This window comes from Aythya fuligula, chromosome 3 (assembly GCF_009819795.1).
Source record: "Aythya fuligula isolate bAytFul2 chromosome 3, bAytFul2.pri, whole genome shotgun sequence".
Lineage (NCBI taxonomy): Eukaryota > Metazoa > Chordata > Aves > Anseriformes > Anatidae > Aythya > Aythya fuligula.
The window spans coordinates 11,841,716-11,963,304 of NC_045561.1; the positions used below are offsets into that span (position 1 = coordinate 11,841,716).

The window sequence follows — 121,589 nt, forward strand, 5'->3', positions numbered from 1 at the left end:
TATGGGAGAGCTGTAGGCCCTGAGTCTGCCTTGGGGTGAGCCACTGTGGCAAGGACACCTTTTCTCTACCCTCCCTGTAACATTGCCACTGCCTGGAGAGCCATACAGCGTGGTGGGTGCTTTTCTCAGTACCAGATTCAGTCACCCTGCAGTAGTGTTAGTCCCAAGCCTCTAATCCCACAGCCTTTCACCCCTTCTCCCCAGTGGCTGCTGTTGGCCCCATGCAGACAGTTCACAATCTTTTCAGGTGAAACTGTCCTTCATGATAGACCAGTGTCACAACCCTGCTGAAAGAGCAGGTAAAACCATGTTTAGTCTTCAAACTGCCCTCCTCATGTCCCAAATTCAGTTTATGTCACAGCCCTGTACCAACAGGCTGCTGGGGTGTGGCATGGGTAATGCACCAGAGGGCTTTGTTTCTCTCCATATCGTCTAAAAAGACAAAATCTGTAGTTTTCTACGAAGAATGGTGCTGCCAAGGGTTTGTCGTGTCGAGGTGTGGTGAGGGCACAAGTATGGCTTTGTGGGGAGAAGCGTGTCCTTGTGCGTGAAGGAATGCTCTAACTCTGAACATGGGGCTCCATTGGCTTTACTGCCCTGGTGCCTCAATTATTTATAGAAGAACTACTCCACAGCAGGGTGCTTCGTGTGCTCGGGCTCGTAAGGTGGTGCCAGGTCAAAAGAGAGTTAGCAGAGAGTATTTAAGATGTATTGCGTACGGGGAGCTGGTTGGCTGCTGCAGTGTCTGTATCGATCCACCGTGGGTGTAGAATGGAGGAGAGTCTTTGTCTCTTGTGGCAGGCCCTGGTCATCTGTCTCCAGCAAGAGCGGAGATCCGTACAGGAAGAGGCAAGTCAAGAAACAACAGTGCATCGACTAAAAGATGGAGGAGGATTTCAGGGAGTGATGCAAGTCCAAAAAAAAGGGGTGATGCTGATGAAGCAGTACAAAGCCCAGGTGCTTCAGCTGATGCTTGTTAGTCTTTCTCAAAACCAAGTGTGAGCCGGCCTCCTGGAAGACATCTTTGATGGTGGTTTTTCTTTGGAAAGAGGGTAATTTCAGACTTCTGGCCAGGATGCCAAGGCTGCAAATGCAACCCCTTTGTTGTGGGTGAGCCCAAATTAGGCCAGGCTTGTATTTGGAAGAGCGAAGATGTGTGGCAAATCAAGCAGTGTTGAGGGATGAGGGGGAGGAGAAGAAGATAACGGGGTTTGGCTCAAGCTTTCCAAAACTCTGAGGAAAGTTAAGTCAGGCAGGGGTAAAAGCTAGCAAGTTCCTGTGCTTTCTGGACCTGCTGCCTGAGCTCTGCTCCAACCCATAGCCTGGCCCTCCCCTGTGCTAGGAAGAGCAGGACGCGTTTGTGAGGCAGTCGTGACAGTCTCCTCTCCCCCACCCCTCCGCCTACTGTGTTAGTCGGGGGACATCTCGGGGCCTCGCTGTCTGTCTCCACCCTCAGGGACCTGGGGAAGCACTGCCGCGCTTAGGCTGTGGCCTGCCTTTTATTTTTTTGGGGGGCTGCTTATTTCTTTTTGAAGAGCTTGCGGAAGGAGCTCCGGAAACCCCCCTTGGGCTCGTGCCGCGGGTTGTGGTCGCTGAAGGATGTTTGCTCATTGTCATCCTTCTGGCAGAACCTGGTGTTGTCTTCTGCATGGAGCTCCTAAAAGGGAAAAGACAATTTAACCAGTGTTTGCAACCTCACATCCTTGTCCCCTTTTCCTTCTCTTTCTCTCTGTGCTAGGAGGGGCCTGGTGGGTGAGGAGGTGCTGGCAGGGCTGGGAGACAACACCGCTCAGGCCTCTGCAGAGAGCTTGTTGCTGGCTCTGTGAAGCTGAGGCGTTGGCAGAGTTGTGGAAAAAGAAGCACTGTTAAAAGGAACTGGAGCCTTCTTTGTTAAGATTTTCAGTTAGGGGGTCTTACTAGCCCCTTTTTACTACCAACAAGGGAGTGAGCCAGCATGGAGAGTTGAAGGAGCAGCTCCTTCCCACCCCCTCCTTGCTTGTGAGCTCTCTTTACCCTAGGAGAGGGAGGCTTCCTGAGCTGCTATGGTGTGAGAGATGCTTCTGTTGGCTCTGTTGCTCCCTGATTTTATATTGGTGGGGCAGGGAGCTTTGGTAGCACGTATATTTTGTGGTAAATGTGCCACTAAAAGACCTCTTCCACTTGCAGGAGAGTGCTGAGTTCCCCTCAGAATGGCGCTGGGCACAAGCCCCTTTTCTCCAGTTCTGCCCACAGTTGCCACAGCGGTCTCTATTGCTCTGTGGGGGAGAGCATGTCCTGCAGTTTTGGACTAGCTACATCCTACACCCTATGTACCATCAGGTACCATCTACGCCCTGCTGGGGGCCATAGCTCTGTGCAGGTGAGTGCAGACAGCTCACAGGCTCTTGTTTCTGGATGGGCTCTGTCCCTACACCTCTTCTCTCTCTGCCTCATCACCCTTGTTCTACCACCTTCTTCACTCACTTGGGTTTTTTCTTCTCTTTTGAGGTTTCCCTGCTGCATTTTCAGTCAGGCCATTGGAGCTTTCCTCCCATCCTCATCTGCATTTACAGCCTCCCCTGCAGCTTGCCTCCTTTCACCAGGAGGGTGTTTCTCCAGGCGGCACTGAAGAAGCTAGCTAAGCACTTCACAGCACCCTTGGCCTCTTCCCAGGGAACTGTGGAGGGTGTGGGGCCTGGATATTCATTAAGGGCTTTCTCCCCTGTCTGTGGCAGCCCAAAACTGACTGAGCAGGCACTACAAACTACAGAGACACTGTCACAGCAAGATCTAGTCCCTGAAAGACCAGAATGCTGCCTGCCATGCCAGTGGTTGTCTGAGGGAGAGGGACACCATTACTGGGCTCTATCATTTTTTCCACAGACTTTAGCATGGCTCCATGATCCACGCGACAAACACAGGCAAAACAAAACCATGGACCAGATGCTTGTTAGTGGCAATGGGCTGAGTTCAGCAGAGCCAGCTGAGAACCTGATGCTAAATCCCTTGGATCTCTTAACCCAGCACCTCCTCATAGCAGGTAAAAAGGCACCTTTTTAACTGGGTGCCACCCTGTAGCGCTCATTTCGAATGGGTTTGCTCACACTTAATGACCCTAATCAGGTAGAACGTTTGCTCATGGGGGAAGCTCAGTGACAGCTAGAGGTACATGAGAGGCTAGCTCATCTCAGGGGTTCTCTGTCTGTCACTCAGCCAGCTGTGTGCCTCATGCCCGTGTTTGGCCCCGGGGTAGTTGTGTGTGAAAAGGAGCTGTCCTGTGTCTTGTTCCCTCCCTTGGGCACGTACATGCAGATGAGGGCTTTGAATGTGTGGATTTGGAAGCTAGCTTGGCAAGATCTGCCCTAACTGTATCTCAGATCTTTCTCCTGCTGCTGTTGCTGCTTCTGCACCACCACGTGCCTTTTTTTTTTTTTTTTTTCTCCTCCTATTTAAGCCTCCTTACTTCCAAAAAGCTCTGTTTTTCACCCGCTCCTCTCTGTGGGGGGAAGTAGCTCCTTTGGGAGCTTCGGGATGAGGCTGAGATCATGTGAGGCTGGACATTCCTCTCCTGCTTCTGCTGTAGCCGGCTCCCACTGCTGCTCCGTGTGCTGTAGAGTCTGGAGCTCACACCCTCGGCGCTCCTCGGCAGCTCCTTCAGAGACCTGCTCAGCTGCTTGCCTTTGCTGTGGAACATCTCGCGCTTGTAAGTACTGCTGCTGACGGGGGTACAGCTCTTAGGCAGCGGCTGTAAGGCATGATCTGTCCTCTCTGGTTCTGACGTGAAGTTAACAGGCCTGAGGAAACAAATGTCTAAGCTGGACTCGGAGGAGGCTGGGGAGCAATTCTCAAAGAGAGCGAGGTTTTGGAAGGCATCGTCTTCGTAGGGGCCTGGCAGGGTGAACACCTCTCCAGGGTAGTCGAACTCTTCGTAGCTTGGTGCAAAGTTCCTTGCATCCTGCAGCAGCTCCACAGAGGTCCTGATGGCTCTCTCCGTGTTTCCCACAGCGTCGGCAGGTGGTGCTTCGTACTCCATTTCGGGGATGGATTGTAAGGGAGCTGTCAGAGCCTTGAGTTCTTGCTCCGTGAGCTGAGAGGATGCAAGGATATTCTCTGGCCTCTCATGTTTTCTGCTCTCCATTTCCCAGTCAGGGGGCTTCACAGCCTGGATGTTCTCCATGACAGTTGGCTGGGGTTTCTTCATCTGGGGCATCAAATGCCTTAAAAATAAGAAACAAACACACATACACACACACACACACAAAACAAAAGGAAGTGGAATACTGAAGGATGACAGAGACATCCCCCTTCTGCCCCACCCCATTTTCTTGGTTTTATAACCCCAAAGTGTTCTCATATCTTGGAGGAGAGTATAACAGAGTTCCCACTGATTTAAAAAATAAATAAATAATAAAATGCTTGGCTGGGTAGGCAGGATCAAATTTGCAGAGGCAGGACTGCTTATCCTGTAGTTTTGGCTGACTCTTGTACTCTACACCACAACATGGACAGAAACAGAGAGGAGAAGCCAACTGCTGCTTGTCTCTCCTGTTCAACTCCATTCTGGATTTTTACTTTCCTTCCCCTTTTTTTCTGTAATGTAGGGACCATGTCTTATTTTTCTGTGGTCTGATTTTCATTTCAAGTGGTTGAGATCCCTCTCTTGGGGTGGGTGACCCTGTCCCCAGGGGTGTTTCAGGACTACTTGGAGAGTTCCTGCCCTCCAAGTGTTCAGGTAAGCCAGCAGAGTCAGGGGAGCTGTTTTTTCCCCACCTCTGCTGATGAGGTCCCACCCAGAGCTGTATTGGGTCCCCAGTTTGAGATGAATGTGGGGAATCTGGGGAGGAGCCAGCTGAGGCTCCCAAGGCAGCAGCCTGGAGTGATTGAGAGGGGAGGAAGGTTGGTTTGGGCAGTCTGATGAAAAGGAAGCTAAGGTTTGATCTAATAACGCTACCACTTGAGGGATGCTCCAAGATGGAGCCAAACTCTTCTTGTCAGTGTCAAATAATATAAGAAAGCAGAAAGGCCCCAAAATGCTGTTAAAAGGCTACTTTAAAAGCCTTCTGCTAGGATAATAGGCTTACGGGGTTGGCGTGCCAGAGGAAGGTGCTGGTGGGAATGACTGGATTGCCTCTTCCGAGTGGATCCCGCTGTCCCGGATGGAGGCCGCGCTGGGTGTTGGAGAAACCTCTTGGCTTGTGCACTGGGAGGTGAGTCCTTTGTACAGCTTCACCAGGGACGACCTGAGGGAGGAGAAATCCATCGTCGTGCTAAGAAATAAGGCAGGGAATGAGCACGAACGTGTAGAATCACAGAAAACAGGGCTGGGAGAGTCCTTAATACTCCCGTGTTCCTCTTCCCACCCCAAGGAAAGACCTATTCTACCTAATCTGTCCCAGTCAGCAAGGAATCCTGCTTTCTATCCTATTCTCAATGCCTCTCTTGATAGCAGTCCCTCCCCAGCAATCTGCTCCAGCCCTTTACCACCCTCCGCGCTGAGAAGCTTCCCTTGAAGCCTGATCCTGTGCTATGCCCTCAATGACTTCGATTTTAGTAAAGTCTCCTGGTTTCAGCAAAGACTCCTGAACCACAACTGGAATCACAACTGAAGAATCTACATTCAAGGGTTGTACTGCCACATTTCACCTCAATGGTTATGGGAGGCATTTGTTTCCCCCACCCCCATCCCTCAGTAAAATAAGGTAGTGCTGTTCTCTCCCAGTCTCTTGGTTAGCCTGTGCAGGGTTTCAGGCCACACGCATGGTGTTCAGCAGGGCCCCAAGCTGCTGAAGCAGCTATGTCCAAATATATTCTCCCACTGGGGAATGACTTTTCCATCAGTTTAAGGAATCAAATGCGGTGAAGAAACATGTGGCTGCCATGTTTAGAAGGATTAAACTGAATTCCCTTTCGCTCTTAGAGTTAGGTGGAAGGATCCAGCCCAAATCTAACCTCAGTTTGAAGAACAAACGCCAGTAGTGGGCTTTATTAAACATTCATATGAACAGGGCTTTGTTTTATTTCAGTAGAGCAAGGTGCCCGTTGCTGTTGCCTGGGACCTAAACCCCATGTTAGCGGGCTGGCCCCACACCTCCCTTTCCCTGGTGATTGAGAAAAGGAGCTGATGTTGTGCTTACTTCTTCAGCTTTTTCCTCTTCTGTATCAGCAGGTCTTCGTTGCATTGGAAGAGGAGGCTGTAGTGTGAGATGAAAACCCGGAGGCGCTGCACACACACCAGCAGCAGGTAATAATCAGGATGCTCTTGCTCCGTGAACTTCAGGACGTTCTGGGGCACAGAGGAGAGCAGATAATTTGGAGGGTGCCCTAACCCTTTCTGGGGAGAACGTGCTATTTGGAACCATAGTTTAGCACTCTGGAGTGTACATGGCGCTGCCCTGTGCATTATGGGAGCTTTTCTAGGCAGCACCAGTTTCTGAAGGACTTGGACAGGGCCTGCAACCTACTATTCCAGTGCAAATGCATGAGTAACTACCATAAATGTAATCGTGGGAGGTGTGGGTGACTAACTGGTTGAGTTTAGCATTGGATAAATAATTATTTTTCTTTGCCTTGTCTTAAATATTTTAGTACAATTCAGATTGCCTTCCTGTGTACTGTTTTTAAGCAGTCTTTACATGGGAATAGTTGTTTACCCCTAGCAGCCTCTAGTCCTCTCAGTCTTTAAGCTAAAAGGCAAGTGGATCACTCAGCAAAGAGGCCAGCTCTGATACAGGAGTTACAGAGCTCTTGGTTTCCTAGGGGGAGAGGTTGGTTCTGTGAGGGCAAGGCGGTGAACTGGCAAACAGATGCAAACTTAGGTAAAAAAAAAAAAAAAAAAAAAAAAAAAAAAGTGAAAATGAAGTCGTTCTCAACTTGCTTTTCCTCTGAGCTAGCCAGAAGCCCTGGAGCCGTACATGCCTGTGTACGGGCTCTGAGTTAAGTCATGCCTTGTCATAAGGATTCAACAAGACAGTTTCCATCCTGGGGCCCTACCTGTAGGTGAATGAGGTATTCAGGGATTCGCTGGACTATATGGAAGAACAGAATGTAGAGATCAGATTTGATTTCTTCTTCTACCTGAAATAGAGAAAGCAACTTTGAGAGTCTCTCCCACCGATAAAACATGTCTGCTTCCAAATAATTCTGGTCTCTAACGAGTGCTTTACCATGAGCAGTCATAACAGTTCACAGAAGTACACCAGCTGTGTGTGCAAGAGTGGTCTTCATCCTTCTACCAGCATTAGCAGGGGGCTATCTATGGGGGGCACTCAGCCTGATAAAGCAGGGGTGTGTGTTTGAAGTGTGCTAGTCAGGTTTCATTGAAACCCCAACTAGACAGTGTTGTTCAGAATGGAGTCCCAAATGGAACTGAACTGAGATTGACTTCTTCAGGTGTTTTTAGTTTAAAACAAGAATCAAGGATGAGACCAGATACCTAAAGCTGAACAGTACAGACTGTTTTCTAAAGTACTGACTGTCTTCTCTTCTAAAGAAGCACTTTAGCACCTACAGCCTCAGATCTGGTGTCCCTGTTTGGACAGGTCCTCTGTTTTTCTGGAGTCTTTGTATTTGGCCAGGACAGGTCTGGGTAGCATGTGTGTAGCTGGGCTTTCTAGGAGGTTTTTATCTGAAATACCATTTCATGGCACAGCAGAAATGCAGTTTTGGTTACACACAGTGGTGAACATGTTAAAGTTACTTTTTGTAGGTGCAAATGCCTGTCAGCCATGGCAACATTCAGGAAACTGGTATTCAGTAACAGAACAACCAGATGGGCAGAAAAGTCTGGTCATGGGAAGGCCTAACAGGAAGAAAGCCAGGCATGAGTGGTGCCATTACGTGTCGGTGAAGCGGGAAGGGAGTTTATTTACCTCCTTCAGGATCACCACGTGGATCAGGGAGATGCATTCTGGCAGGTCCCTCAGGTAAGCAACATAGTAGTCCAGAAAATTGTTCTTATAAATGAGGAAAGAGCAGAGGGGGGAGAGAGAACAAACGAACTTAAGAGAAATATTTGGTCATAAAGCCAGCTAGAATGAAAAACTGTTGATACCCCTCTGATCACTCCTGGGAGCTCATCAGTGCAGAAGAACTGCTAACTGTATAAAGCTTTCAGGGCTCAGGACTTTTTTTTAACTCACAAGTAAGAGAATGGCTCAGCTGTTGAGTATAGTGTATTAAACTTTGTAGCAGGTGGGAGGGGTAGGGAGTCTGAAGAGGTAGAAATTTTTCTCTTATATATGAGTCTTAAAACTCATAAAGCGTAAGATCAGGATTCTACACATCCTTCTAGGAAAGGTCCCACTGTGGGTTGGACAGGCTGGAAGGGCGTTACCCTAGCCACAGCTCCACAGTCCAGCCCTTCTACTGAAATGTATCCTGGCTTGCCCATGGGCCATCATTCTGCTAAAACATCATATATTAGTAGCAGAAGAGTCTAGAAAGGTTTGTAACGTACCTCATCGTTTGTTAACTTCAGGAAGATGTCTCCTAGGATCCCTTGGCGTGGCCAGCTCAGGACTCGCTCCTGGAGAGCATGAAGTAAATCGACGTGCTGCTGGACCAGGTACCGCAGGGAGTTGGGGAAGAAACTGGAGGGAGACAATATCAGACCAGTTACAGGGAGCAGAAGCTCAGCCTTAAAGCCTGTACTGCTGAAGTTGGCATTCAGATGGTCAGCATGGGCTTGCTTTACACACAGGTACTATTAACTTTTTTTTTGTTGGAGTCCTGATTGCACCAGGAGGCTGTTTTGGCTGCCGTGTGCATGCAGGTACCCTCTCCCAATTGAGTATTGTTCAGTGTTTTGAAGGTTTCTTAGGCTGACTCTCCAGTTTGGTGTGTAGTTGACTGGAGCTGTTTAAAACTGCTAAGCTGGGTCAGTCCCACAGGTCTTTATCAGCATGTAAATACATCCGTATGTCTGTATATATTGATACCTGATTGTAGCTACTGGCCAGGGGCTTATTACTTAGAGTCTTTAATCACTGCAAAAACCTCCCACTGCCTCTGATGTTCAACTAGAAAAAAGCTTTGCGTGTTTAAAGGTCTGTGTGGATGAAAGAGAAGTGGTAGAGAGGGTGAAGCAGAATAGACCGAAGAACATTCCCCAGAAGAGAGAGCACATGAAACAAAGTACCTTCTCTCTTTGGTGCTCCTCTTCACATCTGGCCCTTGCAATGTGGCCTTGATCTTCAGGATCAGGGAAAGGTTGATGACATATTTCCTTTCTGACTCCAGCAGCTCCAAAGCGATGTTCTGCCTTTTGGCTTCCAGAAGATAATGGTTAAGTTTGAAAAATGGGGAAATGCTGGCCTCAAGGACAGCCTCATGTTAGAGTACGTTTTCCCTGGTGAACTGACATTAAGTCATGAAAGCAGAAACTGCTGAAAATTAGATCAATGTCTTGTCTCCATGTCAGTTTTACCCCAAATACAGGATTCTAGCCTCATGCTACAGTGTGCAACAGATATGACTGAAGTTGCATTGCTTGCTGAGAAAGCTCCAAAGCAAATGTGTTCCGCCCCGTGAATTACACTTTCTTCTCCTATATCTTAGGAAAAAATTAAAGCTATCAAAGGCAAAACAACCCACACCAGGGATTCACATCCAGTTTCCCACAGAAGTTGTATTTTTCACCTGTGTAACTAGCTACAGTGTCCGCAACCCCACTAATACCCTGAACCTGTCTGGTCTTGGAAAGGGGAACTCTTGGAGACTCTGAGGCATTCCCTCCCAGCAGGGAAGATTGGCTTGTATGTCTCCATCTGTAAAAAGCAATCACCAGCTCACACCAGGTGTGAGTGCAGCTTCGAGCCTCTCTGGCCTCATTTTTTCCCCTCTGCCCTTACCAGCCAAAGAGGGTTCACATATAATGTTGTCAGCTGAGCTGTATCTGCTTTGGCCCATGTCTTTCCCTCTTTCTGGTTGCTCTTTGGAGATGTACTCGTCTCCCCAGTCCTTGGTGTCCTTGGGCTGCTTCCATACCGTTGATGGCAGGTGCACCTTTGACTGGCCATCTGTTGTCAAGGGAGGCTTGAGGCTGTCGTCTGTCTCCAGGGTTGGTCCTGCAATGGGAAAGAGCTGCATGGGTCATGACATCTTAGTTGATAGATTATACTACAGCTGGTAGATGACCTGGTTATCTAATGTGCTGGATGGGGAGCTTGAAGCATTCTCCCTGCTTTGCAGGTGCTATAGCTTTGTAGAGTTAATCTACAGCTATAAATGGAAGTGCAGTTGGCGAGCACTTCTGCAGAACCAGGCTTGCACTCCTCCATCACTTATTTTCAGACCAAACAAGGTCCAAAATCAGGTACAAGTTAGAAAAGAAAAAAGATACATTCCAAGTATGGTTGCACTTCAGGGTTTTGGGATGCTTAAGGACTTGTTAATATTACAAGCTTATTGACAGGTATTTTGGAATACAAAATATAAGTAAGATTTAAATGCCACTCTTAATAGATGTAAACTGCCATTGCTCTTAAAGCTTTCAGCAGCGATTATATAAGCAGCAGCAGGACTGATGGACTGAGGCTATTACATCACAGAGAATGTAGGAGAGGGTGAAGTGGTGCCACTGGTCTGGAATTGCTTTAATGCAATTTAAGTGCAATTTAATGCAAAGTTTGAATTTGGGTTGCAATGAACCATCTTCTATAGCTTTGTTCTTTTTTTATAAGTGGATTCTAGCCAAAGAGCTGTCCAGAACAGTGAGTGCTTCAAGTGAACAGTGCAAACATCTGACAGTTGTTCTCATGTGTCCTATTGCTGGCCAGGATCCTTAGCGTTCCTTTACTAGGGCCTTCACTAAGTTCTTAACCTTTTTTTTTTTTTTTTTTTTTTTTTTTCCAGAGAAACTCCTTTGCTACTATTCAGGCATGTCTATGAGGAATCTGGAAGCTGGTGGGTGAATAATCAGCTCACCAGCTCTACTGGTGTGTAGCAACTGCAAAGACCATCTTTTCCCAAGTGGCAGGATGGCTTTCAATTATTTTTTGTCCTATCAGTGAGCTTTGACTTTTCCTTTCTGCAAGGGCACTTAGAACCTGCAGAAGCAGCAGAGAAAGTTTTTGCCTGCTGAATATCAGTGTGTTGCATTGTCCATCAGTTATTTGGCACTTCAGGCTTCTGGATTTATCTTTATCATACTTGCAGCTGAGATGTAATGGGGGTCCATGGCAAAGTGAAAGCCGTGCTTATGAAATGCATGCTCTGAAAGCATTACTTAATGCAGTAAATTAAGTGCTCTAAATCACTCAGTCCTACTGTATTTTGTTTGTTTTTTAGCAATTCAAGATTTTCCTACCTGGACCTGCTACGACTTTAACACTTCCGTCTCCTATTGGCATGATCCTGGTGTCAGACACTGTTGAAGAGCAAAGGGAAATGTTACGAGGGAAGATGGCTGTAAAGCAGGTTTCTTCCTGCCCAACCTGGTCTGTAAGGTTATATCTTCTACTCTTTCATGGTTTTGGTATGTGAACACCCTGTTAAATCCTCCATGGAAGAAGAAGCTACTCCTTACTGTTGTGGCTTTTCCTGCAGTCTTTGTTTCAGTAATACTTGCAGGCAGGCTAATGTGGGGTCCCTGTTATGCTCAGTGTTGTGTGACCTTGGAGCCTGAGCAGTCCTGGCTTGTCCTTGCTGGCAGTGATAGCACCAGCCTGGTGTGCTGATGTACCAGCTCCCATGTCCCCTTGTCAAATGAGCCACTGGTGTGTCCCCTTAATGACACCAGATGTTCTGTCAGCCCAGTCCCTGTGATCCTCCCTTCTGTGCTCTGCTCCCTTACAAGAAAACATCTCCACAGGTTGTAGCGTTTCTGTCAGGGGCTTCTACTTGATTGGGTGTTTGTGCCACTAGCATTTCAGGGAAGAAGCTCCAGCCTACTTCCCTTTCCTTGGAGGAGGCAAGAAATGACTTTTGGAACAGTTTTCACAGGGCAGTATCTCCTGAATCCAGGCCAGCGCTGAGGCCATGAGTTACTGAGACACAACACTGAGGTACATGCACAGACCCAGGAGCTGTGCTGCACTCCCATTCTCTTCCTGCTGATGACACCTTAGTAAAACATGGTGTCCTCTTAAACCAGTGACCTTTTCTGGACTCTTTTTCCTGAGGAAGGCACTGTACTTGCCTACTGTCTTTCCTACCTTTTTCATAAGTCACGTTGTGCAAAAGGCTTGTAAAATCTTCGTTGATCATCACAGGTTCTGGGAGGTTAATGGATCGAAATGGGCTGCCCTGGAGAGGTGTAGGCACTGTCTGTGAGCTGTGGTCATCCTTTTGTGCTCTTCTGTACAAACACAAAGAATGGGACAGCTGGAAAACAGGAATCCTCTACTGCACTTGTGGCAGACACCAGTACAAGCACAGAGTCAGAAGTAGGACAATTCCAGCAGATACTAGGAAAGGAGTTTGATGCATGAAGTTCATGAGCAATGTTATAAAGGTAACTTCAGTGCTTATAGGAGAAGGTTATTTCAGATCTGCTCTTTTGCAGAGCATATTTTATCCAATTAAAGGGCTTAATTAGCTCAGGGCCTAGCCTAGATTTGGCTAGCCAAGTGCTTGCACCAAGTCAGCTGTACATCTATCATCAAGAGGGAGGCTAATCAGGGCCAAGGTGGACGAGCAGTCTGCCTCCTCACAAGCAACAGTGCGGCCCAGCAGTGTGCAAATGTGCTCCAGTGTGTGCCTGCTCAGAGCAGAAAAAGCTGGTGACAGGAAAACAGATCGTGGCTGCACGCTCAGGAGCCTGCTGAGTCCTGCACGCTCGGCAGAGGGAGAAGGGAGGGGAAGCTGCAACACTGTTGTCTGGATGGGGTTGGCTTTGGGATAGCTTTTAATGGTGAGGGCTCCTGACTTACAATTGTATTTCTTCCCTAGCAGGTCTGTTTGTTTCACCAGGACCTGCTTTCCCTGCAGGCTGCTGGGGCTGTTGCTGCTGGAATCCCACCGAGGTGTTGGTGTTTATCTGCTGTACGTGCTCTATGGGGTATGTGTCTAAAAGCCAGGGGGAAATTAAAGGCTGGAGCTTCCAGTAACAATCAGGATTTATGTACATGTCCAGCTAGGAAAAGACTGAGATGAAGTTGTAAGGAAATGAGCAGAACGGACACCGCTGCTAATTAGCACTTCTGGAGCCCTGGAGTTCAGGCCCTTACTTAGCTTTCACTTTCCGTGATTCCCGCCTCTTCTCCTGCTGAAGCTGCTCAATTTTCTGTTGCATTTCCTCCTGCTTGGCACTGATTTCTTCAATCATTGACTTTGCATCGCTGAGCTCCTCCTGAGGAACAAGCAAAAGCACAAGCATTCCCACTGTGCCTGTCAGCCTTATAGAGCACGTGGCTGGTGTGGACTGGAGGTGCTTTGGGGTGCTGCAGGAAAGTGTCCCTGTGAATTTTTGTCTCATGTCTTTTGTTTCAAGTCTAATGTGTGTAATACGTGCCATGCATAGTGTGGCAATGCTTGATTTGATCACAGGAACATGAGATCCTGTGGTTAAGGCACTGCTAGGAAATGGAGATGTAGGGCTTCATCTGCTAACAGTTAAATTAGGGCCTGGAAGCTGCCTTTTTAGCCTGATTTTCTAAAGAAACGATGCCTGCTGTAACCTTGCTGTGTGTGTGGCTCACTGACAGCATATCCTCCCCATTGGCATCCCTCAGGCAGTTTCAACCAAGCCTTGTGTGTACATAGCTCTCTGATGCATGAAGTCCCTGTAAACCAGAGGAGAGGGACTTTACCTGAGCGAGGAGGTGGCTTCACCAGGAGTTTGTTTAGACAGTATAGACATGAGGCAGAAGGAGATCAGCTTTTGCCACTCCTGTTGCTTGTGTCTTGGTTTTAAAACCCTTCTTCCCCCCATATCCATGCCCTAGATAACCCTGCCTCTGGCTGCTTTGAGACCTCTGCCATGTGCCCTTACGTTTCCTGCTGTCTGCCTTGCTCAGCTGGGCCCACGGGGCTCCTCCTGCTCAGCACCATCCACCTCTCCCCATCCCAGGGACAGCAACGGGTTTTCCTGGTAAGCAGCCCGCTTTAACTTCACAAGGTGTTATTGACTCAGCAAAACCCCATGGGGAAAACTTACCATAAAAACAATAAAACGGTTCCTCTGCCTGCCTCCTCACAGGCAGCCATCCAGTTTCTGCGTGGAGATGCTGACTGGTTTAAAGTGCACATCAGGCCCCCTTGCTAGGCTCTCTCCCCAGTCCTTTGTCTTTATCCCCTTGGGCCAGATCAAACCAGGCTGCGCTTCCTCCCAGCCGTGTGGGAACTCAACTTCAAAAGCTTTAGGGTTTTGTATTAATTCCCTGCTCCCCAGCAGCTTTGATTCCTGCAGGAAATGCAGGAGACCTGACCTGGGGAGAGGTATGGCACAGCGACTGCCTGTGAACATGCTGTGTGCCTGCTGTGTGTGCAGCCCGGAGCAGGGGTCTCTCGTTCCCAAAGCAGCAGGCAGCACTTGTGTAGTGGCCCCTCACGAAGGCTAAACACACCGGGGCACATTTTACACTTGGGTTAGGGTTCTGGAGGGAAGATGCAAAGCCAGAGGAACTGCAGCAGATACATCTGAAACAACTGCCCATTCGTTTTCTTTGAGAGCAGGAAGGGTTGATGGAGGCAGAGGAAAGCTCCACGCCACCCGAGCTGATGTGGCAGGTGTGCAGCCCCCTGCCAGCTGTGCTCCTACCTTGAAGGTGTTGAGGGAGTTCTTCATCTCAGCCACTTTCTCTTCCATGGCACAGCGGCAGCTCTTGACCTTCTCCTCCAGGGCGTACTCGCCATGCTGGATTCGCGACAGCTCCTGCATTGCTTCTGTGAAACCCGCCTTCAACTCAGAGGCTAATGCCTGCAACTAGAGGAACCACAAACACGGTGGGCTCAGTCCCTCCTCCCAGACACAGGTGGCTGTGTCCCCAAGGGTCACCCGTGGCTCAGAGTGGCATGAAGGCTGGGTGTAACCCCTCCTGTAAGCTGCTGTCCTCTTTCTCCTCCTCCTGTTACGGCTGGGAGACATGGGGGGAGGTTCAGCTCCTGCTGCAGTAAGTGGCAGGAGGCGTTTGACTTGGGCAATCCTTGTGCCCCTTTTTGTACCCAGAGTTTTTCCAGCCCCCGCTGGCAGGTTGCAGCCTGTCAGTCTCCAGAAGGAGGAGACAGCCTGAAACACGCCAAGAAGGGTTTTCAGTAACAGCAGGCAGATTATCAATGCCAAAAGCAGCTGAGCAGTCAAAAATGTGAGAGTTTTTGAGCAAGACCTCCTCCCCTATACACTTGTGGGGCTGGTGCTCTCCCCGGATAGGTCTAGCACCTCCTCGCTCTCAGAGGGCTGTGGAGCAGCTCTGTCCTTTATCACTGCGCCCTTTACAGGGAAAGAGACAGCTCTTAACTTGTGATGGGGAGGGAGTGAGGGGGTTTCCCCTGGCATGGACAGTGTGCCCACTCTCCCTGTTTTCTGTCCCTAGAGGCTCTGGTGCTGCTGGAAGAGCTCCCAACCTAAGCTGGAGGCAGCCGGTTGACAGCTGGGCGAAGCAGGAGACAGAGCGGGGCGAGCCGGGCTGGCACAGCAAGCAGACGAGGCAGGTTTGGAGGTGGGCAGTGAGGGGACACAGGCAGCTTGCCAAGCGGGGACACCCTCTTCAGGGATACCTTGGGCCAGCAGCCCTGAGCTCTGCCCCCACTGCTGTGAGCAAGGCGCTTGTTCTGCCTGCACAAAGCCCACGGCGAGGTCGCGGCCCAAGGTGCTTCGGTACCAGTGGTTTTTTTGTGTGTTTTTTTTTTTTTTTTTTTTTTACCTTTACAACAGAAATTCGGCCTAACATCTGGTTATAAACTGAGTCCAAAACTGGAGCACTGATGGTAAGAGGACAGCCACCCCGGGGAACTCAGGCGCTTGAGTCCTGTAAATGGAGCAGAGATGGCTTCCGATACCTCGGGGCAATGGCATGCACCATCCTCCTCTGATCAACACCAACAGCATCTTTACAGAGGGCGTCTGCCTGCCATCCCCACTCCTACCCCAGTGCCTACCCCACAGTCCCCTACACGTTCCCAGAGCTGCCTGGGCAGGAGGAGCGGGACTGACAGGAGCTGGGATGGGGTGGGGGGAGAAGAAGAGGCTGGAGGTGGGGGCAGAGGACATCTTCCCTCCTCAGGCAGTCATCTTTAACTCCCCAGGCCAGCTGGAGCTCCAGATCCCGTGATTCAGCCCCTACACAGTGAACGCCTTCCTGTGCTGCAGGAATGTCACAGTGGTTGTCACCCTGTGAGCAGTGAGTGTAGCCTGGAGGGTTAGAGGAGCTGCGTGGAGCCATGGCTGCTAGGGGAGGCAAACCACACTGCTTCTGGTATCCGTGCGTTTACCAGCGCCTAGCAAGGTGAGTCAGATGGCCCTGGCATCATCAAACATCCTAATGTATGTGCCTGGAGAAGCAGAGGGGGCATAAATTACTGCAGCTGTGCAAAATGTTAATATTCCCATCCCTGCTCACAGGTGCATGCCAGTCCGTTAAACATCAAGCTTATGTTGCCGAGGCAAAGTCTCTCTGCTAGCCTGCATTGGGATTAGGCATCATATATTTTCCTCAAAGTGAAAAGGTGTGATTCGTCAGGTCTGGTTTAGAGATCTGCTTCAGGGTGGAGACTTTGCAGCCTCCAAGTGGAGGCAGTCTGGAAGCTGGCCCTAGAGATATCTACATTCGGGTAGAATAGGCTCAAAATGAAATGCTTCTGCCTGCAAGCCTGGCTGTTTCCTCCTCAGATGCTTCAAGAAAGGTGCTAATCTAGACAGATCCTCTCCGAAGCGTACGGGGTGATAGTCAATGTACATCTAGAGGCGTCAGTAAAAAATAAAACAACTGCTAGGCATCAGCAAAGTCAACAACAAAAAAAGGACTACTGCAGGGAGTTCAGTGGCCTTGTGTGGCAAAGCCAGAGTTCAGGCAGCCGAAAGAGATTTGGAGTACAGACTGGACAAAAATATCCCCTGTGTTTCAGCAAATGGTCACTTTATTTGGGGGCTCACTGCTGGCCAACCTCTGCTTTTCCAGTCACCTTGCTAGCTTGGTTCCTTTCTGTGTCCTGCAGGACACTGCTCTGGGTCTATCCTGCCAGGGACATTCTTCCTTGGCCCCAGGCGGCTGGCAAACAGCTATTTCAGATACAGAAATGCATCTTACATTTGCATTTCGCTTTGCCATGGATGGATGAAAGCAGCAATATCAATCAGCCACACCTGCCAGAGCTTGCGTGAAGTCCTGAAACCCTGAGAATTCCCTTCTCTGCTGCCTTCACGGCTTGAAGCATAGCTAGGAAGCATAAACAGTCTCGCAGCATTGCATGCAAGTTTCATCCAAGCTTGAGTGGAGCAATACAGGAGCAACACACCCTTGAACTCCTGCAGTGTAGTGCTTCTGCACTGGATTTTAGGTTGAGCTCGTTCAATCCCATGGGCTGCTACAACAAATGGAAGCTGTGCAGCATTGGCTCATGCTGATGTTCATGCTGATGTCTTGCCCAGATGATTATGCTTGCAGAATGAGAGAGTTCACTGGTCTGTTGTGAACTCTTGGAAAGTCAAGCCAGGTCAGTTTTCTAAAGCATCCTAGCATGGAAAAGTGGCAAGAGTTTAACTGTGGTATGTTACCTGGTTCCAGCTATTCATGGGAATAAATAAAGTTGAAGAGGAACACACTTTAGCAGGTTAATTTGAACTACCTGATCCCTAGAGGATAAATGAATCTGCAAGGTCACAGTGCATCCTTAGAACCTGCCCAAAAACTGACACATGCCTGTTCCCAAAACAAAACAAACAAAAATATCGGGAGTCCTATTTACCTGCCTTCCTTTCCCTCAGCTGTGTGAAGAAAAACCCTGGAAGTGCTGTGCTCTGAAAGGTAGCTGTGCATGAGGAAATGAGGGAATCTCCTCCTGGTGTTGCATAACTCAAAGGACAATGAGCAGCAGTCGCTTGTGATCTTTAACTTCATCTCCAACCCCATGGGAATGTGAACTCTTTGTAGAGTCCCAAAGGGAAGCAGTCACTTCTCACATGGAGGGGGAAACCATAACCACGTGGAGGAAGTGGTGGTGGTTAGGGGGAGACGAGAAGGGTGAGATGAGAGGACAAACAAGAACCATTTCTCAGCATGGTCTTGGTTTTTACCTTGGCAGAGTGAACTTAAAAATGCCTGTGAGATCTTTGCTGAGCCTCTCCTCCTGTCTCAGCTGCCATGCTGTCCCCAAAGAGGGGAAGGAATGGATGCTGCTTCCAGGACCAGAGGCAGCAGAGCTGCAGAGCCTTGCTATCTTCCCTTGGCAGGTGCCAGCAATTTGAGCTGTTTAAAAAAGATGGTGACTACTGCTGCTGCATAAAGCTCTGTTCAGACTTAAAGGCAGCCCAGGGAAGAAGGTTGTGACTAGGAGCTGAGAATGGCTTATGGGTAGCATGGCTTGAGATGGAAAACAGATGGAAAATGTTGGGAAGCAGCCTGAAAGCCTTGGTGAGCTGGGCTTACTGTGCTAGCTGCCACTGGGAGTGCCCACATGGAAGCAAGGAAGCCTTTGTTTTCATTAGTAGTGGTGCCCACACATCTCCCCCAGCACTAGTAGAGCTGTTCTCGGCTCTGTGTCTTTGAGGCAGCCCTTGGCAGCTGCCTAGGGTCCTTACACTAACACTGCCTGCTCGCAGGGACCTTGAGCTGACTGTCAAAACCAGTAGAAAATGGTTTCATGATAAAGAAGTATTGCCCAGGACTAAGTCTACTGTTAGAAATATGTCCCAGAAGAGAGCAAAACCTTCTGTGGCAACAAAGGAGTACTGTCTGAGTTACTTCCCAGCTTACCCACTGCCCGTCACTTTGCACAGCACCTGAATGTGGTTAATTGGAAGCAGTTACCATTGTTGAGGGCTGAGCCTTATCTGTCACAAAGTCCAACACTTTCCACAGTGATGTGTCCACATCTGATGTTTCAGAGTTGCATGAGGTATTCTCTTACCAGAGAGCAGCAAATATCCAGTACAGCTGCCCCCTGTGATGTTTGTCACAGGCAGCACTGCTACAGCCAAGTATTAGGGAGCCTCACCACGCCTCACAGTGGGAAGGCAGCAGATTTATGGCTGCAGGCAGCCTGGCCCTAAGAGTGTATCCACTAGAGAGAGAGGTTTCCCAGCACGCTTGTCCTGCAGCTTGCAAGCTTTCCATGCACGTTGGGCTCACTGCACTGGGCTTTGCAGCAGCCCAGCCCAGTCACATCTCCTTGGAGCTATCCGGATGGGGAAAGGGGATAAGGCAGGAGAAGCAGTGCCTTATTCATGGCAAGCAGCAGCTTCTCTGTTACAGCGCGGGGCATCCCCGAACTGCAGCCACTTGCCAAGGTGCACTTAGGAGCGACTGGGGGCAGCAGCGTCACAGTGGTGATGAGGCTGGTCTCAAACAGCCAAGGTTTCCAGTTCAGAGACGTGTTCTTCTATCAGAGTACACTTCCAGGTTGAACTGGAGCAGGGTTTAAAGTGCTCAAAACACCACCACATTTCCTACAGCCTGGAAATGCTTAGGAAGTATCGCTGTGGAGACACTGACCCTGCATCCTCCAGGCAGGGTGCTCCCTGAGCCACGATGCAGGCAACCTCATCGCATCCACAGTGGCTGATTGCAGCCAGAACAACAATGCCAAGAGCAGCTACGGAGCCTTGGAAATCCTGATCACCAAACGCAGGGTTTCCAAGCTCTGGGCTGAGGACCCAAGCAGAGGCATGCAGCAAGACTCAGTGCCTGCTGAGCTGCCCTGGGCCTTTGGGCAGTAGCACCCCGTGGTCCGAGGAGCCGTGAGGCTGCCAGGATAACCCAGAGCCCCCAGGGGACTTGGTACCACACCGTGGCAATCACACATCTTTGCTCCTGGGACAGTTCAGTGGGTTTGGAGAAAGCTCATCAGAGCTCAGCCATGAAATCTGCCTCCGGCTCAGTAAATCGGCATTCTCTAATCAGTGCTAATGATGCCAGCTAGTTAATTAGCTGAGCGCACAAATCACCTGTCTAGACACAAGTGGTTGTGAGCAGGGAAATTTTACTGGAGTGTCTTTTAAGATGAGGCTTGAGACGTGATACGTGTGACATTTGTTCATGCAGTGTGTGCGTTTTAGATGCCCTGTTCCATGTAAGTGCCTACATTTTTCCTTCCACTTAATTTAGCTTTAACTACTGGCTATCTATTAGTAACTCTTTAAAATCTTGGAGTTATTTAGGGCATTTTGCTCATCTTTACCTGGGAAATCTGTGTTGCGGGGGTACTCACAGGCACACTTTCAGTCTCTCCTGTGGGAATAAAGAACTTCAGTCAATTAAAATGACTTATTATGGTTGCTATAAATAACTGGAACAGAGGGTTTGAAAGTCCCAGTTGGGGTACAAATCAGTTTTAAAGGACTCACGTCTCACTTTAGGAGGTGTGGACACTATATAGTTTGTCAAATAAACTGCAGCTGTAAAACGGGAACGGCTCAACTAAATCAGATGTTAGATTCACCTCATTTGCTGCCCTGTATCTGTCCAGAACTGATCATGCAAAGGAGTGAGAAACCCCTTTATGCCCTGCCAGAACTAAATTGCCCCCTGGAAAGTTCAGTTCTGTGTACCAGCCTTCAGTAACAGAGTTTTCCCATGAAGTAGCTTTAGTTCTCTTCTGCAGTTCTGCAATTGTGAGATTTTCTTTTCATCCCGTGCTATTTGGACTTATTTTTATTATCCTTCTAAAAAGGCTGGTCTGGACTGTGTATTTTAAGCTCTAAGTTATATTTTTGTCACAATGCATTCCAAGCAGTAACGGTGTCTTTCGTAACATCCGAAAATGTATTTTCATTAGTTCTAAATTCCTGTTTTCTTGTGGCATTGTGATTCCCACCTGATCTTGTGTAATGGGGCTAGGTTTAATGTTTCTGAAACAGATTTAATTCATGGAGGAGCTTTTTTGCAAAAGCATTGCTGTTTTGCAAAAGCAATTTGGGCACTGCAGAGACATTATTTCTAGGTATTACAGGGATTTTGATTGAAAACAAGTATATATTTATTATTTTCCTCTTCTAACACTGTCTCTTCTATGCAGAAACCCTCAGTTATCCACCAGAAGTTACTGCTGGCTGTGCTGCACGGGCACTTTGAGGAGATTGCAATTTGATTACCATCGGTTCCCATTTTATTCCCTGTGTCAGGCTCTGTCGGCCTTCACCTCCCAGACAATACCATGCCACCTGGTTCCTCATCTGCATTGCCTCCCCCCAGTAATATCAGTTCACAAGGTGAGTTTTCTCTTGCCTCCAGTAATTTCCTTCACCCCTCTCTGCTGCCAGACACCAGTGTGGCTGGTGACCCCGTGCCTGATTCTGGGGGCAGCCAAGCTCCCTCTTCCCGTGCTGGCTGCAAGTGCTCAGTACCTTGCCCATCTGGGCCATCAAAACCACAGAAATTTGGTCCTGCAGAGGCTTGAAATAGGTGCAGGGAGGGTTTTAAGTGGTTAGTAAGTCCATGAAGTGGAAAGTTGAAGCCTGGAAGTCAAGAGCTTTACAAGGCACACCTACGTTCTGATTACTTTGCCCCTGAGGGGGAATATGGGTTACTGCCAAGGGCACCTATGCATTGGCCCTATTCTGGTCTCTAGAATTTGTCCTGATTCAGAGGAATGTAAGCAAATTCCCTAGTGACTGGAAGAAGGGAGAGGCAGAGGAGGAGAGGCCGTGTGCCCCTCTCTGCTCATGTGCCATTTGCTCCTTGTGCCAGTCAGTCTTGTAGCCATGGGGGTTGGTTATAGGGTCAGGCACTGACCCTCCAGGGAGTGTTCCCCAAGGTTCTTCCTGAGGAAAATGGGACAGCAGGCTGACTGGGAGGAATAACCATCACCAGCATTGCCTGTTGGTTGGGCTGTTTGGGGTCAAACCTGATCAGCCAGCTCTCACCAAGTGCCAAGGTTCATCTTTTAAATGACAAGTTGTTTTTATTTTACAGGTTGGCCCTTCAGGGTCTGTTTTCAGATCTTTTTTTTGTTTGTTTGTTTGTTTTAGGCAGCCTCATGACCTGGAAACCAACTTTTGGCCTGAAGGGAATGATGAAACTTTCTTTGGATTCCTGGAGTTGGGGCTTGAGAAAGCAGCCAGTGTACTTACTGTAAGAAGACTCCAAGGTACAGGTCTGTTCTGATGTAAAAGTTAATGCTGGAGTCTTACTGTGGGGGTGGTAATGACTGACCCAAAAAGAGCACGAGGGCATATTTCTTAATTAATAGCACAACACAAATCAGATGCATGGAGGACAGGGGGCTGCTCTTTCTGCAAAATGGTGGGCATATTGGTTGCTTTGTGAAGAGTTGGAGGTGTCAGGTGCAAAGGTGTAACAAGGAAGGGCCACGGGCTCTCTCTCATCTCATTTTCTTTGTGGTTTTCAAACTAATAAATAATGCAGGGGGCTTAAGCCAGCCCTGTAGAAGTCTGCAGGGATCTTTCATTTGGTTTTGGAGATGGATCAGTCTGTAACATCCTCAGACACACTCAAAGCAGGAAAGTGCAACTGAGAAAGGCCAGAAGAGTGGAGAGGAACTCTGCTGCTGTGCTTTTACTTCTCACCTTTACCGTGTGTGAGCAGAAGCCCTCTCTGCGTGTACCCAGCCCTACCCAGCTCATCTCTGCAAAGTCACTGCCAGGAGCTGGAGCAGAGCGTGGCTCCCTCACAGCTGGGAAGCAGGGGGCTTTGTGGTTATCTCCCAATTTCTGCAGCGAACATCTGCAGCCCATGGGGGCACACCAATTAATTGGAAAAAAATCCTTGAGTTAATTTCCTTTTCAGCTTGCTACAGTGCAGGGGCTTAGGTACACAGACCTAATTTAGTCCAATTAGAAGAAGAGTAATAGAGGAATTAACTCTTCCATTACCCATGCCATGAATGAATGTTGGCACCACCAAGCATCTTTTAAGAGGGCTGGAGATGATCCAGGCTCTCTCTCCTGAGCTGGCAGCCGTGGGCACTCCTGAAGGCTGCTCCCTTTGCTCTTTGTTAGCTTTGGGAGTTCCTCAGAAGCCTGGGATGTGGCACTGACACGAGCAAGAACCCCTTGCAAGGTTGCCACAGCTAAGAGGTGTTTTTGTGGGGCTGGTTGGTGGCTGCCAACATGGTGTATGAGGGCAGCTTTCTTCCTAACTTTCTCTTTCATACTATCAAGAAGTGAAATTAGAGGTTGCTTTACCTTCTTGTTTGTTTGAATCCATGGCTGCTATGGGGTGTGCGTCCTTGCGGGGACTTCTGTCCTCACTCTGGAGGGTTCTGGCTGGTCACTGGGAACATCCCATGGCTGAGAGTTGCCCACATGTGAGCCCTGCGCTGGGTCAGCTGGTCTGAACCCTGAGTGCAGAAAGATGCAGAAAGGATTTACTGAGCAGGGATGCTCAAAGTTCAGAAAATGAGAAGAAGAAGGAAGTGAGAGGGAATGAAGCATCCTAAAGGTTTGTTTGGGTTCGGTGCCTCCACAAGCAGGTTGGGCTGCCAGTACAAACATTTCCCTCCCAGCCCAAGGCCAGTTGTGCTTATGTGGATGGTGACTGGAGCCCTGTGTAATTCCAGAGACTACTCGCTCAGCACGATGCTTCGTGTTTGACCACAGAAGCAAAATGAGATGTATTTGAAAAAGTAAGATGCAAATAAACATCATTCTGGATGTTTGTTCTCTAGATCAGAGAACCAGCTTTTTGCGGTGTGAATGATCACCCAAAATGACCCCCAGGCTTGGGTTTGGGCTGCAGAGCTATCGCCTTCGTAGTGCTGCTGCACTTTTGAGGGCATTGTACTGCCATGCCTGGTTTCTCTGGCGGTTTTCTCCCTGACTGGTAGTGGGGTTAGGACCTTGGGAACAGTCTTAAGGTAATAACTTATGAGTGATGCAGCAGAGCCCCAGAAAAATGGATTGTACCAGCTCAGACTGAGCGTGGGCACTGCCCCACGTCCACACCTCATCTCCCCAGGGTTTAATGCGAGTCGCCTTGTGCCCAGCCATACTAGGAAACCAGATGTGGCACAGGAGTGTGGAATAATCTCCCATCTGGGTTCCCGTTTGACGTGGATATGCCCAAGGCTCTGCTGGCAGCTGTTGTGGTCTGGAGAAGCCTAGGGTGGTGCTTTCAGGGAAGCAAGCACAGAGGAGGGCACGAAGCACTGAAGCATTAAATGGGTGGGAGAGGTGCAGGAGATGCAAGAGAAGCTCTGGGAGGCTGTAGGAAATGCTGCCGAAGCAGGCATTTCTGGTGGCAGCCAAGGCCTCTCTTTCTGAGGGTATGATGAGGACTGAAAGCGTAGCGCTGAAGGGACTTGAGGTTTAGCATCTTCTTGAGATGGAGGATTAACGCAAGGATAAGCTGCTTAATTGTAGGAGGGCTGCTTCTCAGGACAGGGGAGCCTTTCCTGACTTGTGAGCAAAGGTGAAGGGTCAGAACTTCAGGCTTTGGGTGCTGCTGTGGGCTTTGTGAGGCAGGCAGGGAAGGCTGCTAGGTGGACACCTGGTTTGCAGTAAGGTAAATGTTCCAATTTATTAAACCTGGTTTCTATCAGCTGATAGCATAAGGATTATCTTTTGGTTCTGAAGACTTCTAGGCTCATGGCAGAGTTCAGATGGAGTCCCCTGACTCCCTGCTCAGAGCAAGGCTGGCCCCAAAGCTAGATCGGGTTGATCAGAGCCACGTCAAGTCATAGCTGGAGCATCTCCGAGGATGGAGACCTCACAACCTTTCTGGGCCTGTCCCAGGGCAGCACTGCTCCCCTGGGCAAGATATTTTTTTTCCTTCTGGCCAAGTTTTCCCTTTCTGCAGCTTGTGCCCACGGCAATTTGTCCTTTCATTGTGTCTGTGAGAAAAGCCTAACTGTCTCCTCTGTTACAAGTAGTTGCTGATGGCAGTAGGACCCTCCAGCCTTCCCTTTTTCCCAAGCTGAATAAACCCAGCTCCATCAGCTTCTCCTGTGCTATGTGCTCCAGCCCTCTTTAGTGGGGAAAAAAAGTCTATTTTTTTTTAGGTACTCTAAGGATGGTAAGAATGTTATTTGGTTCCGAAACAAATAAATATGCTGCTGTTTTTGAAGTAGCTAACCCATCCTTTAGTAGTCTTGAGGACAAGGTTACAAAAAATTGGGTCTCTTAAATGTTAAAACAGCCTTTTAACTTCACCTTAGTAGCAGTTTGTTTAGTAGCAAAGTTGTTAAACTTTGTTCCCAGTGTAGACTAGTCAATGCCATGGCAAATTCCTGTGGCTTGTGTTAGCGGGCCAGTGAGCTGGCACCAGCTTGAGTAACACTGAGAACTGCTTTCAGAATTCAGAATTGTTTTTCACAATGATGGGGGGGGAAAAGGAACAAATTGGAAAGTCGAAACAGGTCTGAAAGAAATACAACCTTCTCTGTGATAAACATTTTTGGTGAAAACAGCTGTTGGCCAGAAGTTTATTGCATTTTTTTCTCTTTACCAAAACCACATATCTTTAACAGTTCTTTTGCCTTTAAATTATTAATTACTCTACCAGTTGTAGCAATATACCACCATGTAGTAGTTAACTGTTAATAACCATCAACTAGTATGGAATTAATTACATGAATATCCAAGTACATCAGCTGCATAGCCTGTCGTAGATATTTTATAGTTTTACTGTCCACTTGCTGAAGCATTGTGGGGTGTACCCTGCCAGCAGCAAGAGCATCTGGTGTGGGAGCGTAGCATTTTGGAAGCGGGAGAGCAGCAGCTCGTAATGCTGCTGGGTTGGAGAGGCAGACGTTTGTTGAGCTGTGCTGGAAGAGCAGAGCTGTCTGAGCTGGGAAACAGCAGCTTCAGCCCTCAGCTGCTGAACAGCATTATCCAGCCGCTTGCTTAGCAAGCATCGTAGGTGTGTTTGGGTTTGAATGTTGATTTCCTCACGGAAGGGAAAGAAAACATTTCTTTCATGCTGGGAAAGGATGGAGAAGAGTGAAACTGGGGGAAAATATCAGCACATGGGATATATACATGTATGCATACACACATACATCCAAACACACAAAAAGGAGACCTGTAATCCATACTGCAATCCCCTAAATACGGCAGCCAGGGGACTCTGATGCATGAAGAAAGTGCATATAAACAAGTTGCAATGTCAGGCACCTGAGGTGAGGAAAAGCCAGAATTAATGCATGAATCTGTACTACCATGCTCTGGGAGCTTTCTCTCTTAGACCACCTCCTCACAGGCATCTGAGACCTCAAAACACTCGTGTCTCTGTCTAGGTCCTGCTTCTGCAGCCCCCCTGCCCAGCACATCGCTCGGAGCTATGCCATCAGCCCCACAGCGTGAAGGATGCTGTCCGAGGAGCATCCGTGGTTGCCCTGCAGTAACACAAGGAAACTTGCAGTTGTCATGAGGGACGGTGCACATAAGGAAGGGAAACTCACAGGAGGCGCCCCCACTGCTGTGCTACAGGTAATAAATACCCTGCAACCTCTTGGATCCAGTACAAAAAAAAGAGGTATGTCTGATATGAAGAATAACCTAGCTGGGATTTTAATTAGAGAAGCGTAATGCTTGTAGAAGGGCTCTTTTGAGGACATGTCACTGTCCTGTTCCCTATCTTCTGTTCTCAGTCACATAGGACTGGAAGGGGGACCCTTGCTCATCTTATCTCCTGGGTTGTAGAAACACTGGGGTTTCCTGGTATCTGCAGAAATTTTTCCTTAGAGAGGGAACTGGAAACAATTCCCATACAGCGAGACCCACAGAGAGCTAAGTGAGGAGCTTCCACATCACGCTCCTTCAGACAAGGACAATGCCTGAACCCAGTCTCTGTCCTCTGCAGAGCTCAGGAGTGAGGCTTTGAAACTGGGGCACCAGGGATGCCGCCATCCCCTCCTGCTCCAGGCACCACCAGGAGCTCTGCTGTGTGTCTGCACCGCAAAGTAGGTTGACCTTGGTGAATTGGGTCCAGAAGATGTTCCCTGTTTTACCAGAAAGGCTGTCTTTCGCGTGTCCTTTAGCTGCAGCCCGCAATTTCCTGAGTCACCATACTGCTCTTAGTTACGTTAAATAAATGCATTATGTTGGATGTTTTCCAGCATTTAGGACTCACTGCTGGACTCCACAAATATATAACACTGCCTGTCTGCCCCTGGTTCTGTTGAATTGCTGAATATATGGAGGAAAAGTAAGCAGTCCTTCCTCAGAGCTAAAACAAAACCTCTCTGTGGTTTGGAGCGAGTGCTTGGCCTCTTGTTCTGCTGACTGCTGGGTGGGGAAGCTGTTAGTGCTGTCCTCACCGAGGGCAAGAGTTTTGCTGAACAGTTTTGCTTCTTCCTCGAGGGTGACAGAAGAGGATGGAAAATAGGACTGATGTTCAGCCCTGAGGCCCTGGGTACAGGCTGCTTGCTCGAATCCTGCCTCTGCCAGCAGGGAACTGAAGGAATAAGCTCACAGCAGGGTCTAGGTGAGCAGGGACCCGTGTAACTCTGAGCTAGCCCAGGTGGCTCAGGGCTGCATCCAGGTTTGAATAACTCCTACACAAGAGTCCTTGCAGCCTCTCTGGGTCATCCAGCACCCTGGGGAAGAACATTCATTCCTTGTGCCCAACTGGGACGTTTCCCTTTGCTGCAGCTTGTGCCCGTTGCCTTGTGTCTTTTCACTGTGTGGCTCTGGGATGAATCTGGACTCCGTCTCCTTTATAACCCCCTCAGGGCAGTTAAAAGCAGCAGGAGGCACCCCTCAGTCTTCACCTTCTTTTTTTCGATACTGAGCAAGCCCCACTCCTTTAACCCCCTTCCACATGCACCTACATGAATATATCTGCACATTAGCAGAGAGAGCAAGCCCTGCGTGCCCTCTGTGAGCCTGTTTCCTCCTCCCACAGCAAGTCCAGGCTTTGCCTGGTGTGCCAGCCCACCACGGGACACTTTCCTTGCTGACAAGCAGCCACATTGGCAGTCTGCCTTGGACCCCCACGTGGAATGGCAGAAATAATCAACTGTAGGTAGGATCACTTGTAAAAGTGACTGAAATACCTCAAGCATCAGCATGCAAACAGTCTAAGTTAGGTAAAGCATTTACAGCCTAGCCCGAGGGATAACAGTTCTTCCTTTGGCTTTCTGTCCTGTTCTCAAAGTCAGGAATTGGGGAACAATGCAGGAGAATCCCTATGTACTTTTGCTGCTTCTGTAGAAGTTGTTAAACATCCACAGTCTTCCTAAATAAATGCTTAGGATCTTCCTGGTGACTGTTTCACAATTCTCCTGGCTGAGATTGCTGTCTGTTCTAAATAGCCCACTTGAAGAACACCTCCAGTCCTCTAAGAGAGCAAAAAAAAATAATCATTGATACTCTCTTCAGTCTCATGCTTTGCCTCCAGCTAATTCTAACTCAGTTATTATCATCCAAATACTTCAATCTAGCAAGAGACCTCGATTTAGCTCTTTAAACAGTAAAAGCAAAACAGGTCCTTTCAGCCTCTCTAGAGCCCTTACTCTAAATGCATCCTCACAAGATTCTCCAGCACACTATGAAGTGAGATCTCCGTTCACCGTCTTAGAAGAAATCAGCTGGAAATAACTGGGCACTGAAGATGGAAAATATTTTAAATAGCATTTTACATGCTGCACATGCGATATGAAATACCTCCAGCTCAAGCTTTTTCCAATAATAGGAAACTGGCATTATTAATCCCACACTTCATCTCATGCTGAGTACATTTTAAACTTACCCCAGGCTAGTCGAAGAGCCTTCAGCGCTGGCGGTTGCCAGAGTTGGGAATTAGCAGTGTGCAAGGAAGGAGAGAGAGGAGAGCAATGGTGGCTTGGCGTTTCCCAGGACGGGACTGTCACATGCTAATCACTGATTTGAAACGCAGGCATAACAAATGCCTTCTAATTATGTAATCTTCAGGTCACATCCTTGCATCCCCATGCAAAAATCAGGCGCTTGGAAGGAGAAGATACCGATTCTTTTCTCTTTTAATTAGATTGGCACGCTGCTGTGAAGGGAGCACGAGAAGCCTTGGGAAGTGATGGGTGGAGGGGGCCATACGGTGCAAGCCGGGTGCTGGCGTGGTCTGTGCTACCTCGCCGAGCTCTGAGGCTGTTAAATACCTCCCGTGGCACCCAAACGAGGCAGCCAGCAGTTGGGGCAGGGACACGGGACCGGCTCCTCCCCGTCTTCTTTGACAACCTCAGTCTCCTGTCCTGCGTGGCCTCATTAAGGACACCAGGGCCAAGAGCACTTTCTCGTTCAGGGCTCAGAGCAAGGCAGCCAAAGTAGCCAAAGCAGGGGAGCAGGAACCACCAGCACTTGGGTATTTTCTGTTTCTTGGTAGACCCTGAAAAATTCCTTTCAGAAAAAAAAAAAATAAGGGGTTTGAGGGAGGTGGGAGAGTGTGAGGCAGCAGCCCTTAATGTCTGCTTCACTTCGTCACCAAGTTTCTGCAGGGCTTTTTGCACCAAATGGCATCAAGAAAACACAGGCAGAAAACAGGTAGCCCATGGCCAGGGTGCCAGGTAAAGATTTGAGCTAGTCCAGTGAGGTACTCCGGAGCAGAAGAGCAGGGAGGCATAAAGGAGGAAGAACAGAAGCAAAAGGAAGGATAAGTTCTCACTGAAAGACAAATATCAGCATCAAAGATACCCTACAGGCAGAAAACCTCAAATGTAAAACCGCAACGCCTAAATCAGTATAATTACAGTGCAGCACAGATAAAAGGAGGTGATGCGGAGTCCTTGCTAAGGAGCTGAAAGGACAGACTTGCAGGTTAATGGAAGCTCTGTGAAGATGCTGCTAACCCTGAAATTGAGCACTAGGGATAAGGATGCTGTATTTCTATCTTGGACCTGGCTATTTAGGGAGCAAAACACAACAAACTTGAGCAAAACAAAATGGTAATTCTGAAGAGGAATACCTGTGAATATAACCCAAGGAGTTACGTTGCCAAATGATCAGTGAGCAGTTTGTGTTTCAGTGTGCTGATAAAGTGCTGTTTTTTTCATTTTGATAAGAAACCAAAGAGCCCAGGACTTTTCCAAATCAGAGCAAAATGCACTGAGTATTTGAAGACACATCTGAAAGAGTACCAATTTGTACACTGTGGTCACAAGGGAAGGTGAGGGCAGGTATTTACTAAAACTCCGTTAAACATCTGGCAAACAAAGACTCAACATATTTTTTTTCCTCATGAAGCTGGCATGTTGCTTTTTTTTTTTTTTTTTTTTGTAAACTAGAAGGCAATTTTCCTGCTATTCATTAGATTCAGAGTGAAAAGAGACGTTTGAGGTACAAACCCAGACAAAAAGGGAGATAAATTTATTACTGCATTAAACCTTCTGATAGGAATGGTGACAGTGAACAGCTTCCCCTGTGTGCTCACCTGTCCACTTCCCTCCCAGAGGAAAGTGGCTTTGGTGCATGTCTTTGAGCGGTCTGCTGCTGGAGCCTGGGATTTATGGGCTTTACCTGGGAGGAGTGATTGCCATGCTGTAGGTGCTCTTGCTCTCTGTCCTAACCCCACTGTGGAATGCCAGGCCCAGTCCAAACATCAGCACTGTGTTTGCAAAAGCTTTGTGGGTGGGGATGTTTGTTTTCTGGAGAAAGTTACAGAAGCTGAGCATAAATTAGGCTTCATTTGTTGATGATGATGTGTCTGGTTTTGGTTTTTTTTTTTTTTTTGAAACTCGGGGAGAAGGAAATTCCTAGTTTAGGTTAAAATGAAAAGGAATTCTATGCATTTAACTTTTCCACCTATAAATTCACCCTTTCCAATCCCTTTTCTTTAAGGTTTTTACTTAGGAGACTTCAACCGATTAATCTGAAAATAAAAGAAACTTTATTTTATTTACCAGTGACATCCATCCTCAGGGGTTATTTTTAATAAATACATGAAGAAATCAATGCCTGTTGAAAACTCATCACAGCTGTTGAACCCAGAATGTGATCCCAGGGCTGCCCTTGACTCATGCTGCTGTCAGGACCGAACAGCTACATTCTCAGCTTCTGCTTCAGTCCCACTGCTGCTGAGCCACTGAAAGTGCCAGTCCACACCACTCCGTTTTCATCTATAAAGTCTCCTTCGCCTTCCATCCTGTAACAACACAAATCCAGCCTGTTAATAAAGAATGGGATCAGTTTGTGCAAGCACAGCGATGTGTGTGCAAGCTGGATAAGGAAAGTGCCAGGAATCAAAACCTTCCTGATCCAGACCAAGTACCTGCTTTAACTTTCTCCCACATGGTAGCTTATAAAAGCTAAGAAGAATTACGAAGCACGTGGCGTAGACAGCCAAATAACATACGCCTTCCTGTGCAGAAGTGTGTTTACTCTAACATCCTGCTAGCACATAGCCTGCACAGGAAAAACTTTGTAGATCTGGTCGTGATTTGAAGTAATCAGAGATTATGTCCTATCAAGTTGATCCTGACTTCCTTGAGGGATATCCTAAAGATGTGTAGGTGTCTGCAGCCATTTACTGTGTTGATCTTGCTGTAAAAATTCATCCTGCCTCACCCTTTCCCCATCCTTTTCTACTGTTAGGACAAAGTGCAAGGATTTACAGCCTCCAGTGGGGAAAAAAGTAACTGCCACATAAACTGAGTCCTCATAAACCATGTGTTTCTGCTGATCTTTGAAAGCTGTGATCGAGCTCATCGTTAAACCTGAAAACTGCTATACAGAAGAAATGTATGTATCAGCATCCCTTGCAAATGAGGGGAAAATAACTTCCAAAACCAATTACTGGAGATGTTTCCCTTAAAAAATGAAGGCACCTAGCAGTCACAGTGAGTTGCCGTGGTGTTGCTGCCTATTTGTGTTCTCTCATAAAAGCTGCAGTGGTCTGGTGAGCAGACACCCAGCTTGTGTGAGTAGGTGAAAACCAGCAGCCCCCAAACTGGGCAAAATAGCCTGCGTTGGGCTGTCAGGGAGCAGCGTGTATTAACAAGCACAAAACAGTCAAAAAGGAAAAGTCTGAATTTCCTGGTGAAAATGGCAGTGGCAAACAAAGATTGGGTCTCTCCTACTAATTAGGAGAGTTTGATTTTAGTTTGAATCGAGGCTATCAGCTGCCAGTGACGAGCACCGTGCTGGCCCCTTTGCAATGGGCTACATATTCCCATGGGAGCAGAGGCATCACCCTAAGATTTTTGAAAGGAAACACCCATAAAGTAAAAGCTGTGTATGTGATCTATTGCTGAATGCCCTCACTCCAGTGATGAGTATTCACAGTTTTACACTTCACGCCAAATTCACATCTGACATTCAGTATGACAGCAAAGGACAGCAGCCCTGTGGCACATTTTAACGTGCCACTGTAATAGTGTAAAATGTCTTTAATTCCCCCTCTTTGAGTTTAATATACAGGTTAATATTTTGCATTCAGGTACATTTTCCTAATGCTTCCTTTGGTGCATAATTATTTAAAAACAGAATTGGTCATATTTCTACTACTACAGCTGTTCTTTTTGGTCAGCAGCAAGGCAGGGATGTTTTGTGATGAAAGACCACATATTGACTGCACATATGTATTTTTGATTTATTTCAGATACTGGACTGTGGTGGTGCTTAAAGAAATAAACCTAGGAAATTTGACAGAGAAGTTATAAGGAAAATGAATGTGAACATTCTTACGTGAGTTTTTACAGTTATTTTTCTCATTAGATCTGTTTTGTGAATTATGAAGTAGGTATCGACTTCTTGCTTTAGGAAAAGATGGTGTCTTAGCAGTTCAAAACACCCTTATTTATACGAAATCAGCCTAGTTGTTGTTTTGTATGAGTGGCACTAAAATATTTTATTCTGAGTGATAAAAATAAACCTCTGCATTTTCTCTACAGAATTTGTACCTCAAAAGTAAGTAAAAAACATTGCAAACTATCAGTGCAAATCAGTGCTGTATTTCTGCATGTGTCTGTAGGCTTGAAAAAATTCTGAAATTTATCTGAACCGTTCTCTTCTTCTTAACTCTGCCTGAGCCCAGAGACCTGGTAGCACAAAAACAAGTGGGTGAGTGGAACACCCAACTTGAAAACTTCTGACTGGGATTGAATGACTGGCTTTTAACTGATTTGATGAGATGGATACAACTGGAATCAGCAATTTCAGATACCCAATGCAAGTTTCCCTGGTAGCAAAAGAAACCCACTCCCATGTCGGGTGAATTTTATTTGGAGTTCATGCCTTATCAAATCAAATCTACATTTTTTGTAAAATGTTGTGTAAAAAAAGAAAACAGCAACAACAACAAAAAAATACAGAACTCTTCAGCTTCAAACATACTTGTTTTCATTGAATGGTCCAATGTACTTCGCTCCACTTGGAAAAGTGTAGGTTCCTGCCCCATGAAACATGTTGTCTTTGAACTCGCCTTCATAAACTGCCCCAGAAGGATGTTCTAGCCTTCCAATACCATTCACCTGCGTTTAATGAGAGATGATGGATAAAGAAAAGGGTTAATGTTTATGCATATGGTATATTTCCTTCCATTACAGTATCTTTTCAGATTGCTGCCTCTGACTCTTCTATCTTATTCAGATAAGAGGAGAGGACAGTGACTCTTTTTCAGATTTAGACAGGTTCCTACCTCTGCAAGGATTTTAGATAACAGCTTGGAGTTTCTGACCAGTCACAGTATCTAATAAATCTTTCCTCTACTGATAGTCTCACAGGATCTTTACAATCTGTGCAACAGGGAACTGCTGTCCTCAGCCCTACAAATAACTCATCTACCCTGACAGCCTGAGGGGTTAATTAAATTTTCTGGAATTTCTTTCTGTGGATCAAGGCATTGCAAATCTTTCATTTGTTTCAGACTAAACCATGTCTGGGGGTTTAAATCTGTGCTGTAAATCTGTGCATTTTTGTACTATAATCTTAATTCTTGTCGCTGCACAAATATTTTTGTATGAGAATGAGAAAAGACAGACTAGATCTCAAAAAGCCACAAGATGCTATTTCCTAATTGCAGGCCTTTATTTGTCTCATTTCAGGGATGCCTCCAGAATCAACAAAACAAGCAGTTTTTATGTACTTAACAATTAATTCCTGGTGAACTCAGTAACCAAGGGCAGCCACTGTTTATTGGCATATCTACTGATGGCCAGAGCTCCCCTGTTTGGTTGAAGGAGGTGTGTGGGGTTCATATGCACAAGCAGAAAGGCTGTGCTCAACCAGCTATGTGCACCCAGCCCAACCACATAGGGCACCGCTACTGCCACACTGCCCAAGTGTTTCACCAGGGCCAGCAGTGCCCAGTGTATTTGTAGAAGCCTCAAGATGCAGCAGATGTCCCCACACCCTGAACATCTGAAGTCTTCAGGCTGGCTTGGGACAAGACGCCCTAGTGGAAGAAGAGCCTGGTGTTGATCTGATTCTTTTCAGGTAATGGCTTTTTTTTCCATGCATCTAAGGGTGGGTATGGTAAGACACACATCATGCTAAACCCAGACAAAGTTTGAAATTAAGGAATCCTTAAAATTACCTTGTCGTTCTTCCAGGTACCTATGTATGTCATTCCATTGGCGCTGGTGTGAACTCCATGCCCGTTCCTCTGGAGCTTGCCCTCGGGTGTCTTTGTGCACTCCCCTTCTAGGAAGCAAGGCAGGTATTTTGAATTCAAAATATAATTTGAGACCAAAAAAAAAAATAGTTCTCAGAGGGCATTTCTTCCATCTCTTGCAGACAGATTGTTCCCAGAGGTGGTCTGTTGGGGTGAGTAAGGTACCTGGGGTGGGCACCAGCTGGCAGCAGCCTGTGGCAATTCCCCCGCCACCACCAGCAGGGAGCTGCCATGGGGCAGAGCAGACCCCATTGGACCATTCCAGGGGTTTGCTGGGAATTTTTATTTCTTTAAACAACCTGGAGCCAGGTCAGCTCCTGCCTCGGTGTGTGGTGGACAGGGAGAGGCAGCTTTGGGCGTCCTGCCGTCTGTGCAGCCCTCACGCCGACAGCACACAGATTTCTCCCCACACATCCCCTGTGGGTTGAAAATCCCCACGCAGGGTGACAAAAGGAATTCGCTGCGGGGCGAGGGTTGCTTACCATACTTGTCTTTGTTTAGGAACGTGAAAGACACTTTAAAAACCTCAGCACCTGTTGAGAAAGAGAAAAAATAAAAACAAAAACGTGTCACCGCAGTTAGCCGACACCCCAACTTTCCCCATCAGTGTGATTCAGCAAGCTGCTCTCAGTGTGCTTGTTTAGGGGCTGTTATTGTTATCTTTATTTATTTATTTATTTATTTATTTATTTATTTATTTATTTATTTATTGGGGGGGGGCAGAGGGGGCGCGTACCCTCCATGGTTGCTATGCGGAAGTGTCCGCCGTTGCTAGGGGGCCGGCAACCCGGAAGGGGAAGGCGGCGCTTCCAGGGCAGGGCAGCGGCGGCGGGGCGGTGAGGAGAGGAAATTTTTTTGGGGGGGGGGGAACAGGGGCAGGGGAACGGGGGCTGAGGGGTTGGGGAGCTGGGGGCAAGCCCCTGCCACAGGGCCCGGAGCTGCCCTGACACCGCTCAGGGGGAGGCGCGGGGTGGTTGGGGCTGGAGGGGACCCTAAGGACCAGCCCCATCCCACCCTTCCCTTCAGATTCCCTTCAGGCTCCCTCTCCCAGCGGCCAGGTTGAAGGGTACCCGGGCACAGGCTGCTCTCTGCTGTGGAGGATCCCCTCAAGGTTTGCCCTTTGCACTGCCGCGTCCGAGGAAATGCCATCGGAGTGACATAACCCGAGCGCCAGGGGTAGGCAGCGCTGCTGGTAGGCTCCTCTGTATTTTTTGAGAGGCCCTGCAGTTAGAGCAGCTGTGAGAAAGATTAGGATCCCTTTCGTTTTCTAAAACCATTTGTTCTGGTGGATTGTGCGTTGCTTCAGGTGCATACAGATACCTGAGCATGAAGGTGGTTAAGTGTGGTTTGAGAACGGCTGTGCTCAAACATGGAAGATCAGATGATGTGTACTCGGTTATGACATGCTAAATCATATTTTTTTCTCTTCCTCAGCAGGAGAACATGAGTTCAGCAGCAAAGAGAAGAGGAAAGCCCAACAGAGGAGGAGGAAGAGGGAGAGGAGGAGGAGGAGGAAAAGGAAGAGGGGGAGGAGGAAGAGGGAGAGGAGGAAGCAGTGGTGGCCATTCAAACAAGAGTCAACTTGGCGGAAATAGGAAGTGTTCAACCAAAATCTGGGATGATGGAGATGATTTCTGTCTGTTCGAGGAACCAAGGCTGGAAAACAGGTCTTTCATTAATTTGTAGGTTTTGAAATACAGAGGTGTTCAGGATATTTTGGGACTGTTTTGGCTGTGTTTGAATATGCAGAACAGTGAAGGGGTGCTGAAGCTGTTTCATCATGAAGCAATTTTTGCATGCATCTTTTGATTAAGTTTTTAACATTTTATAGCTGGGAAAGCTCTTTAAAAAAAAAAAAAAAGAAAGGATTTGAAGCTCTGATTTTCTTCTTTTCACATGAAATGATTTCAAAACATGTTTTATCAGAAAACATTGATAGACATGGGATACTCATTTCTTTGTATTCCAAAGAAGAAACAGAAAGATTAAAATTAATTTGGTATCCAGAATGTATTGGGACCAATGTAGCTTAAAAATACTTGGCTGTACTTAGTCTGAGAACAGCACAACCTCGCAACGTGTTTACTAAATCACTTTGCATGTGACGTAGGATAAAATCCATATACGCATCTGTTTGTGCACAGACATGGCTGTACACATCCTGGTTGTGTAAGAATGAACCCAACTGAGCACTCCTTAGGTGATAAAAGTGTCCTATTTTCTTTTTCCTGCTTCGAAACACAGAGTTGGATCCTAACGTTCAGCTTCACATACCTATTCAGCAAGCATCCTTTGAGCCAGGCAAATAACTCATTGCTGTGTTCTGTTTTAATTTTAATTTTCAGATCAAGTGCCTCTGCCAGGAGAGGAGGGCAAACGAAACAGCGACCTGAAGCCAAGATGCCTCTGCAGACCATACACATGACAACAGAGAATCAGAGAAGAGTGAAGGAACTTCTTCGGGAGCTTCAAGGACAGGATCTGGCTCCCGAATCAGAGTTAGTTTAAACAGAGGCACTTCTTCTAGATGCCTTAATAGGCACGCTATTAGAAATAAAAAGTGATCTTTTTTTTACCCCTTAACTTTTAATTTTTTCTCAAATCCTGTGATTTCAAGTCCACTCTGTTCCTCTACAATATTAGCTGTGGGAAAGAGATGGTAGAACTCCCCATTTGAGTGGAGGATTTAAAATTACAGGGGAAACGTTTTTTGTCTACTCAGCAATATAATTTTATTTTATTTCATTTTAATTTGATGCCTCTTTTTTATCAGAGTAGCTGGTTCTGGAGAAGACGATGACGAACCTGATTACCTTGATGATGAACAGTGCTGGTCAACAGATCAGGAAGTTTCTGACGTAACGCCAAGGTCTTCTGCTGAGGCAGCTGAGCACAAAATTGTGGAAAGTGAAGTGTCTGCATTTGCTGTGCACAAACTCTCCAGGTGAGTCCTTTCAGTGAATATCTTGTATCCCGAAGAGGTAAATTGTTAGTCTCAGCACTGTAAGCCCTCAGTGTTTGGAACTCCACTTGACTCCAGAGAAATTCTGTGTGCTGAACTGCTAGGCTTGTATTTCCTGCAAATTTGATCCTCAACTGGGTGAACTTGAAATAATGATTTTATGAAAATAAATCATTCTTATTTTTACACTGTTTTTTTAAGTTCTTTCTTTAAGATCACGAAACAGGTATTAGGGAAAGCTTAGGAAGCATTGCTGTTATATATTTCTTCAGATAGGTATAATTGGGAAAATTTGTAATCTTTCTTCATCAATTTTGCTGAGATAGAAACATTTATTAACTATTTTTTCTTTGTTTGTGAGCATTTTCTATGTGAGAGGACTCAGTTTTTTTTCTGAAGAGCTTTATTCATACAGTTCAAGTGGGAAATACAGTCCTGGAACTGTTACGTGCTACATTCTGAGCTATGAGACAGTAGCCCCATAAACTAATTTATTACCTTATAAACGACAGACAGCGGGAGTTTTGTTTTTTCAGTAGTAGCAATGGGATCTCATGCCTTAACATGCTTCCTCACTGCCAGCCTAGTCAAGCAGATCTGTGGTTATTTTGTTTTGTAGCCTGTCACTCACTTGTTGCCACATTGTCTCTGTTTTGTTGCAGGTACGGTTTTGACAGTGAGCGTTGTAGGACCATACTGAGATCCTGCAATGGTAATATTGGGGCGTCCTTGGAGCATTTGCTGCTGCAGTGCTTTGCTGAGAGATATGGAGAGAAGATGCAGGTTTCTGAAGCAGCTGCTCAGGCCAGTCGAGAAGAATGTTTAGAACAGAGACAAGAAGAGGCGTTTGTCCTCCGGTCAATCTATGGAGAAAAATTTGTAGAAAGAATTCAAAACAGAGTTTGGACTTTTGGATTGGAACTGGAATACCTAACGAACAGGCTCAGCAAATCGAAACAAAAGGGTGGTTGTACGAGGGACGCTGCAAAGCAGACTTCAAAAGAAATATGTAAATTTTATCTCCAAGGAGGCTGCAAGTTTGGTTCAAAATGCAGATTCAGACATGAACTCCCTCCAAACCACCCGCTGAGATCAGCCAAGAACTCTGTAGATGATTCTCATCTCAGAACTAACAGCGATGGTCCCGTATATGAACTTGAAGTAAGATTTCCTGAAGAAAACAAGTACCCGCTGCAGGCACCTCTTGTGGCATTTTATTCCACTGATGAGAATCTACCTCTCGCCTGTCGGTTGCACATTGCTGAATTCCTTTTTGGGAAGGCCTTGATAGCTGCAGAGGCTCACGAACCAGTGGTGTACGCGCTGGTGACTTGCTTAGAAGATGAATCTGAAATAAGCGAGTTGCTTGAAAAGACTCACCACAAATACAGCCTTCCTCCAGTGTCCCTGCTGGCAACGCCTCCAGGAAAGCTACACACAGAGAGTACGTCTGCCTCAAACCAAATATCAGAAGGTACACCAAATTTCCCTCTAGGGGTTCTGGGTTTAAAAAAAAAAAAAGAGAGAAGGCAAGGAGCAGAATCAGGCGCCTCTTCCACATCTATTTCTGGAATTAAGGTCATGTGGTGAGCCAGATCTATAATCTGCCTGTGCTGCAGGAAGTCCCTTTCTTAATAAAGCCGCAGCAGAAGGGTTTTCTGTTGGCAAGAAGTGAGCTAAAGCAGTGTAGAAGTAAATGACTTCAGGTTGGCAGAGTGAACGAGGCCTGTTCCCTTGCACTTGATAAAAAGCCATTGAGAGATGGGATGTGAGCTCACCAAAACTGGCCCGGTGTGTGTTTGGAAGGGAATGGAGCAGGTTGTTTACAAGCTTTTGTGCATCGGTTCTCACTGATTCAGAAACATCTTTTTAGAAGAAAAAAATTACCAACCCTTCCTCACAATTAATTTTGTGAAGTTGGATGTAAGGCTGAGTAAATGTTGAAAACAGGTCTTTGTTGGTTTTCTTGGTACCTTTTTTATTATTATTATTTGCAGGGGCAGAGTTGCAGCCCCCTGTCATTTGTGGCAGGCTGAAAAAAAAATTCATAGCATAGATGACCTAGCTGTCAATTCCAAAGCTGTTTTATCTAAGGCAATCTTTCTTAAAGGGAGCTTGCAAGAATAATAGCATCACATCTTTAGAGCACCTGAATCATGACAACAGATTATTCCTTTTTTTTTTTTTTTTTTTTAACAGCTCCACAGAAAAATAGAAATTCGATAGGCAGTAGGAGCTAAAGTGTCTGGTCCAGTTTCAGCCTTGGTTTGAAAGTACTTGGCAGTGGCTCACCACTTAAAGTGTAGTTTTAATTAGTTTAGGCTGGTGTTGCCATCACAGCCTTGTGCTGCATACAAGTGGTCATGCAGTGAATTGGAGCGGGGAGCTGCAATGGGTGAAAAATACTCGGGAAGGCAAAACACTGCCAGTCAGGTTCACCACGCAGCCACCCAGACCCTGGTGCTGCAGAGTGGGGCTGGTGCAGCTATAGTGACAAGTGGGATGGGGCTGGAGAAGCTGGGCTTTGTTTGACAGGGTGAAGGGAGCTTTGCTGGTAGTGTTGAGCTAAATGTGTGTCAAAAACTGTCCTGTAGATCCTCATCTCCTGCCTGGCAAGGTTCTTTATTGAAAATGCTCCTGGAACGTGTGTCTTTTCTCTACAGTGCTGATGGGGTCACAGAGGTTCATAATAAGAACACCTAACTGTATGTTCTGTGTCTCCAGCCTCAACAGTGACAGAGCCTCAGGAGGAAGAAGAGGTGGCAGAAGAAGAGGAGGAAGATGAGCCCGAACAAGTTGTCGTGGAGAATGAGAGCTACGTGAACCTCAAGAAAAAGCTTTCCAGAAAGTATGATGTGCAAGCAAAGTCTCTGTATAATGAAAATGTTAAACTCTGCACGCAGTTTCGGCTGAAAAAGGTATGGTATACAGAACAGAATACCTGCTTTCATGCTTGCTTTAGAGAAATAAATATTAAAACAAGGGGCTGCTGTTTCATTCCAGTTGTTTTCTTACTGCTGTGCTGCTCATCTTCCAGAAGTTCAGCTAACAATTCATTCTGCGTCTTGGTCTTGATGCAGAAGCCACAAGTTCATCAGATACAGTCCTGCTGCCTTTGAACAACCAGTAAGGGATCTTGCAAAGCTGAGTTTTGCTGCTGTCAGAGTTAGAAAAGAAAAATCAATGGCAGTTTTTATCTTGGAGCTTTCATCTGAGTATCAGATTAGATACCTTGGTAGAAGGTTGCTCAGAGTTCTGCTGCTTGCTAAGCTACATTAAATACTTCTGAGAATAACAGTAGCATCAGTTTGGCTTTTTAGAAAGTATCCTTTTGCTCCACCTTATGGAAAAACATGATGCAAGGAAAAGAAACGCTGAATTACTGCATTCAGGAAGTCAGATTAAAGTCAGAAGGACTGTTAACATCTAAAATTGTAGAATCTAGGACAGGACTATCCTCAATTACCATTTTTTCTATGTTGCTTTCTGTGTGTCAGTCTTCTAGACGCTTCCAGTCCATGTTGCATGAAAGACAGAAACTCCCTGCATGGCAGGAAAGAGAAACCATTCTTGATTTCCTGAAGAGCCACCAAGTTCTTGTCGTGAGCGGCATGACAGGGTAAGGGTGTGGTTGTACATACAGACTTTGTGTATCAAACTCTACACAGAAGAATGCAAAACGTGGCCATGTCTTGAGAATGTTAGGGTTGTAGTGCATCCATGACCAGTGACAGCTATCGTAGATAAGGTTTATATGAAATACGACATTAACGAAACAAATTTCAAGTGGAATACAGTCATCTTAATTGATGTGGGTGGAAGATGTTTATTTTTGGTTTGTTTGTCGTTGTTTGTTTGTTTGCTTTTAATTGATGCCTGATCTTGTCATGCAGATGTGGGAAAACCACTCAGATTCCTCAGTTTATTTTGGATGCTTCGCTGCAAGGTTCTCCAAACAAAGTTGCAAACATCATCTGTACCCAGCCTCGCAGGATCTCTGCCATTTCTGTGGCTGAACGTGTAGCCAAAGAAAGAACAGAAAGGATTGGGCTGACTGTCGGATATCAGATCCGCCTAGAAAGTGTGAAGGCATGTATGCTTTGCTTGTTGCCTTTCATTTCGTTCTATTAAAACATGTGTAGTGTTTGCCTAGCATACAGAATCTACAAGACAGAATCTCTGTCTTGTATCCACTATACAGTGAGATCAGCAAGTTTTTATCACCTGTTTTATATTGTTTTGTGAAATACATCTTGTTTTATTTCATCCGCATTTGCATGGTCCGCTTTACAAAATGAGAGTTGAAGTGCTATGACTTATCTTGTTGTTTCTGTTGAGACTGTGGGTGAAGGGTCTGAGGTGAGGGTACGAGTAATACTTCTGTGTGTTCAGGAAGGTTGTCTGAGGTTGCTGTCTTTGTTTCCACATCTCTGTTCCCATTTGTCTCCGAGTGGAGATTTAAACTTACAGCTTCAGTCAACCAGAAGGAGGAACTGAATTTAAACCGGTGTCCTGGAAGTGAAGTTTTATCTTCGTTCCAGCTGATTGCTTTTTTCCAAGAAGTATGTGTAAAACTGCACGGTCAGATTCATTGAATCTTTCTAGGGACAGAGATCTGAGTTTTTTTTATCACAAAGCAACTTCCAAAGGAAAACCAGTTCAGAATTTTTTGTTTACATGTTATAGTTAGCAATGCTCCTAGGTAAGAAGCTGATACTCCTAAGTTTTAGTCATCAAAGAAAAATTGTCCAGTCCTGTCTCCAGCAAGAATTGTATGTTTCCCTTCTGTCAAACCTGGCAGTCAGCTGAAACTGAACACTCCACAGCTGCACTCTTTTTGCGCTATGTTAAGTTGTGCAAAGTTCAACCAAGTGCTTTGTTTCACCTTCCCAGTCCTCAGCTACCAGACTGTTGTACTGCACTACCGGTGTGCTGTTGAGAAGGCTGGAAGGAGATCTGACACTGCAGGGAATCACACATGTTATCGTCGATGAAGTTCATGAAAGAACAGAAGAAAGGTAAATAATCTTTCATCGTGTAAGCAAAATGAAGCAACACAATCAGAAGGATAAAGGTGACTAAGGTGAAAGTATCTGAAGTCATTCCTGGCAGTAACATGGGGTAGTGGAAGGAGTCTGGTATTAGGTTTTTGGTTTTGGGCAACAGGATGTTGTGTTGTAACAGTTTGCAAAGAAAGCACATCCCTTCTAGTTTCCATGCTTCCAATCTACTGGCACCTGGCAGTGCTGTTGAAAAGAAGTTTTGAATAGGGCTGGAGAGTTTTGTAACTTTTTAACCACAGTTGTCTGCTTCTTACTTCTCCTTTGTTTCAGTTTTTACACTAATTCTTCACATTCCTCCTTTTGGGAGCTTTTTTTCTCTCTGAAAACTAAGTGGCAAGGGCCCTTTTCTTTGATGCTTTCCTTGTGAAACACTGAAGTGCAGTGGGTTCTGTGGAGACTTTGACTGTGACCTGTTACTCTACAGCTCAGGTTGTATTTTAGCCTCATAAAAGGATGTGCAACTCAAGATTTCTTCTTTCTTCTCATCTAAAATCATTTGGAAGCCAGTTCGAGAGGCTTTTCCGGTAGGGAAGGAACAAAAGTGGCTCATTGATTACTTCCAGTTAATTTGTTATCTAATGCTCTTGACTTGTCATTAATGCAATTAATTTATAATGTAACCAGAACTTTTCATAGTTTAAATAAATTTGCCAAGTAATCCTTACCCTCTCGTAAGGAAAAGCCAGAAAATAAGCAGATTGGCTTCCGTTAATATACTACATTATTAGCTTCCATCTATTCTGAGAAGCTCATGCTGTTGATGTGATGGTATTGCTGTGCTGTTGGAAACACCGTGGAAGTGGAGAGAATAGGGAAGGTAAAAAGAGATCTAACAGCTAACACTGAAGAAATTCAAATGTCTTTTTGCTTGTTTTCTTCAGTGACTTCTTGCTGCTGGTTTTGAAGGATATAATGGTTCAGAGGCCAGACCTGCGCATTATACTAATGAGTGCCACCTTGAATGCAGAGCTTTTTTCTCAGTACTTTCACTCCTGCCCAATTATTAACATACCAGGTGAAAACAGTTGTTTTTATTATCTTGTCAACATTTGTTGTTTTAGTGGTTTGGTTTCAGTTTTTCTGCTTGTGAAGTGTTTTTATATTTGTGTGCAAATCAGTGGTGAATAGTAAAAAGATCTTCTTAACTTCAGACAAGGGCTAATTTTGTAAAGTGGCAAGATGAGGATTTCTACAAGAACTATGATTACAAGTGCTTAGAAGGAAAGACTCATGAGATTTACAAGAAAAGTCTTCGAAATTTAGCCTTTTTGGTGCTTGCTTTACACCAGCAGAATATCCTTCCCAAAAAGCCAAAAATGATAAGATAGCTCAGGGAACCTGGTCATGTCTAGTTTCACCACAGCTGAAATTTCCCATAAGTGTATCAGCCCTCCTCTGGCAGTATATGTGCCTGTCACCAAACCATGCTTGGAAAACATCCACTGCTTGCTTTAGACAGAAATTACAGTGAAGAGCACAGTATAGATGGAGAGCCCCCCGTTCTTTTTCTTTAGTCACAGAGGTGGATTAGGGATTAAAGCTGTGAAGTCAGTGTGTAAAATAATAACCTCTATGAAATAACAATAATCTTTTGTCTTCTCCCTCTTCTGCGGGTGTTGTGTGCAATACAGATTTATTATCACATTTCCTTTTAGGTCGAACGTTTCCTGTGGATCAGTTTTTTCTGGAAGATGTGATTGCAATGACGAGGTATGAAATTGCCAAATGTTCTTAGATCTATTTGGTATTTGAGGTTGCACTGTTGGCCTTGAGACTGCACTAGATCTGTACATAAATTTAAAAATGAGCTCCTCTCAAATCTCCCCATCACCTGCAGTCCTGGAGTTCGGCTAAAGCACTGATTGTAAAAGGTACTTCTTATACTTCTTATTAAAAGAAGTATAAGAAGTATATATAAAATACCACTTGTACCTTGTAAAAGGTACTTCTTATACTTCTTATTCTATGCTTATGCCAAAAAAAACTTTCTAAACTAGATACCACAGTACTCAAGAAGAGGTGAACTTTGCAATGAGGAGTGTGTCAGTGCCTGTGTATTGACAGATTTCTCCTCATCCACGTTTTACTTGTTTTAGTGGTGGTTAGACATAGGCAGGCAAAAGAAATGTGAAGTTAGATTCCAGCACCGAAGGCATGGTACCACACAGTTCCTTTTTGTAAGTCCTATTTTGCAGCAGAAAGTGAGGCAAAAATTCCTGTTATCAGTTGTAACTACTGTAGAGTCCCAGCAGCTCAGCTATTTGAGATAGTAAATGGATCAGCTGTTGTAAATTATTTGCAGATTGTTGCTCTGAGCTGCCTGTTTAGCTGTCAAGATCACATGTGCAGTCCTAGTATTTCTCATGACAGCTTTTAAAAGACATAACACCCCAATATAGCAGAACACCTCTCCCTTTACCCCCAGAGCTGGCTAAATATTTCAGCACTGGTGACCTGCTAGTAGAAGAGAGAGTTGCACTGCAAGTGATCAGACTTTTTTGACCATCAGTCTATTCTGGAACTCCCTTGTCCTAAAGTCAAAGCTACCAAATATTTGACTACAACAGGGGGTTAACAGCTTGCTTACCCACACCTTTCCATCAGTAAAACTGAATCCAGTTCAGAAGTACTGCCTTCCCTGTGCTTAGAATGGAGGTGGAGCAGTAGAATGAATTGAAATAAGTGTGAAGTAAAATTCCCAGTCTTTTTACTATCTCTGGTTTTGCGGCTGCCTTTTATATAAACCGAGAGGAACTTGGTATAGTTTCAATACTGTATCTCTGTAGCTAAATATTACATCGAGACTGTTAGGCTTCTTTCTTTGCCACTGAACATTCTTCTGCTGTTCAGGTATGTTTTAGAGGACAGCAGTCCCTACAGGCGCAAAGTAAAGCAAGAAAACAAACTGAATGGAAGACACCGAAGAACAGCATTTGAAGAAGTAGAGGAGGATCTGAGACGTGCTGGCCTTCTGGAAGCCACTGACACAGCTGTCAAGGACTCAGACCCAGACCAAAAATTAACTCTGAAGCAGCTTCTGACACGATATAAAGGTAAGCTCCTTAAATCTAATAAACTGGCATATAACATTTGTACGACAGCGTGGTATGCCACCATATAATATTGTATGTTAACTGCATGTATATTATTCAGAGTTCTGTGGTGGTGAAATTAAGCAGGTTGCTGCTTGCTACTTTCTAGGTGAGATTAGAAACCTCTTGTCAACTTAAAAAAAAGGAAACCCTTCATTCTCTTAAACTAGAACAAACGCCTTGGCAGTTTTTAAGCATCTGAAAAGGGACAGTTTTCAGCTACCTCTTTTTTTTAGATGCCTTGTTGACTTTCACTTTCCCCTCTTTACCCATTCTTGCTGAAGCAGCTTTACATAAAGCACAGCACGCATCTTCCTCAAGCACCAAGGAGATCACTTCATTATCACAAGCCTTCCTTGAGAAAAGAAACCATTCAGTGAAAGGCTTAACAGGGGGAGACCTTTCCATTAACTTCACAGACTCTCTACAGCACAATAATCCCTGTGCTTAGTCTTGAAGAGCTTCTCTCTGCACACCCTTGTGGAGAGCTCCCCAGTGGTAATGAGCAAGAGTCATTGCTCTTGATTGCTCTTCAGATTCCTGCTGAATAATCAGCATCTCAGAAGGGTGATGGAATCGGTCTGGTTTAGAGTTGGTGTAAGAAACACTGAAAGGGAGAAGAGAAAGCTTGAGACTGTAGTCTTGAAGGTATCAGTTGGTGACCGTCTGAAGGCTTTCAGCTCCTTTTACCACTAGTACATGCGTGTGTCGTTCTGCTGCTAGATGAATCCTGGTGTAGGCTCAGTGCAGGGCAGGTGTGAGCCCTGATAAGGTATGAGAAAAGAAGGGAAGAGCTGGAACAGGGGAAAGCATGGAAGGGGGAGTGTGACCCCTGAGTGACTTATGAGGCGACCTCTGCCTTGTCTCAGCGAGATGCTGGTTGTGCAGCCACAGTGGTTTGGTGTATGCAGCACGTGTGTTTTATAAGAAATGGACTTAACCATGTGTTTTATTTCTTTTTCCCCAGGGGTTAACAAGACAGTGTTGAAAACAATGTCTGTCATGGATTTGGACAAGGTTAATCTGGAACTAATTGAAGCCTTGCTGGAGTGGATAGTTGCTGGCAAACATTCGTACCCCCCAGGTAATTTCACTGTTCTTGAGAGAGAAACCAAAGTAGATTTATGCAGGCTGTGTGCTTGTATACAGCCCCAAGCTAGTGTTTTGCATGCAGTTTCTGTACTCACTGATCACTTTCAGGGGAAAAAAAAAATTCTGTCTGAGTAACAAAGCCCTCACTATGCATAGGATGGGGAAGATGAGAGAATTGTCTACTTTGGAAAGTCTTTGATGAGGAATTGTCGCAGCCTGTACGCTTCTTGTGCAATAACTGCAAAACTGGAGTTTTGCCTTGGGCTTTCTGCGTGTTAATAACAACATATGCTGTCATTTCTGGTGACTGATTTTTATTTTTATCTTTTAAATTGACATATTTAGGTGCTGTCTTGGTATTTTTGCCTGGTCTAGCAGAAATCAAGATGCTTTATGAGCAGCTCCAGTCTAATGCCCTTTTTAATAACAGGCACAGCAAGAGGTAAGGCAGAAGAGCTCCCAAATTATCAGTCTTTACCCATAAATAAAAAGTGGCTTCCTGCACAAAGCCTACCTTTGTCCAGGGACAAATAAAGGTTATTAAATGTATGAGTTTGTGATATGAAGGTACCCAGAACATCAAGGTAATTCCTATTCTACTATCACAGTGACTTGTTCTGTTTGTTTGTTTTTTCTTCTCAGCTCAGGAAGTTGACAGGTGTTAGTTTTTACTTATCTGGTTAAGTTGTGGTTCTCAGAGATCCTAGTGCTGAGTGTTCTCCATTTTCTGCTCCAGCAAACTGCTGAAAACTTCACCTCAGCTCGTTCTCTTTCAGAAGGTTTGCTGAAATGCCTTCAGCTGTTACTGTGGTTGTATTTGGCGTTAGATTGTTACATGGAGGTGTAACTGAATCTCTGTTTAAACTGTCACACAGATGTCTGTGGCAATGTTGACTGGAGTGATTTTTTCCAGCCTGGCCTTACAAATGGCACGTTCTGGGCTCTTCAAAAGAGACAGAATTTTTGTTCATTTGAATTCTGACGCCTTTCCCTTAGAACATGTCTTAAAGGTGATATGGCAGAGAAGTTTTCTGTTCTTACATTCCTTTGAATGGCTGTGTGCAATATCTCGTGCAAAACTACATACAGGCAGACTGTTCCCAGGAGGGAAAAAGCTGAAGATGAACTGAGTGTTCTCTCATACTTCTCCAGGTGCGTTGTTTACCCGCTTCATTCTTCGTTGTCCAGTGAAGAACAGCAGTCTGTGTTCCTCAGGCCTCCTGCAGGAGTTATCAAAATCATCATCTCTACAAACATTGCAGAAACATCTGTCACCATTGACGATGTGGTCTACGTGATTGATTCTGGAAAAATGAAAGAGAAAAGGTACTGGGATTCATTCCTGCTCTGTGCCTTGAGCTGCAGAAAGCTGCTGCAAAGTGGGGGAGCCAGTCTGGACCCAGATCCAAAGTGATGGGTGGGAATTGTATCCATATAGTTGGCAGCATCCATCTGCTTGAGCCCCAGCTTGTTCACTCTGCACTCCTGAATGTAAACCTGGTTCCTGCTCTCCTCTAGGTATGACCCAAGCAAAGGAATGGAAAGTCTGGAAGACACGTTTGTGTCCAGGGCCAACGCTCTGCAAAGGAAAGGACGAGCAGGCCGCGTAGCCTCAGGTGTCTGCTTTCATCTTTTCAGTAGCCATCACTTTAACCATCAGCTCATAAAAGAGCAGTTACCAGAAATCCAGAGAGTGCCCTTGGAGCAGCTTTGTCTAAGGTGAGTGTTAACAGTTCCTCTATAGCCTGAAAGAGCCAGGGTGCAGAATGTCCTTTCTCCACTGCAGAGAACAAGGTACCAAGTAGTTCTAGAATCAGGAAACCAAGAGACTTGCTCTGGAGATTTCAGGTTCTCCTGATCTTACTATCACATGGCTTCTGCATCCAGGGATTTAATCATATGCTCCCCCAGGTCTTCCAATCCTTTTTCAGTCCTTAGCTCATTTTAGACACTAGGAAAAAGGTCTCTCATCACCTGAGAACACAGTTGGGTTCCTGTACTCCTGACCCACAGCAGATGTTTGTCTCTGTACATTACATTCTTCCTTAGATGTACATTTTTTTATAAACCCTTGCTCGTGTGTCCTGTGTACAGAACTAAGCTGCCTTTTTTTTTTCTTTTTAATTTCCCTCCTCAAGAATTAAGATTCTGGAGATGTTTTCTGCACAGAGTCTTCACTCTGTCTTATCACGACTAATTGAGCCCCCTAGAACTGAGTCTTTACGAGCATCGAAGCTGCGACTCCAAGACTTGGGAGCACTAACTCCAGACGAAAAGCTCACCCCTTTGGGATATCACTTGGCTTCCCTGCCCGTTGATGTCAGGATTGGCAAACTCATGCTGTTTGGCACCATCTTCCGCTGCCTGGATCCTGCGCTAACTATAGCAGCCAGTCTGGCGTTCAAGTCACCTTTTGTAAGTAATCTTAACCACGCTCCTGGCTTCGAAAGCAGTGCTCTCATACAGCAGTGAACGCTGTTGAAACTGACTGCACACGACACTTGAGCATTTTAATTCTTCTTATTAGCCTACCTTGTTTATATGTTAATGCATTGCTCATTAAAAATCTTTATAAGCAGATGAACAAAACCATGCAACAGTGACACGAATGTTATCTGTGAGTGAGCAGTAGGAACAATGTGGGGATTAGTTTTAATCTGAACGAGTGAGTACAGCCAATCCCCTGTGCCCAGATTTAATGCAAAAATTTGAAGTGAATATTAGAAGCAGTTAGAAATAATGACAAAATTGTGATAATAATGAAGCTGACATGTCTGAGCTATGAATACAGAGTTCAGATATGATGTTTTTTATGTTTGCTCTCACTTTGGCTTTTTGGGTCAGCTGCTGTTGTTAATCTTCTGTTGCAATGTGGACTTGTGTGAAAAATCAGACTTTGTTGAGGTTTTGATTGCTATCGTTAGGAGCGCAAGTAGTTTATGTTAAGGGTAGTTGTGAAAGAAATGGAAATAGATTGTTCTAGTTATTAAATTGCATTTTGTTTTCTTTATGCTTGTTAGGGATTTTCTATAGCATAAATCCAGGTGCTGTATAGGTCTCTGTATTCTGAAACAGAGTAACTTAAGCCCAGCTCCTTGAATTTCCCAAGTTACTGTCACCTTCTCTCTGACTCAGGTGGATTTTAGACTTGCTGTGCTCTTCTCTATTACAAACATTCTTCTATGAGCTTCGGCTGCACTACCTTGCTAACATTTTTCAAATGGTATTTTTCACCTTGGCACTTGTACCGTGTGCCCTAAATTAATATTTTCTGTGAACTGCTCAATCACAAATTTGCCTTTGGATTTCCTGGGGTTAGGCAGGGCAACAGGCTTAGGTACTCTGCTGTTGACTGGGCATTTTTGAACGCCTCTGATTCTGTGTTGTCTACGGAGGCAATTTTCGGGCTGACCTGCGAGCTGCTGTCAAATTACCAGAGGTGTTTCACCATGCAGCTCCTGGGATGCCAGGTCTGCACTGTGAGGAGAGTGAGAGGATTAACCTGTTACTGCCTGTCTAGGTGTCCCCGTGGGATAAAAGGGAAGAAGCGAACAAAAAGAAGTTAGAGTTTGCAGTAGGGAACAGCGACTATCTGGCTCTTCTCCAGGCTTATAAGGTGAGCTAAAAGTCAGCAGCTTCTGCCAGAGGTGTGTGATGTGCTGAAATTCAAGCTATTATATTTTAGTTAAGGTTTTCCCCATCCTCTCAATTAGGGATGGCGTTTAAGTACCAAAGAGGGATCTCAAGCAAGCTACAACTACTGCAGGGAGAACTTTTTATCAGGAAGAGTTCTTCAGGTAAGTCAGTTTTTGTCGCCTCATGCAGGGACTGGTTGAGACACCGAGGGGGAGTTCTGGTGCCTCAGCTGAGAATGTGTTAAGACTCTCTTGCCTCCATGGGTCATGCATCTCTGACCTTTCTTTGTCTGTTTGTAGGAAATTGCCAGTCTGAAAAGGCAGTTCACAGAACTGCTTTCTGACATTGGGTTTGTGAAGGAGGGATTAAGAGCCCGGGACATTGAGAGGAAGTGGTCCCAAGGAGGCGATGGTGTGTTGGATGCCACCGGAGAAGAGGTAATGGTGGTGTTAGTGCAGACCGTATTTTGGGAACAGAATTGTGTTGCGTAGCCAGAGATCGTCCAGGGCTACGTGATGGGGGTGGTAAGGGCTTGGTAGCTGTGGTGTCTCACTGTGCTTTGGGACAATTTGTACTTTCTTTCCAATTTTGCTCCAAATTGATGGAGGGGGGCAAGATGACCTCAGTCTAGCCTGAGACCTTAGGACCAAAAACTGGACCTTCTCTGTAAAACACAGCAGTGCTGCTATAGAAGGGAACTGGTTTCGGTGATTGACACATTCCAGAAATGGGGTTTTGTCTTTTGACTGACTTGTAGGATACCTAATTTGTGCATTCATTTAATAGGCAAATTCCAATGCAGAGAACATCAAGCTGATCTCAGCTATGTTGTGTGCTGCGCTGTATCCCAATGTTGTCCAGGTAAAAGAATGCTTTTTTTTTTTTTCTTTCTTTCAAGTTATTTCATTTCATTCAGAAGAACGCTCCTGCTGTGCAGCACATCCACACTGCCAGCTTTCAGCAAGGGCCAACTACCAGATTTGAGCCCCTTTAGATTGCCAAACTTTAGGGCTTGTAGTGTCAGAGCCAGATAGCCAAATTCCCTTTTGTATAGCTTGATACTGTTGCTGTTCCTGCAGCCTGCTCGCAGTGTTACATATATGCCAGCAGCAAGTGTTTTTAAGAACTTAATTTAAATTACATTTTTTTGTAAGATCCTGGTTACAAACGAACTGTAAGAGTTTAGACAGCACCTGGAGTGTATCATCTGTCTCTAGTGACTTGACTTGTTACTACTTGAGAATTTCTGTTGTTGAAATTAAAACATAAGTTAAAAAAGGTGAATTCAGCTTGCTGGTACAGTAGGCTTCTCCAAATTTTTGTCCTACCTTACAGGTGAAAAAGCCAGAAGGCAAATACCAGAAGACCAGTGCAGGAGCAGTCAAAATGCAACCAAAAGCAGAGGAACTGAAGTTTGTTACCAAAAATGATGGTTATGTTCACATTCACCCTTCGTCTGTGAATTATCAGGTCAGGATTCTTTTTTTTTTCTGCAAACACTGTTTTTATAAAAGAAATCACCTTTACTTGAACAGCTGAGATTAGTGAGGGTCCCTTTTGATGTTTAAAAATTATTCATGATTGAATATCCCCCCTGCTGGGATTATAAATAATGGTGTATTCCAGAGTTAAGAGCGTCCTCTTGGGCACACAGTTAAACTGCAACTTCTGGAGCAGAATTTAGCAGATGCAGAGCATGTTTTGCTGTAACTGTGTCTACAAAGCTGCACTTAGAAATTCCGTTGCAGTGGTTTTCCTTGGCTTTTCCTCTGTACTGAGGTGGCGTGTGCGTGTAACAACTCTGTATATGTAGATAACCCAACCCCTCTCCCCTCAGGTTTTGTTTCGCCAATTATTTATTGGTTGTAATCTATAATTCATAATCCATGGGTATACTCTGTTTCTTCATGGGTCCTCAAATTTAGTTAATTTTCTTTCTACCTTACTAGCTATTTTTAGGTAAGAGCTCTTCTCTCTCTGCCATGATGTATGGTAACACTTGTCTGTCTCTCTCCATGTTTGATGATTCAGTGCTTTTCCAGGTTATAAATTACTTGCTTAAAGCATGGGATTTTTATCATGAACTGTAAGCTGGAATTATAAAGGCTTTGAAATGTTCATCATTCTTGTTTCAAGAAGAGCATAACAAATGCACACAGAAAAATCTCCATAGCATGAAAAGAATTTGGGGCCTTGAGGCAACTGATAACTTAGCTGATTGCTGACATGCTCGCTGCAAAGTGGGGAGGAGCAAGGGATAATTGGCAAAGTTGATGGCAGCTCTCATGGATTGGAGAGAGTCTGTTAATCACGCAGACACATTTAGGTGCATTTGCTGTTCTTTCAGCCTTAGAAAACGCAGGCAATCCCTTATTTGCCCAAGCAGGTCAAAATAGAGGTGATGCAGTAACAAGGGTGTTGTGTACACGTGCTGAAGGGTTAACCACAGCCTTTGGGGCTCTGCCGTTCCAGACCCGGCACTTCGAGAGCCCCTACCTGGTGTACCACGAGAAGATCAAGACCAGCCGCGTGTTCATCCGAGACTGCAGCATGGTGTCCGTGTACCCGCTGGTCCTGCTCGGAGGCGGGCAGGTTCACATGCAGCTGCAGAAGGGAGAATTTGTCATTTCCCTGGATGACGGCTGGATCCGTTTCGTGGCTGCCTCTCACCAGGTAACGAACAGGAGGGAGAATGCTGGCGGCAGGGCAGTGCTGAGCGGCATCTCAGGAGCCTCACGCTCACCTCTGTGTTTCACCACCTCTGCTAGGTCGCCGAGCTGGTGAAGGAGCTGCGCTGTGAGCTGGACCAGCTGCTGCAGGATAAAATCAAGAACCCCAGCATGGATTTATGCATGTGCCCCCGTGGCTCTCGGATCATTGGTATGATTGTAAAGCTTGTGACCACGCAGTAATGTGTGAGCAGCACCCTGTAAAAACTCCGTTTGCTACTGCCTGAGGCCAGACCAAGTAACAGCGGTGTCTTTATGTATTTATTGTCTCAAAACATGGCGTTGATCTCTGGAAGAGCAAGTTGGCAGCCGTGCTATTACAGGTGGTTGTTTTTTCTTCTGTTTTTTTGACTGTTTGTGGAAAGCTTTCTTGTTGAAAATGATGTGGTTTACAGTCCACACTGGGACATGGGAAAAGGGCAAATCTTACAGGAGGAACAGAAATCTCCAACTAAGAAAGCCAAGTGTTTTTCTGCAAAACCATACTGGGAATGTTTTCTGGTCACAAAAATACCGCTACCTGGCTGCTGCTTGTAATAATGATGTCTGAAAGCAGCTGCTCTTTAAATGGGTTGAAATGCACCTCAACATTTTTGACCAAGACTTCACTGAAGTAGTGAGTCTTGGCTGAGCAGGAATTGATTTGCTTCCAGTTTAACCCAAAGCCCTTAAAATGAGAGACTGTAAATGTTCAGTTGGAGTAACTTGCTGGATCAGCGCAGACTGCTGTGGTTGGAATGTATTAACTGCAGGAAAAAGGTGGCTGTTTCCCCTAAAAGAGGAGCTTTTCAGGCCCCTGAGCTCTGGAAAACAGCTGAGATGGACTGCTGCAACCCGTTAAAAATGGATCATTGAAGGGATGATACTGCTTGCTGTTAAACTTCAGGGGGTGGTATTCCTCTTGCCACCCTTATACACCTGGAAGATTTTGCTGTTTGGAAGCTTTTAGCCAGTCTTGATCTGGGGAAGAACAGAGTGGTAGCAGAAGAGTGTGAAGAATGCTACAGTGAGAACGAAATCACTTCTTTGACTTTGCTCGTTTGCAGTGCTTAGCATCAGTACAGCTGAGCTGTTTGATGCAATAGCAATTGCAAATAACAGAAAGTGCCTTACGTGAAAGAACACTGCTGGCAGCTGCGGTAGCAGAAATAGAGCAACCCTCTCTACCCCACCACCTGCCTGGAAGCAGCCTTCAAGCTGAGGGGGGCATCTTTCAAGACATTCAAGCTTATGCAGAAGTGGTTTCACAGCAACAGCCTTGTATGAGGAAGGAAAAGGTCACATAGCACCATGTTCATCTAATGCTGGATGCTCACGCTTGGTTTCTCTGAGTCTAGCAAAGAGGTGTTTTAAGGCCTAATCATTCTGGGGGGATCTTAAAGCACTTCAGGAGAATACTCCACATTTAGCCAGCGTGCAGCCATTAGCTCCACATGGAGTGGCACTACTGGACGTGGTATTGCTTCTGTGCAGGGCTGGCAGTCACTCTTGTAAGGGCCAGCAAATAGCATTTACATTGTGGTTGGCTGTGGAGTGCAATAGGAATGGCTCCCGTTTCTCTTCAGATTTTTGTACACTTTCAGAGCGGCATCCCTCTTGAATAAAACAACTTCTCAGTCACCAAGGAGTGCAGTGCTTTGGATGGACACCAGTGCTCAAGCAGGTTCTGCGTGACTTCTCCCCACTACTGCATACTCCAGTTTGCCTGAAGCTAAGGTGAGGTAGGAGCAAGGACAGCAGGTGATGTGACAGGTTCTAATTAAAGCCATTCACCCCACTGGAGGGAGCACTTGAGAAACGGCCTTGTGGTAGCACAGAAGAGGGTAAGTCAGGTTTTTAGCTTTCCTGAACTCTGAGGAGGTTTAAGTAAAAATGCAACCTAAAAATTGTAACATTCAAGAATGGACAGCAAGACTGAGAAGGGGCAATGGTGACACTCCCATAAATCAGAGATCTGTGGAAGTCCTACAACGATTTGCCTGCAGGCAGCCACTGAGTAGCTGCTCTGCCATATTTGGCTCCCAAACGTCCATAGTAACAAACAGCAGGGTTACCACAAAGGATTTCTTAGTTAGAAATGCACGGTTTATTTCAATGCGCCAATAAAAAAGCCCAACGTTTCCAGATCACAGAACATTAACACAACAAAAGAGTTTTGCATTAGTCTACCAATAAGACTTTTAAAAGATCCAAAGTCATGCCAATTGTTGTTAGTCAATAGAAACAGCCTTCTAGGACTAAGCCCTTACATTTATAAAGACACCACAAAATCCCTTATAATAATGTAAACAAAATAAATTTTCTTCTTAAACTTTTTAACTTGAATCCATTCTTTCAGGACATGCACTCCTTCAAGGGCTTCCTGATGGTGAATGACTGAAAGGGAAAGAAAAAGGAGTAAGAACAACTCCTACAGTAAATATCCACAATGCCCCAGGTCTCCTGAACACAGGAAACCTCTTTCTAGTATTGTTCCTCTTCATGCTGTTTTTGTATGTAGTTTGTGATGAGTACTGGAACCCATCCAATTACATTTTTCACACTTGAAGTTGTTAATTAAATGCTGTAAGGGCCTGTTGAAATGAGAGCACTAAACAAGACATCAAGCCTGCTCAAGAAAAGCCCCTCTGAGTCTACTCTCAGGATTCTTACTGTGCCGAGATGAAGGGGAGCTACAACCTGTGTGGTTCCAGGCTGGAGCTAGCCCTGTGTCTGGGTATCACCCTCCCAAAATTCCAGCATTTAATTTTCCAGTTACAGAGAGGAAATTGCCTCTTACTTCACAGCATGCAGTAAGAGCAGGCAGCTGCACAACTGTGGCAGAGCCAACTGTGAGTGTTCACCAACAGGGATTTAATCCTGTCATATGCTGGTGGTCTGCTTCACGCCTTTTTACCCCTTTTCCAGCTGTGCTTGTTTTGTTTGCTCCATTACTCACTTCTTCCCTGGATTCTAAATTCCTCGGGAACTTTTCAACAGTCCATTCTCATTTGGCAACCTTTTCTATTGCACTTTAACAAGGTTTCATGGAAATAGGTTATTATGCTCTAGTTTTAAGATATTCCTACCTTCTCTTTGGAGATGGTGATCTGGACTTTGAGCGACTGGAAAAGAAAAGACAGCAATGTAACTTCTCATTTATTAGCTTACATACAGTCAAGTCACCACTTTCGTCCATTTCAAAGTGGTAAGAACTGACGTTTTTGCATCCAATGACACCACCCTTAGTGCTGCTGATAGCAACTACACCCAATTTGAAGACTTTAAGCAAGAAGCTGCAGTTGAGAAAGAAAACTGCTGAAAGCTGAAGCCCTCGGGAGAGAGCAACACAGCTTCCAACCAGCTACAAAATGGTCGCAGAAATCCTGCAGAGCAGGAGCAGCGAATCAAGTGAAGGCAAGACAGGAGGACTGAGAACAGAGGCAGTGGATGTAAAGTATGCCTCAAATCCTGCCAAAAATACTTTGTCATCACATGGGTTCAATAAGAACGTGCCAGATATCCACAGTCCTGGAAGAACTGCTGACCAACCCATGAAAGTCAGCTATAACAAAAATACATATATTTAAAAAAGTGTAAAAATGTTTAAAAACCAGCCATTAAAAAGACTCTTCCACATGCATCTAAAATACTGGTCCAAACACATACTTTGAATCATGACAAAAAAGTTACTGAGTGCCAGTTGTATTTATACGCTCACCTTTTAGCAGGTAAGCCAGATTTAGATCTACCATGGGACCCAGACCTACAACAGGAGAAAAATAAAGCTCAGCAAAGCAGCCGGTGGCATGCACATACAATGATAGTTAGCTTAACCAGCAACAGCAATTTCACACTGCACAGCATCACAAACCAGAGAGGAATGCTCCGCTCTGGCGCAGCAAGCTTTCCTCAGGACATTTCAGAAGAATCCTTTCTATCCTATTGCACACTCTATTTGTCAGGAGACAACACTACAAGCACAAGAAGCTCCCCAGCAAAGCTCGGCTGCCACTTCTACAGAACAGAAGGCTTTGTTCTAGGCTCTCCCACAGCTCCTCCCCACCCAGCATCCTTTTCACAAAGGAAGGATAGCTTACAGCATCTTTTTAGAAAATTTGGCTGTTTCTTTTAAAAAACACTAACTTGAACATGGAGCTTTCCAAGATTTTATAATACCACCTGGATGAATTCTGACACTAGAACAATTCCTTCCCCCTCCCCTCCATTTTCTGTCTGTAGCCGTTTATAGGAGGTAATCAATAGTCACCTCACCTTGCCTATTGCTTTATACACATTGAATAACTAAGTGCAGCTGCTTTTAAACCTTCCTGGCCACTATACTGAGCCATCTGTAACGGTTCCTCAATACTGTAACCAGCAGTTTTCTGACTGCATCAAAGTTACACAGAATGGAGTTGCTGAAGTCTACCCAGAACTCTTATTTTGTAGCATGAGCACAACTTCCTTCAGTCAAGAAGATGCAGAAAACCAGCATCTTACTGCCAGTACTGGCAATACCTCGCTCCCAGAGTGCGCCATCACAAGGACTGCCAGTCAGCAGCTCCAGAAGCAGAACCGTCTGCACTTAGCACAATGCTTCTGTAACTCCAGGCCTAACTACCACTGCTCACACCTGCAACTGCAGACCCCTGAAATCAGCATTCCTCACATTTCAGTAACAGCATCAGGCATCTTTCCTGCAGGCACCCGACTGTCCCAGAACCAGGAGCCACCAAACATCACAGCAGTACCCAGATGTGCGCGGCAGCAGCCTGCAATCTGAGCCTGCCTAGTCATTTACCTCCTGCTGTGCCTCCTATGCAGTCAGGACAGCTCCAGTAATTGGCAGTCATCATCCTCTTAAGGGCTCAGTGAGCAAGTCCTAAAGCAGCCAGCAGACCCTAACGAAGTGCATCTCTTCACTCACTCTACCACAAGGACAATTTCTTCCTGTCTATCACATTTTTATTAACACAGGAGTATTTGTACATCTTCCTCAACTTCTATTTTGGCATGCAGGAAGCCTCCAGATCCACGGGGATGTGTCAGAGCAGTCCTCAGAAACACCACCTTTAACACTGGGACTCAGGGTCCCCTTCGTTCAGCCCTCCAGAACCCTAAAGCCAAGTGTCCTACCCCATATAACACAGTTCTTATTGCTACAGCAACTTAGTTTCATTCTCAGAACTGTGACAATGCTGAAAAGCCGTGAGCAACAGCTGAGCCAGTGGTAAGAATCTCATTATTGCTTGCATTCTCTACATATGAAACCAGTAATTTTCTAAACTTCTTTCCATCCAGCACAAATCATATATATGCTTCATTTATGGCTTCGTGTACCTAAATATATAGATGCAGCCACAAAAACAGGAGGCATAAATTATTAACATTAAGGGGAAATATTGCTATGCTGCACAACCTTCTAACCCCTTCCTGCCACAAATTTCCTAGGAGAAGGAAGGAAGACGAACGTTATTACTTGTTTTAATTAAAAACATGCAACTTACCTGCTTCGAGGCCACACAACAGACCGAGACCTAGAGCGTGATCTGGACCTAGACCTAGAAAAGAGCAGTGGAAGATCAGCCACTACTGTGCGACTCATACAGCAGGCATCTTTCAACGTGGTTCTCTGAAATCACTAACATTATGCAAATAATGAAAGTTACTCAAGTTACTTCCGCAAAATTAGCAGTATTATTAGAAAGCTGTAATAGATTTGACCAGTAATATCATCCACGTAAGAAGTTCCGCTGCCCTGCTTTAAGTCATTACTCTGTATCCTTGAAGACAAAGAAAGCCTTGACCATAGATCAAAATCACAAACCTAGTTTTAGAACACTATGAAAAAGATCAGAAATGGTTGTTCAGAGTAAATATGCACAGGTTTCTAACTTCAGATAAAAGGTTCAGGTTAGCCCAGGGATGTAACCCCATGAAGTTTCTGATGAATGCTAAGGACTGCAGAAAAATGAAGTTAATGCTAACTCCAACAATTACATTCCCTTCAACACCATTGTGAGCTTAAAACTTAACAGGTAACATGTACCTTGATCTCCTTAAAGATCCAGACCGTGACCTCCGAGGTGAAAATGATCTATACCTACGAGGAGAGATTGACCTGGACCTGCGGTAGGAAGCTGACCTTGATCTACAAAACAAAGACAAAAAGGCAAGTTACCGTGAAGTACTTTTCACAAAGAGTACAAAGGGGTACAGAGTTGAGGGAGAAGAAAGAACAGTAACAAACAAGCGCACAACAGCCAGAATCTTACCTCCTACCGCGACTTCGACTGCGTGACCGAGAATACCTCCTTCCTCGGGACCTGGAACGGGATCTAGACCGGGACCTGGGTTTAGGTTGGAGAAAACACGTATCAGAAAGCAGCTTCACCTACCACTGCATGAGGCCCTGCTGAAGTCAAAACTTTCAGACAACTAAAAACAAAATAAAAACAAAAACAAAAGCCACATCACTAGCATCTTGTGAGTTGGAAAAAATCTCTGGGCCTACTTGTCTTGATCAATTTTACTACCTAGAAAAATGTTAAGAGCTGAATTACATTGCAGAATTACATTAGAATAAAAAAACACTGTAATGCGTATTTAAAATAAACCTTGCAAGTTTGCAGGTCGACCCTCTTTGGCCCAAGGTCTAGCAGATCTAGACGATCTAGAAGTATCTATAGCCGATCGCTGCATCTAGGTGTTCTCTTCAATCTAACGACGATCAAACTGACAGCCCAATGAGCCAGGGTGAGGCTTGATTGACGCAAGAAGATTTTTCTAGCTGGGAATGTGGTCAATCTGGTGTTCCTCTTTCTAAACCGGAGGGGGGGCCCCAACTGAAAGCCAAATTTACTGTTACGGCGGTCACCGTCTCAAATTTTCTGCCCTTAAAGAATAAGGTGAAGCTACGTGTAGATGGCTCGAGGGGATCTGGCCTCTTATGCTGATCACCTCAAGGTCTAGGAGGATCTTAAGTGTCGGATTTGCAAGGCGCCTCAGCATGAAATCTTAAGGCTCGTGACATTCTGAATCAAGGCGACTGACTCAAACGAAGAAACCTGAAAGGTTTTGACCAGGTTGATTATTAAGATAGTAACATTCGATATGTATTAGCAAAAAAAAAAAAAAAAAAAAAAAAAAAACTGAAATACACCTGTTGACTTACAGCATTAAGAGTTTAAACTGGCTTTTTCTTTGCTAACAAGAGCTACACAAAAGTGAACTGGCGAAGCAACCCAGCCGCGCCACTCCCGCACGTACCTGCTCCTCCTTCGGCGACTATAGCGATGGCAATCATAAGCATAGTGGCCTTTCTCACCACACTCATAGCATCTGTCATTGGGGTCAAAGGGGCGCCGGGCAGGAGGCCTGTCATAACGGGAGCGACGGGGCATCCCCGTCGACACTTCCACTCTCACTCTGGAGCCACATATTATCCTGCAACACACGGAGATTGTTAGCCACAAGAATGGTTTTCTCCCCAATGACTGCAGCTTGGAGGAGAGGCAGCGTGGCAGCCCTCAGGGGCCGTTTCCCCACACACGTACTTCCCGTCCAGTCCCAGCACGGCGTCCTCAGCATCCCTCGGGTCTTCGAACTCCACGAAGGCGAAGCCCGGCGGGTTCCTGGCGATCCACACGGTTCTCAGCGGCCCGTAGTAGCTGAAGGCTCTCTCCAGCTCGCCTTTGCCGGCGCCGGTGCCCAGGTTCCCCACGTACACCTTGGTCTCTGAGGGGGGCAGCGGGGCGGCCATGTCAGCTCGGGGCCGCCCGCACTGCGCAGGCGCGGCGCGCGAGGCCTTCAACGCGGCCACCCCCTCCCCCCACTCCCTCCCTCCTTCCCCGCGGCCCTCAGGCGCCGCCATCTTGGGCGCCGCCTCCATTTTGCTGCGCGCCCGCCGCCATCGCTCCCCCCCCCCCCGCCGCCCAACGCCTCCCGGCACCGGCGGCGGCCCCGAGCCGTGCGCGGCGGGCGCCATCTTCCCCCGCAGCCGTTCCCGGGACAGCGGCCGCGCTCCCTCCTCCCCTCTCCTCAGCGCAACCCCCCCAGTACCCGCTCCAGCCCCGCCGGTCCCCGCTGAGGCGCCCGGTGCCTCCCCCTCCCCTCAGCCCGTACCGTAACGGCCGTATCGCGACATCGTCCCCGCTGCAGGCCGGGCCCCGCGCGCCTCCCCTTATATAGAGCCCGCCGCCGCCGCGACTGCGCGCCCCAACGGCACCGCCGCGCGCACGGGGCGGGGCTCGGGTCGCCAGGCAACGCGGGGCGGGGCGGGGCGGGGGGAGCCCGCGCCTCGGCCGCGCGGAGGTCTCGCGAGAGCGGCTGCGCGGGGGGAGGAGCCCGCCTCGCGCGTCAGGCGCCTGAGGGGAGCAGTGGAATAAATAAATAATGGGGTAAAACGGCGGCAAAGCGGTAAAAGGAAACCAAATCGCTCCAATTACAGGGAATTCTGCGCAACAAACGGCCTCCAGTCACTATTGTGCTGAAGTAGCAAACGTGGATGGAGAACGACACACGGCCTTAATGCCCCTTTGCCTGCTATCTTCCAATTATCCTACAAACCTCATCCTATACTATAATTAATGTGCTAAAACAGAAGGAACGCTGAAGGAAAGGAAAAGCTTTCCCAACAAATCTTGCATCCGGTGTGGGAATTCAAGTATCACGATTCCTTCTGGAAAAAATAAAGATGTGTGGCAAGCAGTTCAAATAAACACGCCTACGCTGCTATAAAAGTAACAAAATTAGTCTCAAAGGCAGAGGAAGTTTAGATTTCTAATATTTCACTTTCATAATACTGTAACAAAAAGTATAGCTATACATCAATTCAATACAGCATTATTATCTGACTGATTTTTTTAACAAAAAAATAGTGCATGCAAAATGTTTTGTGCTTGTACTTCACACTTTTAACTCCTTTTTACACGTTTTACTCCTTTCTTAACGTACAGGAATTCAGACAGAAGCCCCGACACGCAGCACTTATGGACGTAGGCATGCTGACCCCCAGGACAGTCCCTAATGGGGCCGGCAGACCCGTTCCCGAAGGCCGGTGCTGGAGGCAGCAGAGCTCACTGCCTCTTTTCCAGGTAGCGCTGTATCAGGCCCTGAACGCGGGACAGGATGATCTCATTGGAGCTGCTGCACTCCTCTGGGCCGTACGGCGGGTCGATGGTCAGCACCCCCGCCACGCACAGCGTCCTTCCTGATTCTCCTTGCTCTGTCACGGGGATGTGGTTTGCTTCCAGCCACCTCTTCAGGTCATTTTTCCTCTTGTCGAGCTCCTCCGGGCTGTACGCTTTGCTTTCCTCGGGGGCGAATATGCAGGAAAGCCGTGCCTTCATTTCATCGTCCGCTTCCTGCAGGACGTCGACCTCCTGGACAGCGTGGCCCAGCACAACTACAATGGACACTCTTCCGTTCTCTGGGAAGTTTGCCAGGACAACACTGCCAGGGAAAGAAGGACGTGTGACTGACTGTACCTAACTGAGGACAGAAACACAACCCAAGGGGCTCAGAGGTGAGTGCTCAGAAACCTCACTGCAACCCAGCTATTTAGAAAATACCAGATAGTCAGGGTTTTTCTTGAAAAACATGCTATGTCCTTAAAATGCTGAAACTGTGGGGCTCTGGGGTAACTTCTGACCTGGAATTTGAAACTACTTTAGGTACTACCAAGCAAAACATTGTATTAGGGGGGGAAAAAAAAAAAAAAAAAGCAGCAGGATGCATCAGAATCAGGTCTGGGGATGTAATTTGGGCAGTATTCCCAACCTTGCTAAAGCACCCAAAGTCTTCCAACATTAAAAAACAATGCCATCACACGTTAAACACGTAGAATGCTGAACGCAGTGGTGGCAACTAAGAATGAACATCAGAAGCTTTTAATAGGTAATTATTAACATTTAATTATTGATCGTAACTAAAATAGTAATATATGTATTTTTAATGAGTATCGCTAGCTTCTTAACTGAAAACTATACATGAGTATTGCACCAACAGCACACGGCAGCAGGTTCAGGCTCATGTTGTAGCCATTTAAGACTGCTGCCTGATCTTTTCTCAAGGACACTTCATTCCACAAGTCCTAAAATACAATCAGGAAAACAACTTGTTACACTTCTAGCATCTCCTCCCCATATACCATAGAAGAGAACTAGAAACCATTTTCTCCCTTTTGTGGGAAGAAAAAATCCAGAACCCTACGCCAGCAGTTTATTAATTTGCTGTTGTCACCGTCAGTGGAATAAAAGACTGTGTGTGGGATGTGCAATGAAATATGCCATTAATTTTAGCCTTGGCCATCCCCCAAATCACTCACAGCTGCGGAAAACTTTCCTATCAAAAAGGCAAGCATCTCTATGAGAACATCAGAGTATCAGAGCTGCCACATAACTGAAAGAACAACCATCTCGTCTGAAACACAGCACAGGCTGGATGTTTTAGTTTCTAGCCTCCATCCCGTGCTCCTGTTGGACAAGCTTGCAAACAAAAAGATATTGAAAACCTCTTGCAGCACAGAGCCAAATTTCTGCCTGTTCCCTCATAAAGCCAGCATGAATTCAGCTATTAGCCATCCCCCAAACTTACCAGTTCCTTGAATGAAATTAATGTGGATTTAGGCCTCATCAGCTATTGTTATCTTTTTTTCTTACACCTTGCCAATTAAACACAGAACCTCAACACGTTTGTTTTTTTTTCCAGATAAGTTTGCTTCGCTCTTCGGGTCCTCTTTTCCTGAAAAACTTGTTCTCCCTGAGCTTTAGAGAAGCAAAAGCTTTGGTACTTACTTGGCAGAAACTGGATCAACTGTTAAGACCCATCCTTCATATTCATTTTTCTCAGCTGCTGCAACTTTCACCCTTTTGTTCACGTACGTTTCCCAGTCTAGAGGGCTTTTCATTTGCCAGTCATTCATATTGCCTACACCCAGAACCTAGAAAACAGCCAGAGCAATTAGCAGAAGTAACCAATCTCCTTGCTTCGCCCTTTACATCAAAATTTGCCTCTAGGTAAGTCTTCCACACATTTTAATCCACTTTTTTTTTTTTTTTTTTTTCTTAATGCAAACATTACAAACACTCAGGGCACTGCGAGCTGCGGGTGCTCTCCCACTCCATCCCCCGCACCAGCCACCCCCATCCAACGTGGGGGGCACCCGTCCCACCTCACCCCGTGATGGGGAGCAATGTGGGGAGGCCAGGGGGCTGCGGGCACCTGGTTCCCGTCCCCTGCCGTGCCTTCGGTGCCCCCCTGCTGCCTCACCGCCTGCGGGGCCCCGGCCAACGAGGGCGGGCGTGGGCTCGGCCCGGCCCCGCCGCTTCCTGCCGCCAGCCCGCCCCGGGTTTTGTGAGAACAGCCGAATGGAGGCTGCCGAGGAGCGTCCTATAACGTGGTAGGGCTCAGCAGCCATAGGGGAGGTGTTGCTGTTCAATGCGTGACCCCAAATAACGCGTGGGGCGGCTGCAGCCAGCGTGCGAATCCTGGCTTGGGTCCTCTCCCACGTTAATGCTTCCAGGTTCATCCTCGAGGCATCTGCGACATGCAAACTGCTATTCTTGCTCCCTGAAGGTTTTATTTGCGAGCTATTCCTGTGCAGCTGCATAAGCAATAAACTTTTTTTTTTTTTTTTTTTTTTTTTTTTTTTTTTTTTTCCAGAGAGCTTCTGTATTTTAAGACTGCTACTGAACAGCTCCCCGTGGATGAAGCAAACAAGCTTCCACCGTTCCGGAATAAATGAAAATGTGGTGATTTTGTGATCGTAGCAGGAAATAAAATATTGTAGGTATAAAAGGAAAAAATTTGGTATTTTGCAGGCTTAAAGAGGGATTTTTCTTTCTTCTGGTAGTGTTTCAATTCCCAGTGCGGTGGATTTATGGATGAGTTACTTTATCAGCTTCTGCTTTCTCTCAGATGTAGTTTACTAAGGAAGCAGAAACTAGCAAATTTGGTTGTTTCACTGTAAGAGCAAGCACCAGTGAGAAATCTCAGCTCCCATTTGAAGGAAAATCAGTGGAAAGAATGACTGCAGTGTTCTCAGATACATGCACGTGTTTCTGTGTATTACACATCTCAGTCCTTTGGGATGTAAATAACTTCCTAACTGGTGCCTTTCTGCATCGGGCTGGAGAGGATTTTGTTCGAAGGCACTTGGTGCAAAATGCCCTAAGCATTTCCAGTTTTCTTTCTGGTCTCACTCCCTGAAGTTTTGTTGTTGTTGTTTGTTTTTCTATGCTGAAAGTTTAACTATTTGCTCTAAACAAAGCCTCGACAGTTTATTCTTCCCTGCCATCTGAGCCTCGTCTGACAGACGCGGGTCGCTACCGCGGGCAGTTACAGCTTTCTCACCGCAAATTCAGCCATAAATAAGCGCTTCATGAGGCAAAAAACCGCTTTTAGGATGAGAACAGCTCCTCTCCCTCAGCCGCATCGCAGCTCCGTCGGGGAAAGCGCGCTTCTCCTCAGAGCCGCCGCTCCGGAGGCGCTTTCTCCCCTCAACCCCACAAAGCCCCTGCCGCTGCCGGAGGCTCCGGGCGGTGTCGCAGCGGCTCCCCGTGTCCCCAAACCCCGGTCCCGGCTGTCCCCGTCCCCTTTTTTCCCCTCAGGCGACAACCGGCGCCCTCCCCGCGCGCATGCGCGGTGCCGCCGCCTGAGGGAGGGTGGGTGGGCGGGCGGCGAAGGGCAGGCGCGTGCGCGCGCGGAGCGGCGGCTGGCGGAGCCGTTAGGATGTCGCGTTACGGCCGCTATGGAGGCGGTGAGTGACCGGGCAGCGGGCGGCGAGGAGGGGAGAGAGCGAGGGAGGGAGGCGGGAGGAAGCGGGGGGAGACGGCTGAGGGGAGCGGAGCCGGGGCGGGAAGGCGAAGGAAGGGAGGAAGGGGAAGGTGAGGCGAAGCGGCCGTTAGGCGCCGTTGCCGCCGCCGCCGCCATTTTGCGTCAGCGGCGGCGGGGGGCAGGGGTGCGGCCGCGCTGCCCGCGCGGGAGGCGGGAGGGGGCCGCGCTCACAAGATGGCGGCGGCCGCCCCGAGCCCTCAGGGCTGCGGCGCTTACCCCCGGCTCCCTCCCCCTCAGAGACCAAGGTGTACGTGGGGAACCTGGGCACCGGTGCCGGCAAAGGCGAGCTGGAGAGAGCCTTCAGCTACTACGGGCCGCTGAGAACCGTGTGGATCGCCAGGAACCCGCCGGGCTTCGCCTTCGTGGAGTTCGAAGACCCGAGGGATGCTGAGGACGCCGTCCGTGGGCTCGATGGGAAGTACGTGAGCGCTGCTGCTGTTGGCGGGAGCTGGCGCCATTTTTAAGTCTGGAGAGAGAATCGGTGTTCCCTTTCCGTTTCTTCTTTATGTAGTTCTGGGGCTTTTTGCTCCATTATTGTTATTATTTTTTTTTAAGTGGTTCTGCCGTAAACGTTAGCAGTTAACTTAGAGCCATTATTGTCTTATTTTAGAGTGATCTGTGGCTCCAGGGTGAGAGTGGAAGTGTCGACGGGGATGCCCCGTCGCTCCCGTTATGACAGGCCTCCTGCCCGGCGCCCCTTTGACCCCAATGACAGATGCTATGAGTGTGGTGAGAAAGGCCACTATGCTTATGATTGCCATCGCTATAGTCGCCGAAGGAGGAGCAGGTACGTGCGGGAGCGGTGCGGCTGGGTTGCTTCGCCAGTTCACTTTTGTGTAGCTCTTGTTAGCAAAGAACAGAATGTTACACCAGTTTTCTTTAAAACTTAACTCTAGCGTAAATGTATAGGTGTATATTACAATTTGTTGCTATTTCTATCGAATGTTACTATCTTAATAATCAACCTGGTCAAAACCTTTCAGGTTTCTTCGTTTGAGTCAGTCGCCTTGATTCAGAATGTCACGAGCCTTAAGATTTCATGCTGAGGCGCCTTGCAAATCCGACACTTAAGATCCTCCTAGACCTTGAGGTGATCAGCATAAGAGGCCAGATCCCCTCGAGCCATCTACACGTAGCTTCACCTTATTCTTTAAGGGCAGAAAATTTGAGACGGTGACCGCCGTAACAGTAAATTTGGCTTTCAGTTGGGGCCCCCCCTCCGGTTTAGAAAGAGGAACACCAGATTGACCACATTCCCAGCTAGAAAAATCTTCTTGCGTCAATCAAGCCTCACCCTGGCTCATTGGGCTGTCAGTTTGATCGTCGTTAGATTGAAGAGAACACCTAGATGCAGCGATCGGCTATAGATACTTCTAGATCGTCTAGATCTGCTAGACCTTGGGCCAAAGAGGGTCGACCTGCAAACTTGCAAGGTTTATTTTAAATACGCATTACAGTGTTTTTTTATTCTAATGTAATTCTGCAATGTAATTCAGCTCTTAACATTTTTCTAGGTAGTAAAATTGCTCAAGACAAGTAGGCCCAGAGATTTTTTCCAACTCACAGATGCTAGTTCTTTAGTTGTCTGAAAGTTTTGACTTCAGCAGGGCCTCACATGTAGTGGTGGCTGAAGCTGCTTTCTGATACGTGTTTTCTCCAACCTAAACCCAGGTCCCGGTCTAGATCCCGTTCCAGGTCCCGAGGAAGGAGGTATTCTCGGTCACGCAGTCGAAGTCGCGGTAGGAGGTATGCTTATGTTTGCATCTCACTCTTGTTTGTTTCTTTTACTTACAAAAAGCCATGTTTGCACTGTAACCTTACTCAACTGTAACCTTGTTTGGTTTCTTTGCAGGTCTAGGTCTGCTTCCTATCGCAGGTCCCGGTCCGTTTCTCCTCGTAGGTCTAGATCTGTGTCTCCCCGACGGTCCCGATCGGGTTCCTTGAAGAGATCGAGGTAATTAGTAGTAATTTCATATAAACTCTTGTTTTTGATTTCATTGCTGCCTTTCTTTTTAATTAAGGCATTTGGAAAGGTATAGGATAGCAGACTAAAGGTGTTGATTGCTAGAAATCAGGCTGCTAGAATTCAGACAGAGAATACTTTAAGAGTTTTTGATAACCCTACTTAAAGTTCTGGTAATCCAGTTACTCTTTTAGGCCTTAAAGAACTGCATATCCCAAGATGAATTTTGATGCCTGAAATGTTTAAAGATACTTTAGGTTTTATATTCAACATGTGGACATTATTCTACATAGTGCTGTAACAGTCATTGCTTCTAGTTGAGTTGACTACTTTGATTTTTATTTTTGATTTTTTTTTTTTTTTCATTTCAGGTCAAGATCAAGATCCAGGTCTAGATCCAGGTCTGTTACATGGCCCCGAAGCAGGTAAGATCTCTGCAGTAACTCGGGACATGTAGTAAAGTTGCTTAAGTCTCTTGAGGCTTTCTGGCAGCTGTTAAAATGTTCAGAGAAAGAAAGAAGTATTCTGAGTGTTCAGCTCAGGGGTCTGAGGTTTAAAAGACCAGTGCAGAAGACTGCACTTTCTTCTTTTGGTTTTGTTTGGTTGTTTTGTTTTGCATACTGCTAATATCTAGGTCTTCATGGTCATCACAAGTACTGTTTTGATTAGTTTTATTATTAGTTAGCTAATATAGCAAACATCTACGATTAATCTGAAAAGTATTTTGCTTTATTTAGCTCATATGAGATTATGGATTCTTCAAATTACTTGTCAGAAATTAGGATGTCTTTTTGTTAGCATTAAAGTAAAATATCAATGCTCGTAACCAGGCAAGTCCTGAAGGACTTTGCAGTGCTGTGAGTGTTAGAGCTGTTTTTAGCTGCCTTGAGTACTCGACTGTTTATTCACGAAGTGTCGTGTTGCAGTAGCTGAATTAAATTTGGGATAAACACCATGCCAAATTATTTTGCACCGCCAGACGTACCATTAGAATGATGATCAGATTGGAGAGAAATACAGGATGCCACTCATTCTCTTATATATTGTGGTCTAATGATTCCACAGTAAGTGACTGCAGCGTGTGTTTCCTGAGAGCTGGTCAAGAACCACGTTGGTGGTGCATGACATGGGTTGATTGATTGGCTTTAGGGAGCTGTTGTAGGAGGATTAAGAGGGGATTGAAGTTCTACTCTGAAGGAGACAGTGCTGCTCTTTCCCCAGCCCATTCCTGGGCCTGCCGTTCTGCTTTAATGGTTGCCCTTTGAAATAAGATAGCAGTCAGTGGTGAAGAAACACGTGCACACTCAAAAGGGAAGCTTCAGCTGAAAAGAGTAAGTGGAAAAGCCTACAGCTGCAGATGAAAACTTCACTGCTGAAAGGTGGTGGTGGTGGTGGAAGGCTTTTCTGAGGGGTGGAGCAGCAAGCCATGACAGGAGTTCTTATGGAATGGAGAGCTGCAGACCAAAAGATGTCATAGCTAAGTGCAGAAACTCGCAAAAACGTTTTGGAAGCTAGTGAAGAGAGAAGCACAATTCCCCAAGGCAACAGAGCCATCCTTTTTATTGATCAATTGCACTTTCTCTACCTGTTGATAAAATGTGTTGAATCTTAACAACAGTTGTTCCGAAGTGACTTAACACAGCTTAGCGTTGTTCAGTGCCAATGATGAGCAGAAAACAGCCAAGGTCAACAGGCTCTCAAAAAGAAAAAAATCTTGATTTTGTTATCATTATTTTCTTTTTTTTAGTACCAGGATGGATTTCTGCAGTGTATAGGGTGCTATTAGTGTAATTTCCAAACTCTGTATTGTGACATGTTTAATTGTAAGTACAGATAAAGTGATTGAGGCAGAAGAAATTACAGAAATAAAAGCACAAAGAAGTGGCAAAATATTGGTGTTTAATTTATAATGAAGTCACTGTTTAAATTTCTACATCAGGCAGTTGAGAGACTATCACTGTAGAAGAATCAAAGGAATGCAGAGCATCCAGAGGCAGGCTCTCAATTCATAAGGAAGACAGGCTGAATAAGTATTACATGAAACTTGCTGGGCTGACAGCATCAAAGCATGCATCTGAAAGCAGTTAAGGAAAGTAGAACGCTTCCTTTGGGAACCTACAAATTTCAGTTCTTCTTTGTAAGTGGTATTAGTGTTCTCCTGGTGCACCAATGTTACCTCAAAAAGACTTGACGTTTTTGGCAGTCTTTTCACAATGCCTGAATTCATCAGGTTTTACATGCATTTGTTAAAATATTATTTTAAAAGATGAAGTGTTCTGAAGAGAAGATGTTTGTAGGATGATGCTGCCTGCAGCCAGTTTCAACTACAGTGGTAGATGTCACTGCAGCCTAATAAAACTTGTTAGTTAGAAGCACGGCTTTGTGAAGAAGCTGGTTGCAACTTGGGTAGTTCACGCATTCCTGTCCCCTACATCAGCCTGCACAGGTCATCAGCTTCTGATTTAAAAACTTTCTGCTGAATCTTAGCAGGAAAGGTCCTGCAAACTTGCAGCATTTTGTCTGTGTTCAGTGTTAGAGTTCTTACACGTTTGGTGTGACTTACTGTCTTCATGTGGGAACGTGCGTGCCTGTGGCTTTCTTGCTGAGCTGTGTTTTCTCTTCTAGGTCTAGGTCTCATGGCAGATCTAAATCCGGCTCTCCAGCTAAGAGGTGAGCATACAGAGATGAAGCCTGCAGCAGTATCTAGAATTTAGTATTGTGTTTTTTTCACAGATAACAAAGCCCAGTCCTGAGAAAAAAGTCCCCCAAACACAGGTGCCTATTTCAGATAGGACTGATTATAAAATTTTCTCTGTGGGTATTTGGAATGTATTCCTTACCCATCTCTTTGTTTTTATATAGGGGACTGTTTAGTTTGTTTAGTGCTCAATTCTGTTAAATCAGAAAAAGGGCTTCATTTTTTAATAATGCTGCTGATAAACACTTTGAGAAAACATTGCCATAGATTCCTCCGAACCTCACCTCAGTTAAACGCTTTGTTTTTATACACTGGCTTTCTTTACTGCAAACGTTTGCATACAGTCAGTCTCCACACAAAATGAATTAAGAACCCCTGCCAGAGTAAAAGCTGATTTGAAAACTTTGCCATCTTCAAGATGGCAATAATTCTGTTGCTATGCTGTTGTGTTGTTTGTTTTTACTATAAAATGCCCGTTTTAACTTTGTGCTGTATTTACTATGTTCTGTTTTGACAGTCGGTCAAAGTCCCGATCACCATCTCCAAAGAGAAGGTACGTTGGTCTCCCTGCTGGTAACACAGACTCTGTAGAGCTGACGGTTTAATACCTGTACTGATCTCTGCTGAGGAGTTTGACAGCTGCTTTTAGGAAAATACAGGGAGGGTATTTTGCTGAAAAGATGTCACTGACAGAAATAATGTGACTGGTTTTATGCGTGGTTTTATGTATGTGGTAATAAATAATTCCTCAGTGTTCAGGTCTTGCCTTTGGCTGCTCCCCTGCCAATTTCAGTTCACTGGTTTTAGTGCACAGAGACTCTACTGGTGTGAGCTTAAAGCACAGAATAAGTGCAGGAATCAGCTTTGAGTCTCATTAAATCTGCAGTGAGATTGGGGAAGGTAGTGCAGTAACCTGGCATGACAGTCGGTCTGGAAGATCGAGCCTGTTGATTTTACTGCTTCTACTCAGATTATGCAAAAAATGTGAAAGTAATGAATGTATTATCTCTAATGTTAAATAATCAGTCCATTCAATTTGTCTATAGTGGTTGTTTTATTCGTTTAAAAAAAAACAGTGCTTGAAGGGTGCTGGAGTAGTCTAGGTAGCCTCCTGTTGTTTCCTTCTCCCGTGTTTGTGGATCCCAAATCACTACTCAAATGTTAACTCTGGATTCTTTCCCTTTCAGTCGTTCACCATCAGGAAGCCCTCAAAGAAGTGCAAGTCCTGAAAGAATGGATTAAAGTTATGAATTTAACCTTGTAGGAAGAAAGTTATTTTGCTTACATTATTATAAGGGATTTTGTGGTGTCTTTGTAAATGTAAGAATGTAGATAGAAGAGTATATCAACTAAAATTTGGCATGATCTGGGTCTTCTGAGTTAGTCGCACCAATAGACTAGCGCAGGTCTCTTTTTATTGTATGAATTAACTTCCTGTGATATGAAAATGTGGGACTTTTTTATTGGCACATTGAAATAAAATGTGTATTTTTAACTAAAACTTCTCTGTAGTAACCCTGCTGCTTCTGTTAACGTTTGGGCAATTTTAGCTGTGTGCCATGTAACACGGATGGAACATGTCCAAGTGGGAATGACTAACAGTAGTGTCTTCTCAGCCACTTGTCACCTTTATTGTTGAGTGGTCTTTGGTGAAAGGATCAGTTTCTGATTTTAAAATGGAACTTAAAATCTGTCCCCCCTGTCTGCAGATGGTTAAAAATTTATCTTTAACGGGCATTCGTTTTTCTCCCTGATCTAATTGTTCTGCTATGCTGACTCTGGTGCTTGACTAGTTGTAATACCAGATGCCCTCAAATATAACAATGAGCTTTTGTTCAAAACACATACTCGAAGTGAATAACGTCTGCAGAAACATCTAAATGTTAATAACTTGATAATTGCTTCTTTGACTTGTTGCATTTTTAGTTCTTTAGCCTTTTAGTATACTGAAAACTTTATAGAGTGTCTCAAGGCACGTTTCCCTTTTTTGAGGGGTGACGTTAGGTCGTCTGACCTACTTTGTGAAGGAACTTAAGAGCATGTGTTTGAGAGACAAAAGAAAGTGCTGTGAGGCTTTCTACTGCTGGCCCAGACTTTCCTCCTTCAAGTGAAAGATCTCACAGCTGACCTCAGGAATGCTAGCCTGCTGCACAGAAATTGGTACGGTTTTAAAACAGCCCAGATCCCGGAGACAATTTGGTCGAATTAAGCTAATTTTTTAGAGCAAATACACACCTGCAGGATTAAGGGTTTGTATATAGCTATGTCACTCTGTGTTTGTCCTCATTCTGTAGTCAAGAATTGCATGGGAAGGCACTTTGTTGACGCAGATCACAGCAAAAGACTGGAAACAACGTTAGACTATGAGCAAACAAACTGTTGGTTTGTGAGGGGGGAAAAAGCTAAAATATTTTTTTACTGTGGTGGGAGAGCTACCAGAAACAAATGCTGGCTTTGGCAGAAAAAGAAAAAGAACTAAAAAAAAAATTTGTCTAAAGCACTGAAGTGTAAAGTGAGGCCTCTCTGGGCTTTTAATGAAACCTGTAATGCTGCTTTCAATGTGTAAACCATAACGGAGCATCTTAAATGCAAGAAAATGCCAAAATGAACCTTGGTCACACCTTTGGTAACCCATGTTTTTCAAAAGAAAAACCCTGTTTCCTGTGAATAAGGGCTTCATGGAGCTTCTTCAGTGTGTGAGTAAACAGTGCAGGTGCCGACTGTTGTCACGTCGCAGCACTCCCTGGCCTTCACGCTTTGTCCTGGTGTCGTGGTGCTTGGTGTCCGCGTGGACACCGCTGCGGTGCTTAGTGGGGGGACCCAGAGTTTGGTTTGCTGGGTGCAAGGACTGAAATTCTGGCAATATCCCTAAAATTCCACCAGGGGAGCGTCAGGGTGCCATAAACGTTGCCCTGGAACGATGTAGCGGAAATGCCCGAAGCCTGTGACTTGTGTTTGGAATGCTTTTTGGCTGTGTGTTGCCCGCCTGGTTTATGGCCTACCTGCTGAGAAGCACACGTACGCTGCTGCTCTGGAATATGATCAGCTTTTTTTTCTCTCCTGTACTCGTAGGGCGAACCTACCCCGCAATAAACCTGCAGCCTGACACGACAGCTGTGCTGGTACCTGTTCTTTACCTCCTGCAGCTGTGTGTTCACACCTGTGGATGGAGGTAACCTGCTTCGCTGCCACAGCAGCTGCTGCTGGCTTCAAAAGGAGCCAGGGGAGCTGGGATTATCCCAGCACCCTGTCCTGCACAAAGCTCTGTGTGTAGCAGTGGTACGTGTGCCGTCGGGGTGCTGCCAGCAGGGCGTGCAGATTCGCTGTCCCTGCAGGGCCAAGAAAGCAGCACCTGCAGCTTCTGGCCCTTCGCTGAGAATAGCTGGTACCTGTATGGACTTCCTCAAGTCTCCATGTGAGTTTTCGCCCTCTGTAGGTTGAGATCTGATGGGCTGTGTCCCTAAACGCTGGGTTTTAGGTGCGTTTTTACTGCAGAACAGAGCTTGTTCCACAGGGTGAGGCTTTGCGGAGGCTGCACAGCAGCAGAGTTAAAGCGAGCAGAATCCAGAGAGGAGGAAACCAGCTCCCAAGCGGGTCCCATCACCTAGGGCAGCTCCAAATATTGAACCTAAACTTATTTTCGGGTAACCTGCTGGAGATGCTTACCCCTTCCTGCGGCAGGAACCGTCCTCCCTTGTCCTCAGGCAGTGCCGAAACAGAACCAGGTGGTGTGGTCGTACTCCTCCCCGGGTGCTAGCAGGGTGCTGGGGAAGTGGGGCTGCAGAGAGGCAGTACGCGCTGGTCACAGTGGCACCAGAGAGGGCTGGGGGGACACATCCCCGTCCCTACAGCCTTCCCGGGGCAGAGGGAACAGACCCCAAAAGCCCCCCAGCCCTGAGCAGCTTACCTGGTTGACGGCATCAGGCCAGTGCTGGGTTTCCAAGCAGAAAGCTGAGTGTTTGGGGTAGGTGGCAGCACCTTTGCCCTTCAGGGAGCCGTCCAGGTTGTTCCCAGTGTAAAACTGGAGGCCGGGCTGCGTGCTGTGAACCTCCACGGTCCTGCCCGACGGCGGGTGGTGAGCCCTGTGGGAGATGATGCCAGGGGCTGGCGTGGGCACCCGTGGCCCTGGGGAGACCCCTGGGGGGTCCTGGCCCTACCTGGCCACCAGGCGTCGAGCCCGTCCCGGCGGCAGGCAGAAGTTGTGGTCGAAGCCGTCCAGGTGGAACTTCCTCAGGTGCTTCCCCAGCTCCACGGGCTGCCGGAGGTCAAAAGCGGTGCCCTGCACGGCAGCCACCTCCCCTGGGCGAGGAGAGCAGCAGCGTCAGCGCTCACACACCCTAAAATACCTTGAGGTGAGCTGTAGGGGCACCCCTTGTGCTTGAATTTCAGCTTGGGACTGTGGGGCCTGCAGCCTGTCCTCCCTGCTGCTTTGATAGGGCTCCCCAGGCCTCTCATCACCCTTGCGCCCAAAATTGTGTCAGAACATCTCTGCCAACGCAGGGCACCAGCCCCGCAACCACACCACATTCACACAGCAGGCAGGATTGGGGGATTTTCCCCAAAGCCACGTTTTTCCACACCTAACACCGATGGGCTTCCAAGGGCTACCGTGGGGACAGCTGCGTGGGCATCCCACTGCCCTGCTCCCTGCTCTGGTTCCTCTCTGCAAGCCCTGAGAACCATCCCCCTGCCAACCAGCACCCTGCTGTGGCTTTGATCCTATCTGAAAGGAGCGCGTTTACAGCTGTGGGGCGGAAAAAACCCTCGAGAAAAAAAAAATAAAAGGCAGGTTGCTCATGTTGATGTAGGCATGTAGGTAAAATACGGCAGCTGTTGCATGCAAGGGCTCCGAATTGAAGAGCTGCACAAATCCTGTCTTCACCCCCAGGGCTAAAACCCTACACGGTTTTATTGGCCTCAAAGGCTGCGTTTACGCAGAGCTTCAAACGGGTGCTGCAAGAAGCCGGGGAGCAAGCTGGCTGCGATTGAGTCGTGCGAGAGAAACTGATTGCTGGCCCTCAGAGCAGCTCCTGCGCCCTGGTGGAAACAGCTCCGTGGGGAATGCAGCAGGGGGAGCAGGGCAGCGGCTTTGCTGTGGCTCTGGGCTCATCCCCGCTCGAGCCCTGGTGTTAAAATCAGGCTGAGCAAACACCGCTGGGTGCACGCTGCTGCAGGCACACGCGGTGGTTTGGTGAGCCCAGGCGTGACTCTAGTTTTAGCAGGCACCTGAGCTGAAAAGCTTTCGTTTGCCTTTTTTTTTTTTTTTTAGCTTCTCTTCCTCTCCTTCCTTTTTCTTTAAGAGCAAGAACAGAATTATACTTCGTGTTCTTAAAAGCAGCTCCCCCCAGCACGAACCCTGCTGTGAGATCTGTTTTGCAGGGTTGGCTCCTGCTGCAGCTCCGTGCAGTCGCCTGCGCAGCACAAGGGGGTGCTGGAGCGGGCACGGGGAACACATGCTCTGCCTCAGCTCGCTTGGCTTGGAGGCAGGATCGTTCATGGGGTGACACACAGTAAAAATGGTATGGGGAAAAAAAAAAAAAAGCCCTGTTTTCTCCTTTTTAGCCCCAAATCAAGACTGGGTGCAAAAGGCTGCCAGCCTGCTTCTCTGCTCCGAGTCCAGAGACAGCAGCAACACCACCTTTGTTGGATTCAGCTGCTTAGTATGCAAAATGTGCTGCCTTCCTTAACGGCCTTTCCTCCTTTTGGACATTAAAGGCAGGAATGAAAATCGCTGGTTTTGTGCGCTCGGGCTCCCAGCCAGCAGCATCAGCTCCCCTGTCCTCGTTTGGGGACTGATGGCTCAGCTCCTGCAGCGGGGATGATGCTGGGATCCTGAGCACTGAGGGCTCTCCTGATTTTGGGCATGGGCTGATCTTATGGCAATAAGATTTGGGGAAGTTAGCTGGTGATATCATATAGAAAATCCCAGTAGAGAAGTGTCGGAAAGCCAGACGCTGCCAGAGGAAACAAAACGGGCAAACCTTTAAGAGCTTGGTGCCCCTTTCTGGTGGCCCCAGGGTGGCCAAACCCGCCTGGAGGGACATCTTTTGGCCCTGTGCTGGAGGAAGCCTGTCTCCTAGGTGGCTCCATCTCACAGTCTGGCTCCTGCTGGCACCACAGGGCAGACATCAGCCCACCTTCACCACGTCTGGGGCTGGTGGTGGCCCCCGCTCCCAGTGCCTGCCCCTGCTCAGCTGCTGTGGGGTGTCCTGCTATGCTGGGGTCCCCCAGGTCCTGCTTTGTTCCCCTTTTGGGGCAGTGCTGCTTCCCCCATCTGCGATGCCATCCCCAGCAGGTGCCACCCACCGGTTGGGATCTTGGTGTCGTCCACGGGCAGGTAGGAATCTGCTGCGATGGAAATCTCGTGGTCGTAGATGTCGGGTGAGCCCTGCGGGAGGAAAGGAGACGCTGGGGGTCCTGCAGCGGCCCTTCAGCCACCCGTGTGTGGTGGTGCTCTGCCTGGCAGTGCCTGGGGAATCTCCTGGGCAACCTTCCACCTCATCCCCATCAGAGGGCAAAGGGCAAAAGTGGCAAAAACCTGCACGGCACCTCCTTCAGGAGGCTGTCAGGCCGAGCGTGCACCTTGCCAAGCAGCAGCACACTGCCAGTGGGCTAGCCAAAACGTGCTGGGTGCTGAGCACCCAACAGCAGGCAAAAAGGGGAAGGAAGAGAGCGCAGGGGGAAGCGAAGCCCATCCTCCTGGCTCGTCTCCTGTGCTCTTCTTCCTCCCTGGCAGCCTCGGGGATGCTGGCAAGGGACCTGCTGGGCGGGAAGGGGAGCAGGATCAAAGCTTGAACCTGCACGTCACCATCTAATCTGAGCAGCAGTTTGGTGCCCAAAGGTCTCCCGTTCCTCTGGAAACACGCCTGAGCTGCGTGCCACAGGTGTTGATATTGCTGCACCACCGGGAGGACAGACCGAGGGGAAACTAACAACTGCGCAGGCATTTTTAGGGCAACGGCACGAGCAGATCTGCACTCCCTCCAGCAATTTGTCCCCACAAGCCACATTTGGGGTGCCTGGACTTCTTTACCTCTTTTTTCAAGGTGTCCTTCCGTGGGGTTGGGGCTCCCCGTGCCTACCTGCCCTGCCAGGTTGAAGTACGCGTGGTTGGTCAGGTTGACGGGCGTTGTCTTGCTGCTCTGAGCTCGGTAGTTGATGGCCAGCTCGCTGCCGTGCAGCGTGTAGGTGACCCAGACCTTCAGCTCCCCGGGGTAGCCTTCCTCGCCGTCGGGGCTGAGCCGAAAGAAGCAAACGCCGTTTGGGACGACCTGGGGGCTCCAGAGAACCTGCAAGGACCGCGCGTTAGTGGGGCAGCAATAGGGGATGCGGTGCCCTTCTCTCCTTGTCCTGCTCTGGGCTGAACATGGGGAAAGATGATTGTTTTTTTCCTATGAAGTACTGAAAACCAACGTGCCCTTGTTGAAAAAGAAAGAGGGAAGTGGTAGCAAACCCAAATACCAGCCTGCTGGCTCTGGCTGACCAAGGGAATGGGTTTTTCCACGAGCAGCCGAAGAAGGGAAGTGGTTTGCTATGGTCCGGGTCTGTCCTGGGCCTCCCTTACTCCATGCCTCGTTGAGGCCTGGCTGCGATGGGTTTTTGTGCTGCAGCTGGACCTATGTTCCCCTTCGTGTGGAGGGGACTTGTCAAAAAGCAACATTTTCACCCAGTTTGGGAGCTGAGGATGCCGAATAACCAGGCTGTAAGCTGCTGTGTTGTCAGAGCACATGCCAAGTGCAGCACTGAGGCCTTGAAAGATGAGGAAAAACTGAGGAGATGGCTGAGACAGCCAAGAGCCAGGGCATCTCGTTTGGAAGTCCAGCAGGTGTATAAGTGTGCCCCATGAGCTTTTGATCCCTGTCTCTGTGACTGAGGAGATTATTTTAGTCACGCGGTGCTGCTTAGTGTGAGCTTTACTCCAGACCCTCTGACTTTTGCCCCCTCGGCCTGGATGTTCCCTCACAAAAAATAAAGAAAAGCCACCGTTAACCCAGGAAAGCTGCTGCAATAACACATTTGCAGCCTGGCAGTCACCTTGTCGAAGCCCTTGGCTCCGCCGTGCAGCGAGTTGGGCCCGTTGTTGAGGAAGAGCTGGTACTCCTTGCCCTCCACGGTGAACCTCCCCTTGGCGATCCTGTTGGCCACGCGCCCCACCACGGCTCCGAAGAAGGGGTGCTTCCTCGTGTAACCTGCGTGGGGACAGCGGGGCGCTGTGATGTGGGAGGACGAGGGCAGGACGGGTGATCTCCAGGCGGCCCTGAGGGCTCGGAGATGTTCCTCACGGCGTCCTCTCAGCCCCAAGCAGGTGGCTGCGGCCCTGGCATCTCAGGCTGGTCAGCCGGCTGGTTGGTAGGCTTGGTAATACTGATTTTTTTTTTCTGAATTAGACCATTCTGTGATTCTCTAATCATTGATTGGAACAGCTGGGAGGGGACTTGTGTTGCTCACAGATTTGCAGAGAGACCTGAGGTGCCAGGCCTGCCAGAGGGGCATGCTGCGACCTGGGGCCACCGGTGTTCCCACTGAGCCCAGGGCTTGTGTTACTTCAGCCCGTGATTTTGGGGGTTACCCTCAGAAGGACTTGGAACAAAATCTCTGATTTCTTTTTTTTTCTTTTTATTTTTGAAGGAAACAGATTCAGACCCACCTTCCAGCGTGTCAAAGCCCAGGACAATGTCCGCAAACCGCCCGTCCCTGCCTTTCGTCTCCAGCGCGGCGATTATGCACCCCAGGGACAGGATCTCCACTCTGACGCTGTCCGACTGCAGCACGAACTTCTCCACCTCCCCTCCTCCTTCCTCCAGGGGCATGCGCCCAAAAACCTCCCTCTTCACCTCCGCCATCGCTCCCCAGCTCCCAGCCCCGCGCCGCCACCAGGAAGGAAGCCGGGGAGGAAGCAAGGGTGGCCGGGAGCGCAGCAAAGAGGGTTTTGGAGAGCAGAGTCCTAAAAATCACATGATTGCCTCCAGCCTGGCGGAGCTGGGAGGAGTCGTGCCGTGCACCGGCTGCCCTGCGGGCTTGGATGTGTGCTGAGAGGAAAAAGGTTTTTTTTGTGGGCACATGGCTCTGACCTGGGCCCCATTACACACCGTCCCTCAAAGTACCACCTCCACGTTTTCCCTCAGCCTGCAGATCCCCAGGAATAATTATGTAATTGGTACACTTTTTTTTTTTTTTTTTTTTAATGAGGAGCCAGTTTCAGATTGTTTTCCTGACAAATACACAACTCCTCAGACTCTGAATATTCATTTCCAGCACAGTGCTTGCCTCCAGGCATGCCAGCACCCGGCTCCCAACCCCAGAAACGAGGCCTCCCGCAGGGGCTGCAGGTGGGGCAGTTGTGCAACCTGCACTTTGTCAGCTCTGCCTTCATGTCCACAGCAAAAACAGAGGGCTGCCGTGTTCAGGTGCTTCCTCCGGCACCCTCACGGCCGTGACATCTGAGGCCGTGCAGGTGCAAAAGCAATACCACAGGGAAATCTGTTCACGGGCCCTGTGTCAGATTTTCAAGCTGGCAGATGAACCAGAAGAGAAAGCAGCCTGTGCAGGGGTGCATCTCATACAAAACATGACCGGTGGTGGAGCAGTGTCGCCTTCAGGGTTGGAGCAAGGCATTTCCAGGAGCCGGGCTTTGTCATCTCTGTCCTGTTTGCCTCTGGTGGATGGGGACACCGGCAGCTACACTGGATCTGCTTTTTTTTTGTCACTCCTATTTTATAGAAAGATTGTTTCATTGCTGCACTGAGGTCTGCTTATAGTTAAGGTCAAGTGCAAACTCCTTTCATTCTTCTCTTCTTTCTCCCAGGAGGAAAAATGCCACGCCAGGCCTGAACACGCCCCAGGTGAGCAGCAGGGCACTTCCCCAGCCGGTGAGTGCTCACAAAAGGTTGCTCCACATCCCCAAGGCTGCGGGTTTACCTCCCTCTTGCCAGAGCAGCTGGAATGGGGAAAAATGCTGACAAAATCAGTCTGCTAAAACACTGACAGAAAATGTGTGTTACGGGGTCCTATGAGCTTTACCTGCCCACAGGCCATGATCGTGACCACTACACTTTTGCCTTTAGGCTCTTGCCTGAAGACCCAGGTGTTGGTGAAGACCCAAATGTTGGTGAGGAGCAAGGATTTGGTGGTGGAGCCCCCATCCCTGGAGAGGTGATGGATGGATTTAAGAGCCATGTGGACGCAGCACTAAGGGGCATGGTTTAGTGATGGGACTTGCTATGTCAGGTCGATGGTTGGACTTGGTGAACTCGAAGGGCTTTTCCAACCTAGACCATTCATTCTGTAATTCCATGTTTTATCAGCTCCATCACAGTAAGCCGCCCTGCAGGTGTAGCAGAAGGGCAGGTTAAGTGCATGTTCCAGCTGCTCTAACCCAGGCAAGAGATTCCAGGAGCAAAGGAGAACTGGGAATTCAGCCTGCCACCGAGAAGTCCTGCCTTTCCCCCACCAAAAAGCTAGCAAGAAGGCACACTGTGAAAAAGTACTTATTTATTTATTTATTTATTGAGAGGGAGCCATTTAGTGCACTGTTGAGTACTCTCAGAAAATAAACTCGTTATGAGAAAAATTACAGAGGAGAATTTATTTCCCTGGGATCAGCAGCTCGGAAGCTCCAGCTGCCTGCAGGGCAGCTACAGCTTTGCAAGGCAGAAATGAGGCATCATTTTACGTGACTGTGCCGTTTTCTTACGGAGCCTTTATTTTCATGCATTTTTTTCAGACGTTGGGATATTTAATCCAAAATAGTGACTTTGCTTAAAAGGCTACAGTCAACCAAAAAAAAAAAAAAGGGCATTTGCAAACTCAAATCACAAGCTCCGTCCTTAGCAGTAGGAAAATGCAGTTTGGTAAAGGATTTAAGATTTCTGACCTGAACTTTTGCACTGGTGTTGTATCACAGAGCCACAGATCATGGCTAGATTTGAAACAATTAATGAACTTTTCTCTACATGGCTTTCCCAAGCAACAAGAGAGGTAGAGATCTCACAGGGCTCTCGTTTTGCGGACACCTTTTCTCAAGGAGAAGCTGCAGCAGTGCAGCTCTAGGGAACCTGAAAGGCAGAACAGAAAAAGTGTGGCCAAGCCACCCCACGCCAACCATGTGAGGACTGGTGATGCTGTTACTGACAACACGCAGCCATGTGTGTGTCCAAATCGGCCTGGGCACAGCGAACCCATCCCTGGGACACTGCCGTCCATCTATTGCACGTCCCCTTGTCCCCCACTGGAAAGCTCTTTGGGGGTCGTGGCTGTTTCTGACCCACTGTCGTGCAGTACCTGCTGCCACAAGGTCTTTTTGGGGTTGCTCCTGAGATGCTTCTGTAATTGCATTGTCACGCTTCCTTCCTTATTTTTGTCTTCAGTTTAAACCTGGCTGTGATTTTCAGCTTGTGGAGGGCCCAGAGCAAGACTTCAGGTCTCAATGATGAAAAAAAAATCCTCCAGGGCAATTCGGGTTATTCATTGATATTTCTTATTCACTGATAGCAACAGTACCACAGCTGGAGATGAGCTCTGCTGGGGCTGATGGCTGCGCAGACACAGCAGAGAAGGCAGACATCACTTGTTCCACCCCCCAGCACTGCAAGCCTGTAATTAAATCCTTTTTCTCTGATAAACTTTGCGTAAGCTGGCAGGGCTGAGCCACCACTGGAGCACCCAGGGAGCCTGCATCTGTGGGCAGAACAGCAGTGGGGCTGTCCCCCCCTCCATTTTATTGCCTGTTTATCGAGCACGTCTTCAGCTCCGCTGGGTGCTTCCCGGCGCACAGCCTTAAAATGGAGCCTGAGCCCTTCTGTGCCTCGCCTCTTCAGGGGCAAACACCCTGGGACATTGATGAGGTTATTTTAGGATCAGGGCACAATTGCTCGCCCTTGTTCTGGCGGCTGTTTCTCAGCAGCCAGCTACACGTGTTTGGGGAGGCTCTTCAAAAAAAAAAAAAACACACAACACTGCTGCCCGAGAGCACTCCTCGCCCAGCACGTTTCAGATGTGCCTTTGTGCACGGGTTGTTTGTGCCTCGGCAGCAGCCAAAGAGCCGCTCGGATGTGCCGGTTGCTATAGTAATTACTTTCCTCGGGAGCTAAAATAATAGCTCGCAGCTCCTGCAGCTTGCTGCTGGGTAGGCTGCCTGGAACCAGGGATGCTTCCAGTTTGCTCTGGGGGGCTGGGGACCGCGCTCTCGTGTGCTCAGAGGCAGACCTGCCTTGCTCTGCAGCGACTTCTGAGTTTAACCTTTGCAGAGGATGTGTCACAGCTCGAAGGGTTCAGAAATAAAAGCCGCATATGAAACGGCAAGGACAGCCTCGCAGCTGAGGTTTCTGATGGGGGCGAAGAAGATTTGGATTCAGTTTCCATTTCTTTTACAGAAAGCTGGCACCGGGGGCACAACCAAGCAGTGCGTGGGAGGCTCACAGGGCTTCAACAACACCTAAGCGAGTCAAGCAGAAAGGTGACACGGAGGCCAGCTCAGCTTCATTCACATTTTTTCACCAGTGAAGGCATTGGAGAAGTAGGTGCTCTATGGACCTGCAGCTCTGGAGAGGTTAAAGGGTCTGTAGGTAGCGTGGGGCTCCTGGCCTGGAAAGGCAGGGGCAAGAGGCATGAGAAATGATCAGACCAATTGTGCTCCTACGTCAAGTAGCTGGGTGTGGTGGTTGGGTTCAAGGCCACGGGGCCCAGCACCAGCAGTGAGCAGCTATTTGCTTTTGCAGACGGAGACCAGCACAAGGGGATGAGAACATAAAAAGAAAAGGCCCAGAGAAGGAAGCAGGAGGACCTGGGGTGAAAGGAGAGAGAAAACAAACAAGGAAGGATTTTGCATCACGGTGCAAGCCGCGTGCTGTCCTAGAAAATTCACCCTCAGATGTGTGCACGGCTGCATCGGCAACTGGCAGGGAGATGCCAAATGGAGATAAAAGAACTGCAGAGTCTGCTAAAGGCAGCAAACACAAACAGTTCCTGTCTGAGCAGCAGCAACATGCAGAGATGCAGGGAGGGAGGGTGTTTGGGGAAACCACAGGACAAAATTGGGCCTTCGGATGTGAGGCGGCTGTCTTCGCTTGCAGGCAGCAGGTGAGATCTTGTTTCACACACGTAGACATGCAGATTTACTCCTCTCAGCACACTGGTTTTGTGTCTACAGAGCTTTGCTGCTGTGAAGCCACCCTTTGGCTCTGGAAAGCCAAGGATGATGCTGACCTTGCTGTGCCGGGCTGCTCCTGGGAGCAGAGCCACGTCCCCACGTAAGCTCGTGCTTACATCCCAAAGGCACTGCTCGCTGGCACGGGGCTCATCCTGCCTGCCTGTCCCTCCGGGTAATGCCTAAAGGTAACCGAAGTCCCAGGGTAAGACAGGATGATAGATATCAGCCAGGAGACCCCGGAAAAAAAATGGTGTTAGAAATGCTTCATTGCAAGGAACTACAGCTCTTTTCACTTTTTTTTAATTATTATTATTGTTATTATTAGAGATGCAAACTTTTGATCTCAACAGTCCACTTGTGCAGGCGTCAGCTGTGCAAACCTTTAAAGTGTTTGTTCAGTGTTGCACTTGCAATGTTTCTATTTCTCTACCTGAGGCTCTCACGGCCTTTATGTAAAGCTCAGAGCACGTACTTCAGTAAGCCTTGTTATATTAAAAGCACAAGTTTGGATTACCAAAAAAAATGTATCCCAAATTGATGCAGCTACCTTAGAAATGTGGGGGAGGCTGTAAAAAACCTTCCTCTCCTGGAGAATTAGTTTGTGCTAGATAAGTAGTCTTGCTGGGATAATTACGATTCCTACTCAGCAGCAACTCTTCTTCAGCACAGACATCACAAGAGGAAGAAAAAAAACCTTGAAAGTTTGCTCATACATATCATTAAAATGAGTTACCCCAAATCGCTGTGCGGCAGGCGGCTGCCTGCACGGCTCAGCTGGGCGATGCATGACTGCTCCTAAGAAGCAGAGTGTGCAACGATGAAGCGTGTCACCCCAGGGAGTGCATCAAGGACACCCTAAGGACACGCTTCACCAAGTGTCACTTCCCAGCCAGGCCACCGGGGCTCTCAGAGATTCAGCAGCCGCGCGCCGCAGCCCTGGGTTGTGCACACAGCAATTCCTGCGCTGGCCGGAGGAGCAGCCATTCCACAGCTCCCGTGGAGAGCTGTGTTGCAGTGGTGTGAGAGAAAAAATTGGCTGCATTCAGGTACCTATGATGCCTTCACTGAGCCCGATTTCTCCACCCCCACCACGACATTGTCATTTCGGCTGCCAGCAGCAGGCAGCGTTTAATTGATATGGGTTTAGGTGCTGTCAGTTAGGGCAAAGTGAAAGTGGGTTTTTTAAATTATTTTCCTTTTTCTTCCTTGTGAAATCAAAGCAAAAGAAGCAGTGCTTGGGAACCTGCCCCCTCTGTTGCAGCTAAAATTTACATGCTGCCTGGGAAGGTGGAGACAGTTACACTACAGGGACATCCCAAAGGGTTTACGTGAAGGTGTCACAGCTAACAAGGTGGAACGATCTGAAACATCTTGTTTGGCTTCAGTCAGAAGAGAATTCTTTGCGATTAGGACAATATTTTAGTGATAATCAATAAAAAGGGTCTCACACACATAGCACAATGGCACAGTGCTCGGGTAGGGAAATTTTTGCCCTGTATCCTGTCACTGCACAGGCCTCCTCACTTACCAGTCAGCTCCAAACCCACCACCATTTTTTCCTGCCACAGCAAGCAAAGTAGCCCAGTGACACAGCTCCATCCTGGATGGAAAGAGACAAAGGAGATGGGAGATTAGAAATAAAATTTGATTTGTGGGAAAGCACCATGTCTTACAGACATTCTCTCGCTTAGACACTGAGCCTCATGCTCCAGTTAAGTTTTCACCATCAAAGGGCAAGACATGGGTGTCTGAGAAAACCACATAACATCAATTAAATGTCTATTTTAGAAACGCATATCCTTTCTGGTAGGTATTCTTCAGAGGAGCTTACCGAGCAGTGATTCTGGGAAACAAACCCTGTTTCACGAACTGGTCACTGCTCATTTTCAGAACCGACTGCACAACGTAAATCCGGAGCAGTGACCCCCTTCTGCCTTGGGGGATGCAATGCTCAGGACCAAAACATGTTTCCAGAATCTCTGTCTTTAAAACAGAGCAGCTGTTCTAAGAGGGGAAGGACAGTCCTGGTGAGCTGTGCCCACATCTTGGAGTTCAGCTTGTAAACAAGAACCAAAGCTGGAAAAAGCAGAGGAGAAGCTTCTTCAGGATTATTTGGGGCAAGCAGCTCTGCAGGGAAGTTTCCTAGGATAGTACAGCAGCCGTGGCTCTGCTGCTTATGTTAGCTACCCCATGGCCCTGCTGCCAGGAGAGGGTGTGAGATGGATGCTCCGAGACCCAAACAAGGCACATCTATGTGGTGGTGTTGCCCGTCTCTTCTGGAGCTGCTGACAGCCCAGCAACCTGCCAGCAAAAGGAAGAGATTTCAGAAGTGCAGTTATCTCATGCAACTGCCCAGAAGAAGCAAAAACCAGAAAACCAGCCTCAGAGAGGGATGTGAAAGTGCCATTGCTGTGCGTTGGAGAACTTGCAGTGTCTAGTATTTATGCAGAGAAAGGTGATCGTAACCAGAGAGGGGAAGTACTGATGAGACAGATGTGTTACAGCGTTCATCCAAGACCGAACACTGGCAGCCAGAGAAACAGTAAAGGTGAAAATCAAACAAATGTACCCAGGCAGGAGCTGTGACACCGGGACTGCTATTTTTGTTGTGGCTGTGTTAGCAGAGGCCCCTGGGCAAGCGTAGCGGCTTTGGTCTGCTGCTGAAGCCCTGCTGCACGCTATGTCTGAGAAACACCACAGAATGACCACCAGTCTGGTCACCTGTTTATCTCTTTTAGCAACAGATAAACAGATGTGCCAAGATTACAAAGGAAAAAAATCGAGTGTGTGAAGCCAAAAATGTCTATAATGCAAACTGCTAAGAGGCAAATGCAGGCTGATTTTGCCCCTGTGTCCTTATCCTGCTGTGGTAAGGACTTTATTTTATCACGGGTGCCCGGCTTTCCTGGTGTACTGGACAGGGTGTGAACAAGAGCTTGGTCTTTGCCTTCCTCCCACTCGCCCAGGAGCCACGCACATGCTTGCAGTTCACTCCTCACCTCTTCCGCTGGTGACAGACAGATTTGTTTTCTTCTCAGTGTGTTTTGTTACTGTAGGGAAGTGCATCGCTGCTGTGCAAGGTGAGCAGGTGCCGGGGCCTCCTGCTGCAGAGGACGGGCATGTAGACAGCTTTTGGCCACAGGTACTCTTAATATTTTTTCAAGGGACCGTGGGAAATGCCTAGGGCCTGATAACATGGATGATGCAAATTTATTTAATTCTGAGATTTTCAGCCCCGGTGTAAGAAAATGAGGAATAAACAGAGAGCGGCTGGCTGCGGGCAGCTGGTCCGTGTACCCAGTCCCTGGTCTGAGGAGAAAGCAAGGAGAATTAAAACGTCTTTTCCAAACAAATAACAAAAAATATATAGAAGTAAATTTCTCTATCTATCAGACTACCACAGCTGTTTATTGACCCGAATGCACACAGATTTAGGTGTTCAAGCCAGCATCAAACATGCTGAGCAGGCACGGTTTGTCTTGACAGTACCTAGTCTATCGCATGCTTAGTGCTCCTGTTTTTTTACTTCAGAAATCTTGCACCAAATTCACAAGATTAGGCATCTATAAGCTGCTAGCAGACTGCAAAGAGAGATTGCTTGCCAGTGCTGTCCAGCCTAGAGGAGGGCATGGATAAATCCAAATCCAAATAAGCGCTGAGAAATAAATTTCCAGCTGTTTGTCTGGGCTTGATGGTGTTTTCCTCACCCCTCTGCAGCTGAGGCAGTGGTAACTTCCAGAGGCAGGGTGGGCAGAGCTGTTGAGACTAAATAAAAAAAAAAAAAAAAAGAGCAAAACAGCAAAACCCCTGCAGATTCGTGCCACAGCTGTAGGTAACGAGCACTGATGTAATTGCCCTTGACTTTGCTGCTTGCCAGACTTCACAATCAACCTGCGTGCTACATACTTATCTTGGATATGTTACTGGGTCAGTCCATCAGCCCTCAGCAGCCTTGAGTTTTTGGCAAAGGGGATGAGTTGAAATGACTAACATGTGAAAGCCACGCTAAGCAGTGCTGTTGGAAGGGAGACCTTAAGCCTTGAATGTAAGAAGTCCAGCAGTGCAGAGCTTCCCAGGGGCTGTCACCCACCACTGCAAGCCGAGACCCTATCCTTCAGGCATTAATGGGTCAGAGAAGTTGAGTTTTGGGTGAGCAAGAACAAAGCCCTCAGCAGCAGAGCCTCCCCTCCCACCAATGGATACTTTCACGGGTAACCAAGGTGCTTCTACCTGTGCCTCTTAAATCAGAGAAATGATCACTATAGGAGAACCATCAAGGAGGAAAAAGGTATAAATGGGACAAAAAGGAAAATAAAAGAGTAGACAAGAGCCCACTTAAGGCTATTTATGAAAGAGAAAGGTAAGGGAGCAGCTTCTGACTCAGAAAATCCTTAAACTTCTGGCTAGTGGAAACTACAAAGCATACCTGTGAACACTATCTCCATACATCCCATTTTTTTCCATTTTGCCATGCACACCTGCTGCTGGCAGCTCTCCAGGACAGGTCACTGCCTTCCCTTTGGTCTGGCACACTTTTATGTCATCTCTGATTGACCCAACCAAAAAGCATAGCCTGGGTCTCAGTGTCATATCACCCCTAACCCACTCAGCACAGTAGTGTGTGATGGCTGAAGAGCTCATTTCAACTCACATTTGAGAGTCATATCCAGACCATGTTTACGTGTCACCTTCTTGTTAACGTCCCCCGTGATTGTCATCACTGAATCAATGTATGGTAGTTGTTTTTCGCTTATGACCAAGCAAACAAAACCCTTTTTCCATTTTCCTTTTTCATTGCTCCTTGCATTTTTGTGGCACCTACAAACAGAGATCTTAGTACTGAAAGTGTAATATGTTAGCGTGGCACGTGTAATATGAGGTATGGCAATGTAACGTGTTAGTACAATCCTCACCACAATGAGCTAATAGCTTCATGGAATGTAAATTATGGTAAAGGATGTAAGAAATACACGGCAGCAGGAGGAGAGAAGTGGAGAGAAAATTGTACTGGTAATGACGTGTTCCCAAACTATGTTCATAATTAGGTGGTTTAAATTTCTACAAGGTTTGAGGATTTTTCTTCATGTCATTGTTTTGGCCTATATGTAATTATTTGGTTGTACTTGACTGCATGGTGGCAGGTAAATAATGCTAATTGCTTTTCTTATTGGAGGGTAGTGGACTGAAACCGTGACTTCTGTTTATCAGCTCTGGGTAATAAAAATTGTATGGAAAGAACTATTTCAGGCAATTTTGGCAGCTTTCATCTCCTCTCTCTTCCATAGAAAAGCAGCAGGTCTGACAAGCAACATAACAGCAAAATCTGACTGCTGAGTCAGATGCTCGGTTTCAAACTTACATAACTGGGATGTATTTCCATATTCCCTCCTGCCTTTCGTGTGCATGAAGCACAAACAGAGGGAAGGACTGGTCCAAGTCTGCTCGCAGTAGCTTAGTGCAGAAGCCAGTGTTGCAACTGAAATAGGAAAAATATCTTGACATCTCCACTGTGGAATGATTAAATACCACATTATGTCAGTGAAGCAGTCTGCTACCAACCATGTGCTGCACAGAAGCATGCTGAAACTTTTCTCTGAACGCTCAGTAAATACAAATTTGGTCAAACAGTAAGTCACTTCTTGATTTTCAGAAAGTAATTACAAATACACGGGGGAAAAGAAAATTTAATTAGTAGAGAAAATTATCGCAGCCTTTCAATGCCATTTTCTGACCGTACCTCTGGTACATTCTGTGATTTCTCAGGCTGTTATTTTTTGCAATGATACGGTGCAAATGTCTGCTAAAATCCCACAGTTCTAGCACATAAAGCTAATTTACCAGAAACTTCATATGGCAAGTAGGCACTTATGTCCAAAGCAGAAATATCGGTAGGGTAACATATGTTGTGTATTTAGAAATAAGTCAAGTGCCAAGAAAAGTAAGTTTCATGTCTTCACAGACACCGTGTTCCTCGTTGACTGCTTGAACCTGAACAGACATACATACAGCTTCATATGTGGCCTGGATGCTCTCAAACTTGTAACAGGTATTTGATAAAAATTAAAAGTAAGCATGAGAAATACTGAAAGAAAAACAGGAGTTAAGAAACAAAGACCAAAGAGAAAAACCAAGAAGATGAGAGGCGCTGCGAGGGAGGTTAAATCAAATGTATGTGTCTGCAGATGGCATGGTGAAATGAGCTACCTGAGAGATGCAGATTCAAGTCAGGTCAGGCAGAAAGAGAAACCGAGCCTGGGCCTCCCACTTCTTGGAGGAATGCCTTCACCAGGGGGTTTCAGACGAATAGAAAATGTGTAAACAGCAAACCATTTGCTTTCTTTTGTAGCCTGCAAGCACCGTTTCAGACTGAACAACGTTTTGAAACAAGCATTTTTATTTTTTATATTATTTTTTTCCCCTCCCCTAAACAAGAAGAAAAGAATAACGTTTATTTTGGCCGCCTTCTGAATCACTTCCTTTGCTCTCACTTGGCTGCTGAGCTGCAAAACCCATTCCTCGCACAGCCCTGCGCCCGCTCTCCATTGACCTACTTTCAGCCACATCCACCTGGGCCTGGCAGCACGATCTGCTTCAGCCAAAAAGCACCGTGAGGCCCTTCTATCATCAAGAGCCTTCCTCCAGAAGGAGGATGGGGACTGTGACAGAGATGGGGACTGCGACAGACAGGCGTGGGCTGCGAGACACCGTCAGCAGCACCTCCCTGAAGAAGGGACCCATCTCCTGGTGGCATCGCCTGGGTGAGGTGTGCTGTGCCACCAGCACACGGCAGCCCTGTCACAAGGCGTAGTGCCAGTGATGGAGCCATGGGGGTCACAGCAAGGGTGCAGGCAGCTCTCCATGCCACAGCCCACATCGGTGAGGCGTTGCTCTTCACCTGGAGGCAAGGCGTGGGGAGCTGGGGGTCGCCCTCTTCTCACAGTGACAGGACCAGAGGGGATGGCCTCAAGTTGCACCAGTGGTTTAGGTTGGAAACGAGGAGACATTTCTCCTCAGAAATAGCCAGGCACTGGGACGGGTTGCCCAGGGAGGTGGTGGGGTCACCATTCCTGGGGGTGTTCAGGGAAAGGCTGGATGTGGTGCTTGGGGACATGGTTAGTGGGTGATGGTGGTGCTTGGACCAGGTGATCTTGAAGGTTTTTTGTGACTGATTCTGTGGTTATGTGAACACGGGGCCACGCCAGCCCACCGGGGCAGCCCCACGAGCTCCCTTTCCTCAGGAGGAAGCTGAGTGCCGGGCACGGAGCCACCTGCAGCAGCCCCAGCTCCCCTCAATGTCTCCCCGTGACCTTGCCGCTCGCCGCCGTGCCGTGGCTGGGGAGAGAGCCACACGGGCTCTCCTGCCCTTCAGCCTGGGCAGCGGGCGGCTCCCGCAGCGTGCCCTTTATCGCTGGGAGCCGCCGGGAAGGAGACAAAGGCGGCTCCGGCTCCGCGCGAGGGGCCGGGCGCTGAGGAGCCGTTGGGGCCGCCCGTTGGGGCCGCCTCGCGCTCCCCCCGCCCACCCCCGCTGCCGAGCCCTCAGACATCAAAGCGCGCAGCAGGCGGGAGGGGGGGAGGGCGGGACCGAGGACCTCGCGGCGGGCTGACGGGCGTGACCACCCACCAATCACAGCAGCGGAGTCGGGAGACGGGCGTATCGTCTAGCCAATAACAGCAGCGCCCTCTCTCCCGCCCCGGCTCGCAGCCAATCGCCGCGCAGATAGCCGGCGGGGGGGCGTGACCCGCTGGCGGGGCGGGGAGGGGGTGTGCGGGGGGACGGAGCGCGGAGCATCTCTCGCGGGCGCCGCCGCCGCCGCCGTGAGGCGCCGCTCCCGGCCCCGCTCCTCACGCTCGCCGCCGCCGCCCGGCCCTCGTCGTTCCGCGTCCCCCCCGCACCCCGCCATGTCGTCCCCGTCGTCCGGGGAGCGGTACGAGGAGGAGGAGGAGGAGGACGGCGCCTACGAGAGCCAGGCCAAGCGGCTGAAGCCCAGCGCCGCCTCCGCCGCCGCCGCCGCCGCTGAGGAAGGGGAGATCGAGTACAGCGGAGCCGAGGAGGGCGAGAGCCGGCGGGACAAGGCCCCCCCGCCGCGGGGAGGCGGCTTCTCGGGCGGGGTGAGGAGATTGGGGGGGTGCGAGGGTCCCTCTGAGGGGAGAGGGGTCCCTCTGAGGTGAGGGGGGCTCCCTGTGAGGGGGGGGGGGCTCCTTGTGAGGGGCTGAGGGTCTTATTTTTGGGGCTGGGAGGCTGCTGACCCCCCCCTCCCCAAAATATACACCCTCTTTTCCATAATAACCCCCCTCCCCTATCAAACAACCCCTCCCCAAATCCCTCTCCCCCCTCATTTCCCCTCAGGGGGCTCCCTGCTGGATGCCCGCCGCCTTTTCCCCCCTATTAAATCTGTGGGGTTATAACGGGGAGGCTCCGCTTTCCCCCCCCCCCCCTCCATGAGGCGCAGCCTGAGGGAAAGGAAGGGCCCTGAGCTCGCTGGGAGTCCGCCAGCCCGGCGCGATTTGGGCTCTTTTTTTTTTTTTTTTTTTCTCCTTTTTTTTTTTTTTTTTGGTAACAGTCCGAGGCTTGCCTCCGTGCCGTGGGCAGCTTCTTGTTGTTGTTGCCTTTTGGGATATTGCCATCGCAAGTTTTGTGCTCGCCCTGTTGCTGGGTGTAACTATAGAAACGGACGGCGGGGGAAGAAAGCGAGGCAGAGGGTTTGCTTCCAGCCTTCTGTTTTACCTTATTGTCTGGCAGCACACGGCAGCGAGCCTGATCGTAAGTGGCTGTCGCCTTTCTAAATCTGCTCGTTCCTCTGCTTTCTCCCCACCCCCGGCCACGAACACGGGAGATCACTGTACTTTTTTGCTACGTTTTTCGTGAATTTTTACCTAAGTATCAGGATGGTCCCTGATCCACCCGTCTGGGCTAACAGCGCTTTTGTGTGTACCCTGTGGTTTCTTACTTCGCTAATTGTCCAGATGCTGCTAAGAATTTCTTCTTCTTGATGGCACTTTCTGTTTCCTACTTGAGAAAGCAAAATCAAGGAAGCATTGGCTTAGTGGCAGACCTGGCAATTTAGAGTACTTCTGTCTCATGATTTGACAAAATGAACTTGATCAACACCAGGGTAAATCAATGAGAGTCTCTTTGCTGTTGATCATCTCTCTGCAGGGTTAGTAGAAGAGTTCCCTGGTATGCTGCAGCAAAGTTGCACCATTTGAGAGAATAATCTAAAGTCTATGATTTCTTGTCACAGAGAATCAGCTCTGTTGCAGTGAAGCCTCAGCAATGTGCCCTGTCATAGAGGCTGCTAGGCTGCTTTGAAATTAGATCTTAGTATGAAAAAAAGTATGCTTGCTTAAATTATCTTGAAGTTTTGTCATTTAGGAGAGCTGGACATCACAGGATGTTTCAAGTAGGATCAAGGTACTGCTGTTGCGTTTCTTCTTTTCTTCAGTATTTTACAAAATCAGCTAGTTCTTCTTTCAGCTCTTCAGCTCCTCTTTCCTTCAGCTCTTCTTTCCTTCATTTTGGGGTCTTGCTTTGATCGTCTTCATCTTGATCTTAGTATCTCAGTTTATCCCAGTTAACGCGCAGGACACACAGCCATGCCCCTTTAGGTTACACAAGTACAGACTATATACAGACTTTACATTTTGGATTTAAAGAACAGCAAGTGCTGAGTCTGATGAGCAAAGAAACAGAAGCAAGCATGTAGGAAGTCTAGAACATGAGGACTTCCAGGCAGCGTGTTGAGTCAGTTGCAGTGTGCCTGAAGGAAGTGTGGAGTTGCCGATTCTTGTTCTCCTAATGCTCTGTAATGGTTTGCTGGCAAAGCTGTATTGACAGCAGCAGTATTGGAGAGGCACCAGTTGTCTTGATGACAGAGATCGAACTAGGTTCTTAGGAGCAAGCTGTAACATCAAGGGGGTACGTGAAAAACGAACATCTGAGTGCTTTTATTAGTAGTTCTGTCTGGGGCTCATGAGAGGAAAAATGTCAGTATCTACTCATACTTAATTCGTGTGAATTTTAGCTTTTTCACTGATTTAAAAAAATGCAGGAAATTGATATATCTTTTTCCTAAGGCATATCATCTTCCTTTCTGACCCAGAGAAACATCCTTAGCAGGTGAAAAGTATTTCTGGTTCAGGGCGAAGATGTAAGATGGCGGTACGTTGAGAAGGGGAAGAAGTGCAGGTAAGCTGGGTTGCTCAGAAGAGCAGAAAAAGAGTAAGTGAAGGTGAGGCAGGAAGAACTGTAGGGAGTGGGGAACTAGGAGGGAAGAAGGGGAAAATGGATGACGGGTAGAAAGAGTGGTTAGAAGTCTGCCTCAGTGTGTATCTCCTAGAATACAGGCTGTTCCGTGGTAGAACCTGTCTAGTGTTCCCTTTGTCGGGCTACGTTTATTGTCATGGCATTTCCTTGTTCCTCTGTGATTGTTTCATCAGGTTGAGTAAGCCCTTCATGCCTCTAAGTTCTGTATTTTTGCAAATGGGTGCCCTGGAGAGCTGCTTTTGAAAGTGCTTAGAGGGCCTTTCAGCTCCATCCGCTCTCCGTCCCTGAAATGTCTTTTCTTGATTAACGTTGCATTTATATAACCTCATTTTTCTCTAGTATCCACCTGCCTCACTGTCTCCGACATAACTATTCTTAAACACTTCTGCGAAGTAAAGAGGATTTAGTATCCTTGTTCTTGCATTTGGGGAAGTGTGGTATCTAAACATGCAAGAACAGGTTACTGCAAGGTTAGATAGGGATGTGAACTTGCAACGTTTCAGCTGCTCTGCTGAAACTTCCGATGTGCAATGCTCTCTCTCGCCTTGCAGTAATGGAAACCAACTCACCTCAAAAGTCGATTGCTTCATGCATGTCACAGGCAGTTGCAGTAACGGTAGCTAGATGGCAACGAGTTCAGATCCTGGCCTGTTTTGTGGTAACTTGCTCATGCATCCGTATATCTTAAATGAAATACATCCTAGAAATCTGTTATGGATCTATTTAAGTATAAATCGTCCTCCTTCCTTTGTCCTTTATCAAAAAAGTGCCTATTGCCTTCAGGCTAGTTGCTCTTCATCTTCCAGCACTTCAGGTATTTATGACTGGTAATCATTGCCTGCTGATGCTCGACTTTTATTTTATTTTTGGGAAAGACGTATTTGGATTGTGCTGAACAGAGAGGAAAATAATGATTCAGAATTTGCAAAAAGGGGTCAGAGTGCAGGTACTGTGCTCTGTAGTGGCTGCAATCGCTGAAAGGACCCCATGGTAGGGAGTGCTAGGAAGAGCTATGTATTAAACAAGAGAAATTAAATATCCCCAAACTCCACATCTAAAACAAAACTGAGATTGCCAGGTAACCTTCTAGTACATGGATTGTGACTAGTCTTAACTGCTTTATCTTCCCTGCTTTTCCCCCTCTCCCCACCAAAAACCCCACCAACCAACCAAAAATCTAAAACCAACCATCCAAACAAGCAAGCAAACAAACAAAACCAACAGGATATACAAAACTGGTACGTTCTTCTCCTTCAACGAACCTTAACTTGCTTGGTTCTTCTGAGACCCTGCCTTATTTCACCCTATACTGGGAATACCCTTGTTGCTGCAAAGCTACAGGAATTCCAGGTGGCGTGGGGAGAGGTTTCTCCTGTACCTCTGCAGGGAAGAGACAGAAGTGCTGAAGTCGGGGAGGTGTGCTCAGCAGGGATGGTACGACGATGCGAACGGCTTTAAGTAATGCCATCCTCAGGTAGTACAGCTGGTGGTGGAAGAGTGTGCAGGAAACAGTGCCTGTCTGCTCATGGGAGCCTTTCTTTCTCTGTCAGGCAAGCGAGACCCCATACAACTGGAACCTTGTATGATTTTCTTGTATTTTTTTTTTCCTTTTCTGAACAGCAAATAGTTTGTTAGCAAGAAACCACTGATATATTTTTAAAATGTTGCCTAAAAATATGTAGGTGAGTAAAGAAAGGAAGTTAAAATGCTACTGTTCTTCTTCGGAGCTGTTTCCGTTGCGGTCATATGCATGTGAAGTAACCAAGCACATGAGTGTGATGAAGTTATGGCAGCACTTTCCTTCATGCCTCATCTCTGGAAGCTCGGTTTCAGCGTTAAGCATTTTTAAGCTGATGGCCTCTTTCTTGAGGTACTTTTTCTGGTCATCTTACTGGTCTGGAGCACTTAGAAAGGGAGTCTGTTGCCATTCTCCATTTAATAACTGCGTTGTCTGCCCAGCTAATGATTCTTCAAGAATTGTTATTGAGCTTTCAAAAGATCCCTTAGGCAATGTATATTTGGTGAGTGCAGCAGTAACGTTAGCTAATCTGTTCTCCTGGCTTTGGTGCAGGGCAGGCGTCACGTTGGAGTTCAGCGCGGGGTTTCTGTGCCATCGTGGGAGATGGAGTTGCTGAAAGCCCCCTTTGTAAGCAGACAAATACCGGTGTTGGTTAATCTGTAGGTGAGCAGATGCTTTGATGTAACCTTTGTGTGCTACAGTTGGCACAGAGATACAGTTTTCAAGATACAGTGGCTGTGAGATCATGGTCAAAGTCCTGTATTTTTCACCTATGGGAAGAAAGGTGGCCATCAGCCGGATGATTTGTGTACGTTCTGACCTTGGCTGTGAAGACACTTCACGCTGACAGACATATTTGCTTTTTCATGTGGTCTCGTGGTTTGATTTCTCCTTTTAGAGGAAATCAGGGAGTGTTCTAGATTTGCTCGATACTGCAGCTTGGTAGCTACAAAACTCGTTTGACAATAACACGTATGTCTGTCCTTCGTGAATACTTTTTTGTGCTCAAACATATGCCCGTGGCACGTGTCGGTGTCGTTCAGCAATGTGCTCTGTGAGCACTAGTTTGTGGCTTCCTGGTTTAGGAATGACTTGTGCTCGGTTCTCATGCTGCTGCTTATTGCTTCTGGTTAGAAGCTATCTTGAGTAAAGCTGAGGCCTTCTGCTTTGGCCAATTGCACCTTTACTGGTTTTATCTGTGTTTCTGAAACGAGACAGTGATATTTATAGAGAAATGATATGTAGACAAGCTCTTAATTTCATGGCAAATTACTGAGATTTCACTGTTGTTTTTTTACTTCATGCTTCTCTGTGTTACTACAATAGCAGCAGTGTTATGACTTATTCTTGCTAAATATCCTACTAAAGCATGCACTGTGTATGACGTTAGGGGAGAAAACACTTGGATTTCAAAGCCAAATTTCTGTCTTAACTATAAAAGGAAGCAGAATTTGTATTTGCTGATGGTTCTGAGATCAGTTCCAGCTGAAGCAGGGTGGGTACCTGTACACGTGCATGTAACTCAGGTGTAATGGATTCACAGATACAGGTATAAAAGTATTTCTACTAATATTAGGAAGCTTTTTATCTTGAGTAGGCAGATCTAAATGACTGCTAATAAATACAAAGGAAAGTGCATGACAAAGAAACATGAACTAGAGCAGAAGATGAGCTGGGAAGGATGGAGACAACTTTCCATCAGGAAGCGTTCTTTGAAAAGCTTGACTTTATGGGGGTGCTAATTAACTAAGGTAACTGCTTTAGTCAGTCTTTGTTTTGGTGCGGAAACCAGTGCTTATAGTTACCAACTGATAGATAGAGAAATATTTTCACGTGAGGTTTCTTGAAGACATTAAAAGAAGAAGCAAAGGGGGGGAAAAAGTGCAGTGTCAACCAGGATCTTGATACAGTAATAACTATGCAGGGCAATTAATAATTGATTTAATAACTTCTAAATAAAGCAAAGCTGCCTGCTAGCTTAACATCTTAGAGTACTAGACTTTGCAGGAAAAACGGGTAATTAGTGTTTTCTCTTGAAGGTTTCCGTAGGTGCTTCTTTCAGCTTAGAAAAGCATGTGTGGGTAAAGAAGAGAGAAGCTGAAAATAAAAATAACTGTTCTTTCTGCAATAATCTCAGTACCTGCAGTTCAAAGAGTTACGTTTTTATGACTAACTTGAACGCTGTCGCTGGTAATAGACCTCAGCTGGTTAATTTGGGATATGTGGTATCTTAGGTAAATATCAGCAGTCGTGTTTTCCCACAGTTGTCACAGCTCTTATTTAAAGAAATGTGTTGCTACTTGAAATGCTTTCGTAGCGCAGATGACTAGAATGTGAATTAAGCTTAAAAATCGTGCACCAGGTTGTTCTGACAAAGTCCCAAATCCTGGCTTACAGCTCACAAATTCTTGATTGAAAGAAAAGAATACATAATTGCTTTGGGAGAGCCGCGTGTGGAACACAGGAGTTAAGTGCACGGGACTCAGTTTGTAGTTACCTGGGGCGTGTTGTTGCCTTGACTCTAGTACAAAAAGATAGGGAAGAGAGGAATGTCTGTAGCAGTAGTGGCAATCATTGTGGTTACCTAATTACCGGAGCTGAAAACTCCTTTGGGCTGCAGATGGGAATCTCTCTAGTTCCAGAAGATGCTATATTCCTCCTAAAAATAGCGAAAAAATCAGCAAGACTTGCTTCTTAGGTCAAATGCATCGATGCTGTTGCTAAATTTCGGTACAAGAACTTGACACCGCCTTTACCTGTGTTAAATCCAAGTGTTGCTAAGTACTGTGTAGTTCATGCAGTCTTTATTATGTCTAATCCTTTTTTTATTGGCTAACATGATTTCATTCTTTTTTCCCCCCTTGGTTTAGAACAAATAAGGTGCATTTCAGCCCTCCTTTAGGCTTCCCGTGGAAAGATGAGCTGATGGCAGGCCAAATTTGGTCACACAGAACTGAATGTGAAGCCGTTTCAGCACTAGCTCTGAGAAATGTTTGTAGTGGGGTTCTGTGTGCTGATGTGCAACGGCTGCAAGTATTGATGATAATCAGACTTGCAATGAAAAGAAGAAAAGTGCCCATATGTGTCAAAGTTGAGAGCCTTTTAAAAGCATGTATGAAGAGCATTCAGAATTGGAAAGGAGTTCTGGTTCAAATTCTATTTCAGGTATAGGACTGAGCTGGCATTTTCTTGCGTTGTGGGGTACAGCTCTGCATATAGTAGGAAAATAATCAATTTTGATTCAGTTTTCTGTTGGCCCTTATTTGTTCTTGCTTTATTGTTTTTCCCTCTCAGGAAGCAAGACTCCTCTCAAACAAACATTGGCATAAACAAACAGGAAATGTGTCAGAAATGTTTTCTGTCGTGCGTTTCCAAATATCCTTTTCTGTTTTGGAGAAGTGGGGTGAAAGACCTTCAATTCAATCGAGTTTTAGTATATTTGTTTCATATTAGAAAAATCTTGCCTGTTAATTAAATCTGCAAATAACTTCATTTTGAGTAGGCTTCAGCAACTAAACTTCGCAGTCCATTTGGAAAGAGGAGTAGAATTGTTTAAAGTATGCTTGGATTGCACATTTAGATGCCTACTTCTGGACCCGGCATTGTGTATGCCAAATAGTTTTAGTTAATGATAGCAGTGTTCCTCGTTCTGTATTGAATTTTAAATGTCGCTGTTCTGTTGTTGCTAGGATGCAGGGGGAAGTCATCACAAAGTCTCTGTTTCTCCTGTCGTCCATGTCCGAGGGCTGTGTGAATCCGTTGTGGAAGCAGATCTTGTGGAAGCTCTTGAAAAGTTTGGAACCATATGGTAGGTCGAACAGTGTCCAGTCATGTCCCTGGACGGGTTGAAAGAATGACTTAAAAATCACTTAGACCTCTTTAAATACCTTACAACGGCCTCTTTGAATCCAGAACTTAGTTGGTAGGAAAACGTAACAATTTTTTAGCTGCATAAAGATTCTCTTTTTCCACACAGAAGTCTGGTTAAGCACACAATGCATGTTCTAGCATCTGCTGTCAGACCTCAGGAGCACAGCTAATCCTAGCCTGACGTATGAGCTGTAACAGAACTGCAGAATAGCAGGAGAGTGGCTGTCTTGACATAAATGGATATACCAGGGATAAGGATGTGCCACAAAGCAGATGAGGTGGTTTTTTTCCACAGGCTTTGTATGGGAGGTGTGCTTATGATAGTTCCTTCAGCGTCCAAAGGTTACATACCCTAAACATTCTTCATCCGTGAGCAAAACAATAAAGGTGAATTGGTAGAGACAGCTTATCCTGAGTGCTTCATTCTGGAAGCATGCGTTTCTTTTCAATTCAGTGCTCGTAATGAAGTTATATAACATTTTGTAAATAGTACAGTGGTATTTTTTGCTGCCTAAATATTTAAATAACTGAATTACACTTCTATCAATATCTTAAAATAAATTAATAAAATGAGCACAAGCTTTTTAAGGAATACAGATAGGTGTGCTTTAGGCTGAGAAGTTTATTGTTCCAAAAACTAAACCTGCTGAGGCCTCTTGGGTTTGTCAGTATATTAATTTGGTTAACTGTTGGTTAACTGTTTGGTTCTGTTTATTTCTTCTAAGGTAGTTTTGTGTCAGAAAAAGTGTATTTTTAATCTCATAGTAACAAAGGTGTTTAGTTTCATGTACCAGCTTTGAATGCTTTTTGTAATTTGCATTTGCTTTGATCCCTTATGTTATAAATGTCTTTAACAAAATTAAAAAAAGACAAGGTAGTTCTAGTAAATGATTACTTAATCATCGTATCGGTTGAACATTCATTTGTATTTAATGTTTTCAGGAAAACTACTGCTCGTTACTTATTTTTCTAACGGATGCATTTCTTAGTTTTATGTGAGTGCTGTAGAACTGTGTGACCTGGTTCATGAAAGGGAGACCTTGCTTCCTTTTATGTCCTAGTTTAGACTTCTTCAGAAAAACGAAATTACCTATGACACTTACTGGATTTCAGAGTAAGTGTATGAGAGAATTTACCATAATGTTTCTCTTACCAGCTACGTCATGATGATGCCATTTAAGCGCCAGGCTCTGGTGGAGTTTGAAAACATAGAAAGTGCCAAGAAATGCGTAACGTTTGCAGCAGATGAACCTGTATACATTGCTGGACAGCAGGCCTTTTTCAACTATTCAACAAGTAAGAGGATTACTCGGCCAGGGAACACGGATGACCCATCTGGTGGAAATAAAGTTCTCCTGCTGTCCATTCAGAATCCTCTCTACCCAATTACAGTGGTACGTTGTTATTATTATTATTTTAATAGTAAAAGGCTGTTGAGGAACAACCTGTTACATTATTTCCACTATGTCCTATTTGTTAAAATTCTACACTGTCAAGCTGAGTCAGGAATTATAGTCACCTACCAAATGTTTACATCATCTTCATATAAGTAACATGCAGATTCTGGGGGAAAAAAGTGTTTTGTTTTTTTTTTGTTTGAGATGGTTCAGTCCTGTTGTACAGATATTTTGCAATACATTTAAAGACTCCAGTGGTCAAGATTTTGAAATGTTTAAGTTGCTTCATACTTCAGAAGTATTTCCAAATGTGTTACCATAACATCAGGAACGTTGTTTAGCTTTTAGGCCCTGAGGCGGGTATGTTTAAACAGCGAGTTGTTTTTCCAGTAAGGAAGGTTATTCTACTGCAGCTATTCATTCTTAGGTATTTTTCTGTGGAAAATTGAAACCTTCATCTGTTGATGATCAACTACAGTTTGGTAGAATCTTCCTCACTTTTTTTGGAGGGTTGATACGTTTTACTTCTCAGTTACTGTAGTCGTGGTATATATACAGTTGCATCCTAATTTATTGTCATCTGTTTATGGCAGAATTAGTTGAGTTTTAGTGATACAGAAACTTTTTGCTAGTATTTAATGATACATATTTTCTCACGCACTGAATGTTTGCTTATCTTTTTCATAGCAATTTACAACCTCTGTTGAATTGCATAGGAATGCTTCAAGGGAAAAAACAAGTCTGCTTAAAGCAGACTTGTTACACTGTGATATATGTATGATATAGGCATAAGTTACTTGTTTTTAGAGAAATGTATAGCCATAGGACAGTAGGGATCAATTGAAGTGCTTGGGTTGTGTGGAGCCATGTAACTTAATATAAGTGTTCTATCAATGGCGCATAAAGCAGAATTTATTAGCAGATTGAAACTTAGCATTCCTGGAACTACATAATTATAAACAAACAGTTCCATATCATGCTTTTTGCTTTGTTTTGTTGTGAACATAGATAAGTTTTTGGCCTTTGATTCATTAGCACATGGTGAATTTTCTTTTTTCCATCAGTTTTATTTGTAGAAGAGCATGACAAGGTATGAGTTGCATTTTCATGAGGATCTAAAAATACACCTGCTTTGAGCTGTGTGAACAAATCCATTGAGTAAATTGAATTACTCTTTGCACATGACTGTAAAACAGATTTTGGAAACTGTTTCATTCATGTATTTTAAACTTGGTTTGTAAAAGCAGCTGAACTCAAAGTAGATGCTTGACTAAACCGTGGAAGCAGAAACATCAGACTTGGCTAGGGGAGTTTCATGGAAATTCTGAGCATGAAGCCTCTAGCCCAGCAGCTCCTTACAAAGAAAAACAAACAACAAAAAAGGCCACTTTATTTTTCTTCCTGACTGTCCAGAGTATACGAATGAGCACTAAAAGCAGACAGATTTCCAAAATTAATTGCAAGCACTAGAGCTTGCACTAGTCTGCACAGACAGTGCAGACTAGTTGAATCATAGCCACTGGGAAGAGCAATTTTGGAGAATCGCAGAGTGGTTTGCGTTGGAAGGCACCTTAAAGACTGTCCAGTTTCACCCCCCTGCCATGGGCAGGGACACCTCCCACCAGCCCAGGTTGCCCAAAGCCCCATCCAGCCTGGCCTTGAGCACCTCCAGGGATGGGGCATCCACAGCTTCTCTGGGCAGCCTGTGCCAGTGCCTCACCACCCTCTGAGTGAAGAATTTCTTCCTAATGTCTGATCTACACCTACCCTTTTTTAGTTTAAAATGATTCCCCCTTGTCCTATCACTGCACTCCCTGGCAGGGTCCAGCTTCCCAGCTTCCTTGTAGACCCCGTTAAGGTACTGGAAGGCCGTTATAAGGTCTCCCTGGAGCCTTCTCTTCTGCAGGCTGAACAACCCCAGCTCCCTTAGCCTGTCTTCACAGGAGGGGTGCTCCAGCCCAGCTGGAGGTAGGTGCTCCAGTTACTTCAGGATGCCTCAGGCAAAGTGGCAAAGTCTGCATTATTGGAGAGGAAAGGGGGAAAAAAAAAAGCCAAACACCCCCTTTTTCTTCTAAATTATTCTCTCCTAAGTGTGAACTCTTCTACAGGTTTCTGTAGATGATTCTATGATACAGTTAGAAGATGCAGATGAAATATTGTGACCAGTTTTAAGTGGCAAGTCTAAATAATGACAACAAACTGCTCAATAGTTCTTAAGAGCTTCTCTTTCAAAACAACATACGTTGTTTGCAGAGAAATTAGTCTGCTCAAGGGCATCTTGTGGAAGAAGCTAAATTGTTCTCCAATTTTGCTGCTGTTTATTCCAGCCACTATAATTATGACTTGCTTCTTTTCTAGCAGATTTATTTTATTATTTTTATTTTTAGAGGCGTGTGGCAGGGAAGGAAAGAAAGGCAGGTTAACTGTATTTAACTCCTAATTGCTTCTCACCCCTTGTTGGATGGAGGGGAGGGTGTGTTTTGAGAATGTTTGTGCCCAAGAGGTGCCATATAGAGCTCTTTGAAGTTCTGTTTCCTGATTTATTTCCACGTGTGCAGACCTTTGTCAAGGATTTGTGTTTAAGAACAGGCAAACTTGTCTGTTCAAACAGACATCAAAGTGACCTATGCCTCTGCAGTCTTTATGAGTGTGTTCAGCTCTACCTCTGTTCTTGCCTCTTAGGTTTAGAGGGTGAGTAAGAACTTCTGTACCTGCATGAGGAAAATGTGGTATGCCTTCGTAGTTGGAACATTTTAAATTTAACTATCGACTTCTTTTGAGATTAAGTTGCTCTAAGATTAAGATGCTCTAGTGCGTAGGTAATGTGGGCGTTAAATCTTTATTTGAAATATGATCCCACATTTCTCTATCTTGTGAATTACTTGGTTGATTTGATAATCTGAAGTATCTGAATTAACAGATTAAAAAAAAAAAAAAACAAACACCTGTCTATGTGCCTGTTGGTTAACCACACAAATGGTGTTTTGAGTAGAGCTTAAATTTTGAAAGAACTTTTTTTTAATTAACTCTGAAGGAATCTTTTGAAAGGTGAATTCTGAAAGAAAGGCATATGCCATAAAATTACTGTCTTCTGGAGCTGGGAAGTCTTTGGGACTCTTTTCTTCCAAACAAGAAGAGATGGAGTGCAGCCATTTGTGCTATTCAGTGTGCCTACAAAATAAAAATAGTTTCATTTTTATGGGTTAGGACATTTAGAATCCCTTCTAAAAATGTCTGTCCATTGTCTTAAAAACCTAAGGTTGACAAACTCCTTTACTTGCTTCATTTAGCTGTGTAAAACAGTCACTAGAGACTAGAGTGTCTGGTGCAAGGCCCCTAAACATGGACAGATTTATTATTATTATTTTTTTAATGTGGCAACACATCCATATATTAAGGCTTGTGGTACTTTTGTATGAGCCAGGAGTTATGCCACTGCAACTGTAGCCAGCAATAAGATGCCCTTTTTTCTGTTTTTTTTTCTACGTGTATGTCTTTTAAGAAATTCAGCATGCTCCCCTGCCCTTTGCTTCCCAAGTGCTATCTTATTCTGCAGAAGCTAATAAATGTTACACCTACTCCCTTCTCTCTCTTGTTTCCCAAATAAACCTGGGGATGTACACTACATTCTTGGAATGAATATGATTTAGATATATAGAAAGGAAGGGAAAAACAGATCATAGTAGAGTGATTCACTGAGATGTCAGTGCCTTCACCTGCTAGGGTTAACTACAAAACTGGCTGTCTAGTCAACCTTCAGTGCCCTCAAGTCTTTAAATGTGATCTAACAGGTCTGTTGTTTCAAGAAACCATGGTTCCAAGGTTCTTAGCTTCTCAAGGCCTGTTCTTCAGATTTCTGAGTGTGGGTGTATAATCACGATTAAAAAGATGCATTTTTCGTGGCCAAATTCATGCCTGAGTCTAGTTTCTGGTACCATTATGTCTGAATTGTGTGTAACGGACAGTTTGAGGTACCGTGCATCAGATCAAGTCAGGCTTATGAGGTGTTAGGAGTAAGACAAGTTTCTGTCCTTAGTGTTTGGTTCCCCTGCTGCACTGAGAATGGACTCAAATTTTATTGGTTCCTTTTAATATAGAGAAACGCTTGTGAACGCATTGCTCTAACAGTGAGTTTGTATGAATCCAGTGCTCTCTCCCAGAACTTTTCTCTGCCTGAAGTGGGGAAACGCAGCAACTACTTAGTGTCTTTTAATTTAGGTGAATAGGGTTGAAATTCTCATTTAGATAAGCTTCCTAAGGTTGTACTGTGAACTTCCCTACGTGACTTTTCTGAAGATGAACAAGAACAATTAAAACCCAACAGTAACAAAACCAAAATCTCAGTTGCGGGGGTTTTGAGAAATGAACTGTGCTGTAACTACAATGCCATCTTATCTCTGTTTGCTTTGGTGAAACTACTACAGTGAGGCTACAGCGTGTGATTCAAAGGCAGCACCAGCTTGGAACGTAGATGCAGTTATTGCATTTTAGCACTCTTAATTTAAGATACTTGTTGTTAAACTAATACTTGTATGAGTACTTCTTGTGTAAGTTTTTTCCTGTTTTTGAGTTTTTGCTGCCTGTGTAACACCATCCTATAAAAATGCTAATTGTAGAACTATAAATTGTATAGGGAAAATTGTAAATGAAAAGTTAAAAAGCCTTTTCTTTGCTTTTTGTCACTTACATGCTAAAACAAGAAAATGTTCTGTGAACATAAATTCTTTGAAATTTAGCTCTAACTGGAAGTTTTTTCTTCTTTCTTAGGATGTCTTGTATACTGTGTGCAACCCTGTTGGGAAAGTTCAGCGCATTGTGATATTCAAGAGGAATGGAATACAAGCTATGGTTGAATATCCTTTTTGGAGTGTGATTTTTTTTTTTTTTCTTGTAGGTTCTCTACTGCATATGGGGCTTTAACATGAGAATCACAGAAAAATACAATGTAATTTTGAGACAAATATTTAGTTTGTACCCAAGACATTTTAATTTCTGATGTGTATAAGACAAAGCGTCACTCATGTAATCATCATAGGAAAATGATTTGTCAACAGTGGTCTTGATAACCATGTTTATACGTGACCTTAAGGTAATAACTGTTCACATGAAATATGCCGTGGATTTAACAACTCATTAGGCAGAAAAGTTTCATGTCTTCTAGCTGTATGGATTCTCAACAAATGGGTAAGGGATTCTTCAAACTTCTGAAATAGTTCTAATATAGACTGCTGGTCTTACTGTTTTGACTTCAATGAAGCACGAGACCAGCTTAGGCCTTCTTAACCAGTTTATTGGGTGTTGAGAAAATTCCCTGCTCTCTTTTCTTACTGTTTACTGTATTTGTGGAATTAAGTTGTACATCGGATGAATGCTCAGACTTGTTAATGTGTTATTGTGGTTTGCAGAGTACAAAGTCTGATATGATTAAGCCTTAGATTATAAAACTCTAAGACTTATTCCTAGAGATTGATTGCCGTCCATTTCTGTAGCTGCTATTTGGAGAAAATTGTACAGGAATCTCAGGTATTGTTCTGTGATTTCAGGTACTACCCGTGTGGCAGGCTTCATTGGTGCTCATTTTAGTGCTTCAGTAGTGATCATTTCTGTAACATGTCACTGATTTAACTAGTGGCTGCGCTGATGATTTGTCAGGCAAAAAGAATTGCCCTGAATTTCATAAAAGCAAATGAATTGCTGTTTATCTGTGTAGAAGGCTTAAGCCGTGCATCTTAGCAGGATCTTTGACTTCCTATGGTCGTGTGGTAAGTTTGTGGCAAGCAGCGTTGTTTGGGTTAGGTGGCTTGTTGTATTGTTGGGGGATTATTCTGTGAAAGATTAGGGAAGTTGTGGGGAGGATACTGCACGTGTTCTGAAAGTACCGTATTTCTGCCCTTTAAATGAAATTCTGCAACATACCTTTTAAACAAACAAAAAAAAACAACACCAAAACCAACAGCAATTATTAAAAAAAAAAAAAATAAAGAAGAAAGAAAACCAACCTTGCAAATGTATGCGAAGTATAGGTAGCAGTATAGATACACAGTTGAAGGGGCGATGCTTCAAGACAAGACTTGCCTGAAAGGTTCCAAAATTTACTCAAATTTCAGTGATAATTGCAGTACTCTTCACTTCTGCAGATGTGGTCCTACAATTCTAGTCAGCACACAACTTCCTAGAGGCTTGAGAAGCTTAACTTTTCTCACTCAAACCTTTGGCAAACTTGAGCTAGTTAAAGTAAATAAATAAATTCCACTGCAAGCTTAGGTCACAGTGGAAGAAGTTGGGCTGAATGAATTTGGTAAAAACAAAAGGGACATGGCATTGAAACAGAATACTTATGAGATTTTAAGTAACTATATCAAGTGATGGCACAAAATGGTCTGCTGCAGGGTTCAGGACTTCTGGTGCAGTATGTTGCTGAATATGTATGAGATCATGGATTTCTGTGAGGCAAGGCGCACGTGCAAATTTCTGATAGTAATAGAACTAATCTTGGGGTATGCAGAGGATATGAAATAACCTGCTTGTGGGAGCCTTGAGCAGTGGATTTAAAGCAATCTGCTTATTGTGTTGTTGATTGCAAGATGTCTGCTGGTTCATTCAGAGCATCCCTTTTGGTTCTGTGATTGTTTTCTTTGGCGAACAAGCTAAAAAGGGTTTACTCAATTCTTTTCACTGTAAAGGAACTGCTGACTTCATTAGACTCCCTACCCACATGTCTCTAGCTGCTGGTAGCTGTGAGAAGGGATGCATTGTCTTAAGTCACGCCTTCTCACCCACAAATTTCCATCTCTTTCCCAATGATGCAGCTTGATTTTTCCCTTTTGGTTGTGTTTCAAATAGTCTATTGCTGGTAGCATCTATCTCCTCTGACTAAACTTACTAAATCCACCAGAGTATCCTTTTCAAAATAACATAAACTCAGAGCATCAACAAAATTTACATTTGTAAAGAGTTTAGAGTTCTTGTATGGTTATAGCGAACTATCTGCAGGCGACAGAAATAAATCTATTTCAGAAGAAAGGGATGTGGATGAGACACCTTGGGAAAAAATCCTTAACATGATGTGCATGTTTGAATCAGTGTTTTGTGCCCAGAAGGCAAAGGCAGCACTCAATGGAGCAGATATCTATGCAGGATGCTGTACACTAAAAATTGAATATGCAAGGGTAATGCTTGGACCTTCTCTCTTACTTTTGCTAGCGAAATATTTATACTCCAGACTTAACCTTTTTCACTTTTACTTTATTCGAACAGCCAACTCGACTTAATGTCATTAGAAACGACAACGATAGTTGGGACTACACTAAACCGTATCTGGGCCGACGAGGTAGGTTTCCGTACGTTATCGCGGTAGATGTATGGCTATACTAATGACAATCCTTTATACGTGGTCAGGCTGTATCGCAATAGTCATTTCAAAGCGAGCCAGTGCTGCTGAAGGCTGTGTTCACAAGCCAACCTGTAACCCAGGAAATTAACCCTGAGCCCTAGTGCCCCCTACTGCCGTGTGCTTGAGCCACTTAGTTCAACAAGGAGCCCACACCTGCAAGCACCTTCGCAGTTCTCAAGGACTTGCATTTCTCCAAGCAGCTCTCTCTCTTTGGAGGAGAGGAAACCTGGTACAGACTATTCCTTACAAACTACAAACTTGCACACTGCTTCTCCTGCGAAAGGACTCTTTTTTTTTCCCCTATGTTGGACGAGGCATTAAGAAGGATAGAGGACTTCAGCAGGCTGACTCTACACTTCATCATGCACCACATCGGCATCAGCAAAACCAAACCAAAACAAAAAATCAAACCCTCTGAAAAACCTCAGACTTGCAATTCACCTTGTCTGCATACTGCATGCACCACCACCACAAGTTTTAAAAGGAGGACACTTTTCAGTACTTCAGATTTGCATGGGATGAATAACATGATAGACTGTACCCACTCTGTTCAAGCTTGTATGTATGATGGTCTTATTACCCTTAAAATTAAAACTGAAAAATTGAGAACCTCCAAAACTAAGAACCTCTCTTGTTGATATCATTGACATTGTAATCTTATTACTTGCTGTATATGAGAGTTGCATTCAGTCTTAAGAGTGTCAATATTGTCTATTAGCAGGGAAGTTTAGTCCTGACCCGTAGATAGTTGGAACTGAGCAGTGCAATATCAGATAGGTCCCCTCAGTTATATTTAAATATTAAAACAGGGAGATTCATAATTGATACAGGCATACTGTCTCTTGAGTACTCAGCTGTAAAAACTACCGAAGCTTGACTCATGTCAGTGGGAATTATGACTATATATGTAAAGACAAACTGCTGTGTAGCCTGACTCCTGTAAAGCATTTATTTAAAAATAATCTGTAAATACTGAGTGCAGTGTTGAGTAACTTATGTACAATAATGTGTGCAATGTGAAGTTAGAAAAGTGAAGACAATGTGTCCAAGATAGAGTATCTACCTATCAAAGGCTATATGAGAGCCTGGGCTTTAGCTGTCTCAAGTGACATGCGCTTTCAAAGTAATTCTGCTGAGACGCTGGGCTTGTAAAACTGTTGTACGACTCAAAACATAGGGCTTGAATTTTCAGAATGAAGTTCTTGTAAAAAGTTAACAAGGGAGCTACAGTATTGGTTGCAGCTTGTATATTATGACTATTTGTGTGAGGGTGCAATTTTTTTCTCAAATTTCAAAACGCAACTTTGAAGAAAATCGAGGACAAGAAAAAATCATGAGGGATTGGATATGAAAATCTGAAGGATTAATATAACCCTCGTATCTTCTGATCATGGCGGTGTTTGGAGGGTGACTTGTAATATGGTGCATGTAATTGCATTATGTAATTGGCCTGCAGATATGGCTGTATGAACTAAGTGTTCCCCAAGGAAAAAAAAAAAAAAAAACAAAAAAAAAAAAACAAAGAAACAAAAAAAAACAACAGTGGAAAATGAAAAACTTGAGAGGTATAGCTTGCTCTTTCTCAAGAACTCTTACTCTACTCTTTTGTTTTCCTTTTTTTGTTACTCTGAATGCCATTCTCTGTTTGGTGTATATCACTACTGCACATACGTGAAAAATGATTATATTTGTATTACGTAGCATGATTTTTCATTTAGTGTGGCCCACATCCATTTGTCTGGAAAATGAGAATGTAAACTGTTGAATGAACACACTGAAAAGAGAGCAGGTGTCTAGAGCAATTACGTCCGTGAAGTAATCCAGGACTTGTTTTGATTGAGTTCTGGTATGTGTGCTTCAACTTGCTCTTGCAGCAGCGTTGTTTAGGTTTTGAACTTAATCTGACCCAAGCTGTAGTGGTCTGACTTCACCAAACAAGATTTTAGTCCAGAGGAATTCCATTCTGAGGACAGGCATGCTAATGCATCCTTTCAGAATTTCATTCTGCTCCCCCTGTGCTTTTCCCCTGTCCCTCATGCCCCCCGTGTTGTGTTCCCCTCCACCCCAAAAAAAAACAACCAAACAAAAAAAAAGGACACAGAGGAAATGTGTTTTCTTAATGATATTTTTTTTAAAGAACTCTTTTCTCTATGGTAACAAATTACTTACTTCCCCTGAGTATTGCTGTGCTTAAAAAAGCTTCTTAACAAGTGCCTGGGGCTCTGAGCCCATACTGCATTAGACTGAACAAAAAAAATCCACCTGTCCTTTAGTATTCTACTGGCTTTTAGCCAGAGAGTTCAAACTGTAGTTTGGAACATTTCTTTTGGTGGTAATAACAGGGTACTCAGCAACTCAGGGACCTGATTTAAAATAAAAATAAAAATAAAAATAAAAATAAAAATTGTAAATCCTGAATGAAAAGAATCTTTATTTTTAACACAGATCAGTTCTTATGTTCCATTGCCTGTTTGCACAAATGTTTCTACTGGCGCAATGAAGTTAGTTCAAGGAAGGAACAAGCCTGGGGAAACGAGAGGGTAGTGGACTGCTCCACCACCAGGAGGAAATATTTGTCAAACTATGAACTCCTGGAATTCTTCCTTTAGAAACTACAGTCTTTCACTTATTACTGTGTACACTTTCAAAGGATTTAGCTTCCACAGACTGGAATGATAAATTTGATTTTCTGAAAGATGTTTACTACATACAGTTTAAATGCTAAAAATATTTAATATGACTGCCCAATTCTTTTCCAGAGCTAAGAGCGACAGAGCTATGACTAGAAAAAGGAATGGAAAAACATAACTTGACCAAAATAATCTTTGCTCTGTATGGGCAAAGGCACTCAGCACTGTTCTCTATTCAATCTTTATTGCCAAAGTAAATGTCTGGAACCTGTTCTCAAAATCCTGAGCAGAAAGGGCACATTTTCATCTCCCACTGTTGTGTTGTCTATCATGAATATTTTTTGTTCTTTAAGGGAAGTAACTCCAGCTGCATTGGGCTGGGATTGTCATTTTCAGCAGTCACCCTTAAATTTCCGTGGAACTATCTTAAGCTGAAAAATATCTTGCCCCATGCTTTCCACAAAGAAGTCTGGAAATATATTTTTCTGTGCCATGGAGCATGTATCTGGTTAGAAAATACAGCTTTGACTGCAATGCACTGCTTTCCTCCAGTAATGTAGACCCCTTGCTTAACTTTATGACATAGAGAACTGGGTTTTCTTAAAGGATTGACCGTTGGTTAAGCGCATTATTCAGTAATGTTTCTCTTCAGTTGACCTGTGATGTGCTGCTGATAATGCAATAATGTACAATCCTTTCAGCACGCCCATAAGTCAGTAGGTGTTCTGTAAATATAAATGTACACGTATGTAATGCTCTCTGTTTACTGATTATGAAACCATGTAATACAGGTTGTTGTTGGCTTATGCTGAAACTTCTTGAAAGAAGCCCACTTTGAAAATGTGTTGCTGTTGAAGCTAATATTATGATTCAGGTACTGTCTTTCAAAAGTACTGCATTTCAAATTTGTTTTAAGAGACACATAGGTAAATCCTGCTGTATGGTGTTATCTATACTAATGTGTGATGTCTGTTTAGGAAAACTATTGGGTATTTCCTTAGTCTTTAAATGTCTGCATCTCCTCATTGGCTACTGCCCCCAATCAGCTTAAGTGGAATTTGTTATGCAAATGACAGTCTTTTAATTTCGGTGTCCCAGGGCTATACCTTGTGGTTTTAGATGTATAATGAATGAGAAATTGCTTAAAATTAACAAGGACTCAAATTACATTTTTGCTTCTTAACTAGAAGCTTTGTGTCTTAACTGGAGACATCATGTGCATACTTGTCCATAGTAAACTGTTTCCTTTCCCTTCCCGTATGTTAGACAGAGGGAAGGGCCGCCAGAGGCAAGCTATTTTGGGAGAGCACCCATCGTCATTTAGACATGATGGTTATGGTAAGTAACACAGCATGACAGGTGGTTTTGATTTCTGTACATGTTATGTGGAATTCCAAATATTCAATCGGTGCATAACTGGACCTCTACAGCGTGAGTAGTTCCCTATTGTTCTGTGCATGTGGTGCTGTCAGTCCGTGGTCTAAAAATGCTAGTGATGGACTCAAATCTGTAGAGTCTTCATTGCCATAACTCTTCCTTCTATGGAGAGTATCCAGCTTTACAAATACGTTCATTTGAAGAATGTTTTCTCTCAGTTGCTATCACTCTAGCAATGATTGGAAAGTAACATCACCACTGGGAAAGCTGTTTTTTTTCTAGAAAATGGCAGCATAGCTTCATCAATGGTTTCATGCAACCAAAAGCTCTATGATATCTTTGTGTGCAAAGAAGTGACTTGTTCTGAAAAGGTATAGCCATGTGACTACTTAGGAATGATATGTTGGAGTTAGTTCTATAAAGTGATGCAGTTATTACCAGTGCTATCTGAAGTGAAGATCTGCCATTATTTTCATGGTTTGGATCAAGACCTAAGGGTTGAGAAACTAATGTCATGGATTTAGATATGACTATTCCAATTATTTACTGTCAGGTGCAATGTGATTTGTCTTGCATCTTTCTTTTGAAATGTATTATTTCACCATGTACATTGACCTTCTATCTACTGTTTCCAAAGGCTCCTCAAATCACCAGCATTTGAGTTGGGCCTTGTCTTCAGTGGCCTTCTTTTTTCATTCTTCTGATGCACGCTTCCACCTTAAGTAACGTGGCTTTCTACTCCTGTACTGCTTTCTCCTCCTCATTACTGCTTTTTGCTAATGGGGAAAAAAAGGCAAAAGTCCCTTCTATACTCAGCTTATGTGAATTTCATAATATTTATTGTCTCAGAAGAACAGGGATCCCCTACTCTGTCTAATACTGATGTTTCCTGTAAACAAGAAAAATATTGCATGCTAGCAACATCTCTTCATTTGAAAAGAAGTGGTACCTGTCACTTTACCAGTAGTGGAAAATAAATCATCTTTGTTTTGTATTAGTACTAATAATGAAAACTGATAATCTTGAAGGAATATATCCCGTAATTCAAGCTATCATTAAAATAATTACTGAAATAGCATTTTTTTCCATTTGTGTATAAAAACAATACCATGAAATGGCTCCTCCCTTGTTATCTGGTGATATAAGAATAGACATAGAATATTAAGGGAGATAGAAGAGGTCTCTTTTTTATTTTAAATTGGAAAAAACATCAATGGAAACCATGATAAACCTTTTTTTCACCCTGCTCATTTTAATTATGCATTATGTATATGGGATTTAATGCATGATTAAGTAGTGAGACTTGTTTCTAACCATCTGATAACATGATGTTTCATCTCCTTAGGGTCACATGGTCCCTTGTTGCCATTACCAAGCCGCTACCGAATGGGATCTCGAGACACTCCAGAACTCGTTGCTTATCCATTGCCCCAGGCATCCTCCTCATACATGCATGGTGGAAATCCTTCTGGGTCAGTTGTCATGGTTAGTGGATTGCATCAGCTAAAGATGAACTGTTCAAGGGTCTTCAACCTGTTCTGCTTGTACGGAAACATTGAGAAGGTAAGGCATAATTTGGTAGAAGCTTTGAAGCTACTGCAGTGGATTTAGTTATTTTGGAGAAAGCCTGGCTGGGACGGTCGAAAAATATTCCCTGACAGTGTGTGAAATTCTTAATTGGGGCTGTTCATCGCAATGTCACTTTTTTTTTTTCCTTATTTATTTTAGGTGAAATTTATGAAGACTATTCCAGGCACAGCACTGGTTGAAATGGGTGATGAGTACGCTGTAGAAAGAGCTGTCACACATCTCAACAATGTCAAGTTATTTGGAAAGAGACTTAATGTCTGGTAAATATGTTTTGTAAGATTAATGGTCTGAGAGTGGGCAGACGTATTGAGGTTGCAAAGACAGGGTATCCTGTTGTTCTTTTATCATTGTTAGAGTTATGATTTCCAATTTACAACTATTATTTTACTCCAATATATTGTTGTGAATTTGACAGCTGTCAAATTCAGTGCAAACTCATACTAATGACATATATAGGTGCTAATGGATTGGTTGTTAATAAGCTGTATTGACTAATGTGTCTTATCCACCCTTTCTACAGTTATTAAGGAAGGTATCAAATCCAACTTTTCTTGTTCTTCTATTTCAAATTGTTGTAAAGAAATGTCAGGTCTGTTCTGGCTAGATCAATAATCTGTGTGCGAAGTATGCAAGTCTTGATTGTTTAAAAATCTTTTACGCTATATTCTTAAATCCCAGTGTTTCCAAGCAGCATTCAGTAGTTCCAAGCCAGATATTTGAACTGGAGGATGGCACGAGTAGTTACAAAGATTTTGCAATGAGTAAGAATAATCGTTTCACCAGTGCTGGCCAAGCATCTAAAAACATCATCCAACCACCCTCTTGTGTGCTGCATTATTATAATGTTCCCCTGTGCGTAACTGAAGAAACGTTTGTGAAGGTAGGCAGTTGCAATGACTGTGACAAATAGTGCTTGGGGGCCTTATCCTAGCTTTATGGTGTGCTACTTTTAAAATGAAATAACTGGGATAGTTTGGGGATAGCAACTGGGAGATAATTAGTTCTTAAAATAGCTTTGTAGCCTCTCTCTATAGAAGCCACTGTATTTTTACTATTCTAGCATTATTCTCTTTTTAAAGTGAAAAACGAGACCTTGGAAGTAATTTTTTTTTTTTTTTGTGGAGGGTGAGAAAAAAACTTGTTAAAGAAAGCCAAACATAGTGAAAATTAAGACTGCAGTCCATAAAGGTTTACTGACTCCCTGAGATGATTATTCTAATGACTACTAAGATGTTTCAGAATGGAGAAGAGCTTGCATAAGGAACAGTTTGTACAGTTGCATCCTAAATAAACACTGGATGCTTAAGATATATTATACTGGGCCTCTGAAGTGGAGTCAGTGGTAATTATTTTTCAGTTCAGTGATTTTTATTTTTTTTGTGTGCCTCAGGCTTCATCTTGAAATTTAAATCTGGTTCACAAGTGATATGCTTGTATGTACAACTTCTGAGCTACTGTATTGAAGTGGAAATGTCAAAAACAACTTGTTTTTTAAATGTATATTTGAGGTGATAGTGACACCTATATTCTAAAAACTCTGCCTATAAAATGTTTGGGAAAACATGGGTACAGAAGCCTTGCTTTGCAGACTATAGTATGGTATTCTAAAGAGTTATTAATCTAAACAAGATTCTTAAATATTCATTTGCCACAAGGTCTTGGAAACTCTCATAAAGAGACAGTGTTTTCCTTTCTGTGTATCTTCCAGGAACGTAGATTTTTGCTAATGTGTTTATGTGCATTTTTGCTGGGGTTTTACATCTCATTTTATTTTTGTGACAGCTATGTGAGGATCATGAAGTTCTCAGCTTTATTAAATACAAAGTGTTTGATCCAAAACGTAAGTAAACTTGGACCCATTCAAGGGGTTATTTAAGTTCCAGTTCTGATGAGAGCATGCACTGTCAGGAAGAGGTTATTTATCCCCCCTCCTCTTTTTTGTTTCTTATTTTGACAGCCTCTGCCAAAACACTCTCTGGTCTGTTGGAATGGGAATGTAAGACAGATGCAGTTGAAGCTCTCACTGTACTTAATCACTACCAGATAAGAGTCCCAAGTAAGTCAGTTTTACTGATATTACTGCTATCAGTTTTTTTCTTTCATGTTGTTATTGTCTTTGTACAAAGTAAAGCTTTACCAGCTCAGTCTGCAGCTAGAAATGGCATTATTTTCATTACATGCTTAGTGTGTGTGTGAGTGTGTGTGTGTATATATATATATCACAGTATACAAATATACCTGGTACAGTGTATCTAGTCCTTTGTAGTTTAGGTTCTGTCTAAATGACACTAATTTTCCTAGCTTTTGAGTCAACCTGTAGAACTCCAAACATGTTCTGCAACTTCGAAGTTCCGGAATGTTGTAGGGGGGAAAAAAAAAAAAGCAATTTGTGACACAAAAAGGAAGGCAGAAAAACTATTGCTTAAAATCCACTGTCATCAAAATCAAACCCAACATATACTGTCTTACCAAAGCTCTTTTGTATCCTTCTCAATAAGTGCAGAGAAATTTGCAATACCTTTGGGTAGAAGATTATTGGAAGTTGCACAGCTTGCTGCTGTGAGTTCAGTGCTCCTGTAGTGGGTTCTCTTTCAAATCGGAAACTTGGAGGCCAAACTAAATAAGAAGGAGGCCAAACTAGTAAGAATGGAGAGGGAGTTCACCTGCTAATTAAATGCACAGTGGGACAGATCTGCATTGGACAATTAAGACAGTTTATAGAAGTAAATGGAATTATTCCAGGTGTTCACCAACATAACTTTGAATCCAGCTTGGTGCCTAACATTATTTTAAGCTACCTTCTCCAAGCTGTTAAGAATTTGTCTCTGCCTGGCAAGTTTCACTAGCTTAAATCTTTCCTATCTCCCCCACCTTTGTGCACCTTCTCAATAATGGACTAAAATTATTTCAGGGGCAGGAATTTTCGTTAAGGTACTCTTGATAACATACTGTTCACAACTTCACATTTATCTCTGTTTGGGGTCAAGTTAGACAACAGAAGAATTTACTCTTTCAACATTAAAAAAAGAAAAAAAAAAGCAAACCCTGATGTGTAATCACATACAGCTATTGCTGGAAAACACAATATTTTAAACTAAGGACCGTTCGTTAAGGCTTGCTGTAATAAGGTTGGCTGATGCATCTTCCTTGACCTGAGAGTACCAACCGTGTGCTGGCTGTGGGACTTGGGAGCCTTTCCAAGTAAAGGGAGATTATCTTATGCTTGGCTTTCTGGGAAGTCCTGGGTGTCCTAATGTTTTTTTTTTTTTCCATCAGACATGCATAAATACTGTCCAGTGTCACTCTATCTCTGATAGAAATTCTAAATCCTGACTTTGTGAAATATTTATGCAATTTGCCTTTGAAACTGTCTGTTGAACACTACTCTTGTAAACAGCTCAGATGGAAAGGCAGACAGCAATAATGGCGAAGTCTTTCTTGTGTATAGTACGATATTTGGAATTCTGTCTGCATTCCCTGTGATCAGGCCCATCACTTTGCTTTTATGTCTAAAAAATGCTGGTAAACTATAAAGAACACCTACTTAGAGGTCATCTGGTGTCTGCTGGCTGTTGAGGGTTTGGGGGGAAGCATTACATCCACAGAAGTGGTAAAATTGTCAGATTATGCAAGGTGATTTCCTTGATCAGCAGGAGAGCCATGCGCAGGGCACTTTACTGAGCATGTTCCATATTGTTTCCTGACAGATGGCTCTAACCCTTATACCTTGAAGCTTTGCTTCTCTACTTCATCGCATTTATAGAGAAGAGGACTGCATGTTAAGAGCTACATTCACCTTGATTTGCAAGTTTGAAACTACACTTCGTTCACAAAGCTCTAAAGTGGTTGCTCTAATGTTGCCTTGTTTCAACTTAATTCTAATATCTTTTATCTTGTTTTATAATAAATGGATGTTCCTTCATAAAATACTAAACAGATTTTTTTTTTCTTTTTGCCTCTAAGAAATATGTGTTGTAAGCTTACTACAAAGTCTCTCTTTCGTTAGTGTAGTATCTTCAGATCTCTAAGGAAGCACCAGTAGTGTAAACAAGGCAGCGTACCATTCAGACCTTAAAATGTCCATTGTTTTCTTCCAAAATTGAAATATATTTGCGTTTTTGAGGATGTTTAAAGATTAGCAAGTATTTTTCCATTTGTAGTCTTAATTGGCAAATAGAACTGTTACATTGGAATTTTAAATGTAGAACTTGTTTTTCAGTATGTTAAGTGGTGAAGTATGTTGCAATTCTAAAAAGCTTGTATTTATAAAGCGCTTTAATCAGGTTAATGTTGCACATACTGAATTTTTAGCAGTGTAGGCTTACTTGATTTATAGTTCAGACAAAGCTAACATAGCAAATTATTAATTGTACATGTGTATGGTGTGAATTCATACTTATTTATAGTGTGTTTTTTTTTTTTAAAAAAAAAAAAAACTATTTTCAGTTTGCATTAGCATGATGGCATCTATAGCTAGTCCCACCATAGGGGCCTTTTTAAAATTAAAATTGCAAGCTTGTATCAGTGTGTTCATCCTCATTTTCCATAACTTAAATTTAAATCTTGGTGTTTAACATATCCTTTTTGAATTCTTTTAAGTAGTTATTATGACTTATTAAATGGTAAAAGTTGGATATATGAGAACAGAAGATTATTCACAGTAGAGATCAAGGTGGTGGAAAAAGTTAAAACAAAAAGCAAGCCCCACCATACCTGGATTGTTGATTTCATTTACACTGGATTCCTTTATCAATGTTTACTTTTGTCTGATTTACCTTACACTTTTGTTACGATGATGGAAGGATTCATAGTGTGAATAGACTTGACTAGCCTCTGGCTTAAACTGAGGTTGTCTCTGCAGGGTTCAGAGAATATAACCCTAATCACATGGTGTGAAACTAGTGAGATGAGAAATCTTCCACTTTGGGGAAAATGAGTTACTTGTGTCCCAGGACTTCGGCGCCTCAGTTCTCTCTTCTAGAACTGAAGTTGCACCTTGTTTGGGCCCAACCCCCAGAAACAGGAATCCAAGCAGGAAGTCTGGGAGCTCTTGTCCCAGGCCTGGTGCTTGTTCCCCTTTCTGATTTTGCAGCAAAGTGTTTAGTGCCTCTTTTAGTTCCGCTCTTAGTGATCCAAATAATTTCATCAGGTGTTTTCTTTTATCACACAAGTCCTTCATTCTGTCTTTATGGATTTTATCCGTATCCATCCTTTATGCAAAATTATATTAACGCAGTATGCTTGTCGTTGAGAAAGTATGTTGCAGTATGTTTACAGACTGTGGGCATTGCACATGTTTTTAAATACAGACTAGATTTTCCCCGTTTTTAATTTCAAGGCAAATACACGTAATGACACCAGGGGAAATGTCAGCTGTTCTTCAGGTTTTCCCATCAACTATGATTCATTTTCATCCTGTCTGCCTCCATTTTATTCATGTTCCAGGTAATGAGTATTTCAGGAGTTCAAAGCAGGCTTCTAATACATCTGAACTGGGAACTGAAGGACTGCTGCTCTTTGGCAACTCTTTCTGCACAAGGTTTGGAATAATACCGGCCGCTAGTCTGGAAGATGACAAACAGACTTGCACTGTAGTGGCACTGCTAGTGCTATTTCAGCCTTCGTGCTTTTCTCCCAGAAACTGCTTCCAGAGAACTCTAGCCTGGAAGGCGATGTGCCATAGCCAGCTACTTGCCAGTAGTGCTGGGTACTAGTGTTCTGTGCTGCCAAGTGGTTTAATTGTGAAACATCTCTCCCAGTCATTCGTTTCTCTTCCATCACCTTGAATGTTCTGTGGAAACCAGTTCCTCCTGTCATAACTTGCATTGCTATTTGTATCAATGTTGTTTGAGAAGTCAAGTGGTTTGCAGTTAAGCATTAAAACTAGTGTGTTATCTGTTGGTCCGGTTTGGGATGTAGGATGTGACCCTAAGAGCATTCAGGTTTAAAAAAGAAAAAGAAAAAAAAGCACTTTAATGTTTCTGTATCCTCGGTGGATCACAGCATTCAGTGCCTAAGATGCTCAGGTGAACAGCATCTTTCCTGTGGCTGCTCAGATCAGTCTGAAAACACTGAAAACAGACTAGCTTTTGGTGTATCTGAGAGTACGTGACACCAACTGGAAGTCCCTGTTTTGCAAAATGAGTAGCCTGTGCCATGTGGGGAAGAAAAGAGTAGAGACTGAGAAGTTGTTTAACCTTCTTCCTACATAAAATAATCATCTTCTTCATGTAAAAGTTGAGAACGTGAAAATTCCTTGTTGGTCTCTGGCTGTAAAAAGAAAATAATGTCATTTCCTGGGCCCACAAGGATAGATAGCTGTCCTCAGGGAGGAATGAGGTTGGTCTCCTCCTTCCAAAATCGAGGTCTGTGTTCACCTGTAATCTTGCTCTTTAGAATAGAGCCAAAGCAGTGGGGCAGGTAAAGAGTTGCTCCGAGGGGAGTGACGTTTGTGTGTAATTTGGCAGCCTACCACTTACTGTATTTGTCAGATTAAAATTAAACTACTAAGGTCTCTCAATGCAGTTTTTTCTGTCCCTCTTGCATAAGCCATATATGCAAAATAGTGAGCACTGCTATGCATATTTCTTGCTTGCAAGCAGCTTGCGTTCACGCTGTAATATATTCACGTCTGTTCCACTGTTTAAAAAAAAAAAAAAAGGTTATTTTTTCTAATTGCTCACCTTTCATTGGAAGTAAATGATACATTGAGGTGGAGATCTGTTCATCTTCTTTCATGGTACTCTAATCTTTCTTTGTACTCATTTCCCCTTACATGCAAGAATTGGGAAGAGTTGCTTTTTGACTTTCTATACCACCACAGCAAGATGGAGTGTATCACTAGGGTGATATAAGAAAAGATTTAAAAGGAACCATTCAGGAAATGTTCGGGTGTTTTACTTCATGAAAGGAATGATACAACTTAATGTGATGTTGCTAATTCTGTCTTTTAGTAGGGGATGTTTGGGGTAAGCTGGCTTGTAACTGGCTGAAACCCTCTATTGTAATTAAATGCAACTTGCTCCTTTTCCTGCTGTGTGTTTCCTTGTGAACAGAGCTTGAATTTGTTTGAATATTATGATGTCTTAGCAGGAGACATTCAGTCTCTTCCTTTAAATAATACATTGGAGTCTGAGAACACAAACACACTTGCTCATTTCTTTTTCCACTTCTGGGTTGTGTTTAAATATCTCTTGGATTTTCGTGAGTCTTCTTTTGAAAATACCTTGTATTCTTACATCGGTAGCTACTCGGGTATTTTTGGACACTTCAGCTTTTTATGTCTACCCAATCTGTTGGTTTATTCCCTTTTGGCAATTACAGAGGTGGTATTAAAAATAATCTTGTTTGCATTGGCATGGCCTTGTCTAGAAATAGCGTGCAAGAAGGCATGGGAAAATAAAACATGGTTATGGGCTCTGCTTTCTGTGAAGAGTTCTTAATGCAGAAAACATAATTCTTCTGATTATTGACCTTAAACTAGATGCAGCTATGCTGAAGCTGAGAGCCTTCCACCTTCACAGATCTGGAATCTCAAAGGTAACTTAGGAGTGCCCTGCTGTAAGATTTGCCTTGCAGTAATTACACGTTGCAGCTGTCGTGTTTGATGCTCTGACCAAACCCTGGCGTGTTATCACAGAGGAGCTGATACTGCCCTCTGTATATCTGGCTAAATATAATAATCTGTCAGCCCTAAAAACAAGACAAATCTTGATTTAGATCCCCTGTGAGTAACAGCCCCAAAGTAAGGAAAAATTAAAGTCACCACTGCAGCCTGGTGCTCCCCAGAGTGCTT

General features: G+C 45.3%; 8 protein-coding genes across 13 annotated transcripts; 3 read left to right on the plus strand and 5 right to left on the minus strand.

Annotated features, from left to right (window-relative positions):
• Nucleotides 1-1,519: 1,519 nt before the first annotated feature.
• ARHGEF33 (Rho guanine nucleotide exchange factor 33) lies at nucleotides 1,520-23,237 on the minus strand. Its single transcript, XM_032185578.1, has 15 exons — nucleotides 23,216-23,237; nucleotides 20,251-20,300; nucleotides 14,678-14,842; nucleotides 13,146-13,267; nucleotides 12,132-12,274; nucleotides 11,285-11,344; nucleotides 9,828-10,043; nucleotides 9,116-9,245; nucleotides 8,435-8,567; nucleotides 7,848-7,931; nucleotides 6,970-7,053; nucleotides 6,114-6,262; nucleotides 5,061-5,246; nucleotides 3,443-4,196; nucleotides 1,520-1,657 (listed from the first exon to the last, which is right to left on the minus strand). The coding sequence occupies exons 1-15, from the start codon at nucleotides 23,235-23,237 to the stop codon at nucleotides 1,520-1,522; spliced, it is 2,436 nt and encodes an 811-aa protein (XP_032041469.1).
• Nucleotides 23,238-30,982: 7,745 nt separating this feature from the next.
• On the minus strand, nucleotides 30,983-35,327 carry MORN2 (MORN repeat containing 2). The gene is made up of 5 exons (XM_032184059.1): nucleotides 35,290-35,327; nucleotides 35,036-35,086; nucleotides 34,476-34,582; nucleotides 33,275-33,411; nucleotides 30,983-31,085 (listed from the first exon to the last, which is right to left on the minus strand). The coding sequence occupies exons 1-5, from the start codon at nucleotides 35,294-35,296 to the stop codon at nucleotides 30,983-30,985; spliced, it is 405 nt and encodes a 134-aa protein (XP_032039950.1). The 5' UTR covers nucleotides 35,297-35,327.
• Nucleotides 35,328-35,361: 34 nt separating this feature from the next.
• On the plus strand, nucleotides 35,362-53,610 carry DHX57 (DExH-box helicase 57). Its single transcript, XM_032184060.1, has 24 exons — nucleotides 35,362-35,389; nucleotides 35,988-36,220; nucleotides 36,899-37,051; nucleotides 37,327-37,497; nucleotides 38,178-38,989; nucleotides 40,240-40,433; nucleotides 41,013-41,134; nucleotides 41,409-41,604; nucleotides 42,409-42,533; nucleotides 43,460-43,593; nucleotides 44,234-44,288; nucleotides 45,429-45,631; nucleotides 46,638-46,754; nucleotides 47,108-47,204; nucleotides 47,915-48,088; nucleotides 48,281-48,481; nucleotides 48,901-49,177; nucleotides 50,283-50,378; nucleotides 50,476-50,559; nucleotides 50,698-50,835; nucleotides 51,185-51,259; nucleotides 51,734-51,868; nucleotides 52,871-53,071; nucleotides 53,167-53,610. The coding sequence occupies exons 2-24, from the start codon at nucleotides 35,997-35,999 to the stop codon at nucleotides 53,308-53,310; spliced, it is 4,128 nt and encodes a 1,375-aa protein (XP_032039951.1). The 5' UTR covers nucleotides 35,362-35,389; nucleotides 35,988-35,996; the 3' UTR covers nucleotides 53,311-53,610.
• A 1,580-nt stretch (nucleotides 53,611-55,190) lies between these two features.
• On the minus strand, nucleotides 55,191-61,322 carry LOC116487292 (serine/arginine-rich splicing factor 7-like). 2 transcript variants are annotated; one of them, XM_032184062.1, is made up of 9 exons: nucleotides 61,234-61,322; nucleotides 60,666-60,846; nucleotides 60,379-60,555; nucleotides 59,385-59,459; nucleotides 59,159-59,260; nucleotides 58,617-58,670; nucleotides 56,828-56,872; nucleotides 56,196-56,231; nucleotides 55,191-55,503 (listed from the first exon to the last, which is right to left on the minus strand). In XM_032184062.1, exons 1-9 carry the CDS (start codon nucleotides 61,253-61,255, stop codon nucleotides 55,479-55,481), a joined length of 717 nt encoding a protein of 238 aa, XP_032039953.1. In that variant the 5' UTR covers nucleotides 61,256-61,322; the 3' UTR covers nucleotides 55,191-55,478. The 2 variants fall into 2 exon arrangements, with proteins under 2 accessions (XP_032039953.1, XP_032039954.1); XM_032184063.1 differs by lacking the exon at nucleotides 56,828-56,872.
• A 673-nt stretch (nucleotides 61,323-61,995) lies between these two features.
• Nucleotides 61,996-66,203, minus strand: GEMIN6 (gem nuclear organelle associated protein 6). Of its 5 annotated transcripts, none has more exons than XM_032184788.1 (3): nucleotides 66,163-66,203; nucleotides 63,906-64,051; nucleotides 61,996-62,562 (listed from the first exon to the last, which is right to left on the minus strand). In XM_032184788.1, exons 2-3 carry the CDS (start codon nucleotides 64,031-64,033, stop codon nucleotides 62,187-62,189), a joined length of 504 nt encoding a protein of 167 aa, XP_032040679.1. In that variant the 5' UTR covers nucleotides 64,034-64,051; nucleotides 66,163-66,203; the 3' UTR covers nucleotides 61,996-62,186. The 5 variants fall into 5 exon arrangements, with proteins under 5 accessions (XP_032040679.1, XP_032040675.1, XP_032040680.1 ...); XM_032184784.1 differs by lacking the exon at nucleotides 66,163-66,203 and adding an exon at nucleotides 65,464-65,505; XM_032184789.1 differs by lacking the exon at nucleotides 66,163-66,203 and adding an exon at nucleotides 64,381-64,405.
• Nucleotides 65,802-73,275, plus strand: SRSF7 (serine and arginine rich splicing factor 7). Its single transcript, XM_032184783.1, has 9 exons — nucleotides 65,802-65,869; nucleotides 66,184-66,364; nucleotides 66,557-66,733; nucleotides 67,618-67,692; nucleotides 67,799-67,900; nucleotides 68,281-68,334; nucleotides 70,535-70,579; nucleotides 71,125-71,160; nucleotides 71,795-73,275. The coding sequence occupies exons 1-9, from the start codon at nucleotides 65,842-65,844 to the stop codon at nucleotides 71,847-71,849; spliced, it is 753 nt and encodes a 250-aa protein (XP_032040674.1). The 5' UTR covers nucleotides 65,802-65,841; the 3' UTR covers nucleotides 71,850-73,275.
• Nucleotides 71,625-79,471, minus strand: GALM (galactose mutarotase). The gene is made up of 8 exons (XM_032184782.1): nucleotides 79,255-79,471; nucleotides 78,642-78,796; nucleotides 77,690-77,896; nucleotides 76,914-76,995; nucleotides 74,765-74,906; nucleotides 74,515-74,689; nucleotides 74,274-74,385; nucleotides 71,625-71,832 (listed from the first exon to the last, which is right to left on the minus strand). The coding sequence occupies exons 1-7, from the start codon at nucleotides 79,448-79,450 to the stop codon at nucleotides 74,308-74,310; spliced, it is 1,035 nt and encodes a 344-aa protein (XP_032040673.1). The 5' UTR covers nucleotides 79,451-79,471; the 3' UTR covers nucleotides 71,625-71,832; nucleotides 74,274-74,307.
• Nucleotides 79,472-91,630: 12,159 nt separating this feature from the next.
• Nucleotides 91,631-120,823, plus strand: HNRNPLL (heterogeneous nuclear ribonucleoprotein L like). Its single transcript, XM_032184111.1, has 13 exons — nucleotides 91,631-91,863; nucleotides 99,227-99,345; nucleotides 100,564-100,801; nucleotides 105,572-105,657; nucleotides 107,877-107,973; nucleotides 108,062-108,134; nucleotides 112,094-112,165; nucleotides 113,550-113,767; nucleotides 113,933-114,054; nucleotides 114,473-114,674; nucleotides 115,577-115,634; nucleotides 115,752-115,850; nucleotides 117,502-120,823. Exons 1-13 carry the CDS (start codon nucleotides 91,654-91,656, stop codon nucleotides 117,555-117,557), a joined length of 1,650 nt encoding a protein of 549 aa, XP_032040002.1. The 5' UTR covers nucleotides 91,631-91,653; the 3' UTR covers nucleotides 117,558-120,823.
• Nucleotides 120,824-121,589: the final 766 nt, after the last annotated feature.

Bases quoted from the DNA above. Each gene is read 5' to 3' on its own strand.
- DHX57 (XM_032184060.1), top strand. From the start codon at position 35,997: ATGAGTTCAGCAGCAAAGAGAAGAGGAAAGCCCAACAGAGGAGGAGGA. The intron at 41,135-41,408 runs GTAAGGGTGTGG...CTTGTCATGCAG, and splicing joins GTCGTGAGCGGCATGACAGG to ATGTGGGAAAACCACTCAGA. The intron at 45,632-46,637 runs GTAAGCTCCTTA...CTTTTTCCCCAG, and splicing joins GCTTCTGACACGATATAAAG to GGGTTAACAAGACAGTGTTG.
- ARHGEF33 (XM_032185578.1), bottom strand. From the start codon at position 23,237: ATGGATTCAAACAAACAAGAAG. The intron at 7,054-7,847 runs GTAAATAAACTC...TCTCTATTTCAG, and splicing joins ACGTGGTGATCCTGAAGGAG to GTAGAAGAAGAAATCAAATC. The intron at 1,658-3,442 runs GTAAGGAGGCTT...TTTCCCTTTTAG, and splicing joins AAAAACAGAGCTTTTTGGAA to GAGCTCCATGCAGAAGACAA.
- LOC116487292 (XM_032184062.1), bottom strand. From the start codon at position 61,255: ATGTCGCGATACGGCCGTTACG. The intron at 60,556-60,665 runs GTACGTGTGTGG...CGTGTGTTGCAG, and splicing joins GTGCTGGGACTGGACGGGAA to GATAATATGTGGCTCCAGAG. The intron at 58,671-59,158 runs GTACATGTTACC...GCTCTTTTCTAG, and splicing joins GGATCTTTAAGGAGATCAAG to GTCTAGGTCCAGATCACGCT.
- MORN2 (XM_032184059.1), bottom strand. The intron at 33,412-34,475 runs GTAATTTTAAGG...CATTAAACGCAG, and splicing joins GTACCTGGAAGAACGACAAG to GTGAATGGTATTGGAAGGCT. The intron at 31,086-33,274 runs GTATGTTTGAAG...GTGTTGTTACAG, and splicing joins GGACCATTCAATGAAAACAA to GATGGAAGGCGAAGGAGACT.
- HNRNPLL (XM_032184111.1), top strand. From the start codon at position 91,654: ATGTCGTCCCCGTCGTCCGGGGAGCGGTACGAGGAGGAGGAGGAGGAG. The intron at 114,675-115,576 runs GTAGGCAGTTGC...TTTTTGTGACAG, and splicing joins CTGAAGAAACGTTTGTGAAG to CTATGTGAGGATCATGAAGT. The intron at 115,851-117,501 runs GTAAGTCAGTTT...GTTTCCTGACAG, and splicing joins CTACCAGATAAGAGTCCCAA to ATGGCTCTAACCCTTATACC.
- GEMIN6 (XM_032184784.1), bottom strand. From the start codon at position 65,493: ATGAAGCGCTTATTTATGGCTGAATTTGCG. The intron at 64,052-65,463 runs GTGAGAAAGCTG...GCTGTTTTCTAG, and splicing joins TATTTATGGCTGAATTTGCG to GTTCTGGGTGTAGGCAATAT. The intron at 62,563-63,905 runs GTAAGTACCAAA...TTTCCCTGGCAG, and splicing joins GTTGATCCAGTTTCTGCCAA to TGTTGTCCTGGCAAACTTCC.
- SRSF7 (XM_032184783.1), top strand. From the start codon at position 65,842: ATGTCGCGTTACGGCCGCTATGGAGGCG. The intron at 66,734-67,617 runs GTACGTGCGGGA...ACCTAAACCCAG, and splicing joins AGTCGCCGAAGGAGGAGCAG to GTCCCGGTCTAGATCCCGTT. The intron at 70,580-71,124 runs GTGAGCATACAG...CTGTTTTGACAG, and splicing joins TCCGGCTCTCCAGCTAAGAG to TCGGTCAAAGTCCCGATCAC.
- GALM (XM_032184782.1), bottom strand. From the start codon at position 79,450: ATGGCGGAGGTGAAGAGGGAGGTTTTTGGGCGCATGCCCCTGGAGGAA. The intron at 78,797-79,254 runs GTGGGTCTGAAT...GTCCCCACGCAG, and splicing joins GGGCTTTGACACGCTGGAAG to GTTACACGAGGAAGCACCCC. The intron at 74,690-74,764 runs GTAGGGCCAGGA...CATCTCCCACAG, and splicing joins GCTCGACGCCTGGTGGCCAG to GGCTCACCACCCGCCGTCGG.